Source organism: Leptinotarsa decemlineata, unplaced genomic scaffold (genome assembly GCF_025532065.1).
Source record: "Leptinotarsa decemlineata unplaced genomic scaffold, Ldec_3_MD MMD2_P_RNA_scaffold_4, whole genome shotgun sequence".
NCBI lineage: Eukaryota > Metazoa > Arthropoda > Insecta > Coleoptera > Chrysomelidae > Leptinotarsa > Leptinotarsa decemlineata.
Window position 1 is genome coordinate 4,234,809 of NW_027412531.1, and position 109,048 is coordinate 4,343,856.

At 33.5% G+C, this 109,048-nt stretch overlaps 1 protein-coding gene across 4 annotated transcripts; it reads left to right on the forward strand.

Moving 5' to 3' along the window:
* Positions 1–1,794: 1,794 nt before the first annotated feature.
* LOC141487571 (uncharacterized) lies at positions 1,795–98,078 on the forward strand. Of its 4 annotated transcripts, none has more exons than XM_074186702.1 (10): positions 1,795–2,076; positions 16,313–16,466; positions 16,529–16,715; positions 28,783–29,002; positions 42,461–42,696; positions 53,648–53,938; positions 67,200–67,425; positions 84,375–84,573; positions 93,755–93,916; positions 96,810–98,078. In XM_074186702.1, the coding sequence occupies exons 1-9, from the start codon at positions 2,069–2,071 to the stop codon at positions 93,914–93,916; spliced, it is 1,683 nt and encodes a 560-aa protein (XP_074042803.1). In that variant the 5' UTR covers positions 1,795–2,068; the 3' UTR covers positions 96,810–98,078. The 4 variants fall into 4 exon arrangements, with proteins under 4 accessions (XP_074042803.1, XP_074042804.1, XP_074042801.1 ...); XM_074186703.1 differs by having other exon boundaries at positions 1,796–2,086; XM_074186700.1 differs by lacking the exon at positions 1,795–2,076 and adding an exon at positions 12,013–12,139.
* The last annotated feature ends 10,970 nt before the right edge of the window (positions 98,079–109,048 follow it).

The window sequence follows — 109,048 nt, forward strand, 5'->3', positions numbered from 1 at the left end:
CTAAAATTATCAGAATATTGGTCTGTAAACAATATAATATCAAAACTTAATAAGTACACGGATAATAATAAACAAACAAACTGTAAAAAGGTTGACATTTATTCGGTTGGCGTGGGTTTAAAGCTTAGGGTGGCCACTTTACCCTACCTTCCCCTAATAGAGAACAAATATTGGGAGGTTATAAAATATAATGATTTTTTGCCGAAAAAACATTTTCAGTGGAAATTTCCGTTGGTTAAATTGATTTTTAAACTGAGAGCCCCCTTATTATTCTCTATCTGAAGTATTGGTTCAGGAAAAAAGTGTTTTTGGTATATCTTCCAATTCTGCTAATTCCACAATTCTACGCCAACAATTACTGAAGATACGGCTTCCATGAGAAAAAAGGCAAATTTGGATTTTTCAGGGCTGATGTTTTTTCAGGAAACAGACGTACCTGTAGGAATTTTGATCCAATTTTGTCCCCTAGTATGATTTACCGTAAAAATTGTTTCTTCCTTCGCGAATGGCGGGCAGTGTATATCACTTAGCCCAATCCCATTCATTAGGTGGTAGGTGCATTTCGAGCATTTCCATCAGTCCTGAGAGTTTCATCATTCTACTTTGATAATTACGGAAGTTACGGTGGTGCTTCCATGAAAAGTGAGATGAATTTGAATTTTTCAGGGCTGATATTTTTTCAGGAAAAAAGTGTACCTGTAGTAATTTGGAGGTCCCGATCACGAATCTGAAGGAATCTTCAGCCTATTTTATTATCTAGCAAGATTTATCGTAAAAATAGGTTCTTCCATTGCGAATGGCGTGCAGTATATATCACTTTGGCCAACCCCATTCAGGTAGTATGTGCATTTTGAAAATTTCTATCAGTTCTAAGAGTTTTATCATTCTACCTCAATTATTACGGAAGATACGGGGGTGTTTCCATGAAAAGTGATAGAAATACGGATTTTTCAGTAGTGATTTGGGGATTCTGATCACGAATCTGAAGGAATTTTCAGCCTATTTTGCCCCCCAGTATGATTCACCGTGAAAATGGCTACTTTCATCGCGGACAGTGTATATCACTTAGGCCAACATCATTTGTACAGTAGGTAGATGTATTTTCAACATTATCATCAATCTTGCGAGTTTCATCATTCTACCTTGATAATTACGGAAGTTATGGGGGTGTTTCCATGAAAAGTGAGGCAAATTTGGATTTTTCAGGGCTGATATTTTTTTCAGTGAAAAGGTGTGCATGTAGTAATTTGGGGGGTTCTATCATGAATCTGGGGAAATATTTAGCCTATTTTGACTCCTTATGACTCCTTGATATTCCATTCTTTTGACGTGTGTCACAATAAATATAGCTGTTTGCAATTAAGATGTTTCAGAAAAGGATTATTTTCGGAAACGTTGACCATGTAAAGAAAGCTGACTATGAAAATTTAATTTTCTGCAATTGACTATTCAACTTGTAGGCAAAATTCATCAATACACGACTAATTGTACCCATCAGTGATTTATATTAGGTAGTAACATTAACTTTTCGAGATAAAATTTTCAGTTTGCTTTTTATTATACTTCAATAAATTCTCTATTGACTTAGTATTATTTATTTTCCGAATTGTGGAAGGTTATACACCAAAAAATAGTGAAAAACATTGATGATTCTTCCACAAAAATATCTTTCAAAGAATATGACAGATTGATCTGTAATGTGAGATGTGCAAATGTTCTAATGTGATAATGTTAACACTTGTCATTTACTATGCCATAAATAAGAAGAAGATGAACTATTTTTCTGTGTTTAGGTTACGTTTTCTAACCGATTTATTATGTCAATATTGTTTTTGTGTTTTCAATGTTTTTATTGTTTTAAAATGTTATTCTTTGAGTTTAAAGTGCATGCATTGTAGGTGCAGTTTTAGTTTTTTGTAAAAATCAACAACGATGTACAAACAATCACATTTTACTGCAAATCTCGGGATATGAAACAAACTATTTACATAATATCTAGAAACGGATCCTGAACGAAATTTAGTTTTCTGTATTTTCAAAATATTTTGCAAAAGAATTGAAATTTGACATGGATAGGTGAGTTTTGGTAAATAAATAAATCGCATCCTATGTTCTTATATTTTATGTAACAAGCCCTGAACCATTGAATTATTTAAAGAGGAGAGGAAAGTTTGTCTTATTAGATCTAGAGATTTTCTACCAGGTATAAAGTATTTATATCAAATTTTAACCTAACAATTTTTTTTCATGAGATCATGAAAGAAAAAAATTATTTCGAAACAACTACTTTTATATGAACATTGAATTATACAAAAAAATATTTGTCCTTCTTTGTCTGTTGATTTTACAAAGTTTTTCATTAACCCCAGTTTATTGTGTAATGGATAACAAAACGTTTTTGGGATTAACAAGAGGTATATTCTTCACGTTAGCTTGTCCTGAAATATATTTATCTCTTGGAGGCCATTCTTTTACTTGATAATGGCTCTGTGTTGCCCTACTATTCCAAAGGCAAAGAAAACAGCCAAACTTCGTATATCCGCCTTGAAAACCTAGTAATAATCCTATCACTTTTAGGTCACCACATATTTGCCACTTATATGTATTATAACTTATTGTATTTAGAGTAAGTGACATACTTTCGTGTGTTTCCTTCATGGCAACTGCATCATGGAGCAGAATGGCTATTAAACTTGTTTTAGACGAATCTATAAATAAACGCCATTCGTCAGGTTTATGTGCAAATCCTAATTTTTCCATCACACCATTTGCATTTACATAAACACACATTTTATCTTGCATAGGAAAAAACGAGGATAGCTCATGATTACGGATCCTAAATATTGTAACTTTGGTTTTAGGGGCTAGTAAATTCCATTGTTGTAATCTAGACCCTAATAGTTCAGCATTCTATTTGGACAAGTGGAGGTCCTGAACTAGGTTATTTAATTCAGGTTGTTTGATTGAATGTGGGTGTTCTTCCTTCACTCTCGGGAAAATAAGAATCGTCTTTTTCTGGCACATCATAGGCCTGCCTGGTTATCATACATTTCCAAATCTTCCTCCCAATTTGCTGGGGGTGTTGGAACTGGAAGGAATATCCGGATATACAATTTTGTGTTTGCTCTTTCTTGAAAAACTAGACACGTTTGTCATGCAAAAGTAACAGTTCGTTGTAATGATTTGTTGTTTCTCACCAAATCATTGGAACTGCAAAAGGCATAGAAGAGCGTTTGCCATCTAACCAGTTACTTAGAGTTGCTGCACAGGTTTGGCAACATATGTGAGGAGCCCAATCCCGATCTTGATTACCAACAACACATCCAAAATACTTATGGTAAGCTACTTTGGTCATTTGATTAGTTGGCCGTTTCTACGATTTAGGAGTAAACTGACCACATATATAACAAAAATTATCTGCGAGATTAACGCAGCCACGTTTCTGTACTTTGGACATTTTTGTACTGTTGCGTATGTCGAGTTCAAATATGTGATACTGCGTTTACAGGAGTCAATTTATTCAGGAGGACTTTCTTTCAGTTTGTGTCTGAAAGTTACTTCTTTGCATGATCTACACATCCATGTATAGAGTTACTTATTTTCAAATTGATTACTTTCTTCCTTCCTTTGGAAGTTTCCTCATCCCTTTTTTTGTATCAAGTTGAAGTAGTAGAAAGCCAAAAACTTTCTTTCCCAAAAATCAATTTATTTTATTCACAAAGATAACACTGATATAATACTCTTAATATTCGCGTGTTTGATCACCTCGCTTCTCTAATACTAACTCACCACTACTCGAGTTAAACCAATATTGATGATCCGATTGTCTACCTGTTACTTTATAGTGGTTCCGTATTTCTAGTATTTTCTGAAAACTTCGAGTATCGGAAGTTCGAGAAGCGGCGTTACAAGTCTCATATACAGCGGAAGCAGATTTGAATACTAGGCAGAGCCGCTGTGTTGCCAGATTTTAAACAATTTACTCAATTTAGGGAAAATGCAAATTTGGAATGTCGTGTTCATTAAATTTTTGTGAAAAAAATTCCAACTCAAAAATCTTACGTGTTAAGAAATTTTACTATAATTTCCGCATTTAGGGACCAAAAATTAACAAGGAACTGCCTTTGGCATTAAAGTCGTAAATTGGCTGTAAAACTAGTGTAATTAAAACTGAAATATATTGTTATCGAGACAGTTTAAGATGACCATCAATTTCATCGCAATTTGTTGTCAAAACGTTTTATTCTGTTTTTGAATTCGCCAGAACATTTTATCTTGTGTTTGAATCCGTCTTTCTTTGAATTCATCAACAGCCTATCATTCTTATTTTATTTTAATTTATTCATAATTAAAAGAAATGTTTCATCCAGATAGTGATAGTAATATATCTAATTCATTTTTTTATCTGTCAATGTTTTCATTATTCAAGTATTTTAATTTTTTTGCAGTTCACATTCACATTTTTTCATTTATTTATTTGAAAATAGGAAATCCTAATATAAATACAAGTCCAAAAAGGTAAAAATAGTATATAAAAAATATTAAAATATTATAAAAATTCTTCTAACAATAAAATACATTCAAATAATGAACGAAATATTTAACATATCACAATGTAACACGATGTAACACAATGTATACAGAACACATAAAAGCTCAAACCAATAAAACAATTCGATGATGTGAAACATAAAAATTGAAAAAATTCCGAAAATTCATAGAGTACGTGATGTAATATATATTTTCAACTGAGCCTTGAATGAATACAAAGTAACAGAATCTTTAACGTGGTATGGTAATTGGTTGAAATCATCTAATCCTCTGAAAAAAACGATTTCATAGATTGCTTTGTTCTTGTCCTGGAAATGTGAAATTGATTGGTGGTTCTTGTGTTGTAGTCATGAATTTGATTATTGTACGTAATGAAGGAATCAAAATATTTTGGTAATAAATTTCTGGTTATTTTATAGATAAATATCATACTTGAGTAATACAGTCTATCTGCCACATCATACCACTTGAGGGCACTAAGCATGCATTGAATGGGAGTGTATCTATTACTGTAACTTTTGTATATTGTTTTTATCCAAAAGATAAAGCAGAGTGGAACCATAATCAAAATGGGGCTGTATAATGATTCTGTATATTGTTATTTTTGAAAACATGGAAACTTCCGATGAAATCCTGGAGAAAAAAAATGTTTTTTTGATATCTTTTTACAAATATAGTCACAGTGTACATTGAGTGTTAGTTCGGAAACTATTATGTTAAAAGGTATTTTATTCGCTTGATGAATTTTTTCAGTCTGATTTGGAATTTTAAATTTTTATTTTTGTATCCCTTTTATGGTCTAAATGTTATATAATATGTTATATAATTATGTTGTTTTATGATTGTGACCTCATTGTAATTGTACTGAGTTATGTGACTTTTTCCATGCCTTCCCTAGGTCTATGGAAATAAAGATTTTTTGATTTTTGATTTTGATCCAACACGAAGCCTAAATACTTGAATTCTGACACCCATTCAATTTTGTCTCCCTCCACTTCAAGTTGAAGCTTTTCATAGTCAATTGATTTCAATTATCATTGATTTGGTTTTATTCATATTAATTTTAAGTTTATTTTCGTTTAAATATATTTCAATTTTTTTCAACAATCGATTCATGCGCTCCACTGTTTCTACAGCGTCATGTCCATAGCACGCAAGTAACGTGTCACCTGCAAATGAATTCAAAAAATCATAACCTGTTATATAATTTACATCATTCAGGTAAATTATAAACAGCAGTGGTCCCAGGACACTCACTTGAGGTACGCCTATATTGTTTGAAATTTCATTTGAGAAACATTTCCCCACTCTAGTTATTTCAGTTCAGTTATCTCAGTTTACGAAGTAATATTTGCCTATCGATAGTTTCAAATGCCCTCTTGAAATCAAGGAACTCTGTTACTATAAATTTATCACTATCGATTTCATTCTTCCTTTTTGAAACTGTTAATTGAAGGGCAGTTTCACACGAGTGGTGTTCTCTAAATCCGGATTGATTTCCTATAAACAGGTTATTTTCAGTAAATTACCTAGTGATTTGTTCATGTACAAAAATTTCCAAAACTTTCTCGATAACCGACAAAGTATTTATTGCTCTGAAGTCTGACATTTTAACTGAATTATTTATTTTTGGGATGGGAATAACTGTACTTTTTTTCAACATATTTGGAAAGTTACCGGACGACATTGATGTTTGTATTAAGTTTTGGATATGAAATCCAAGTGTAAAAAATGTTGATTTCAAAAATGTAGCAGACGTTACTTCATCAGCATTGCCTTTATTTTTGAGAGAAAAAATAACTGACTTCAGCTTACTTATATCAATCTTCTCGAATTCAACAAATCTCGTTTCTATATTATTTAGATTTTGAGGAGACCATTGTTTTACATTTACATATTATTATTACACATTCACATATTTTAAAGGAAAACATAATTGAAGGTGATTGAATCTAATTCATAAAGCATTTCCAGTTTCTATCAACTGACTATTATTGTATATTTTCTACCAGTTATGCTCCTTTAAAGGAACACTAAAGTTTTGTTTACTTTCATCATTGAAATGTCTTCTGTATAAATAATTATAGCCTCATTTTGGGTTCCCATTACTCTCTTTCACCGATTTTCCATGTGTTGTTTTCTTTATTGTATATTTCCTTCCAGTTATGCTCCTTTAAAGAAACAATAAAGTGTTTTTTACTTTCATCATGGATGGAATGAATTCTGAAAGAAAATGTATATCAAGAGGGGTACTTCAGGGCTCTGTTTTGGGACCCCTTCTATTTTTGGTTTTTATAAATGATCTTCCGAAATTTTGTTCAGAAGCTTCCATTACTGTTATTTTTGAGGACGACACTAATATCTTGGTATCTGCGGGAATTATGTCCGAAGTAATTTTCAAAGCTAATGAAGTAAATGATCAAATTTCTGAGTGGTGTTCTATAAATGGCCTGCTGGTAAATTCTGCTAAATCTCAAATGCTCAACTTTGTTACTAAAAATACAACAGTCGATGAAAGCTATTTGGTTAGATTTACATCAAGTTAATTGTACTAAATTCTTAGGTGATGATATTGATAATAAACTTACCTGGAAGTTCCATGTTGATAGTGTCATACTGAAGCTCAGTAAACATATATATTTACTTCATCGGTTAAAAGAAACAGTATCTCTTGATGTTCACAAGCTTTTATACCACAGTTTAATTTAGTCAGTAATTTCCTATTGTCTTGAACAGTGGGACTTATCAGCTACAGCTGATGAAGTTTTTGTTGTTCAGAAAAAAGTAATCAGAATTCTGGCTGGTGCATCTTCAAGTGAACACTGTAGGCCATTATTCATTCGTTATAGTTTATTAACAATACCAAACTCTGATATATATAAAAAACAATATTTCAATTATTCCTAGAAATGAGCAAATCCGTGAACGTTTCACCAGAAATAACTCTTAACTACATAAACCTTATAGTAGATTGACAGTATCAAAGAATCATACCATGTGCTTTGGGGTTAAGCTAAATAGTAAGCTTAGTGAGGACATTGAATCCTCAAATATCAATGTCTTCAAAAGGCGACTCAAGATTTTTCTATTGCAAAAAGCATACTACTCTGTAGATGAGTTTCTTCTTGAATCCTAATTTGATTGTAGCTTATCAATGTTCTTTTTAATGTTTTATATTGACTTTTTTATGTTCGACCTGTTGAATCAGCCAGTATTTTATAATGATGTGTTGTTTTTGTTTGTCTAATGTGATTGTGAAGGAAAACTGATTCAATAAATGTTTGATTGATTGATCATTGAAATGTCTTCTGTATAAATAATTAAAAATATTTTTGCGTCTTAGCTTCATTTTGGGTTCCTATTACTCTCTATCACCGATTTTCCATGTGTTTTTTTTTAATCAGTGGGTTCTGCTAACTATACTCGAAGAATCAGACAGAAAGTCTTCAATTTTTGTAAACTTTGAACTTGCCGTTATTTTAGGCTCATTCATTACCTATTCAGAAAATTTTTGATCCTTCTCTGAAATAAATACTTGGTTGATTACCTCAAACGCCGTATTGAATAATATTTTTCTCATTGTTTGATTGGGAAATATTTTTTAAACAGTTTTCCAGTGTGGGGTAGATAAAAATGTGTTGGGAATTTCAGACCCCTATTTCCCTTCATCATCGGTATTTCATATGTTGTTTTCTTTAAATCGGTGGGTTTTGCTAGCTTTACCATTAAGTTTTTTTAGAAATTATGAGCCTGCAATAATTTTAGGCTCGGTTTAGGGTCCTTCATTACTCTATTCAATATTAAATGTTTGGGTGACTATCTCAGGTACTCATGGCCGAAACAGAAATGAATTTTTCAGGCTATATTAGGACATTTGTAATGCACTGTTTGGAACCTTTGGTGTAGTAATGAATATTACTGGAGTTTTTTTCCCAATACCAAACCGTTATTTTAACACCTTGACACGTGTTTCGATCACCAAGTGATTATCTTTAATAGGAAGATCAAACTAAGCCTATTTACAAAGTTTTTTTTATTTATACCATGGGTACCTCTTCTAGGTACCTGCGTCTTCAAGGAACTAGGTATGAAGGTGGTTTTTAAAAGAAGTCATATACTACAGAGCCTTTTAGGAAGTCCAAAAGACAAAGTCGAGAGTTCGGAGAAGTCTGTAATTTACGAAATTAAATGTAAGGACTGCGATGTAAAATATTATGGACAGACAAAAAGGTCTATTAAAATAAGATATAGGAAACACTTACCACACTTAAAATATGGAAGACCTGAAAAATCAGCAGTCGCCCATCATATTTTGCAAAAAAAAAACCATTCCATAGACTTCAGTTCATTAAGATTAGTTAGACAAGTTAACAACAACAAATATCTAGATGCCTATGAGACTGTAGAATATTATGAATAAGGATGGTGGACCAATACCTAATAGCAATACCTATATAGCTTGTTAAACTAATATTTTAATTATTAGATTTACCTGACTATTACATAAGGAGACATTGTAAAATTATTTCAAGGCAATATTGAAGAATGAATTTTATATAGCTTGTTAAAATGATATTTCAATCATTAGATATACCTGACTATTACATAAGGACACATTGTAAAATTAATTTAAGACTAGTAGATAATGCAATATTGTGAAATCAATTTAAGACACTCAAGACGCAGGTACCTAGAAGAGGCATGAAGGGTAGAAAACTGTTGATTTACTTGTGCTGGAATTGTAGAACCAAAGTTTGTTCAAATAGCAAACCTGGCCCAAACGATTCAGAGGATAAAATCAAAAATATTATGAAGGAACTGCTCCCTTCTCTTACAACTGATAAAACTGAAATGTTCAATGAAATGAAAGAAATCAAGAATCAGATAACTATTCTTAAAGAATTCAATATTGAACTAATTCGATTGTTAACCAATAACGCAAATCCTAGTGAAAAACCAGTTTCTAATCTCAGTTACAATACTCCTTTTGTTCCTGTTTCCACGAAGGATCCCATGAATCGAATTAATTTTCCACAAGAGAATAGTACGTTGAAGACATCTTATAGTCAAACGATCGCAAAAAACAACCAAAGACACATGCATCTAGTACATTGTTACAAAGGAAAATGAAATCTCCTATTAACCAAATGGTAAATAACTTCCCACCTCTAAAGTACAGTCAAACTTTTGTGAATTAGCGAAGGTTCAAACTGAGACAGAAAATATACTAGTAAATCAAAATGGGGAAGGAAAAAATCATGAAACTGAAACACGAGATTTTGTAGAGCTAAAAAAAGACAAAGAAAGAAAAGAAAAATTAATTATGGCACAGGCAAAGGAGATAAAATGTTCGTTGAAAGATTTAACTTCAGAAAAGGCAAGAGATTCCTGAGTGATCACACTAATTTAGGAAAAGCTGCTGCATCCCAACCACTAAGTTTTTCAGGATAAACGATTCCACTGAAAATCTTCAGGAAGACTCTTTGAAAGATTTTTCATTTGAACATTCAGTGTCTCACTAATAAAGTTGACCAGTTGCGATTATATCTTGAAGATAAACCTCATGATATTATTTGCTTCACTGAACATTGGTTAAATATAGACTGCTTGAATATTTTAAACATTATATAATAATAATAATATGTTTATTATCGCATACACTGATATACATTACATAGAGTGCTATCGAAAATAAACAAGATAATCACAGAAGCCATAGAAATCTATAGCTTGTTCGTGATAAGGATACATTGTAATTAACTGTATAAATACTTAATCTAACATTGAAAGATAATGAAAGATGAATCAATCAATAACCTTATTAACAGAGACAGTAGTTTTAGACAGAATACATAGTTATTTTCGTCTGCTCAACAAATGCTTAAGTTAAATTGCTGTTTGAAATAGTTTGATTAACAAAATCAGAAAAGAAAGCTCTTTCGGTATTCAGAATGAATTTCTTTACTTCTCTCTTAAACATGTGAGAACTGTTGATATTTTTTCTTGTAATATTTGGTATAAGCGTGGTCCGAGATATGTCGCATTTCTTTGTCCTATGGTTTTGTCACATCGTGGTGCATTCAAAGAGTTTGCCTTTTTCCTAGTATTGTAGGAGTGGATGATTGGTTTTATTTTGATGTTTCCTTTTTTTACATTACTGAGTATGCTCATACAAAAAAGTTGTCGAATATTACATACATTCGCTTCTTTAAATAGGGCAGCAGTTGGATGAGTTTTTTTCCTATTAAATATAATCTTCAGTATCCATTTTTGTATGACATTTAGATTCCTAAGATAACAATCATTCACTCCTCCCTAACCTATTATACCGTAGGATAGTTGGGATTGGACAAGTGCGAAGTACAACGTTTTCAAATGTTGAATGTAAGAAAGTTTTTTAAGTTATTGAATTTAGAAAGTGTACCTCTCAACTTTCTGATTCTTTCTTTCATATGTAGGTGCCATCGAAAATGTCTATCTAAATGGATACCTAGATATTTTATTGACTCACCTTCAGGTATGTGATTATTCTTTCCTATATTTAGGGGTCCCATATCGGGTAATGTAGTGCAGTATGATGTGAAAGGCAAATATTTGGTTTTTTCGAAATTGATCGTAAGTTTATTGTGACAGAACCATTTTTCGATCTCAAAAAAATCTTTTTCTGCAGACATTTTCAATTGGTTCCATGAAGAGTCGGTATACAAGACAGCCGTACCGTCAGCAAAGCTCAAGATTTTACCTTTTGTTAGTATCTGCAAGCTATACAACTTATTAACTGGCATATTTTCCATGATGATGAAAATCCATTGGAAGTATTAGCAGACACCCTCAATAATACTTATAGTAATCTTGTTTCCAAATTTTTCCCTTTGAAGAAATCTAAAAATAAATATGCCAAAAGACCAATAAACTTTTTCAATGATGATTTGCGCCAAATGAGAAATACATTGAATACATTTCAAACAGTCAGCATCTATTCCAAAAATCCTAAAGCTATTTTCCTAGAATACAAACGAAGATACCAAAGTGAAATAAATTTGGCAAAAAGAAACTCCTATGACCATTTTATTCAAATGTCAAATAACAAAGTCAAAGATACATGGAGACTTATCAATTTTGAACGAAACTCTTCAAATATGGCCAATAAAAATTCTACTACTATTAATCCAAATGAATTTAATATAGGTATTTTTTCAAATATAGCCGAAAATATAATTAAATATCTTCCAGTACATTGGACTATTTAAGTAGTTTTTCCAAATTGTTATGACATTTATCATTTGAACAGTCGAATCCTCAAAGAAACTATAAACATTCTTGTAGAACCTCTAACACTTCTCATAAATCGCTGTTTCAGTGAAGGACATTTTCCGGATGTATTTAAAATCATAAAAAATGAGACCCGAATTCCCCTGATAATTACTCACTTATTTCAATTATACCTTTTTTGGGAAAAATCGTTGAAATTATCGTTAAAGAGCGACTAATGCTATATCTGAATAAACACAATATTCTACATGAACATCAATTTGGATTCATCAGAAATAGATCCACCACCGACGCAGTGCTTGAAGTCATCCAACAGGTGATTAGAAACGTATTCTAAAAACACTTTATTGTGTGATTTTTACTAGATAGTTTTACAAAAACGCAACACGTGTTTCGCCATACAAGTGCTTCCTCGGGAGTGTCTTAATAACTAATTCAACACATTAAATGCTATTTATACCTTATTCTACAATTTGAGGTACCTGCATTTCAAGTACCTGTTTTTTTTACCTAAGTTTGTAATGGATTTAATTACCTGAGCTTATGTTCCATTTTCCACATTTGAAAAAATATTCAGTAACGGAGAGTTATTTAATTCTATTTGATCATTCAGTAAATTATCCGAATTCCTGGATCTATTGATTTCTAAACATTCTAGAAGATTGAGTTTCAAACTCTTCTCTTCTAAATGTAACACATCGTATTCCTGATTGAACTCATGTCCTTCTGCTAATAGGTGGTTTGCAAATGTGGAATTGGTCCTTCTATTTATAAAACTGCTTCTATGCTGTTTAATTCTTTGGGAAAATGTCCTTCCAGATTGGCCAATATACAGTTTTGGACAATGTTAGAACCTAACATTGTGGGATCTGAGCAAAGCTTTTGACTGTGTAAACCATCATTAACTAATTGAATTTTTTGGTATCAGAGGATCAGCTTTAAAATTCTTCCAGTCATACCTCTCATCTAGAAAGCAGGCAGTATACATAAATGGTATCTAATCAGACGAAAAGTCTATGAATAATGGAATACCTCAGGGATCCATCTTGGGCCCATCCCTATTTGTAACCTATATATATATATATATATATATATATATATATATATATATATATATATATATATATATATAAATATATATAAAAAATAAATAGATAAGTACTCTTTGATCATTCCCATATTGATTTCAATTTAAGAGCCACCGGTATACAGCTGTTTCAGCCTATTGGGCATCGTCAGTACCGGGTACTGACTATTTATTTTTTGATTTTCATGGAATTATTTTCCAGCAGCTTGACTGCATTAACCTTTCTAGATTTCATATATATATATATATATATATATATATATATGTCGAAAAACAACACATCATATTCTACCATCCGTGAAAACCTACATGGTAATATATATATGAATGATTTATTCTATTACCTTTTACCGAGTACAGTAATCTGCATTGCCGACGACACCACAATGTTACAATAAAATTCTGAAATCTCAAATTTACTTCTAAATGCCAAAGAAACCGAAGACAAAGCAGAATACTGGTTTACATCCAACAAACTGAAACTCAACAGGGAAACACTCAGAAAATAACTATATCTTCTAATACCAGGGTAACAATCAAAGCTCAAGTTAAATTATTAGGTATAATTATGGATGTGTCGCTTCGATGGGAATCACATATTGACCATCTCTGTAAAAAAACTCTCGACACAATTGTTTCTACTTCATCAGTTGAAAAAAGCATTTCGTATCAATCACCTTTCATATGTGATACTCCTTTGGGGTAGATCTGGTTACTCGATCAGAACTTTTCGCATGCAGAAAAAAGCCATGAGAATTATAGCTGGAGCTCCATTCAACGCATACTGCCAACCACCTTTTAGAAAATTGGGAATAATGACTTTCTCCTGTATGTTGATTTTCTACTCAATGTTAGAAATACATTAAAACAAAATACTACTCACCAAACACTCAGAGATCATCATAATTATGAAACTAGAAATGCGGAACAACTCAGACAGCCAAGATTTGTACTTGAAATGTCATTACAAAATTCCCCGAACAGTAAATTATTTAACAAACTTCCATATAATGTGACTGAATTGAATTTTAATTTGTTCAAAAGGAAAATCAAAGAATACCTTATACGAAATTGTTTTTATTCTGTACATGATTTCATGCAAAGTACATATTCAGACTAAATAGCCCTAATTTTTTATATTACTATATTTAAGAATCTCTTTTTTACAATTCGATTCTTTATTTGTTAAATATTTTGTAAATCATTTTCAAAATTTATATTTAATTTATATAGTCTCTCTATTTGCACACTAATTTGTACCAATTGGCTATGACTTGTCACAAATGTATATTCATAATGTGATTGAATAAATAAATCTATCTATGGTATAAATAAGGAAAACTTTGTAAATATGATTAGTTTGATCTTCATCTTGAAGATGATCACTTGGTGATCGAAACACGTGTCGAGGTGTTAAAATAACGGTTTGGTATTGGGAAAAAACTCCAGCAATATCAATTTTAAGAAAGTTTTACCCCACAATTGAATTGAATATTGCACACATGACTAAGACAGAAATATTTTTCTCAAAACATTTTGCAAATACGCAAGAAAAATATGTTGAGAATTTTAGGCTCATACAAGGCTACTTTTTTCCCTATCACCGATTTTAGTTGGGTTGTTGTTTTTTCAAATCGAAATCCTTCCCTTTTCATGAATACTAAATTTGCAATAGTTTTAATCTTAGTTCAAATTCCTTCATTACCCTGTTGAACAACCAAATAACACTAAAATTCTCAATCTCTCCCCCACTTGAGGAATGTTCACACAAAAATTTTCTGGGGTAGACACCCAAATATTCAGTTCTAAAGATGAGCAAAAAAAGAAGCATACAATGACAGTGAAATTAAAGTTGAAAATTTACAAAAAGTGAGAGATTTTGATTTGATTTCTCTAACTTAACGGCAAAACAGTACAGCCTACCTACATTTTTTAAAACAAACGACACATGGAAAATCGACGATAGAGTATTACATGAAAATAATTGTGAAAATCCAAAGAGAGTCAGCTAGCTCAACAGGGGTAATTTATACACCAAAATAGAATAGAATAGAATATTTTATTGGTGTTGAAATAAACATTAAGTTTTTACACAGGCCAATACAGCACAGATACAGAAATATAACTTATAAATTATATAAAATAAGTAGGTATATAGGTTTCACAATATCAACAATTTATGGGAGAAAAGTTTTTGGCATTCTACTACTCCATCTTGATACAAAAAACAAGGATGAGGGGATCTTCCAAGTAAAGGAGGGAAGTAATCAATTTCAAAATAAGTAACTCTATACATGGATGTGTAGATCATGCAAAGAAGTAACTTTCAGACACAAACTGAAAGAAAGTCCTCCTGAAACAGCTACTTTCATATAAACATTGAATTACATGAAAGAAAATAATTCTTTCAAAACAAATACTTCTATATGAACACTGAATTATACAGAAGATACTTTTCTCTACTCAGTTTGTATTTCAAACATTTGTTGTGGAATAAGAATCAGATATCATTCACATGAGTTCTACTTTGAATGAATGGTAATAAATTGTACTCACATGAAACACTGTCACCCTCACTGGTATACACCGATGTTTCGCCTTAAGACACTTGCCCCAAGGCTCGTCAGTACCAAATTGGATAACATTATAGAAAATACACAGTTCATTCATTAATCGTTACAAAAATTTTCTTTTAACAGAGTTGTAAAGGTATTCGAAAGACCTTTAAAACAAGGTGCCACTCGACCTACTTTCCCTATCTAAATAAGGGTCGTCGGACGCACCCCTCCAAGGGGGTGCGTACTACAAAAAATCTGATTAGTCTGAAAGATGTCCCCCTTTAATCAGAAATCGACTTGTCCGAGCTTTTTTAAAAATATTACTTTTTATATTCAAAAACGGCTCTGTTAAGTTTTCGTTGTTACACACTGTATATAGTATACTTCTTTATGTATGAAAAAAGAATCAATGGGATATTATATTTATCACCTTGTAGAATTCAATATAAAATGAGAGAATAGATTTAAATAAGTAATTTGTTATTTCAGAACTTGATTGCTCATAAAACTGTTCTCAACTTCAAGAAGTGTTTTCATTACTGGCATTGAAAGATTCTGTGAGCTTATTGTTTATATGATTTATTGTTCTGTTCATTTGTTCAATATCACTTATAGTTCCAATTGGAAATAATAATGGTGTATTATTATATTTAAGTTGGTTCATAACAGAGTTATAAGAAAAAAATGTTGTTTTGTAAGAATTCCATTTTTTTGAATGTGGACTTGGCTAATCTAGAGGTGACATCTTTGATACATGAATTAAAAAATTAATAAACATTAATAGTGAGTCACATTGAAACGTAAGAAGATACGTTTTCTTGAAAACTATTTTTTTCAATTTCAGGGACACATCACATCCTAGTACTAGCAGTAATTCTGAACAGTGGGACTCTGATAAAGAGAAAAAACCTCCTGAAGAAAGTCAGCAACAACTCAGCCCTAATGCTTTGAAGTTGGCTGCTGCTGATTGTTTAAATAGCTGGATTCACTATTTACAGGCAAGTGGGTGACTGTGATTTTCAAGCAACCTACTAAAAATCTGTTCAATATTATTTTTCAGATGTTGAATACTATGTGTGCAGCTGGTCTGCGCCTTTCTCAATCTTTGTCGAACCTATCCCAGATGCAAAACATTCCGTTAGCTCTTCAGTGTCAAACAAGTTGGGAGGAGTTTACCAAATCAACTGTGATTGCTAGCAATTCAGTGAAAACACATATCGCCAATGCCATGCAGGACATGAGTATTGGTAAGGGACGTATTTTGTTATAAACTTAGTTAAGCTAAGAGTTAATTAACCCTCCATGGAATGACAAGTCATCTTATGAAACATTTAGTAAATAGAGAAATTGCAGATTTTTCGTAAACCTCAACAAGTAGCCATTAAAAATATCAAAATTCAAATCATTCATTTAATTTAATGTTCTATTAATCGATAATTAATTCTAAGAAATCAGTGAATTCAATTAAATTTACTAACTTGAAAATAAAACATAGATTATCCATAGTTGTACAGATGGCACAACTAATATATGGTGGTGCCCTGAACTGGAACACCTCAGGAAGACAGAGAGAACGACCTTTAACAAGGCAAAACGTACAAGACTCGAAGAGGACTGTGGTATATACCAAGCCAACCTCAGAGAGTTCAAAAACGTCTGCAGACAAAAACAAAGAGAAGCCTGGAGAGGAGCCTATTGTGAGGCAGTCGAGGACTGCTCAGGATGGGCTCAAATTAAGGACCACCCAAGAAGATTGAGATGGTCCTTTTCACTGGGAAAATAAGTTTATCGGGCTTAAAACCTCCCAAAAATCAGACTTTTTTGAAAATGGCTGGTTTGGATGCAAGATAATTTACCTTTGCTGATGATACCGCACTAGTATATTCAAATAACTGTCTTGAAACATTAGAACAAACAGTGAATAATGACCTAAACAAAGACTGTCAATGGCTACTGATAAATAAGCTAGTATTAAATGTTGAAAAAACTGTATATATGGTGCTAAAGCACAAAAAAAACCAAATCGTACAATACAATTATATATAAACAATAACTTACTAAAAGAAGTCGAAGTTTACAAATACTTAGGACTGTTGATAGATAATAAACTCCAGTGGACAGAGCATATCAACAAAGTGATAATAAAAATTGTTTCAATGACAGGAGCATTGAAACGCTGTGCAAAATATATAAACTACAATGTCAAAAAAACAATATATTACAGCTATAATGAATCACATATAAGGTATCTCATACCATGTTGGGGCAATGCATTACAACAATTAATTAACAAACTAGGAAGAGCGCAAAACAAATCAATAAAAACTGTATAACTTGTATCGACCAACTTCAACAAACATTGTTTATGAAATAACGGGATTCATGAAAATAAAAAAAATCATTACACTTGAACAAGTTAAACTTATATATGGAATCTTGAATAAATACATCTTATGTAATACCACCTTGGAAACAGTAGGAGATATACATAATCACAATACAAGAAATGCTGTAAGACTGAAACAAATATACATGAGAACAAAGAAAAATCAATCTATAGAGGAATCAAGCAATACAATAAACTTCCTGTAAACTTCACAAACATTGCTTCCAGGACTGAATTCAAAAAAGCTTTGAAAAAATTCTATTTGAACTTGCAGATAACTGTTTAGAAAGTAGACTGATTGAGTATAATTTCACCATGTTGTAGCTTTCAAACAATAGTTACACGAACATGTAGGTGTGGAAATTCACTTTATTTTATTTTATCCTCATTTTGTATTAATATTTTTTTGTATTCAATTTCAAAGTCCATCTTTATATTTTTGAATTATTGTCTTTATATGCATACGTTTTGTTTTTTATTATTTTGGTATTGTTAAAAATAACTACAAGATTATATTAATCAAAGAATACTTTGTAGGCCATAACACTAGATCTATTCTGATTACTGGCCAATTATATGTTTATGAATAAAATGAAAAATAAAATATCAATTACCTAAAAGAAAAAAAAAGTTTCGTGATTCGTGACAAACCATTTTGGACAAATAGTTACAATATTTTTTTATGTAGCCAACTTCAAAACTGACGAAATTCAATACATTCTTTGAACCCTTATTTTTCCCCCTTGGGGGTGGAGATCCCTGATTTCCTTTCTTGGTGCTTATTTACGGTATACAAAGAACCTACCTGCATATTTTATATTTTAAGATTCTAGGTTCAGTAGCTTCAGCTGTACGTTATTATAAGAGCGGGCAACAGCTAGTAATTTAAACTTTCACTTTGAAAATATGGTAGGTAACTAAAAAAATATGCCAACTGCACTAAGTAATGAATAGCTTCGAGAGTCGAAATATGTTACCTATAAAGAAATTCGCAAAACTAACACAGCCGTCAACGACGTTTGCTCTCACAAGTCTGCCCGCGTTCGGATCACGTTCTCGACGATGGCGCTTCATTGCTTAAACAGACTCTTTATCCCCCGCATCGTCCCCTGTCGTCTTACAGTAGATGCGACGCGTAATGGCTAACTGTGTTGCGTCAAGTTAATCTTATCGTGATAACTTTTAAACGATTCATCCAAATTACTTCGTGTGAAAGGTAAAGTTAATCTGTATCAAATATATAAAACGACAATTGTATCAATTTGTATAAGAATTAACAGATATTGTATAATGTGTATTATAAAAAAGTATTCTATTTAATTGTATTTATGGCTCAGTATTTTGCTTATACTAGCTACCACATAAGAGTTAGATACTTATGTGGTAGCTTTTGTTTAGAACTATTTAAGATAAACATTATCTGCATGTATCTCCAACGGTATAGGTAGCTCTCAGGGAGGAAGGATTTTTCCGACTTACTTAATTCTTATCGTTATATTATGACCAAACTTAAACAAAATCTTTGTAAATTGTAGCCTATATGTTATTCTAATATATAAGCTGTATTTATGTAAATTTTCATCTAAATCCTTTCAATCCTTTAGGCGTGAAAGAGCCACAAACATACATACATCCATGCTCACAAACTTTCACATTTATAATATTAGTATAGATTAACAAAAAATTGTTAAAATAAATTGAAGAATGTAGCCGTTACTATGTAGTAGGAAATCATAATGAAGAAAAGAGAAATGAAACTTTCTATGGGCTCACCCTTTAGTCCACTTTTAGCAGACATATTTATGAACAACTTGGAGATCACTATAGTGAATTCCGACCTGGGTAAAAAACTTATTCATTTTTGGCACAGATATGTAGAGGATATTCTTGCCTGTTTCAGAGGTACTACACGACAGCTGAACCAATTTATGACATTCATGAACAATCTCAATAGCAACATTCAGTTCACACTCGAAACAGAGATAGAGAAATAGATAAATTTCTTAGACCTGGCCATTACACACAATCAGAATAAATTTGAGTTCAATGTTTTCAGAAAACCTAGCTTTACAGACATCACCATCCCAAGCGATTCTTTCCATCCAGACAGTCATAAATTAGCAGCCTACAATGAACCTTTTTCCTGAAGTACGAAAAATCACTCACTAGCAGCGCTAGTAGTTCGATAGGGACAAACACAGCCCAATCCTCATATAAACATATGGTAAAGTACAATTAAAAAATAATGTTTTTAACAGAATATGTTCCTGGAGCAAAACTAAAATTTGCAACTGTAAAGGATAACAATGTTGTCACATTAAAACGTTGGCTTGCATGCCGTAATTTAAAAGTAACTGAAAAAAAAAGTGAATTAATAGACAGGTTAGAGTTAAAAGAGTAGCAGTAGATTCAAACTATAATAAAAGAAATTTAAAATAATTATGAATTTCAGATTTATTTCCCAGTGAAATATGAATCGAATATAGATGGTAAAGAAATGAATTCAATTGAATATAATAAATGAATATAATTTAATAAACGATTGAGGTTATATCTCATTCAAATAAATGGTTATTAACTATGAAAAATGTACTATTCATTTCATGTTTAGAGCATACATATAAATATTTATTTGTTGCACTGTTAAATCCACTCTCCTCGAAGCATGTATCCATTTCTTACATCTAACCTCATCAATATGAGGTTTTATATATGGTATAAAAACACGTTTTCTTTCGAATATCGATTATCCGACGTACAATTTGCAAAACAGCAATGCTTTGTTGGCATTATACTAGCACAAAATAGTTTTTTATATTAGATTTATATTTTTAAATAATGAATTAATATTATAATAATAATAATAATAATAATAATAATAATGTTTATTGTGCAAAAACAGGTTTTATACACAAAGGGAAAAGGGTTAGCCGGAGGCTATCTTCCACCCGTAATATAATTAGGAAAAAAAAAATAAGCATACAGTAAGAAAGACTACCTATAACAATAACAATTACAATAGACACAAAAATAATATAAAACAAACTATTATGAGATTATAAAGATAACATAAAAGATTACAATCGTTTTTGAACATCTAAGAAATTAATTTTCAAAGTACTTTTGAATTGATATATAGACAAATGCATATACGGTAATAAATTATTTAGATACTTTGGTGCAAAGTAAGAAAAACATCCCTCAAATTTGGTGGTAACATGATATGGAATGGTAAATGTATCTTTTCTTAAATTGATAGAATGATTATCAGATCGCTTACTAAGTAATCTGAACAAGTAATTAGGAGTTTTGCTTTCCAATAGTTTATATAAGAATATAGATATGACATAACGAATTCTAAACTCAATATTCAGCTGATCTAATTTCAATAAATATGGAGTTACATGATTACGGTAGTTTATGCAGCACACAAATCTCATACAAGCATTTTGTATACGTTGAAGTTTGTGTTTATTATAGTGTGGTAAGAAGTTGTAATACACTGAGCTGCAATATTCAATATGGGGATAAATCAATGATTGAACTAATTTCAGCTTTGTTTCTTGAGAAAGCTGGAACTTAAACTTGTATAAGGATTTCAGTTTAAAAAAACAAGTTTTGTAAATGTGTTTAACGTGCTCGTTGAACGAGAGATTGTTATCAATATATACCCCTAAATTTTTTTTTTGCTGAACTCACCAAGTCAATCGGTTCATTGTCAAGAAAAAGATGAAAATTTGTTTCAACTTCATTTCTTTGTAGATCAGATCCCAAACATAGGGCTACTGTTTTATTTGGATTAATTCGAAGGCCATGATTTTTGGAAAATAGAAATGTATTTTCTAAATCCAAGTTCATCCTGGTGATAGCATGGTAAATATTATTAGATTGACTTGACAGATATAATTGAAAATCATCAGCATATAAATGTACGTCGCACTGGGATAACGTGGCAGGAAAGTCAAAAATGAAAAGAGAGAACAATAATGGACCTAGAATGCTACCTTGTGGTACACCAGAAGAAGTTGTTTCCTGAAGAGATGAGCATAATTGACCATTATCCAGTATAACCCGTTGAGCCCTTCCTGTGAGATAGCTTCTCACCCAATCTAAAGAACTGCATTCAAACCCAATGTATTTTAAGTTTACTCAGCAATAGTTTGAAGTTTACCAGATCGAATGCTTTGCTTTGATCAAGCATAACTAAAAATGAAACCATCGATTTGTCCCGAGAAGTAGTGATATAATTGATAACCTTCAACAGAGCAGTGTTGGTACCGTGTTTCTGTCGGAATCCAGATTGCACTTCTGGAAGTATGTTAGCTGTATCCAAATATACTTTGATTTGTTGTGTTATTATTTTTTCAAAAATTTTTGAGAATGCTGGTAAAATACTTATTGGACGTAACTCGTTGAAACAGGTGGGTGTAGGTATTTTGGAAGTGGGTAAAATATTAGCAATTTTCCAAAGATCAGGAAAAATGCCTTGCCTCAGAGACTCATTAAAAATATGTTTTACTTCATCTATGCAATATGGAATAATGAATGAAATCATTTTAATATTGATATTATCGATACCGAAAGCATTTGATTTTATTTTATTGATAGCTTCAAAGATATCCTTATTGGATATTTCCATAAACGAGAAACTTGCATTGACATTGAATCTGTTATTACTATAGAATAATAAAGTATCACTGTTAATTGTAGAATTTCCAGTGACATTAAGAAAAAAGTTATTGATTTCTTCTGGATTACGCAGTTCTTGCGGTAGTCTGTTGATTTGTGAAGAACTCTTTGTATTCACACCCCAATATGACAAATTTTTCCAAATTGCTTTAGAGTTTTTTTAATTTTTGTTTAAAATATATTGCATATATGCTGTTTTTTCACGTTTCAGAGCGTCATTAACGTAATTCCGTAGGGTTACATAATACTTCCTTGAAGCCGGTGTTCTCAAAGTTAAATATGTTTTATGAGCTTTATCCCTGGTTTGCATCATGAGCTTGAGGTTGTATGTGACGTAAGGCAGAAATTTCTTTTTACAATTCAACCTGCGGATAGGAGCATGTTTATCAAATAAATGTATTATACAATCATTTAAAAAGTTTACTTTAGAGTTCATGTTTTGTAAATCAACAATATTGCCCCATGGCATGTTCGCAGCGTCGTTCTGTATCTGTAGAGTAGGGAGGGTGAGTGTAAGCCCACGCACTTAGGCCACATGTGACCCATTGTACAGCAGCGTCGTTATGAAAATTAGTGAAAACGAAGTTTTTGTAACTTCTGAAGTATATTGAATCAGTAGGTAATTGTTCATGTTGAAAGCTGGTTACACAGCTGACCATTAAGTGGTCTGTAATACCATTCATATCAATAGTATTAAAACTTCTTACCAGTAATTCCTTATTTATACAGATGACATCTATGAGGCTTTCAGATGTATTAGTAATACGAGTGGGATTCTCTACAATTTGACACAAATCAAAAACAGAAAGCAAATTAATGAACGATTGAGTATCGTTAGAATTTGGATTCAGGAGATTAATATTAATATCACCCACTAAAATTATAACTGTCGTTTCTAAGTAGATTTGTTCTAAAATTTCACATAAATCATTGAGACATAAATCAACATTTGTTCCTGGTGGACGATATACAGTTCCGAAAGCAATTTTATATTCATTTAAGTGAACGATGATCCACAACGTAAACAATACTGTTTTAAATGTGAATAGTTTATGTTTGTCCCTACTACTAGACGTGACACGTTCGCTGTACTATTCTCAGGAAAAAGGATCATTCAATGTTGCAACGAAGCATTCTCACTGCCTTTGTCTGCTAACAATCTAGCTAGGGAATTAAAATAATTACACAGATAGGTCATAATAATGGTTTCAACACAGATACTATCCAGAAGTTAGTCAGGAAACAAAGCCGGAAATTCACTTACAGATCAATATATCCTCAGATCAAACAATCAGAAATCAAGAAATGGGTAACTCCAACATATTTTGGAAAAAGAACAGAGATAATTGCGGGTTTCTTCAAAAAAAAAACAATGTGGAAGTGGCATTCAGACCACATGCCAGGTTATCTCATTTCCTTTTCAATGCCAAAGATAAGGTGGACAAGTTGGAGAAATCTGAAGTTCATAAGCTCAAGTGTCCGGAGTGTAATAGTATTTATGTAGGACAATGTGGCCGAAATTTACAAAAACGGTATGCTGAAGACTAGGAAAAAATTATTTGACGTTTTCAAACCATTCCTTGGCATCCAACCACAAGTTTCCAAATCTAAACGGTACGGAAATTTTGCACTATGCAAGGAAGGGTTACAAACTCAATTATTTAGAATCCTTGGAAATTCACAAGCATAAATATTGCGGGTGCAACCTGTTAAATGATCAAATCGATTTAGTTTACTCACCGTTTTTTTTTTAAATTTGCACATACGCATTGTAAACTGTAAATTCAGGTACTCAATCAAGCCAAGTATGTCTATTAGTAGTCTCAGGGGTGGTATATAAGAGCTAATGTAATGAATCATTGTTAGTTTATTGTATAAGTTTGAAAATGTCCGTATAGGACGAAACTGCGGTAACGTTAGTTACAAATAAAAGCGGAAAAAACATAGAAAGTTTTGTTCCTCTTTTCTTCAAAAAATTGTTACCAAATCTAAAAGCTATGTAGACCCTTTAAATGACAACTAGTGAAACATACAAAATATGTGTAAATGTTGAAAGAAATTGTTGTAAATCAGTTCTTTAATCATTGATTTGAAATGGTTTCAATTGAGAGTTTGAGTTCTTGAGGAATTTCAATGTAAAATTTAATCCCATCATGTAGAATTGACTTTTGTCCCATGGAAGTCTTTGTCATTCCTGTTTCATCATTCAAATATTGTCGGCCATAAATGAAAGAATGAACTTACTACCCATAAATAGACTTTACATCCATCAAGTTTCCAGTTCGGAAATAGAGATAATTTGATGAATGAAGGACAAGAAGTTGAAATAACTTTTTGGCGGCTTCATATTTTACAGTACTTTCAATGGTTGCAAAGTTGTAACTTACTGCCCTAGGCATTTCCCCAAATTTTCTTGAGTTTTAGACTGTGATAAACCAGTTGCGGAGTATTAGCTCCTTGTCAGTGCGGGGTAGGTAATTTTAGATGGAGTGAACCTTCTGAAAATCCCATACCAATCAAAAGTGCTTCCATAATCTCTTCCTGTAGATGATTCCGTGGGATGTACAACCGCACCACGTGCAGACTAAGTCCAAAAGCAACTCAATTATTTTGTTGGGATGACCAGCTCCTCGTCAATACAGGGTGGGTTATTTCAGGGAAGTGAAACGTCCAAATACCCTGAAAAACAAAAGTTTTTCAGATGAGGTATGTGCAGAACTCTAGGAACACATACTCTGGACTCCACAGTGAGAGTCTCAAACTCCTGTCTTGGTTATTTGATGTTTTTCAGTCGTAGATACATACCTACCAAGTAGCAGGTCTCAGATGAGAGGTTACCGTGTATCAATCTTTCACTCAATCTGTTTCTGCACTGTATGATTTGTTAGATATCTACCAGAAAACGGTTACTTCTCTGGCTAATATCACGATGAACATTTAATTATATCTGACAAACATTTATGCAATTTACTTCACAGAGATAATTCTTGCAGATTATTCTTGTTTGTAAGATAGATAGATGGATTTATTGGTCATATAGATATGTTAGATTATAAATAAAATAACCTAACTAAAACTGAAATCCAAAATAGAACTTCACAAATGCAACGTTCAATATGATCAATTGAACTATGCCAATAAAATTATAACAAATTATAAGAGTAAAAATATTCTCTTGATAATACATTTTTTAGTTTCAATTTAAATTTATTGAGATCTGATGGAGTGTGGAAATTTATTTTTGTATCATGTAAATTACCATGAATGACGAGGGAAGATTTATATTTATATTTATCGGCCAATATTGGCATTTATAGATGCATAAACTATTCACTTTCATAAAATATACTCTCGTTCAGATTTTTTTCAAACTTTTTGGAAAGTTCAGTCCCTTTCGCTCGTCCAAATTGAAATATTTAATAAACCAAAAACTAAAACAAATTTATATCTGTTAGGTTAGGATATTTATTTTGAACCACATGACGAAATATTTTTCTTAGTAGAAAATAAGAGTAATCATTAGTAAATGAATTGATTACTAACGGCGGTCATTATACCTAGTAATATAAATAATGGACAACTTCCATCAAATTTTTAATTCGTCTTTACTCTCATTGCTCTATTTTGTATTTTGAGAACTTTACCATTGTGTGCAGATCCGCCTCATAAGACAGTTCCATAAAACATGTCACATGTATGTAAAGGAACTTCAAAAAGATTCTAACGAGTCTTGTACTTCTAGAGTAATCTTTCTCAAAGTGGGCGATAACGCCCCCTTGTGGGTGCTGGAGGTCTATAGGGGGGCAGTAAAGGGCACAGAGAAGATTGGGGAGCGTTGAAGCGGTTAAGGGGGGCGATGGCTAATTTTTAAATGCTTTTTTGCTTTAAACACAAACTTTACCGCTCCTTTGCGCTTAACGCGCGTTTCCTCGTGTAACGCCATCTAGGGGACGAGACAGTAACTATTTCCTGTCCGATAGTTGTCAAACTGAACAATAGCTGGCGGTAGGCTTCAATGCGGTGTACGTGCGGTGGTGAATACTGTGAGTGGTGTCAATAGCAAGTTTTTAATACTCGATTCTTTATTTCGGTATTTTTGAAGACAAAATTATGTCGGAAGCAAAAAAGAAGAAACTGCAGTGTAGCGCGAAATATATAAAATATGGATCCATCTTTGCCTATGTGCCTTCTTTGTCAAAAAACATTTTCAAATGAAGCGGTGAAACCCTCACGGCTACAAGATCATTTGAATAAAATGCATTCACATAAAAAAAACAAAATGTGACTCATTTTCAAGAACTGGAGAAGAAACACTCAGCTCAGCCAACTGTGTCAAAACTTTTTTCAGATGCTTCTAAGCAAGACGACGACGGACTCCGTGCTTCCTACAATATCTCCTTGCTAATTGCTAATTGTTCACACTATTGGGAAAGGATTTAATTTAACCTGCAATAAAGGAAGTAATACCTACTGTGCTCCATAAACCAGCGGCAGATATCCGAAAAATTCCTTTGAGCAATAGTTCCCTGCAAAAACGAATTGATGAGATGGCTGAAAACATTGAAGAGTCATTGTGCCATCATCTGAAGACTTCTAAATTCTCAATTCAGTTAGATGAGTACACTTTACCAACCAATGAAGCATTGTTGTTGAAAATGAGAAAATATATCAAGAACTATTTCCCAGAAATTCAGAGACGGATACAAAAGGAGAAACCATATATAATACACTGGGAAAATTTTGTGAAAAGAAAGAAATTCCACTGAAGAATATATCAGCTGCTACGGATGGCGCTCTGGCTATGACAGGACGTCACAAAGGCTTCATAGCGTGCTTAAAAAATTAAATTCCAGATGTGCTCGCTGTACATTGCTTCATTTATAGCCAACATTTGGTTGCGAAAAATTTGAGTGAGCGCCTCTCTCAATCACTGCAATATAAAATCAAAACAGTCAATAAAATCCGAAACAGCTCTTCAAATAACAGATTATTTACTCAGCTTTGTGATGCTAATGAAGATTTTAACCAATTGCTATTTCACACAGAAGTGCGTTGGTTATCAAGAGGTAACTGTCTGACTCGATTTTACAATCTATTTGACTCTGTAATAGAGTTCTTGGAAAACAAAGACAAAGAATTGCACGACAACCTTATCACTTCAAAGAATGATATTGCGTACTTGACAGACCTGTATAAATCATTTAATGATGCTAATCTCCAACTTCAAGATGACGACTTGAATTTGATTAAAACAAAAAATGTCATTGCTGCTTTTGTTGCCAAATTGCTCTTATACAAGAATAATATCGGCAACGTGAGTTTCGCAATTTCCATAATTTTTCAGCAGTATTCTTCAACAACGACGACTTGCTTGTTTACTGCCAACATTTGGAGAACCTCCACAGAGATTTCGCAGAAGGATTCCAGGACATTTTAAAATTGAAAATACCGGACTGAGTGTTGGATCCTTTTTTAAATGTCAACACAGCAGGATCACCCCATCTAGAAGAAGAACTCATAGAACTGATAACGAATGAGGAAATAAAAAATGAAATTCAAAAATGGATACCAAGAATTTTGGCTACAAAAGCCAATCCCGCAATTGTACCCTGGATTGTGGTCCATCGTTAAACGTTTTTTGATAGCATTCTCATCATCGTATTTGTGTGAACGTGGATTTAGTGCTATGGTAACGTTGCTAACTAAAAAGAAAAATCGGTTGCAGTTTACCGAACGCGGTGACTTACGGCTGTTTTTCAGTAAATTCGAGCCTGATATTAACAAACACATTAGATTAGTTATAAAATTCAAATTGAAATGTTTGTTTCAATAAACTAATATCACAAAATGGTGTTTTACATTACCCTCATCAGAAAGTCTTATTTTCACATGACACACATAATTTAATTATTAAAATAATGACTGCGATTGTGATTCTTGAGATGTAGTAAAGTAAAAAAATTTGGGAGGCGCTAGAAAATTAATAATTCTCGAAATGGGCGGTAGACAAAATAAGTTTGAGAACCTCTGTTCTAGAGCTATTCATATATCAACGAACCTCATTAATACATTGGGTGTCATCTCAAATGCAGCTAAAAAAAAATTGTCAACCCTTGAAGGGATAGCGTTTACTTTTGGAAAATTCTGTATATTCACTCTGATGTTTTCGTAAATATTACCTCAAAATCCATTTGTTTTTAGTTGATTAAAGTTGATATATGTTTTTTTTTCTTGTACAGGTGACACTTTCACTGAGAGTGATGCACAAAGGCAACAAGAACATAATCAACAAATAATAACTGAAAATCTTTTGACATTTATCAATCTTCAATATCAGTTTTCAATAGCTGGCTGTGAAAATTTTGGGTCCATGGCAATGTGTCCTTTATGCCAAACAGCTCCTGGTGCTATACATAGTCAAGAATGCAGTCTTGCAGTGTTGCAGCAATGTTTTAGTAGGTTCGTATATCTTTGCTTCTTCACTTATTTGTTTATTGTAAGGGAGAAAATTTAATATACAGGGTGTCCCATATATAAAACTCCGCGGGCAAATATCTGAAAAATGAGAGAGAACATCCATATTTCGTGACGGCAGATGATTTTGATGTCAAAGGGTCCTCTTATTTGCGAAGAGATCCAGCAATAGGCGTCATCCATTAGGGCGTCGCGACACCAATGCCATTTTTTTTAAATGGTAACCTAGATTTTCCAATTCGTTTTTGGTTTCTGCATTAACTTCTGAATTCAGCCATATAGCACACTTGTAGTTTTCCTTGAATACCGATGAAAAAAGGCTTTTTTATTGCATATTATAAAGAGGGCCATGCATAAAACAAAATTAATGCAATAATACGAGTTTAATAAAATGAATACATCAGTTATGATTTCATTGTCTGTTCAATTTTATCTAGTTGCATATTTCTGTACAAATTAAAATAAATGTTTCAAATTACCAAAAAATATGTTACTTTGACCATAACTCGAATAACATGATGATAATGAAATCAATTAGTGATAACAAGAATCATTTTAGTAAGTGTTCGAACTGTCTCCCTTCACATAGAATACACATATTGTATCTTTTTAGTAATTCCCGATTCGTTACAGCTAAAAGCGTCTCTCACGTTATGGAAGCACAAACATTTGTGATACTATTTTTCAAATCCTCTACATTTTGTGGACGTCGCATATAAACTAAGTCTTTGATATATCCCCTCAAAAAGAAATCTAGTGGAGTAATATTTAGACTTCCAGCTGGCTATGGTATTGGACCCTTATTTCCAATCAATTTCTCATTAAAAGTATCATCCAAATATTGGATAACTATTCTATTAAATTAAATGAAATTATTAGCTTAGGACACAGACTGAAAAATAAGCACACTTGTGGTGTTGACGATATTCCAGCAAGTATTGTTAAATACTCTCTGCAAACAGTCACTAAGTATAATATGCTTTTTAATGAACAATTCATTTAAATTTGGGATATTTTCAGAAAAACTGAAAATCGCACTAATTTCTCCTGTACACAAAAAAGGTGATTGTGAGTTGTTAGAAAATTTTAGACCAATTAGTGTATTACCAGCCTTTTCAAAATTGTTTAAAATGGCGATGTGCGACCGATTGATGAACTTCCTAAATAAGTGTAAAATAATTAATAATATTCAGCATGGATACATCAAGGGAAAATCAGTAGAGACAGCCATTATGCAATTTACGGAAAAAATAGTAAAGTCATTTGAAAATAACCATTTATTGTTAGGCATTTTCTTGGATTTATCTAAAGCCTATGATTGTCTCAATCATAAATATCTACTTGAAAAACTCGAAAGGTATGGAATTCGTGGAACTGCATCAGATTGGTTCACATCATACCTAACAAATAGTAAAAATATCAATTGATGGAAAGATAGTTGAATCTAACGTAAAAACAAATAACACTGGGGTTCCTCAAGGCAGTATAACAGGTCCAATATTATTTGTACTCTTTATGAACGACATCTCGAAAATATTGCAGCATCCTGTAAATGTAACTTGCAGCATTACTAAATATGCGGATGAAACAAACTTATTAGTTACTAGTTCTAACTTATTTGATTTAACTCAACAGGCAAATTATTTTTCAAGTGAAGTAAGTAATTGGTTCGCAAAAAATAAACTTATATTGAATGTCCAGAAAACTAACATTATTTTGTTTCGAACTCAACAACAAAAAATTATACCAAGTAGTGTACAATTGTCTGGTAGCGAAATGAAGTTAGAAAAGAATTCAAACTCTTTGGGAGTATTTTTAGATGAGCATTTGCAGTGGAATATCCATATAGAAAACTTAGCAAAAAAAATTAAATAGCTTATCTTACAGTTTAAGAGTAGTAAGTAAATATCTAAATGATTACTCATTAAAAATTATTTATATTGCAAATTTTGAAGCATCACTAAGATTTGGGATTATGTTTTGGGGATCGAACAGTCACATGACTCATTTATTTACCATTCAGAAAATAACAATAAGATGTTTATTTGCTTACTGTGTAAGCAATTTATATATATGAATGTGTACTATATCTGTATAAACATAAAAATAATTTTACAAAGTGTGTGGACCTTCATAATTATCAAACACGTAATTGTAGTAACATATCTTATCCAATATATAGATTAGTAGCAACTGAAAAACATCCCTCTTATGTCTCTAAACGACTTTTTAATAGACTATCAGAGAACATTGAAACCTTGAACAACATCAACAAATTTAAAACAAATGTTACATCCTTCCTCATTGAAGTAGAACCATATCTGTTTAAAATATGTTTTTCCGTTAACCAGCTGTCGCACCCCTACGAACGACAACCCTCAGAAATCGAAACTTGTGCGAGCTAAGGATTAACGAGGTCTTACCTTCTAACGTGTGATTCCTAACACGGGTTGGACGATAGCAAGTGAAGATCGATCGTTCAGACTAGGGCTTGAACCACCGACCAACACGGCAGTCAATTCGAGTGAGTGAATAAAGCACCCACGCCGAACCGCTCGGCTACCGACCGACAATATAATGTAGAAGACTTTCTAAATTATTCTTATTAGATATTAGATTTGAGTATTATGAAAATTGACACTGTTTCATTTTTTTTGTTTTTCGCCGATTTGTGTAAAACACTCTTTGAAATAAAGATTATTATTATTATTATGTGGAGGTGCTCCATCTTGTTGAAACCACATATTCAGTCGAGTTTGTATTAATAAATTCTCTAAGAGATTCGGCAACACATGTTGTAGAAAAACCAAGTACCTCTACCCATCGAGAATTCCTTTGAAAAAATGAGGTCATATCAAATAACCATCATTAGGTTTTTTCTAGCAAGAAATTTCGGATGGTTTGAAGCTGGTGTTATGGACTGGCCAACTGCGCATATATGCCGTGAGACTGGTTGTAAATAGTTTGGGATTCATGTCCTGCTAGAACGCTTATTTGTGTTGATAAATGTCAATTGTCATATTGTCATTTAAAATGACTTATTAGTTGGAAAGTTGAAATTTATTTTTGTGCAGCGAAAAGTGAAGGTGAAAACCGATAAAAATGAACATATTGAATTGGCTTGAATAGTCATCGGCTTGGTCAAAATAGAAGAAATGTTAAAATTGGAAAAAGAAAAGTTATAAATAAGAAAGAAGAGAAATGAACTATTAGAAACAAGAAATAATTTGTTCAGACAAATGAGCAAAAATAAGAATTCAGATGTTGATAAATATTCTGAATTCAATGTTAGTATGAGGGATTTAGTTTGATATCTTATGTCATACATAGGGTTCTTGTTATGTGATATTATATAGAAAGAAGTTATTAGTTTATGTGTTAGGACGAGTACTTCACAACCTGATTAACAGCCCGTTAAAATAATCAGTGCTGGGGCTGTGCTGTCTCTCTAGTAAATGACAGGATGTGGTGTCGTTCTCAGCACCGATTATTTTAATTGACTCTTAATCCGGTCGTAAAGTACCCACCCTTGAGCAAATTATATTTTTATACTGTTTTAAAAATCATTCTTATTTTACCTGAATGGATGTTTATTTAACTTATGCCAAACAATGAAATGAACATCAACAAACAGAAATATTACAATTTTATTGTTATCTTAAAACTTGTCAAGCTACAAAATTTCTGTGGTCTGCAGCATCTCTATTGATGTGATTATCTTCATCCTCTTCCTCATGGTGATGAAACAGCATTTCGACAAGTTCCTCATCATTGGATGATTCAGAATTATTTCCCCAATTTGATTCAGAGCTTGATGACTGATGACATTTCGGCTAATCCTACCTGTAATAATGGAGTTGAATAGTTGATGCTTAGTTGAAAATCACCAAATGCTTGCTTGATTTTCATTCAAAAACATAAAATCATTTTACTCACCTGAATTTCCAAACGCAAATATGAAAAAATGGACAGTTTTGAGGATTGCCCTTCTATAAAAAACAAGATTTTTAAACCAATTATCAGGCCACTAAATATTTCTATTTTGGTTTCTCATTTCTTTAGTACATAACATAACCAACAAATCCATATTCCAAAATCATAACAAACGTGATATCGGATCACTCGATCACTCCGAATATTTGCGCATGTCACAAACTGAAAATCCTTACGAATTCCTCTGGACTACTTCGACAGTTCTCAAACGGTTTGCAAACTGGATTTCGTCTTCGCTAGAACATGCAACTATTAGTTCGAATCCTGGATTTGCTTTGCTAGAACGCTATATTCGTATGCGCATGCTACGTACGATTCCGTATCGTTTGAAATCGCTGCTAGAACAAACCTAATGATTCCGCACCAAACATTAACCCCCCCACGCAGACTGAAATCTCGTTTCTTGCACCCAATGAGGGTTCACGTCAGACCAATAGCGACAATTATAATTGTTTATTATACCGTTGTTATGGAAACAGCTTTCGTCACTCCATAATATTTTTTTCAGAAAAATACGGGTGGACAACCATGCAATGAAGTTCAATCTTCTATCTATATGGGAATATATTTCAGTTATTGAAAATGAAACATGAAGATTATTACCTGGATGTAGTCCTTGGACCAAATGTATTTTGTATGGATGGAATTTGTTTTTTGATAAAATACGTTGTATTGACGATTTCGAAATGTTACAATGCATTGCTACTTGTCTGGTAGAACTATATGGTTCCAACACCATTTGACCTAGCACTGCAACACTGTGATTCTCATCAGTAGCCGTTTTTTGTTTTTTTTCGCTTCCGTTCATTAAAACATCCATTTCGTGCCAAAGATTTGGCTAAGCCAGCGAATGTTTTGTCTGACGGTAATTTTCTGTCAGAATACCGATTAGCGTATATTCTCACTGCTTCAAATAATGATAATAATATAATAATAATATTTATTCATCCTCAAAGACGTTGACAAACGTGTAGCATAGGTCAGTATTAAGCACATAAAAATCACATCAAACGATAAAATTGTAGATCAGTAGATAAAAATAATACAATAAAAATTTATACAACAAAAGTCAGAATTACGAAAATTAAAACAATTGTAGTTATAAAAATTGAATATATCATGAATATATCAGTCGAGATGGTCCGAGAGAAATTTGCCAATATCTATAGTAGGCGGCGTAGGCCTTAGAAAGAAGCAATGTTTCAACTGCTTTTTTAAATGCTACAGTGTTCATCTGTTTGAAATGGTCTGGTAACCGATTGAATAATTTTATTCCCATATATTTGGGAGAATGTTCGAATTTTATAGTTTTATGTATAGGAATGCTCAACTCCTCTGCATATCGAGTTGGGTAGCTATGATAGAATGAGTTCTTAGTACAGTCTGTTATACATTCGCGAACATATAAAAGTATTTTAAAGATATAGATGCAGGGAAAGGTTAAAATTTGATGACTAATGAAAAATGTCTTGCATGATTCCCTCCAAGGGATGCCTAGTAGTTTCCTAACAACTTTTTTTTGAGCAATGAAAACCCTATCTTTGTCAACACTGTTTCCCCATAGGATCACATTATAACTTAGATGGCTATAGACCAGACTGTAATATACATCTAAAATGGTGCGTAAAGGCATACAATTCTTAATTCTTGAGATTGCATAATACCCTTGATTGATTTTTTTACAAACAACTGTGATATGGTCAGACCACTTCAAACAGTTGTCTACATGAATGAACGAATTCTTTCTTGCTTCGCTATAAATACATATCATATTCAACTTTTCTGCATTTGAAAATTGAACCATTTTTCAATTTTACGAAAAACTAACACAAAACTGAAAACACTTTCGTCAAATCTGACAGGTCTTCTGACAGATCGATAAATACATTGCATTTATTTTGACTTATTCATGGCCCTCTTTATAATACACAATAAAATTACCTTTTTTTCATTCAAGAAAAACTACAGAATTCAGAATTTAATGCAGAATTCAAAAACCAATTGAAAATACCAAGTTACCTTTTTAAAAAATTGGCAGCACCTAGTGCTGGATCTCTACGTAAATAAGAGGACCCTTTGACACCAAAATTATCTGCTATCACGAAATGTGGATATTCTTTTTCATTTTTTAGATATTTGCCCGCGGAGTTTTATATGGGTAGGTAGGTAGGTCTAAAGTGAGTGGGTCTATTCGACCCACCATCGCAACCCATAAGGGTTTATTGTGGCCCACACCTATTCACATTTGGCCAAATAAACCCAGCTTCTTAACGAAGCCGATTAGTTTGTATGGTGAGTGGTCTTTCAGGTCAGATGGTGAGAGTACGGATCTGCCGAACTCAAAGAACCTAATTCGATCCCCAGCGGGGCAAGAACAAAGTATATGCTCTGCAGTTTCATCATTTTCCAGACAGAGGCGACACACACTGTCTTCCGACAGTCCAAGTCTCTGCATGTGATGATTCAAATGACAGTGACCTGTAAGAAGGCCTGTTAGACATCGTAGTTCATCCCTACTGTAGTCCAACAACTGTTCGAAATCAAGTTTCTAAGGGTGAATAAACGCCATGGAGTGAGCCAATCCTGGAAGATTCTGCCAGAAGTCCATAACTCTTCTTGCCATCCAGGTGTTCAGTGTTTGTTTGGCAAAGCCCAAAGCGATGCCAGTGACAGGTTCTGGTCCAATGAAGCCGCTTGCAGCACCCTCTTTTGCAAGAGAGCCAGCAGCTTCATTGCCTTCCAGGCCAGTATGGCCAGGAATCCAGACCAGAGACAATATGTTTAGTCTTCCTATCGAGGAGAGTCTTTTTGGGCAGTTTGCTACCAATTTAGACGTTGCTCAGTAGGAGCCAAGAGCTTCCAACGCCGCTTGACTGTCCGAGAATATTTTTATTGACTTCTCAGTGAGGTTGGATTTATCCAATCTCTCCGCACACAATTCAATAGCATAAATTTCCGCTTGAAATACAGTTGCATAAGTTCCTAGGCAGGTAGATAACTCTGTCCTGGGTCTGCGACTGAAAACACCTGCACCAGAACCGGAAGGTGTTTTTGATCCATCTGTGAATGAACAACTATCTACTCTTAATATTTCCTTCTCCCGGAGGACCCAGTCCTCTCTACTCGGGAATAGTACTTTATAAGACAGTTCGTAGTTGACAGTTGGAGGCATAAAGTCAGAGGTCATTTCCAGAATGCTGTGACTTCCAATGTCAACCAACAGTCTGTTGTACTCTGCATTGAATTGATTTGTGCAATTGACAATGTGCACAAGTCTGTATGCAGTCCATGTAGCCTCTCTATCCAGAAAAATGTGGAGAGGAGGTAGATCTAGAAGGATCTCCATGGCCGCTGACGGTGTGGTACTGATGGCACTACTGATAGCCAGACAAGCCTGTCTCTGTAAGCCAAAGAGCTTCACTTGGGTCGTTTTCTGTAAAGCCTTCGGCCACCAGTCAATTGCACCATAAGTGATCATTGGTCTGACAATCATCACATAAATCCAGTGGATTTGTTTGGGACTTGAACCCCAAGTTTTACCACAAATCTTTCGACATGTCCATAGAGACAGTCTGGCTTTGTGTAAAACTTTTTCCAAATGAGCGTTTCAGGTGAGTCTTTTATCAAGGACAATGCCAAGATATTAGTTTTATATGGGACACCCTGCATTATTTCTTTAAAAACTGGTCTAGATAAATTTGAATTGCATTACATTTCGTGAATGGAAACTATTTGTCAGTCATGTACCTAAATATATATTTCAAAGCCTAAAAACCATCCCTGTTAAACAAGCCTGATTTCCTTTGAATAATAAAACACATTTCCATATTTCAATTTTAGTGTAAAGTGGTATCCTAGTATGTCCTAGAAGATAAAGAGTTGCTGGATCGGTTTTGTTGGTCAAAAATTTAAATTTATTTTGCTTATTTGGTCGATTTTTTCGCACGCCTGAATTGAACTTTCAACTGCAAGGATCAGGAAATTTGAAGATGCAAGGTACGAGTAATATATTTGAATATGAGGATGAAATCAATGCGTTTATTGCTAAAAATGGGTCAACAAAGCCGAAAAACAAAACTTTGCGTTCAATACGCTGAATAAAAGTATTGTTGTGAATCATCCGCTTTAAAAAAATAACGCCGGCCGCCGTTGGCCGTCGTAAATCAACTGTGACGTGGCCAAGATCGCGGGCAGCCCAGCCGGAATTTCGCGGTTGTTCAGTGTTCGCGTCGTATCGATGGAATTCCGGCGAATTCTCTACAGCCTTCGAGGCACTTCGATTGCCATATATAAACGCCACAAGAGTGCATATCGAGAAAGTGAAGTCAAGTTTCGCGGACAGTGCGGTACAGAGCGATCTAATAGATAGATAGATAGATAGATAGATACTTTATTGGTGTTAATATACTTACAGTATTCACACAATTCAAACAAAGATACAACATAAAATAAGCTTATTAACATTATATTAAAATTACACACTAAAACAATCTTAAATAATTTCACGAAACTACATTTAAAGGTGAATACAATATAAAAATATTATCATGATTCGTCTTGTGTATTTATATACTAAGGTCATCCTGTAAAAATTCATCTATACTGTAGTAAGCTTTAGATACTAAAAACTCTTTTATTTTACGTTTGAATTCGCTAGTAGTTAATTTTTTTGTTTCCTCGTGAAATTTATTATAAAATTTCACAGCCCAGTACTTCAGTCCATTTTGGCCTTTTTTAAGGCGACATGTATTAAAGATAATATCTTTTTTATTTCTAGTGTCGTATTCGTGTCTATTTTCAAATGATTCATATTGAGGTATATGCGATTTTATATAGAGTAAATTTTCTAATATGTATAATAATGGGAATGTTAAAATACTCAGTGTTATAAAAGATGTTCTACAATCATCTTTATAATAAACTCCATCTATAATTCTAATTGCCTTTCTTTGTAACCTGAAAATTCTATGCCTTTCTGCAGCGTGCCCCCATGCAATAATGGCATAAGTTATGAGTGAATGACATAAAGCAAAATATGCAGCTTGTAGTGTCACATTAGATACACATATTGATAAGTTTCTAAGTACATATAAATTTTTTTGTAATTTCTTTGCTGTATAGTTGATATGTTCATCCCATTTCAATTTTGGATCAAGATACACACCTAGGAATTTCGCACTTTTCAATGAGTTTTCGTAATCATTAGTGTTTTTTAATGTAAAGATCATATTTTGTGTTTTACTTTTGTTAATAAAAAGTTTATTTGCATCGAACCATTTTTCTGTTTTTGTCTGTAATCTATTCACAACATTGGTCATAGTTTTGGAGGTAGATAATAGGGTTGTGTCATCAGCATAGAGGATGAAAGAATTAAATGTTTCTTCATAGGGTAAATCGTTGATAAAGATTAGAAAGAGCAGAGGTCCCAAGATAGAACCTTGTGGAACCCCTGTTGAAATGCATCTACTTGTTGACAACACATTTCCTATTCCTACTGTTTGTTCTCTATTGGACAGATAACTTTTTATTAGTTCAATGCTTTCGTAGCTGAAATTGTACACTATCAGTTTTTCAATAAGTAGACCATGTGAAACACAGTCAAATGCTTTACTCAGATCACAGAATACTGCAGCTATATATTCAGAACTTTCGAAGCTTTCAGTTATTTTCATTGTCAGATCTAGTATTCCTGATACTGTATTTCTATTCTTGCGAAAACCATACTGCGAATTAGTAAAAAGGTTATTTAATTCAAAATGATCTGCTATTTCTGATGCCATGCATTTTTCAATAATTTTTGATATTATAGGCAGCAACGAGATGGGCCGATAGTAAGATGGGTTTATTTTATCCCCTTTTTTGTAGATGGGCACCACTAAAGCTTTTTTCAATACTGAGGGAAATATGCTCTCCTTTATACACAAATTGATAAGTTTGCATATAGGTGTAACAATAAGATCTGTAATACATTTTATTGATTCTACATTAAAACCATAAATGTCCTTGCTAGGTTTGTTTTTTAAAGATTTTATAATATCACGCACTTCATTGTAAGTTATATCTGTGAAAGTGAATTTAGTTTTTATGTTGTTAAGTTTTTTTAGTATCTCCATTGAATCCCTACTTGTATGATCTAATTCCTTGACCAAATATTGTGTAACATTAACAAAATAGTTATTTAAGTCTTCCGGTGAAATCTCAATATTATTATCATTTGGCTGATTTCTTTTATTATTAATAATTTTCCACATACACGAAGCCTTATTTTTTTGAATTATTTATTAGGTTATCATTACTGATTTTTTTTAGCATGCTCAATTTCTTTTTTGTATAAATTCTTTAATTTGTTTCTCTCAATTCGAAGTTCATGTGTTTTAAATTGTTTGTATAGATCATTCATCATATGCAGTTGATCTGTTCTGCACCGAAGTTTGTCGTCGAACCAGGTATTGTTTACTTCACGAGGTTTAACAGTATACTTTTTTTATGGGAAAGCTTGTTGTAGAGCACTGGATAGAATATCAATGAAAATACTGAATTTTTGTTCTATTGTTATATCAATATTATTTATAAAAGACCATGAGTTATTTTCTATGAGTTTGTAGAAGATAAAGTTACCGCGACTAGTTATTGGTCGACACACTTTAAGTATCTGTGATTTCCTTAGAGGTTCCACGGCAATGTGAATAGACTGCCCATAGGCGATAGACATTTAAATAATAGTTGAAGTTTTAGTTAAAGTGTTTTGATGTATTTAAAGTGAAATGAAGTTAAGTTTGATTATTGTTCAGTGTAGTCAATTATTTTTAGAACCCGCTGGGAAAACGTAAAAGAACTTTACTTTTCATTTGGAAAACCTAATAAGTAAATTTTATAGCTATTTTTCTGAACGTGAGGACAAGATATTCAATAAATGATCCGCAATTCTTTCATTGTCAATGTTTCTGAGGTGCCTGAGGATTTCATATCCATGAAGAACTTATTGAAATTCAACGTGATTGTAACTTGAAAGATACTTCGAGGCAGGTATTAATCTATGAGATTTCTGGAGCTAAAAAGCAATGTCTTTCCCAAATATTCGTTACCTAACTTGGTTTTCATCGGCATATTTATGTAAACAGGGGTTCTCAGTTCCGTAATCAGTTTGATGCCAGTGCCGATATGAGTTTGGCTTTGAGTAGCATTGATCCAAGGATTCAGAAGCTAGTAAAGGCTATGCAGTCTCAAAAATCTCATTAAATAGTGCAACTTTTATGACCACATACTCTATAGTAGGGGAGCCCTACTCGAGCGCGACAGATAAACATAGGAGGGGGTGTTTGAAGGTAGTTCCATCCATCTAATATGATTTGAAATACCTGAAAGAATCTGTAAAAAATTAAAAAGATCAGATGAAAAATAACTATATCAACCAAAAAAAAACTGAAATTGCAATGAAATAAATAAGTCACAAGCAACAACCAAAAATAAAAAAAAACTATTAACACGAGATGAAAATTAAAAAAATATTCACAAGAAATGAAAATTTAAAGATTCCAAACGGAGTTACTTCACGATGTTTTGATTGTTAGTATCCACAATCGTCTTCGGGTGATAACTGGACTTATTCCTCCAAGATCTGACTATTTATAGGTCATTCGAGTGCTTTCACCTAACCCCTCTTCCCTCTCTACGCTTCATCGGTTTTAGCGGAAGCTGACCGTGTGGCAGGAGTTGGTCGTGTTCCGCTTGATTAGAGATTTCCATATGTTGCGTATCTCTACGCTAGCTTTGCTAAATGTGTTGTTGGACAACATATATGCGGCTTCTTTGAATTTTCTCCTAAACCAATGTTTTTCCTTATGGATGATTTCAGCTTGTGCCCACTTGATGTTATGTTTCAACGGCCTCTTAGTTTCACCGATGTAGGATTCTTCGCACTCGCAGGGTATCCGAAAATGCAATTCTTGGAATTGCGTTTGGTGGCCTGGTTTTTGTGAGGCTGCTACGGATGGTGTTCCCAGATCTGAAGCAGGTTCTGATGTTATACTTGGACCCAATCCTTCTTATCCTTTCCGATAATCCTCTGATGTAGGGAAGTACAAGTACTGGTTGTGGCGGCTTCTTTTCCTTGTGGAGCTCTTGCTGTCTTTTAGCTGAAGCCTGTTCCACCATCACTTTGGAGTAACCATTTCGTTGAAGGTCATTTTTGATGATGCCTAGTTTGTTTTCGAGACCTTCCTTTGTATCAGAGAGCCCGAAAGCACATAGGAGGGGATAACGTGCATCCTGTGAATATATAATTTTGAAAACAGATATTGAACGAAAATCATTTTTTGTGGAGGAAAATCAGTTTTTTATCGATTTTCTTTGGGTATTTTTACCTTCCACAATCTGAAAAATATGAAACTGGAATGCTCATTGCCAACATCTTATTTCTAAGCTTAACTGAATAAAATTTCTATTTATGAATCTGTGGACAGTTTTAACTACCACTCAACTAATGAGCATTTATTATGCTCAAGTTGATTCAAGACTGAGGCATGGTGTCTGCTTCTGGGGTGGGTCATCCATGACTCATAATGTATTCATTGCTCAAAAACGCATTATACGATGTATTGCAAATGTCTTAAGGAGATAATCTTGCAGACACATTTTCAAAAATTATCACATCTTGACACTCATATCAGTTTATATATTTGAAATTTGAATTTACATATTCAAAAACAAAACACACTTCAAAATGAATAAAAATGTTCATCACCATGACACTAGAACAAAAATAGATTTCATGTGCCATATGCAAGACTAAGAGTGACTTCATTTGCACCAGAATACATTGGAATAAAAATATTCGACAAACTGCCCGATCATTTAAGGGAAGAACATAATTGAGCAATGTTTTTATTCATTGAATGAATTTTTAGATTAGATAGGTGGGGTATTTTAGTTTTAAGGTGATGTTTTCTACTTGTATGTTTCTTATACTCTGTCTTTATTTTCACTTCTTTTATTGACTATTCCTATACAATGTATATTGTCTACATGGAAAATAAAGTATTATTATTATGAAAATTATAATGGATAACTTTAGAAAGTGCAAACTTTTTAGTTTACACTTGTACCCTTGTGTATAAAGTTCTCCATTATAATTTTCATATTTTTCAGATTGTGGAAGGTAAAAATACTCAAAAAAAGGTCGATAAAAAATTTGAATACAGCTTTCAGCAAAATTTTAATGTTATTAGCGTTGATATATTTTTTTTAAGTATTTATGAATTATGACTACAGACGAGACTGGTTGAATTATTTCATGTGTTAACTCCCTTTAGAATGATTTATCGTTGAAGATTGACAATGTTAATGGTAAAAAAGCTTCAGATTTTAAAGAAAATGTCAAGAATTGTATCCGTGAATATTACCTATACATATTGTTTGGGCCGTTAAAAATAATGTTCAAAATGGTTTCAGGTTATATTCTCAGGAACTTTCCTCACAAAGGTCCAGCCCCCATTTACCTACAGATCGTAGTACTGATAGTCCAAAGAGTCAAGATACTCCTAAAAGTGAAGTTCCACGCCAACACAGTCCTCATGGTGAAGGAAGAGGCCATTCACCATATTCGGAGAGTGTAGTCAGAGGGCAGAGTCCAATTCATGGTTTTGGGGAGAGTTCAAGAGCACCTGGTCCTTTAGAGACATTAAGAGGTAAATTTATTTGAAAGTTTTTTTTTCACCTACAAATGGTTTGATAGACAAGCCCTTCATTCGAAGGGCATGCCTGTTGGATATCAGAATCAGCATATGCATTATTACGATTAGATCGTGAAGGAACAGAGTCAAGGCCAGCTAGATCTCCAGACTTGAACAATATCGATTATTTTCTTTGGGGATATCTTGAAACTTGTATAGTCAACCAATTCGAACTGAAAAAGAATTGCAAAACCGCGTAATAGTTTTCTGTGAAGCAGTAAGGAATACTCTAGAAATTTTCCAAAGTGTATGCGAGGAGAGCTAAAGCTTGTATACTTGCAGGACATACACTGTGTCCGTAAAGTATGGAACAAATTCATTTTTAGCTAAACAGGTCATTTTGAGAAATAATCCTGAAACACGTCGATTTTTGATGTTAATTTACCGCATTTTAAAATAATAATGTAATATACAGGGTGAATTACGTTCGAGTAATGACGTCACCGTCATTTTTTTTAAATAGAACACCCCCATTTTGTCTCAATTTTCGGATTACTCTAGCTGAGCTGATTCCAAAAATGTATCACATGTTGATTCCAATTGGTACAGGGTGGACAAAAATACAGTAGTTGTGTGTGTGCTAATAAAGTAACGCGTAACATTCTTTATTAGGTAAATTAACAATATCATCAAAAATACTTATTGTCTAGCGGACAGAATATGCTGGAATACATGACTTTATATTAAATGTTTGAACTGCAGCCCTTGCTGTATTTGACAGTAACCTATATAACACAATAACAATATCCTAATAACAAACCAATCTGGATTTCGAAAGAATTTCTCCTGTGAAACCGCTCTACAACTGACTGTTACCAAGTGGATACAATCAATTGATAAGGGAGAATACGTTGTTGCAGTTTTTCTTGATTTACGAAGAGCATTCGAGACAATTGATAGGAATATCCTTTTAAAAAAATTAGAATTAATTGGGATTAAAGGGGTTGTGCTAAATTGGTTTAAAGATTATTTAAATGATCGACAACAAGTCACAAAGATTGAAAGTGAATTATCCATTCCAGTCACTACAAAGTTCGGAGTGCCCCCCCCACTTCCCCCAGGGAAGTGTACTGGGGCCCTTGTTGTTTTTGATTTACATAAACACATACCACACTAGTGATTTTATCAACTTATTTGCTGACGACACGTTACTATCTATAGCACATAAAGACCTGAAAGTAGCTATAGAAAAGATGAACTCATCTCTAAATCAAATTGAGAATTATTTTTCGGCAAATAAAATGAAATTAAATACTTCAAAAACGAAAGCTATGATTCTAACAACCTCTTACAAATATAAACAAATAAATATAAATACTCTTTCCCTGTATGCTGATGGTCAGAAACTTGAATTTGTGAAAGAATTCAAATATTTAGGTTTTATGTTGGACAACAGTATGTCTTTTGGTGCACACTATAACTATATGACTAAAAAGATTTCAAAAAAACTATATTTCTTCACTTGAATTTCGAAACACCTTTCTACAAATGCGAAAATAACCGTATATAATACAATAATACAGCCCCATTTTGATTACTGCAGTACGCTGTTATACAGTTTTGGCCAAAATAAAATTATGTCTCTGCAAAAGTTACAGAACAGAGGAATGAGGGTGGTTCTTGGATGTAATCGTTATGCAAGTATATGCTTTATGCTCAGTGCATTACAGTGGATGTCTATTCGTGAAAGATATTACAGGTCAGCAATGATATTTATTTTTAAGATAACCAATCATATGCTACCTTCTTATTTCGAAGAATTTATCATTTATAGAAATTCCACTCACAATTACACTACTAGACAAAATGACAATTTTCACCTGCCATGATATAGTTTATCAAACTCCATGAAAATTTTATTATATAAAGGCCTCATTGAATATAACAAACTTCCCCAAAATGTGAAGAATAATAAAAACCTGTTTCAATTCAAAAAAGATTTGACTGATTATATGAAAGGTATCACAATAGAATAGATAGTAAGTGACTCGGTATATATTATGTATTTATGTGTACCTATATGTATATATGTATTATATCCTTACTATGTGTGTCTATATAACATGAAATATTATGTATATTATGTTTGTGTATTAGGATCTTCCTACCAATAAATCATTCATTCATTCATTCATAAATCATTCATTCATTCATTCAGTAACCCAAACAGTGTACAACTTCTTGTTGAACCTTGTGTATGGTTTCTTGCGTAATATTGTTTATTTCTGTTCGAATTTTCACTTGTACATCTTCAATATTTGCTGGTTTCGTTTTATAAATAACATTCTTCAGATGGCCCCACAGAAAATAATCCAAAGGATTTAAATCTGGTGACCTCGCTGGCCATTCAGTGGGTCCACGTCTACCAATCCACCTGTTCAGAAAAATTTCATCTACGTACCTTCTAACATCTACAGCATAATGTGGAGGTGCACCAACCTATTGGAACCATAAACTTTCATCAAAACCTCCAGGATTACGTCTGCTGGAAAATAAATTACGTAAAGTAGGTACGAGATACCCCCTTAAAAACTCAAGGTACTTTGCCCCGTTTAAATTACCTTCGATAAAGTAGGGTCCAATTATTCGATTTCGTATAATTCCAGCCTATACATTTACCTTTTGAGGGTATTGTGTATGATGCTCACGCATTCAGTGGGGGTTTTCTTTTGCCCAGTATCTACAATTCTGACGGTTAACCTCACCATTTAACGTGAAAGTGGACTCATAAGAAAAAATAATGTTTTGTATCAAGAGAAGGTCTCGGTGACATTTATCCATCATTTCTTCGCAAAATTGGAGTCGTCTATCGGGATCATCTTCGTTTAATTCTTGCACAAGTTTGATTTTATAAGGATGCCATTTTTCAAGCTTCAATAGTTTGTGTACCGTTGTTTTGCCAACACCGATTTCGCGACTAACTTTACGAACAGAAGTGTGCGCATCTTCTTCAAAACTCAGTAAAACATCTAATGCTGTATCAGCATTTGCAGGGGACGACCTGATTTGCGTACATTTGCAACCGTACCAGTTTCTCGAAATTTCTTTTCCAGCTAACTGACTGTTGAAAGCGTTATAGGTCTTTCTGGATATTTATCATTAAACAAATTGCACACTTCCATCTGAGTTCGCGATCTGTCTCCATACCAAATCATCATAAGTATTTCAATTCTTTGTTTTACACTTAACTCCATTTCTACTTCCAATTAAATCTAAGCAATCATTCGAATATTCACGAATACCAAAAATATTGTAGTACTAAACTGTCACTGAACATCAATAAATTACTAAACAAATAATGATATTTCACAAAAAACTAGACGACTATGTTTTTTATAAATGTAGATAAGAAATAATTTCTTTCATATTCTGTCTGCTAGACCACAAGTACCAAACATGTTTGGAAACAGCTCATTTTTATTACTCTAAACATGTAGCAAACTACGGGGTGTTACATTTAAACCAATTGCCGCTAGACAATAAGTATTTTTGATAATATTGTTAATTTACCTAATAAAGAATGTTACGCGTTACTTTATTAGCACACACACAACTATTGTATTTTTGTCCACCCTGTACCAATTGAAATCAACATGTGATACATTTTTGGAATCAGCTCAGCTAGAGTAATCCGAAAATTGAGACAAAATGGGGGTGTTCCATTTAAAAAAAAATGACGGTGACGTCATTACTCGAACGTAATTCACCCTGTATATTGGATTATTATTTTAAAATGCGGTAAATTAACATCAAAAATCGACGTGTTTCATTATTATTTCTTAAAATGACCTGTTTAGCTAAAAATTAATTTGTTCCATACTTTACGGACACAGTGTATAGTAAGGGGGCATACAAGAAAAATGGCTGTGAATCAAAATATGTAAAATAACAGTTTGTCCAGGCCATTCTCAATTCACCTACACTGTAGGTTAATGGACTGATACCTATCAGAAAACAACTACTCCCTTGGGTAATACCACAAAGGACGTCGGATTATATCCGACAGGTGTCAGTGCACGACTCTATACAGAAGTAATTCCTGCATATCCTGATTTTTTGTTCCATTCAAAGGTTATCGCTCTTAAGGATCAGAGTTCAATCATGAAACATGCTGAATATAACATGTGGAAAGTTTTAATGGGGTTTGTGAATCATTTGGTCGCCCTTATTAATACCTCATTCAGAACTGGCTCATTTCCTTCTTCCCTGAAGACTTCTGTTGTCATTCCACTACATAAAGGTGGTGATTTAGATAATACCTCCAATCTGCGTCCTATTTCCTTAATAATACCGACTTTACCAAAAATTATTGATAGATTGGTCAAAGTACGTTTAGATGAATTCTTAAAACTGCAGTGTATTATAAGCAAAAACCAGTTTGGGTTTCAAGCGGAAAAAGATACAAATGATGCTATTTTCTCTTTTTTATATGAAATTTACTCTGAATTGAATGCTGGTGAAGTAGCCGCCGGCAATTTTTTGCGATATTTCAAAAGCGTTTGATTGCGTCAATCATAAACTTTTATTAAAAAAACTTCATAAGTATGGATGGAGAGGTGTAACGAACACTTGGTTCGAATCGTACCTTTCAGGTAGGAGTCAAATGGTGAGGACTACGGAACTCTCGGAGAACAGGGCCATTGAATCTGGTATACCACAGGGTTATGTGTTAGGCCCTATTCTGTTTCTGCTATATATGAATGACACATCTGTGATTAACATATCTGGTAGTTTCACTCTATTCGCGGATGATACTATAATATTGTGGAAAGAAGAAAACTCAATGGAGCTACATAAAATAATATCATCCGAGTTGAAGAAGGTGAAGAGCTGGTGCGATGCAAATTTACTCTCGCTCAATGCATCCAAAACGAATGTAAAATCATTCAAATGTTCGCTTGATGAAATTTCAATAGACGCTGCCATATTACAAAATAAATTAAATACAAAATTTCTCGGTGTATTCATTGATAGTAGGCTAAAATTTGATGAACACCTTAAACAACTGTAGAGTAAGATCTCCTCCGGATGTTATGCGGGTTAGAGTGGTTTCAAATAAGTTAGGTTTCCATGTCACAAAGACCGTTTACCATGCACTTATTGAATCTCAACTACGTTATGGAATGCTTTTTTGGGGAACATGCAACTCATCTCTTCTCTCTTCTGTATTGATATTACAGAAGAGGGCACTAAGATGTCTCTGTAAAGTCAACCCCAGAGAATCGTGCAGAAATTTGTTCACTGCCAATAAAATGTTAACAGTCATCGCACTTTTTATCTTAGAGACGGTTTGCCTTATTTATGAACTAAATCGAAGTTCAACTTTGCTTCTACTTCTTATGCTACTAGAAATAGCAATTATACCTTTAGACTTCCCATCGCAACTTCGAATTTAATCAAGGATTCCCTGTACTATAATGGTGGTAAATTGTTCAATCATTTACCATTAGAAATTAAATCTGCAAATTTAAGCAACATTCATTTCAAAAAGGCGGTGAAGAACCTCCTTGTGGATAGACCCTATTATAGTTTGGAAGAGTGTTTTAGCGAATCCTTTTAACAATATATTAGCAATTTATTATTTGTACTATCACTTTATACGTGGTGCTATTTTATCTATACATTTTTAGAACTTTTTTTATATTTACATTCATACATTTTTGGAACTTTTTTATATCTACATTTATACTTTTTTAGTACTTTTTCTATATTAATATTGTATTTCTTGGACTTTGTCAATAAGATGCAAATCTCCGGACAATAAAGTATATTTTGATTTGATTTGATATGTTTTGAGCAGAAGTAGCGAACATGATAGTTGAAACAAGTTGGCGGGTAACGAATACTCTGGTAATAAGCTCTAGTATTATTGTGAGAAAGGGGTTCTAGATGTTTGTCACCAGATATGATGTCAAGTAGAAGACTATTTAATGTGCAAATTCCTCAGACATACGTTTCCAAGTGAGAAAACAGATTATTCAAATGATTAGTGATGAATAGGAATTGATGTGAATATTTATTTGGAATATATTTAATCTCAAGCAAATAAATAACCACTAGATATTGTTAGTCGATTTTTTTAGCGCAAATAAGATTAGTACCTTTGAAATGAATTTAATTTTATTCTCCATACAGACTTAACAGCCTAATTACGTGGAATTCTTATTACAAATTGATTGTGTGAGCTTACTTCTATACATACACATTGATAGATTTATTTTCAAACTTATTCTCTACGATCACAGTTATATTTCTAATAAATAATTAATAACATCATATCTGAAACTTGAGAAGGAATTACTGAAATCTAAATTTTTTAAAACATTAATTTCATTTGCTTTACGAAGCATGGTTGAGAGGGGACTTAGAGCAGTTATTTTTTTACTTGCCTTGGGTAGTTTAAAAAGGATTGGACTTCTTGTAGTATACTGAAGAACATCAAAATCTGAGTTCGAGAATGTTTATAACTGTAATATTGTTATTTATCACCTTATAAAAAAAAACATTATTTGTGTTACAACCCGACTAATATAAAGAGATGATATTTTGAAATGCTGCCTCAAATCCATTGATCTGACTTTTGTGTAATCCGGCCTACAATGTTTTTCTTTATAGTATAGATATCTCAGTAGCCTATTTTGTATTTTTTTTTCGATTCTGTTTAAATACATCTTTGGTTGGGATTTCCAAATGAGCGAACCAAATTCTAATATTGGTCTTACAAGTGTGATATAAAGATATTTTACCGTGGCTACGTTCACAAACGAATAGCTAGATCTTATAATAAATCCCAACATTTTGTTAGCCCTTCTACAAATTTCTTATCAATATTAAAATGTAGTTTATTTTCAATGGTCCAATTATATATTCTATCAACGTCTTTTTGTAGTGCAACACGATCTCTGACAGTTTGAATTTTTTTAAAGCATTTGAAATCATCTGCAAAAAGGAGCCCTTTAGAAAAATTTAAACATAATGTTAGATCATAAATAAATAAAACAAACAGCAAAGGCTTCAAGTTTGATCCCTGTGGAACACCCGAGTTGATTTCATAGGGATCAGAGTAAATACCATTATATATCATTATAAATTTACAATTCTGGAGATAATTATTGATTAAACCGTGGTTGATACCGAATTTGTTGAGTTTTGAAAGCAATATGTCATAACCAACTTTATGGAAAGCTTTGGAGAAATCTGAATAAAATGTATCAAGTTGCTGTTCATTCTCAAACAATTTTGCCAGTGTGCATTTTTGTCCCTGGATTTGTAAATGTGTACACATATGGCTGACTTCCATATCATTGGAAACTCTTCGTTTTTAATCACTAGATTATAAATGAATAGTAGTGGAGATTCCAACCATTCAGAACATGCTTTCAGTACATATGGTGGTATACGGTCAACTCCAGCAGATTTCTTTGGTTTCAATTTTTTCACAGCTATCGTTTGTGATATGACTTTCCTTGAATTTCATATTATAATCTGATTTTTGTACTGAATAGATGGATGAAATTTTTTTTTCAAAAACATGAGCAACTTGACTTGTCTGTATGTGAACACCATTTAAATAAAAGATATATCTTTTTGTACTACTATCAGATCTCTTTTTGTTGACAAATGTCCAAAATCCATTTACATCTGACGTAATATTAATTTCGATTTAAGTTAAATATTTCTTATAACTCTCCCTTATACTAGTTTTAACTTTTTTTTCTTATTTCTATGTACATTTAATTATAATTTTCAGACATTTCTCTTAAACTTTTAATTTTTTTTTTTCTTTCAACATAATTTTTATGTCACTTGTGAACCAGTTTGGATAGTGCTTTTTGTTTGGCCTTTTATTGGACGACTCGGTAGGCATTCATTAAATATTTCATTAATAATATTAAAAAAAACTTTTCAAGCGCTATATTTACGTTTATTTACACCAACTTCCAAAGTATACTTGAATAAAATGATGGAAACTGATGGTCTCATAGCATTTATGTAAAGTTGAATAAGACAGAAAAATGTTTGTCAATATGTTGTATATACATAAAATCTGTATCCAACCCAAGAGTGTACAAGAAATAAGTTAATGGATGTAGCCTTTACTACGTGGTTGAGAAAATTGAGAAATTCTTAAATTTATTAGAACAGTTCGATAACGTACAAGTTTCCTGTGATGTAAATATTCATATAAAACGTGTTCTTGTTTGCATTGCCTTCAGCTAAATCTCTGTTATACAGCCCTATTTTATTCAGGTGGACAACGTTCAGTGAGTACTCCTTTAATTATTCTAAGTAAATAATAACTCAGAAATTATAAAGTTACTGATATGATATTATCACTAATTTAACGTTGAGGCAGAAATACTATAAGTGTTATTTTAAAAAAAATCTTTTCACGTAAATAATAACTATGCAACATGAAATAAACATTTATTAACTATCTCAAAACATAAAACATCGACATTCAAGAAATCATTTGCATATAATGGCATAATATTATTCAATACGTTGCCTTAAGATATTAAAGATTTGCAATATGCAAACCATTTGAAAAACAAATAGAGGAGCTATTAACTAAAAAGGGATATTATAGTGTAGAAGAATTCTTAGAACGGGTTACACTGTTATGATTATTGCTTTCACTGCATTTCTTTCATCCTGGTTAAAAATAAATTTACTTTTATGTATATTTATGTTTGTATATATATATATATATATATATATATATATATATATATATATATATATATATATATATATATATATATATATATATATATATACACATATATATATATATATATATATATATATATATATATATATATACATATACATATATAGAAGGAAAGGTTAGCTCGACTGGCTAAGTTAAGGAATAACGAAGGGAATGAATCGGGTATAGCAGTCAGACTGCTATACCCGATTCATTCCCTTCGTTATACATATATATATATATATATATATATATATATATATATATATATATATATATATATATATATATATATATATATATATATATATATATATATATATATATATATATATATATATATATATATATATATAGTTGTATCTGTATGTGTTTGTTTTATTTTTTATACAGTGTCAGCATTAAAGTGCTCACCATATGGGAAACTTGTTTTTCGAAAAGTTTCAATGAAGTTTAACTTCGGCACTTGTTTGTGCTTTAAATTTAACTTAAAATGATGCGGCCAACTGCGACCCACTGACGTTCAGTGTTTGTCAAATTCAACGACATCCAGGAAAAAATGTTCAACATACTACTGTGTCAAGGATAATGTCGAAATTCAGAGAAACAGGATCCGTAGCAAATCAATTTAAGAAAAAGCACACTCCAAGTAAATATGATGAGGAGGCCCAACTTAACATTTGTTTAAAAGTTATTGACCATGGGCAAACGAGCATAACCGATATTATAGGCAACGTTCTCTTCAAATGGAACGGTAAGTTCTCAAAATTGCCGATGGTGGACCCAAGAAAATCTCAATTTCACAGTTGAATGTGGTGATCAGTGTTCCTTTAAAACTAATGTATGGTGTGGGATACTTAACGACCAAATTATTGGGCCATTTTTCTTTAGGGAAACTTTATCATCCGTCGGTTATCTCAACCTTTTAAATAATGAGGTTAGTGAAGTTTTAGATAATATGCCTTTAAATATTAAATACGATCTATGGTATCAGCTTGATGGCGCACCAATACATCACACGGTTGCTGTAAAACAGTCCCTCCAACAAATGTTCAGAGGCAAAGTTATTGGACGTAACTGGGAACATTATTGGCCACCTAGATCACCCGACTTGACGCCTTTAGACTTTTTCTTGTGGGGTTACCTGAAACAAAAAGTGTACCTACCGAAGTAGACCATTTACTGACATACAACATCTGGAAAATACCATTCGCGAGTGCTGTGCAAATATAAATCCTCGATTTATTAAAAATGCAGTTACAGATGTCAGTAGAAGGACCATAATTTGTATTGAACGTGGAGGACGACATACTGAAATGTAGGCTATAAGTGTTTGACAACCTCATTTAGATCAATAAGTAATTTTTTGTACCTATTTGTATTTTCTATAATATTATTGTTGTTTAAAATTTATAATAATAATAGTTCTATCGAAATTATTTGCATTTTTTAGTAGCCTCTGCTTTTTTGAAATCAAAGGTTTGTTTAAGAAAATAGCCAAGTGATTGAAACTTTGCACCAGTCATGTTAAAATTTTTATAGCAAATTTTTAATTTCTCCCTAAAAATGTCCGTATAAGTAAAAGTGTATCAGAAAAGTTAAACTTCATGATGAGTTTGTTATGTATACATGAATTGATGACAATTAACCAAACTTGTTTTTTAAAATAAAGGGGATATCTGTCAAAAATAAGCAAAACGTTAACTTTATCCTAGTTGCATAAAATTTGGCATATGGATATAAAATTTCCATAAACACAACTTTTTCAAGTAACTTTTTGTTAAATTCGATCTAGAAATGCACTTTTTCAATTTTTTTTTTAAGTTGAATTTGATAAACACTGAACATCAGTGAGTCGCGGTTGGTCGCATCATTCTAAGTTAAATTGAAGCACAAACAAGTGCCGAAGTTAAACTTCATTGAAACTTTTCGAAAAAAAATTCCCATGTGGTGCGCACTTTAATGGTGTCACTGTATATGTATATAGTTAAGTACCTGTCTTGAGTGTCCGATCTATGTTATACTGTGGACCGTTATTATTGCTTTAAATAATGTTCATATTTTTATTTATGACATGTCTTATATCATGTAAATGATCGAAAAGACGAATAAGGTTATTATTATTATTATTATTATTATTATTATTATTATTATCTTCTGCCACCCTGTATAAATATATAAAATTCACTTCAGGTCCTTTTCCGACTCCTGGACAGCTGCATACCATGAAATATCCTTTTCCGGGACGTGGTTCACGGTCACCTCTTCATTTCCCTCTTTTTCCACTGAACTGCCAAAGACGGTGGTCAGAGGCTGGAGCAGTGAATGCAGCAAGTGATAGTGAGGAAGAGCAGGTGCGTAGGTGGTCAATGCCCTGGGATACAGCCTTGGGTGAAGCTGGGCAAAGCCAACAGAGGTTCCTTTCATCGAAGTTAGTTGTACCTTCGAGCAATTCACAGGAGAGAAGCAGGAGTACTACACCAGGTAGGTGGAATGTGTTATGGGTTTTTAGTTATGAGGAAGAGATTAGTGTTAATTTCTTTATACTATTGAACTATTTGTTACAATGAAAAAGTGTGGCTGATGATTATCATTCTTCTTGGAACTGAATTAATGAAATTCTGAAAACTGCTGTGTTTGTTGTGTCATTTCTGAATATTTTTCAATATTTCCACCTTTATCTAATATTCTCTATAGTGAAAAGGAACCATTCTGCATATACAAGGTGGCTGAGAATTGTTGCTGACACACAAATAAATTAAAGCCTGTTTTCAGGTTTAAAAACTATCAAAACAATATACAGCTCGTCAAATCTAGGAATACACTAGAGAATTCCCACAACCTGCGCATTCCCTGACAGAGTACGCATCAGAATAATAGTTTGATGTACCAGCTGATATACTAACTGATGAAGCTACCACGTAGTGAACGCGTCTTGAACGTATTCCAAACGAATCAGATCAAATTCAAATCAAATTTTTATTTGGTTCATAACAAAGCTTTAGAACATGTCACAAAATACGATAAAATTAACATATACTCAAAAGTAACACACTAAGCAAGACACTAATATTTATGAGCTTGCAGAAGTGATCAAAGACATAAAAAATAAAGAAGCAGTAGTCATTCCTCTACACAAAGGTGGCGATCTTGAAGACCCTTCAAACTATCGGCCAATTTCCCTTATACCTACGTTGGCAAAAATTATCAAACAACTCGTCAAAAAAAGGCTCAATGAGTTTCTTGTAACTCACAAAGTAATCAATGAAAATCAATTCGGCTTCCAAATCAATAAAAACACCCATGACGCAATTTTCAGTTTTCTGTATGAGGTATATGCAAATATTAACATTGGAGATGTAGCCGCGGCAGTCTTCTGTGATTTTGCGAAAGCGTTCGACTGTGTTAACCACAATTTACTCCTGCATAAGTTGTATTATTATGGTTGTAGAGCAAAAACGCTCGAGTGGTTTCAGTCATATTCAACGGGACTAAGTCAGATGGTGAGGACAAACGAACTATCAAAAAAACTAGAAATCAATTCGGTTGTACCACAAGGTTCAGTATTAGGCCCGATCCTCTTTCTTGTATATATTAATGACTTATTAACTATAGATGTATCTGGCAAACTAACTCTTTTTGCAGACGATACCACAATTTTGTGGCATAGTGTATCAGTGGATAATCTTCATGAAAACATATCCAGAGACATTTCAATTATAAAGTCTTGGTGTGATTCAAATTTATTATCATTCAACATCAGCAAAACAAATATGATCTCTTTTAAATGTGATCTTGACAATTTACCCTTAGCTAACGGAACTATTGAAAATAAAGATTGCGCTAGGTTTCTAGGACTTCATATAGACAAAGGTCTGAAATTTGAAAACCACATAAAAAAACTGAGGGCTACAGTTACCTCGGGGTGCTATGCACCGAGAGTTATATCTAGAGAACTTGGAAGCTCTACAGCAAGAACTGCATATCATGCTATGATAGAGACGCACCTGAGATATGGTATACCTTTTTGGGGGGTGTGCAGTTCCCACCTTCTTAATTCTATTTTAAAATTACAAAAAAGAGCAATCAGACACATATACAAGATGATTCCACGTGAATCATACAAGCTCATATTTAAAGAAAAACGAATATTAACAGTGGTAGCACTTTTTATTTTGGAAACTGTGTGTCTCGTTAGAAAAAATATATTGCGATAGAACAACAATTATTTCCATTACAACACCCGCATGAGTAACAAAAATAACCTGAAACTGCCTATCCCTTCCTCCGCATTAATCAAGGTTTTTTTTTTTATACCGGTGTTAAAATGTACAATCACCTGCCTGAATGCCTCAAAGAAGCAAATCTGAACATTGAATACTTCCGAAAAGACATCAAAGGAGTTTTAATCAGCAGGCCCTATTATAGTTTGCAGGAATTTTACGATGACCATCTCTAATTGATATTTCTTGTTTATTTTACTTTTAGTATGTATTCGTACATGTGCGAACGTATTTTCACATACATTTATTTATTTATTTTGTACTATATGTTTGTATGTACCTATGACAAAAATCTTATTCAGAAAGATTTGTTAATGTTGTTTTTAGTTTTGATGTTTTTTGTGAGAGTATATTTTTAAATGTATTTTATATCTTAGCTATGTAAACTTTGTCAATAAGAATACCTTCTTGAGACAATAAAGTATATAAAGAAAAATAAAGTAAAATATAAAATCTTCAGAAGATACTGTACAATAAAAATAATAATACAGTACATACATACAATCGTGCAAGGCATCTTTGCTCTATGATCCAGGGAATGAATGGAAAAAGTCATTAATACCATATAGGGGATTTTCCGTAAGTAATGTCTTTAAATGTTTTTTGAATTAAGTAAAGTTCAGAGAACGTACTGTGAGAGGTAGGGCATTCTTTGTAACCAGGTTTGAGGTATAATCAAATTATCTTTATTTCTAGTATTGTGACCGTGTATATCGGACACAATAGAGTAACCATCAATGTTTTGTTTGACATATAGTAACTTTACAAAAATTATTCTCAACGTTTTAAAGATTGGTTTACAGGAGTATTCAAAATTAGCTCCTATAGTAGATCTCACAGCCCTCTTCTGAATGACGAATATAGCATTTAAATGAAACTGAGCAGCCGAGCTCCAGACAGACAGGCCATATCTAATTGTAAAATTAATTTAGGTTGGTATACCTGTATGGGTGGTACACCTGTAGGGTTTACCTGTATAGCATAAATAGCGTTAGCTTCGCGTTAGTTTCTAGTTAAAATCTTCCTCTTTGAAAAGGATCACTTGGTGATTGAAACACGTGTCGAGGTGTTAAAAATAACGATTTGGTGTTGGGAAAAAACTCCAGTAATATTCAGAACTTTTCTTATAGCAAATACTGCACTATTTAGTCTATTGCAAATTGTATATACAGGGCTATTCAAATTCGTTTCTGTGCATGGGGATCTCGTAAACAATAAGAGATGGAGTGTCGGTTAAATTATGGCAAAGTTGCGTATTTTAGAGACCTATTCAATGATGTAAAGAAATCGAATATAGCTCTTTTGGTTCTGAAGATATACAGGAGAAACAAAAAAATCCCAAATTATTTTTTTGCCTATATCTTCTTTATTTACAGACATATTGAAAATCTGTCCACATTTTACTATTGGCATTTGATGTGGGCTCTCAGAATAAATTCATGAATCTTTTATACAGGGTGTCATCTGATTTGGGCCACCCCCATATTAGAATTTTTAAATACGGACCTGTATTTTTTGTTGTATTTTTTGGATCGTAGACGTTCACTTCATATTGATAAATCAAATTAAATTTTATATTTCGGGATTTTTCGGTAATATTCGATTATAATTGTGTGAATTATTCCTTTTTAAATTACGGCCCTGGAAATTGGTTGACAGAGTTGAATAAAAACACAATAACAACTTTCAAGTCTTCCTATATACCGTAGAGTTTTTCGAGAGTTTTTTTTTAATTTTTAGGTACCTATTCATATTTTTTCCATTGCTCTGAGCGTTTTCTACAATGAACTTCGAATAAGAAAACCTTTTATGATTATCTGAAACATATCTACAACAAAAACACCCTGTATAAAAGATTCATGGATATATTCTGAGAGCCCACATCAAGTGCCAATAGCAAAATGTGGACAGATTTTCAATATGTCTGCCAATAAAAAAGATATAAGCAAAAAAATAATTTGGGAATTTTTGTTTTTTCCTGTATATCTCCAGAACCAAAAGATATGTATATCGTAGTGCTCTCATGTAGTGACATGTGCTCTCATAAATAAGCTTATAACAGCCGACATAGTCTGAATAATCCTTTAAATTTTATATGTGAACGCTCATAAAGAAAAGTTCTCTCAAGTGAAATAATTATTAGAAGCATATCACGTAGTTGTGGAGTGTTGCCTGTCGATCAATTATGTATAATATCCAGTTCTATATCTGTGGTCTACAAAAAAAATAATAGCAAAAATATAGATGGCACAAAAACTTTGAATGATAAAAACAGTCCAACAGAAGAAAAAGTCTATCAACATCCAGATAAAGAAGTAATAGTCCAGTGGCGTAGGTAACTCAATTATTAATGTTGCCTTTATTGAATAATGTCGTCTAACTTCAAATGTTGTAAAAATAAGGAACTTTCAGTAGTATGCTGTTTACAATGTTATAACATTTTCCATAGCAGCTGTCTAGATAGGAAAAAAATATGCAACGAATGTGGAAGGTCACAAAATCATATGTTCGAGAGAATGTTCCAACGCAAGAACCAGGGAGGAAGAGAATCGTGCGGCACTTGAATCTCATATGGTAAAACTAAAAGAAGAAATAAAATTGAAAGACTCGGAGGCAGCAACAAATAATTTCAAATACGAAGAAAAACTAGAGCATCTAATCGATACTGTGGATAAATTGAATCAAGAAATCAGAGAAAAGGATATGTTCATACAAAGACTACGAAGATCCTCACTAGATCTACAAGATGTATTGACTGATACGGAACAAGGCTATATCAAGGACATAAACGAATATAAAAGGAATATTGATGAGCTGAAGATAGAAAACGTAGCTATGCTGAAAAGAAATAAAGAGCTTTCAGATAAAAATGAGGAAATATCTAAAGAGCTACAAAGATTAATGAATGAAATTGAAGAATTCAACATCATCAAAAATAATATGCTAACATCAATTGAAACACTCACAATGGACAATATGACATATGTGGAGGAACTGAAGCTACTTAAACTGAAACAGACGACGTACAACAACGAAATAGAAGGTAGGAACATTAATATAACAACACTCACTCACCCTCGTAAGCCTGAAATAACATGTCAACGAACCAATACCTCTTTGAAAACAACCAAAAGAAGAATTTTGATAGTATCGAATGTCCATGGTAAAGACTTAGCTCATTACATGTCTAATAAAACGTTATTTTATTCTGTATCTTCTGTTGTGAAGCAAGGAGCCTGTGATAGAGAGTTAGCTCGAACTGCACTCCAATTATCTAACAATTTCACCCACGACGATATTGTCATTCTGTGGACAAATCAAGTTAACCAGATGATAGCTAAGGAATTCCTTGAACAATCTGCTCACACCCGAAGAATTATTATTTCAGAGCCATTTAGATACGACATTGCACATATAAATCAAGAGATTTATGAAAGCAATTTGAATTTCAAAAAATATCTCTCTAGACTTAGCAGTTGTACAGCACGATTCTTTGAGTGCAATAATGTTATTCGCAAAAAAAACTACAACACTGATGGATTTTCACTAAAAAAAGTTCCAAAAACACATATTGCCAAAGCACTAATGGACCTCATTGATAATTGGGATTTAGAAACAATCAATTTATTACCAAGTAATGATTGCTGGGTGACAGGAATCACTCAGGAACAGTTCAAGAACACTGATACTTATTGTTCATCAAAAACTATACCTTTTTTATAGGTAAAGTCAGGAGTGAACAGTCAATGTCCTTGATGTTACTTAATATTCAATCAGCTAGGAACAAGAGTAATGAACTTTATGCATTTTTGACTAGTATAGGTGAACCTGACATTCTTTTATTAACTGAGCATTGGCTAAAAGCTGACGAACTTTTTTTCTTGGCTGATTATTTAACTTTATCAATTTACTGCAGATCTGAATTTCTTCATGGTGGTACAATGATACTTATTAAAAAATCTCTTTCTGAGAAGCTAAGATTTGAGAACATAAATTTTACAAGTTTAACTATTGAAAAATCATTTGAGATTTCAGTTATTTACTGCAAGCAAATCAATATGTATATTTTATGCATTTACAGGGCTCCATCTTCTGATATAGACCTGTTTTTCAATCATTTGGAACAGGTTCTTGATCAGTTACCAATTTCTTCTACTATGATATTAACTGGTGACTTCAATATTAATTACAGTGAGACTTCCCATCAAACACAATATTTGAATAATCTCCTTGATTCATATAACCTAATGATGCATATTGACTCGCCAACAAGAATCTCACAGTATTCAGAATCAACTATTGATTACATCTGCTCTAATATGAATGATGATTCTATATCATGTAAAGTATTACCTTCAGGCCTTTCTGATCATGAAGCCATAATGTGTACCTTAAATATTAGCTTGGACAAGAATCAAAAGAATCATAGATTAGGAAGAATATTTAGTAAAAGTAATTACAGTAATTTTCATAAAAAATGTTCAAACATCGACTGGGAAAAGATTCTTTCACTACATGAAAATATTCAGTTCTCAGAGTTCCATAACTCCCTTTTATATGTCTTCAACGAATCATTTCCAATTCGAAAAATTAAAACTAAGAAGAAAAAAATTTGGATTACTAAAGGTATTAAAATATCAGAAAAAAATTTGCGTTGCTTGCATTATTTAAGAAAATATACCAAAGATGAAAGTTTTCACAACTATTTCTCCCAGTATCGAAATATTTATAGGAAAATAATTAAACAGGCTAAACAGTGCCATTATAAAAATAAAATAATCGAATCGGATAATAAAACAGTTGAAACTTGGAAAATAATTAACGAACTTAGAGGAAAATCGGCAAGAAATAATAATCTACCTATTTCACCTAATACTTTGAATAATTATTTCTGCTCAGTCGCTGGTAATATAAAAAAAAACATAACATCAAATGATGATCCCCTAGAGAATTTTGAACGATTCAAAGTAGTAGAAACCTTTGTCTTGCATGAAACGGAACTTCAAGAACTAAAACAAGTGGTATCTATAATCAAAAATAAAAAAACAACTGGGATTGATGAAATCTCCATAAGTATTATTGAGAACCTTCCTGATGAAGCACTTGAAACACTCGTTCACCTGATAAACCAATCTTTCAACACTGGAATATTTCCGGAACAATTGAAAACGTCAGTAATAGTACCATTACATAAAGGAGGTGACCCTAATGATCCCTCTAACTATCGTCCAATCGCACTTATTCCTGCTATTGCTATACTCATTGAAAAATTGGTGAAAGTAAGAATCATAAACTTTCTCAACAAACATAATATCATCAGCAATTCACAATTTGGTTTCCAAAATAATAAAAATACAATCGATGCCGTTTTTAACCTACTATATGATATCTATACTGAAATCAATGAGGGTGAGGTAGTTGCGGCAGTGTTCTGTGATTTCTCCAAGGCTTTCGATTGTGTTGATCATAGAATACTGCTGCAGAAGCTGAACTATTATGGTTTTAGGGGACTTTCATACCAGTGGATTGAGTCCTATTTATTAAATAGAAATCAAATTGTCAAGTCTACAGAATCTTCCTCATTAGAAACAATTAGATCTGGCGTTCCACAAGGGTCTGTCCTAGGTCCAGTTCTTTTTCTATTATATATAAATGATTTGACAAGTATACATATATCCGGTAGATTCACTTTATTCGCCGATGATACTACCATCATCTGGCACAGTCCGTCTCTCCAGAATTTAAATAAAATAATCATTGAAGATATATCCAAAATTTCCAAATGGTGTGAGTGTAATATACTTTCTTTTAATATTAAAAAAACAAATCTAATTACTTTCAAATGTACGCTTAATGATATCAATATTGGAGTAAGTAGCATTGAAAGTAAGGGATATACTAAATACTTAGGACTATTTATTGATGGTAAGCTAAAATTTGATGAACATATTTCAGCATTAAGGAAAAACATATCATCTGGGTGTTTTGCTGTTAAATTGGTAGCCAAGGAATTAGACTTGCATTCGGCAAAATTGATTTATTATTCTTTAATCAAATCCCGCTTGCGCTACGGTATTGCATTCTGGGGAAGCTGCAGTAGTTATCTTTTTAATAGTATTCTGGTTTTACAGAAACGTGCTATACGATATATGTCCAAAGCTAATTATCGCGACTCTTGCAAACCTTTATTCAAACAATTCGGAATTCTAACAGTAATGGCTTTATACATTTTTGAAACTGTTACATTAATAAAGAAACATATTGACAGATTTGGGTCACCCCAAGTTCATTACACTACTAGACAAGACAATAATATTAAACTTCCGAGACCGACTTCCACTTTATTTAAAGATTCATTCATTTACAATGGATGCAAAATATTCAATCATTTACCTGATGAAATTAAAGACATTATACCTCTTAAGCAGTTCAGAAAAGCTGTAAAAAATATTTTGGTTGTTAGACCGTATTACCACCTTGAGGAATATTTCAGTGACACGCTATCATAGTTGTATTATTCATACTCCAAAATTCTTAGTAATAATTCATTTTTAAATATTCGTAAAGCGATATTGTGGTTTAAGTATATGATTCATAATTTCACACATTGTTATCCAGATTGATATACATATATATATATATATATATTTTCTCTCTTGTAAAAATTGACTCAGGCTTAGGACTTTATTGTGTTTTTAATGTATGTACTATGCATGTGTGTGTCTGTTGGTGTGTGTGTACACACACCTTGTACTGATTTTAATATTTTATATGTATTATTTTGTACTATTTTTAAGCTTTGTAACCATGATTTATCATGTATACAATAAAGCATATTCTCTCTCTCTCTCTCTCTCTCTATATTCGATTTATTTACATCATTGAATAGGTCTCTAAAATACACAACTTTGCATCAATTTATTCGAACCTCTATCTCTTATCATTTACGAGATCCCCATGTACAGAAACAAATTTGAATAGCCCTGTATATGTATGTTCCATAATAGCCTGACATCTATATCTACACCCAGAAATTCAGTGTGCAGCATGTTTAGGTCGTTTTCTACATTGTAGGATAGTCTGGATTCAAAAATGAGACTTTTGTTTTTTTATTGACTTTGAGCTTGTTTGTCAAGAACCAGGTTTTTGCTTGTTCCATAATTTCCCTAAGGATTGTATCCGGACACTCCCATTTATTGATACTGATACATCAGCATACATAATTGTCTCGATATTTCAGCTGTACATATTTGGCTAATCGTTAATATAAATCATCAAGAGGAGGGGGCCCAATATTGATCCCTGAGGAACTCCTCTACTTATTATCTGAGGAGTGCTTCTCTAATTTTCGATACAAACTACTTGAAATCGATTGGACAAGTAGGATTTGATTAGTTTGAGTGCCACTCCTCTTATTCTGTAGTCTCCATTTTCCTCAGTAGTATGTCATGATCAACACAATCAAAAGCTCCACTTAGGTCTGCGAAGATTCCCAAAAATTGTTCATTTCTTTCAAAACTGGTTTTTATAGCACGAGTCAATGACTTGATAGCATCCATAGTGGACAAATTTTTCCTAAAACCATACTGCTGAGAACTCAGAGTTTTGTTCTCATCGAAGTAATTAACTAGTTGATTATAAAGAATAGTTTCAAATATTTTTGAAAAGCAAGGCAAGATTGATATCTGCCTGAAGTTTTGAGTTAGTTCTGGGAATCCTTTTTTATAGATTGGGGATATTCTTGCCAACTTAAGCATTGAGGGAAAACATCCTTCATTTAGAGAGGTATTAATGATATTTTCAAGAACGTCCAACAATAAATGACCACACTTTTTAACAACATAGACACTTATTCCATATATATCCTCAGTCTTCTTGTTTTTCAACGTCTGTATCACGGCTAGAATATCATATCTATCAATTGCTCTAAAAACATTGAATATCCAGTATTATTCGTTTTGCCTAAATATTCTTCTATATCCTTTGAACTGTTTGGCAAATTGTTTACTAGACTTTCACGTCTTCAAATTATTTAAACTTATGTTTTTTGGATACACCCTTTGTGTACTTTTTTCCCTGTTTCAGTTTTTATGATGTTTGGAATACAAACGGAATAGGCGCATTCTTCGATGTTATAGAGCAGAGGTTCTCAAACTTATTTTATCTACCGCCCACTTCGAGAATTAATTATTTTCTAGGGCACCCCAAATTTTTTTACTTCGCTACATCTTAAGAATCACAATCGCAGTCGTTATTTTAATAATTAAATTATGTGTGTCATGTGAATATAAGACTTTCTGATGAGGGTAATGTAAAACACAATTTTGTAACTTTCATTCACGTTATAAAAAGAAACATTTCAATTTGAATTTTAATATTTATTAGTTACTGTCTAGTCCCCAAGATGTTGTTACACGAGGAAACGCGCGTAAGAGTAAAAGAAGCGATAAAGTTAGTGTTGAAAGCAAAAAAACATTTTTAAATTAGCCATCGCCCCCCTAAATCGCTTCAACGCCCCCCAATCTTCTCTGTGCCCTTTACTGCACCCCTATAGGCCTCCAGCGCCCACTTTGACAAAGACTATTATAGAGAGTAATATTGTTGGCTCGGTTTTGTCTGTTTATCATTTTGTGAATTATATCTTCTTTCTCAAGTCCTGTGGTATCTACCTCCATAGATTTAAGTGTTTCAACTTATTTCAGTTTGGTTATTTCACCTTCAAGCGGGACATTTCAAGGACATTGTACAATCATCACAAAAAAAGATCATAGGTATATCGTTTTTGTAACTCAAGAACTTTCAATTCCAAAAAAGTTATGGTCTCCGGTTCTCCCTGTCTCATAATCCCTCAGATAATGTGAAATGTCTTTGTATAACTATTAATTCAAATTTAACTTGGGAACCCCATATTGACAAACTTGCAAAAAATCTATCATGCAAGGTTTATGCAATCAGGCAGATGAAAAATAATGCACTGTTTGGAACCTTTGGTGTAGTAATGAATATTACTGGAGTTTTTTCCCAACACCAAATGGTTATTTTTAACACCTCGACACGTGTTTCGATCACCAAGTGATCATCTTCAAAGAGGAAGATTAAAACCAGTTTAAATCTTGTGTCGAGGTGTTAAAAATAACGATTTGGTGTTGGGAAAAAACTCTAGTAATATTCATTACTACACCAAAGGTTCCAAACAGTGCATCATAAATATGGAATAGTTCAAATGGAGAGCTGTTAGAATTGGTTCATAAAGTTCAATATGTTAACTCTGCCATCATGTGTAATATACTGCAATTTGATACCCATTCAAGAAAATTCACAAAAGGTCACTACAAATGGAAATAATTATTCGTATAATACTAGGAATAAGAATAATATTAGAATACCAGAACAAATACTAGAAATAACAAGGAGATGTTACTCATACTTATCAATGTACAACTCATGCATCTCTGTTTCTATATATATTTATATATATTTTGTGTTGAAGATAAGAATGAACAGCATGGGGATATCGGAAACGGTAAATGATACGTGGTCGATTTAATGGGCTCATTTAACTTTTTTTTTATTTCATAATTTGAAAGTTTATGTTTCAAATAGTACATATGCAAAAAATCTGAATTTTCACTCATTATCTTCCCCCTCATATTAATTGTTGAATGTGGCGTTCACCGAAACGGGGCGTGGTCAAGCTTGACGTCACATCAGTCGACTCGGCAATAAGGGAGTGCTGGCGGATAAGCAAAATACGTGTGCTAAAGCCGAAGAAAGCAAGTTGTGTGGTGTTTATTGCAGTGTGTCAACTGCGTGAATATGAATAATGATAAAAAATGACGTTACAAGTATTGCATCGTTTCTAAATTCAAGAATTCTTTGGTAACTGCAATAATAATAATAATAATAATCGACTTTATTCAGTATTCAATATTACATAATAGGCGAAGTTTAGCTATTAGCTACTCGTACACTTAACGTACTATACATATTTATGTATATGTTAATGTATATATATATATATATATATATATATATATATATATATATATATATATATATATATATATATAGAATTTTGCACAAGTTGTATTTTGTATTGATTAGCGGAATCCAAGAAGGGGCCTTAGACAGAGTCTCCATGGTTGATTTTCAAAAGGATAAGCGATTGTGAAAGTAGCCTTTTTGTGCTAAAGGACAAGTTCTGTCTATATGATATGTTGTTTGCTCGTTTACTTTATGGTAATTCATGATCACTTAAATGAAATGAATAAAAACACTTTTGTCTAAATACCACTGGAATTTTTTTTTCATTTATACGACCGGTTTCGGGTTTGATCTCATTATCTAATATATAAGAATGGATGTTTGTTGGTTGGTTGGTTGTTTGGTAAGTGATAAACTTCTACATCGCTCTACCGATCGTGATGAAACTTGACATGTATGAGTAATTTTTCATAGAGAAGGTTTTTAGGCTATCAATTTTCTGTAACTCGCCACTAGATGGCGCCGTAGAACAATTTTTTTAAAGCACTGTTCTATAACGCTGCGCACGCCTAAGTTCGTTGATTCTGATTCTGTCAAAACATTGGAACAGCAGTGATACAGCAACATAGTACTAATTAGTACTACAACTACCAAATTCTACGCGGGCGAAGCCGCGGGCAACAACTAGTCAAGTATAAAACTGAAATCTGAATTTTAAAACATCGATTTTATAGAATTTTCAGGTATGCTGCAAGGACAGGTATTTGAGAGACAGGATGCCAACTTAAAATACCATCCTGAAAATTCTAGGGGTTGTTAAACTCATAAACTCAAGAGAGGAGACCTACATAAATCAAGTTGCTCATTTAGGGGTATATGTTTCTGGTTTTTAATTGATTTGTTAATTTTCATGGCCTCCTACATATATGTAATAAAGGGAGACAAATGAATCTGTTGGAGCCCATGGAAATTAACAAATCAATTAAAAACCAGAAACATATTTCCCTAGACGAGCAACTCGATTTATGTAGGTCTCCTCTCTTGAATGTATGAGTTTAACAACCCCTAGAATTTTCAGGATGGTATTTTAAGTTGGCATCCTGTCTCTCAAATATCTGTCCTTGCAGCATACCTGAAAATTCTATAAAATCGATGTTTCAAAATTCAGATTTCAGTTTTATACTTGATAATGGGATCAAACCCGAAACCGGTCGTATAAATGAAAAAAAAATTCCCAGTGCTACTTAGACAAAAGTGTTTTTATTCATTTCATTTAAAATCTGTCTATATGGATAAAGAACTTTAAGAGTGGCATAGGATTTGATCATAAGCTGTTTTACATGTGTGTTGAATATTAAATCTTGATTGAAAGTGATTCCCAAGTTTTCTGCAGAGTCAACCGATTTGAGTATTGAACATTTTTATTTTTATAGTTGATTTTATTTTTGATGATGGTATTGATTGCTGTTCCATACAAGACTTTATTACAGAAGCTCTGCCATCTACTCCCCAGTCCCAGTTATCCGGACCAAGTATTCTACCAGGCACAGAGGGTCTTGCTGAGGCAATCCATTTATTATCTTGTCGACCTTCTCGGTCATCCATTCCTCAAACATCAACGCAGCACTACGTGTCTCATTGGGGTGAAACACATGAAGAAAGGATGCACAGAAGGATGATGTATCCAGGACCTCTATCTCAAAGGTAATAAAGTTTTTTATAATGAATTGATAAGGGAGATATTTTATGGGGAAGAAAGGTTTTGGTTTTCTACTTCTCCATCTTTATTCCTAAAAATTTGGGAAATTTACAAAAAGAAGTAACAGGAAAACTGGAGGAAAAGCCCTCATATAAGAGAGGGAGTACAATTACATAATTACATGAAATATATATATGTATATATATATATATATATATATATATATATATATATATATATATATATATATATATATATATATACAGTGTCACCGATAAAGTCCGCATCAAATGGGAAACTTTTTTATTTATCGAAATTTGATTTTGGCAGTAGATTTTGCTTAAGAAATGATGTCAAATGGCGTCTACAAAATAGGCCACGTGATTTCCTTAACCTGTCAAAATTGACATTTAAAAAAAGAAACATTGAAAAATGACATTATTCATCAAAATATCCAAAAATATCAAAGGATAAAAACATTTTCTTTTGTAATTTTATACCCACACACCAAGTTTCAAACCCATAATAAGTATTTTATATTTTCACTATTTTTCCGCATTCCTGCTTTTTCTACTTATCAAAATTTAAGCACACCTGTACTAAATCATTTATTTTAACTAAACTCGTCACCGAATTTCTTTTTTTGTAATATAATAATATTTTAAGAGCCTCTTTGATGTTAAAAACAAATTTTGAAAAATAAAAGTTGTCAAACTTGATGCAAAGTTCATCTAGTTTCAACGGGGCATTCCAAACTATACAGTACTTGAGTTTTTTAATGAGCAAATGGCCTTATAATATGAATTAGAACAAAACGGAACATTAGGAAACAATATCTTAGAGTGTTTATTGTTTTTTAACAAAAAATACAGTGGAATTTAATCTTAATTAAAAGGAACTGAAAATAAACATGTACCTATACCTAAGAGCAAAAAAACACGAAAAAAAGACTCACGACATTAAATACACTACATTTCTGTATGTCTTCCATCGCGTTCTATGCAGATATTTGTCCTTATTGATACATCTTTTATTGAGTTGCTGATACTCACAGGGTTTATGTTTAAAATAGAGTTTCTAATAACAGTTTCTAGGTGATTCATGTCACGAAAAGGCCTTTGTTTATAAACGATTTGTTTTAAGTAACCCCACAAGAAAAAATCTAGTGGGGTTAAATCTGGCGACCTAGGCGGCCATATTTGATCCATATTTCGCCCAATAACTTTGCCCCTAAACATTTCTAATAGTTTCTCTTTGACTTGTCTTGAACTATGAATAGAAGCCCCGTCACATTGATACCACAGACTGTGTCTTATTTCAACCGGCATATTGTCCACTATATCACTGATCTCAGTATTTAGAAATTGCAAATAATCCTGAGAAGTTAAATTGTGTCTAAAAAAGAATGGTCCCATTACCTGATTATTTAAAACACCGCACCACACATTTGTTTTAAATGAATATTGGTCCCGACATTCTATCACAAAATGAGGATTTTCCTGAGCCCACTACCTACAATTCTGGGAACTGACTACGCCGTTCGATGTGAAGGTAGCTTCGTCGGTCCATAGGATTTTGTAAGGAAATTTTCTGTTTAATTCTACTTCTCCTTGGTACCAGAAAGAGAAATCTAGTCGAACATCGAAATCTCTTTCCTTTAAGGTATTCATAAATTTGGGTTTGTAGGGTTTGAATTTATTTTTATGTAAAATTGCTCTTACGCTTTCTCTTTTAACGCCAGTTCTATCTACAATATTGGTAATACTTGATTTTCCCTGTTCGATAACATCCAGGCAGACAGCCAACTGAACCTCATCATTATTGCGTGATGGATTATGACGTTTTTTAAAAGTATTTTCAACTGAACCAGTCAGTTTAAATTTTTTTAAAATCCTACTTACAGTGGATTGCTGTACATGTCTACCAGGATGTCTTGCGTTAAAAATATCAGCCACTTGTCGATGCAATGTGTTTTCACCATAAATTAGCACAATTTCAATTTTTTCTTGTAAAGATAACATATTATTTTAATTTTCATACATTACATTGAACTAACGGGCATTAATTTATTCAGTGACAGTGACGTTTTCTAAAACACATTATGTAGTTTCATATTTTTTCACAGCCTACCCAGTTTTTTTAAATTAGTGTTGTTAGCGGAGTAGGTAAATGTAAATACTATGAGTTTTTTCTTTTATTGAATGGGCTTCAAGAATCACGAAATGATGTTTCCTAATGTTCCGTTCTGTTCTAATTCATATTGTGAGACCATTTGCTCATTAAAAAACTCAAGTACTGTATAGTTTTGAAAGCTCCGTTGAAACTAGATGAACTTTGCATCAAGTTTGACAACTTTTATTTTTCAAAATTTGTTTTTAACATCAAAGAGGCTCTTAAAATATTATTATATTACAAAAAAAGAAATTCGGTGACGAGTTTAGTTAAAATAAATGATTTAGTACAGGTGTGCTTAAATTTTGATAAGTAGAAAAAGCAGGAATGCGGAAAATAGTGAAAATATAAAATACTTATTATGGGTTTGAAACTTGGTGTGTGGGTATAAAATTACAAAAGAAAATGTTTTTATCCTTTGATATTTTTGGATATTTTGAAGAATAATGTCATTTTTCGATGTTTCTTTTTTTAAATGTCAATTTTGACAGGTTAAGGAAATCACGTGACCTATTTTGTAGACGCCATTTGACATCATTTCTTAAGCAAAATCTACTGCCAAAATCAAATTTCACATAAAACGATAAATAAAAAAGTTTCCCATTTGATGCGGACTTTATCGGTGACACAAGTACACATATATTATTACATATAAGCACCGTTAATTTCATATCGTTTCGTCACTAAAATATTTTGTCAGATTGTAATAGGCTTTAGATGCCAGTCTTTCATGTAACTTTTTCCTAAAAGTTTCAAGAGAATCCATGTTCTTTATATCTTCAGGAAGTTTATTATACATTTTGACACCGACATAAATTATTGAGTCTTTGTTCAGCGTGGATTTAGGGATGATTAGTGATAAATTCATTGCATTCTGTGCAGTGTGATTGTTATTTTCATATAAAGATTTATTCTTGTAAATGAGACATGTAGCTTCTAAAACGTAGATTGTGGTTAGTGTCAGTATTCCGTGTTTTAGGAAAAGAGGTCTGCAGGAACTCAACCTATTTACTTGGCACAAATACCGCACCGCTCGCTTGTACAGCAAAAATACACTCTCAGAGAATTCATTACTATGCTATAACAATTTTCAATTGAAGGTTATTCATTGGCAACGTCGCACTTGAAGTGACCAACGAATAATCCTCTTACCAACTCTGCAGAGGCGTACCAAAATAATATTTTCATTTATTTAAACACATAGGTAATTACATAAAAATTGTTACATTAGGTGGCGCTCCCTGGTGTCGATGGTAAAACTGATTACATTTTCTTATTATACCTAATACAGGACTTCAAAAAAACAAAAATTTACAAAATAATTATTATGTTCCTTTTATATAGAAAGATAACTATAAAGCAAAGAAATAATTACCTATTTTATGCTTATGAAGTTTCAGAATCCATTGACTCGTCCGAAGAGGAATCCCCAGTCACACTTAAATCTATTGTTATTTGGTCGAAAACAGTGTCTACCATCCCGTTCAATCTCCGCATTTTCCCTTCTTCCTTGATCACATGGGCTACAGCATTAGCCCAATCTTCTTTCCGTATCCGTTCCATTGCAAGTTCTAATAAACGTTGGACATCAGAAAATTTAAATGTCACGTTTTCACGAGCTACGTAACCCTTAATTTTAGCCCAGATTTATTCTATCGGGTTTAACTCGCAATAGTAAGGAGGAAGTCTCAAAATGGTGATGCCTTCAGCACGAGCTATTGTATCCACCACATGCTGGCGATATCTGTTACGATGCTGTTTAATGCCACTCATAAGCTCGGCCTTAACCATGTCCTCGGAAAATGGAATTCCTTTTTGTCCTAACCAACTCTGCATGTCTGCTTTTCTGGTGGTCATAGTTGGCAGCTGTTCTACTAATCGGCTGTGATAAGAAGCATTATCCATTACTATTACAGAATTTGGCTCGACTCGTGAAAGAAGGGATTCAAACCATCCTTCAAAGCATTGGGCGTCCATGTCTTCATGATAATCTCCTGTTTTTTTGATAAAAAAATTAGTGCACTATCGTCTAAAAAGCCACTCTCGCTACTTATATGGGCGACAATTAGTCGTTGCCCTTTACCCGTTGGTCCGCGTAACCCTGTTGATAAACCGTCCACAAATGCTTGACGATAACTAGTTACAGTAGTATCTTGCCAGATCTTAGATACTGTGTGACTAGCATTCACCCACGTTTCGTCCAGATAATAAATCTTTTTGTGAGCAGAACGCATTTCTCTAATAGAGTGAAGTCACCTTTTTTTCACGTACAATGCGTTCAATTGTCGACACGGATATTCCCGTTAAAAATGAACACTGGGCTACAGCTTCCACTGTATGGAAAGTATTTTTTAAATTTTCGTACACTCTACACATACAATCTGTTTTTCTTCTGATATAAACTTTCGCTTTCTTTGTACGTTACTTAGACCTGCTAAGGCATCCATCTTAATACTATAAAAATAATAAAATTCAGTTGTTTGTCAGTTGTTTACTTACCTCAAAAACTATTTTAAAGTTGATGATTTTGAAAAACACTTTATTGTGAGATTTTCACTAGAACAGATTAACAAATCCGCAACACGTGTTTCTCTGCACAGTAGCTTTTTCAAGTGTGTTCACTAACAAACTGAATTCTACATACATTGTGATTTATACATACTTTTTGAAATATCACTATCTAGAAACTAATAATATTCTAGGACCTAATTAATGACAGTTATACCTGAGTTTAACGAACATTTATACCTGAGTTTAATGACTATCAACTAATTATCTCACAATAAAGTGTGAATGTGATGAAAATCTATAATAATGTATTTTGAAAAACAAGTATCGGCCAACTCTATCTTATATTTTAAAGTTAATAAATATAACAGTCTATTCAGTAAATATAATAAAATATATTTAATAAATTCAAAACAAAGTCACCTTCACAAGAAACAAAACACACTACGCCTATGCAGATAAGGACGCTTAATAACGAAGAAACTGGATGACTATTTATGGCATTTTAAGGACGCAAATATAATAGACCTGGGAAGTGTTGATCGCTCGTACATCCTATCGATATGCAGAAGCTATCTTGTTACGGGGAGCAAACTTTATGGAATCATCTTACTTTTCAATTATTTACAATGGCGATGCATAGACAATAAAAATGACCCCGGTAAGAATTTAGTTCTAACATTTAAAATTGTTGCCGTTAGCTCTCAGTTCAATTTGTATATGAGTTACCTTTAATTGAAAATTGTTATACTATTCACGAACCCCAGAACTGGATTGAATATCTCAAATTTAACTCAATGAGAGCAAAATAGACATTTTTTTCAGCAGCACAACCTAACTCTTTAGCTGTAGACCTGAGGGCAAAACAGCCGGATGATAATTTTTTGTTTAAATTGTTACATGATTTGTGAATTTCAAATTGGTATCTATGTTAACTCCCAAGAATTTTATATTGCTGTCAGATGATATAGAGTCAGCATCTAATTCTATATCCGGAAGAAAACATTTAAATGTAAGAAATTTTGTTTTATTGAAATTTGTATCGCACCACGACTTGATTTTTTGTAGGTGTTTTGTAACATTTTTTCGAAGCAAATTCACATCTTCAGAGTGCCATAGAATGGTAGTGTCGTCGGCAAATAGAGTGTAGGAACCAGATATATCTAAGAGGGAAAGTTCATGTATATACAGAAGAAATAGATATGGACCTAAAACTGATCCTTGGGGTAACCCCCAATCAACTAGTAATCCGGAGGTATGGTCAGTTTTAACCAGTTGGTTTGGTCCTGTCAAATATGATTCCATCCACTTCAGGGCCATGTGTCTGATACCATAGTGGGAGAGTTCTGTAGTAATAATGTGTGATTGACACAGTTAAAAGCTTTAGTCATATCAGAGAATGCTGCCGCCACGTTTTTGCCTACATTGATGCTGTTGTATGCCATTTCTAGACAATTAAACATGGCATCAGACGTATTCTTATTATTTCTGAATCCAAGTTGTTCGTTGCTGATTAATTTGTTTGCTTCAAGATATTTTATCAGGCGAATTTTTACGAGCTTCTCTATCACTTTTCCTAAAGTCGGAATAAGAGAGATGGGTCTGAAGTTAGATGAATCTTGAGTATCACCTCCTTTGTGAATAGCAATTATCACAATTGTTTTCAAAAACTCAGGAAATGTGCCCTTTTGACATTGAATTACACAAAAGAAGAAATACTTTTGAAGTAAGTAAAAGAAGGTTATTCATGAGGCCTGAAAAGTCGATAATAAAATTTTCAGCCTTCTGTATCATGATATAATACTATGAGGTAGCTATACTTTCATGGGAGAATCGTAAGCATCAGATCATTTTTCAAATTGCTTGAATTTTTTGTTAAGAACATCAACTTGAAGGTACAATTTTTTTGATAGCAAAGAAAACCCTTGTCGGAAAAACTAGTACTGGTCATCATATCAATACTACCATAAACATTCCAACAAGTGGTATAGTATCATATATCTTGTTGCATCTGTATATTTCATTTTGACAATGTCTAGAAACTGAATTTTTCTGTCTACTGAAAACATAACTTCGTATCTCCAGTTTTTGAATCAGGAAAAAAGTCAACTTGGAATACTGCAGAGCTGTTTGCCTCCAATCTGATACTCTGTAATGATTCTCTTTGGATTATTTTGTCACAAAAGATATGCAAGAACATTGTTACTAGTTAATTGTATGGCTAGTGATAAAGAAATGAAATTTATTTTTGTACACATATATTCGGTTAACTCTACCTCCAACTCTAATTTATTTGATAAGACAACTTAGCCAAACGAAAAATCATACACCGAACTTATAGCTACAAGAGTTCTTAGTCCTTATGGAAGAACACGTGCAGGTCCATTCAAGCGATTTTACGACTTCAGGTCCAGTTCACACAGAATGGAGGGGACAAAGGTCCGCGCCTCGTCTCTGCCAGACGTCCATTCTGTGTGGACTGGGCCTTAGACCTTCAAAGTCGACTTCAAACCAACTCCCCTTCATCCACTTTTGCTGTCATCCAGTCGGTCAATCAGAAGCTACCATGCGTACAGTGGTAAATCCAAATCAGTAGATGAACAACACCGATACGAGCCCAAAATCCCATGTATTTTCTTATGGCGCTAAATTTTTTGCAATATTCATGACATCCGATCAGAACCTTGTGGAACACCCTACTCCAGGTGGGTGTGTTTCAGAGTGGGGGTGGGAGATAGAAACGTAATATTACTGCTGTATCTTCCGAAATCTCCTGAATATTGGCGTTAATGAGGCCACTAACCAAGATCTCGTATGGATTTCACCGATTCTAATAGTTTGCCTGCTATAGTATACATATTGTTGTAATGAGTAAGTGATCTAGAAAAAGACATACTTTTGCATTTAGACACATTCACATCCATATCATTGTCTACACACCATTCAGTAAAAGATGTAAAGTCATTCTGAATATGTTCGTAGTCAACTGTGGTTTTGAATATTTTCAAGTCATCAGCAAACATTAATGCTTCAGAATGACTAATTTTGGTTTTGATATCGTTGACAAAGATATTAAATAGGAATGGCCCTAAATGGCTTCCTTGTGGAACTCCTGAGCTAACAGAGATTTGTTGAGATATAAATCCTTTAATTTTTACAACTTGTGTTGAGTGTTGGGTTGTTCTCTCAGATCTTTCAAATAATTGCGCTGACTTATGGTTAAGTCAGAACTAACTTTTATATTATGTTGAATTTTATTTTTGTTTTTCAAGATATTAAGAACATTATCACTATTTTTTAGCAAAACTTTGATTGTTCTAGCAGTGTTACTAGATTTGCCGACCCGAATTACTTTTATGACTTCAATATTGAAGCCCAATTCTTCAATAAATTCTCGAACTTTATTAGTATCGTGAACTATTTTCTCCTTAACAATGGTTGAAGAGGATTCTGGGATATTATACATCATTGAATTGTTAGCCCTTCTGCGACGGTCTTCCAGTTCGAATATCATCTTTCCAAGTTTATAGAAGAGTTTTCAGAGGTTTTATCTATCGGATTAAAATTTATTTTAGTGACTAAGTTAATTATAGCTAAATCACTCAAGATGTTGGGCTTCATCAATAGATCATATAAAGAATTCAGTTTGAACACTCTCAAGTTATTATATTGTTCATTAGTTAGATCATTATTGGAGTACGCCCATATTATAAGATACACATAAACCAAATTGAAGCTGTACAAAACACTTTCCTGAGGATCTGTACATACAAGTTAGGTCTAAGAAGGGGAGAATATGCATACAACAACATTAGAGATCAGATGAATCTATTATTTTTAAAGAATAAAAAAATTATTTTAGATGTATGTTTTTTAAGCAAAATTTTAACTGGCAACATCAACTGTGACGAGATTTGATCTTTAATTAATTTGAATGTCAACAGACAGACCAGAGTCAGTACCGAAACATTTAAAATACCGTTCTACTATACAAATTATGGTTTTTTGTCTCCTGTCACTCGAATGCTCAGAAATGGGAATATGTATCAACAGGTTAATATCTTTAGCAGCTCCACAAATACCATCAAAATTGAACTGACTTGCATTATTTCCTGAAACATTTCCTTTGATTATTCTATACTATTTCATCATTATATTGTTTTCTTTTTATACTATATATCATATTATTATTATTGTGCTATTTGTTTGAAGGTGATTGACAATGTTTCGTGATGAATTTCACTAGTTCGGACTTCCATTGTCTACTATATAAAATGATTTGAAATCCCTGAAACAAGTAAAAAAGAATAATTAAAAAGAATAGCTGAAGATAACAATTATATTAAGCAACAATAAACCTGAAATGAAATGATAGTGAAATAACCTACAAGTAAAAATATAATAATTGAATAAGTAAAAATTAAAGGAATGAAAAAAGAAAATAATAGTTAGTTCACGGCGTTTCGATTGTTGGTATCTACAATCGTCTTCGGGTGATGACTGGACTGATTCCTCCGAGAGATGACTATTTATAGGTCGTTGAAATACTTTCACTTTCTCTGCTTTCCATTTTCCGCTTCACTGATTCCGTGAGAGATGACCGTTTGATGATGGGTTTCCATATGTTTCGTATTTCTACGCTGGCCTGGGTGAATACCTTGTTGGACAACATGTATGCGGCTTCCTTAAATTTTCTCCTAAACCAATGTTCCTCTCTGTGCAAGATCTCAGCTTGGGACCACTCGATGTTGTGTTGATGGGTCCAAACATGGTCTGCTATTCCTGATTTGCTGGTTTCTCCTCGCTGTGTGTGCTTCTTGTGCTCGGCAATGCGAACATTCAATGGCCTCTTAGTTTCACCAATATAGGATTTTCCGCACTCACAGGGTATCCGGTAAATGCAATTCTTGGAATCGCAGTCCGCGTTTGGGGGCCTGGTTTTCGTGAGGCTGTTACGGATAGTGTTACCGGATCTGAAACAGGTTCTGATGTTGTACTTGGAACCAATTCTTCTTATCCTCTCCGATAATCCTCTGATGTAGGGCTTCTCTTCCTTGCGAGGCTCCTGCTGTCTTTTAGCCAAAGTCTTTTCTACCATCGCTTTGGAGTATCCATTCCTGCTAATATGATGTCTAGTTCCTTCTCGAGACCTTCCTTTGTATTACAGAGCCCAAAAGCACGGTCTAATAGAGTCTTGATGATTCCTCTTTTTGTCGATTGATGGTGGTTGGATTCGTGGTTCAGATACTGTCCCGTATGAGTGGGTTTTCGGTATACAGATGTTTCCCACTTAGTGTCGGTCCTCTTCACCAAAACGTCTAAGAATGGCATTTCGTTGTGGATTTCCTTCTCCATTGTGAAAGTGATGGAAGGTCTCACGCTGTTGATGTGTTTCAGGAAGGCGTCTAGGAATACTGAATACTGAACTAGACGCCTTCCTGAAACACATCAAGTAGAACTAGACATCATCAAAAATGATCTTCAGCGGAATGGCTACTCCAAAGCGATGGTAGAAAAGACTTTGTCTAAAAGACAGCAGGAGCCTCGCAAGGAAGAGAAGCCGTCACAACCAGTGCTTGCACTTCCCTACATCAGAGGATTATCGGAGGGGATAAGAAGAATTGGTTCCAAGTACAACATCAGAACCTGTTTCAGATCCGGTAACACTATCCGTAGCAGCCTCACGAAAACCAGGCCCCCAAACGCGGACTGCGATTCCAAGAATTGCATTTACCGGATACCCTGTGAGTGCAGAAAATCCTATATTGGTGAAACTAAGAGGCCATTGAATGTTCGCATTGCCGAGCACAAGAAGCACACACAGCGAGGAGAAACCAGCAAATCAGGAATAGCAGACCATGTTTGGACCCATCAACACAACATCGAGTGGTCCCAAGCTGAGATCTTGCACAGAGAGGAACATTGGTTTAGGAGAAAATTTAAGGAAGCCGCATACATGTTGTCCAACAACGTATTCAGTCAGGCCAGCGTAGAAATACGAAACATATGGAAACCCATCATCAAACGAAAAATGGCCAACTCCCACCAAAACGGTCATCTCTCACGGAATCAGTGAAGCGGAAAATGGAAAGCAGAGAAAGTGAAAGTATTTCAACGACCTATAAATAGTCATCTCTCGGAGGAATCAGTCCAGTCATCACCCGAAGACGATTGTAGATACCAACAATCGAAACGTCGTGAACTAACGTGACTTGGAATCTCTACACTTTTTTTTATTATTTTCTTTTTTCATTCCTTTAATTTTTACTTATTCAATTATTATATTTTTACTTGTAGGTTATTTCACTATCATTTCATTTCAGGTTTATTGTTGCTTAATATAATTGTTATCTTCAGCTATTCTTTTTAATTATTCTTTTTTACTTGTTTCAGGGATTTCAAATCATTTTATATAGTAGACAATGGAAGTCCGAACTAGTGAAATTCATTATTGTGCTATGTATTTATTATCTTTAGTTCAGTTTAAGATTTTACAAACTTTTATTGCGTTTTATATTGTATTATGTATTTATGGTATTTATTATCTTTCATTCAGTTAAGATTTTACAAATTCATTTTTTTATAACAAATTGTAATTGGGACTACCCGTTGAATAAATAAATATTTGAACTCCCTAAAAATAGTTAGTTCCGCCAATATTTCTATTTTCAAAACTCTCTTGAGAACATACTTCCTCGACGATACTTTTTATACATTGGATACATTTTTCATTCTTTAGATCAGGGGTCGGCAAGTAGTTCTAGGTGGGGTCCAGAAAAAAAAAGAAATATTAATAATAAAGCGCTACATATTATTTTGGTTTCAAATCACATTCTGAATTATAAAAGACATACAAGACCTCTTATTAATGTGAGAAACTACACCGACGGTCTCGAACCAGTTTTTTATAGTTTGGTTCTCGAGAGGAACAGTAAATTCAAAGTGTGTCTTGTAGGTGAGCGTCTGTTAATCTTGAACGATAATTGTTTTTCAAAAAATTCAGCTTTGAGAAAGATGTTTCACATATGTATGTCGAGCAAAACATAGAGGCCAAATTGATAGCTGGTCTTTTACAATTTTCATATTTTTCTAGGACATGTTTGGCCCAAACTTCAGTAGATACCGTTCTATACATTTGCAAAGACACATCTTCTTGCGAATCAATTATCTCCATTTGAAGTGACGGCTTTGACAGATTAAACAACTTGGCAACCACATCTGTTCATTTTGCCGCTGCATCAATATCAATTTCAAATATATCCGTTAAGAAACGGAGATAGCTTGCCTATCTCTGTAATGTCTTGGAATCTTGTAGCAAATTTTTTATCAAAATCGGCCAGAAATTTTACAAACTCTGCAATGTCTTCTTCAGAGGTCCCCTTTTTAAATTAAAGAATTGTCGGAAAATGAATAAATTCTTATTTGAATTGAAGGGGTTATATTTTTAGGAGTGATTCAATTCAAATAAGATTCCTCTTGGCTGGGATTAAATCAAATAGGTGCATGAATGTCATTACGATGTCATCGATGACATAAGTAGATCAAGCTTATTCCGTGACAATAAAAAATCATAATTCATGAATGAATTGTGTGTATTTTCTATAATGTTATCCAATTTGGTACTGAAGAGCCTTGGAGCAAGTGTCTCAAGGCGAAACATCGGTGTATACCAGTGAGGGTGACAGTGTTCCATGTAAGTGCAATTTATTACCATTCATTCAAAGTAGAACTCATGTGAATGATATCTGATTCTTACTCCACAACAAATGTTTGAAATACAAACTGAGTAGAGAAAAGTATCTTCTGTATAATTCAGTGTTCATATAGAAGTATTTGTTTCGAAAGAATTTTTTTCTTTCGTGTAATTCAATGTTTATATGAAAGTAGCTGTTTCAGGAGGACTTTCTTTCAGTTTGTGTATGAAAGTTACTTCTTTGCATGATCTACACATCCATGTATAGAGTTACTTATTTTCAAATTGATTACTTCCTTCCTTTCTTTGGAAGATTCCCTCTTCCCTTTTTTTTGTATCAAGATGGAGTAGTAGAAAGCCAAAAACTTTCCCAAGAATAAATTCTTGTTTACCAATATCTTTTTCAAAGATATCCAGCTTACGACTAAAAGCAGACATGCTTTATATGAGATCACAAATTAATTTTCCATTTCCTTGTAACTCTGTATTGAGCGCATTCAAATATTTTAAAATATCTTTCAGGAAAGCCACAACCAGCATATTGCGCTCGTTTTTTATAAACTCAAAAGTGCTTTCTGGCTTCCTGCGTATCCAAGTTTTGCAAAAAGTAGATGTATTTTTATTAGTCAGAAACGTTCAATAACTTGACCTTTACTTAGCCAACGAACATTGTTGTGTTGTAGTAAGTCACAAAACGTAGAATCACATTCAGAAAAGAACTCTTTGAAAAGTCGGTGCTGAAGAGCAGAATGGGATCTCATAAAATCAATCAACTTGACCAAGTTGTCCATCAATTATTTGAGTGTAGCACTAAGTTTTCCACAAAGGGCTGCCTGGTGAATTATGCACTGATACGATATTAGACCTGAATTTTTATCTCTGATTCTCTTTAGTACACCTTTTTTTTGCCAATCATTGCTGGGGACCCGTCAGTTGAAAGCTAAACCATCATAACTGATGTTATATTTCGTAATAAAATCATCAATGGCCTCGAGTGTTACCTTTCAACGGCAATATTGCTAGCAAATCTTCCCTAAAAATCTGACACTCAATGTCAAAAAATCTTACAAAAATTGACATTTGTTCATCATCAACAATGATTCATCAAGTGCTATGGCGTAGCAAGGTGCCTTTTGCAGAAGTTCAAGAAGAGTGTTTTTAATGTCCGCAGCTAAAATTTCAGTTCTTGGTGTATTACTTCTCGCTGACAATGGAATACTTTGAATTGCAGAGACATGATTTTTTCTTCAAAAACTGACGTAACTACTGTCAACATACATTCCTTTACTATCTCAGAATCTGAAAATGGTTTCTGGTGTTTATTAAGCGTCCAGCACACACATAATGCTGCTTCTGTGGATTTTTCCTGGTCGCTCATGTAACCAACTAGCAATTTTGTACTTTTTTCGTAAGAACTGAGATATGTCTGATTTTTTTCTTTACGAGCCTGAGTGCCAAGAGAAAAGTTTTTGTGGAACAATTCAACAATTTTAACAATAGCGACAGTTTTATTGCATATAAGGCACACTGGATCCACTTGAAGCCTGTCAGGCAGCGTAAAAAAATATTGTTGAATCCATTCTGCCAAAAACCCTGTATTTTCACTGTCGACTTTTCGTTTTTCAGGATCCATATCAACATAGGTACAGAAAGATTTTTTATCAAACCAACGAATACGACAGAAATCATAAAACAAATGTTCGGTTACTCCGTTGTTTGTGCTGCGACTGATGAATGACAGTCTGCTTTCAATGCTTTTCCACTCCCCCACTATCGATTTCGATACGCGGTCGTGCTTGTTTCAACAAAACAAAGCAGGAACAAGCACGCTAAAGTAAGGTAAGTACGCGGTGCGCTGTGGAATGCTCCTGAATGCATGGTTCGAAGTTCAATCTATCGATGTTTCGTGTGCATAACAGAGATTTGAAAATATTTAAATCTCATCAGTCTGATTCGCACACACACACGCACACACACACAGGCTAGATAGGAAACTTATCAGTAGTAGGCAAAACAGGTTAACTAGGCAACTTGAAATAGAATACGTACTAATGAAGAAAAGAAAATTGAAACTTTCTACGTTTTTCACCACTTTTATTTGTAACTAACGTTACTGCAGTTTCGTCCTATACGGACATTTTCAAACTTATACAATAAACTTTTTCATTTTAGGACGAAACTGCAGTAACATTAGTTACAAATAAAAGTGGTGAAAAACATAGAGAGTTCCATTATACAGGACGAAACTGCAGTAACGTTAGTTACAAATAAAAGTGGTGAAAAACATAGAAAGTTCGATTATACAGGACGAAACTGCAGTAACGTTAGTTACAAATGAAAGTGGTGAAAAACATAGAAAGTTCGATTATACAGGACGAAACTGCAGTAACGTTAGTTACAAATAAAAGTGGTGAAAAACATAGAAAGTTCCATTATACAGGACGAAACTGCGGTAACGTTAGTTACAAATAAAAGTGGTGAAAAACATAGAAAGTTCCATTACACAGGACGAAACTGCAGTAACGTTAGTTACAAATAAAAGTGGTGAAAAACATAGAGTTCCATTATACAGGACGAAACTGCAGTAACGTTAGTTACAAATAAAAGTGGTAAAAAACATAGAAAGTTTCATTTCTTTTTTTCAGTATGGTTTCCTACCATGTTGTAACGGCTACATCCATCAATTTAATACGTACTAAGTTAGATTTTATTTGTGTTATTTTAATTGATAAAGGTATCTCATACCTTATCTACGAATTTTTATATGTACTTGGTATATAATACAATATTTGGGGCGGTCCGCGGGTCAACCTTTCGCGGTCCGTAAACGGACCGCGCTCCGCCTGTTGCCGACCGCGGCTTTAGATCATAAGTGACTATTCCTATATGTTTAATCAGTTAGCTTCATTTCAGCTCGACCACTTTTCTATATATTTAATAATTCCCCATCATCTGGCAAATTGCCGGACTATTGGAAAACTTCATGTCACCCCAATATATAAGTCAGGTCGAAAATCCGACGTGTGTAATTATCGTCCAATTTCTATTTTTAGCGCAATTCCTAAAGTTTTTGAGAGCATCATTTTTTATCTCCTTACTTATGATTCGGATTTACATCCAAAAAGTCATCTGAACTGGGTCTGATCACCTACGTTGATTTTCTGTCTGACGCTCTGTCTAAGGGTTTGCAGGTTGACTCTGTGTACACTGATTTCTCCAAAGCTTTTGAAAAAGTTGATCATGAGTTATTGATCCATAAACTTTGTTTATATAGTTTTGATGGGCAAATATTGCAGTGGCTCTAGAGCTATCTTACGGAAAGAACACATTGTTAGAGTTAATCATTACTATTCTCATACCATCGCAGTTACATCGGGTGTTCCACAAGGTTCATATTTGGGACCACTGTTGTTTAACCTTTTTATCAACGATCTAATCAACGACGATTTAAAATGATTCAAAATAATTAAAAGTGAAGCTGATACATTTTGTCTACAAAACGATATAGATTGCCTATCTAACTGGTGTTCGCAAAATGGAATGTGTTTGAATGCATTCAAATGCCAAATTCTTCGCTTTCATCGAACACATCACCCAATCATTTTCGAATATAGTATAAATAATCGGACTTTACACTCTGCTATTGAAACCAAAGATCTAGGTGTGATCCTAGACTCCACACGTAGCTATAAATCACACATTTCCGCTGTAATTCAAAAATCTATGAAGATGCTTGGCTTTATAAAGAGAACCACTCGTGATTTCACTGCTATTAAATCTCTTTATTTTTCCCTGGTTAGATCTCATCTCGATTATTGTTCCACAGTTTGGTCCCCTCATTACGTTACACAAAAAGTTAAACTGGAGGCCGTACAGCACAATTTCCTGCGATATATTGGCTTCAAGATGCGTGTATATGCATTGACTATACTGCATTGGAATGCATTTTGAACATACCTTCTCTTGAGGCTCGCAAAAAACATAGACATTTAATACTTCTATTCAAAATTATCAACGGACTGAGTATCAGTCCCGAGCTTCTCTCCAAAATGTCTTTACATGTCCCCAGTCGTTCAACTAGACAGGTGCAAACGTTTTACGTTTCTTTTTCACAGATTTAATTATTCATATAACAGCTTTATCCCCAGAACTCTTCGATTGGCCAACTCTTTAAATAACCTTCAAATCTTTAATATATCAGTATCCCGCTTTGAAAACCATATTCTTCACTTAGCCATCTAATACTCTCTGCTTGTGTTGTTGTATTGTGTTTAGTGTTACTTGCCTATAAGAATTATATTAGTTCATATTGTTATACATTTCAATTTTTTCTTAAATAATCTATTTGTTATCTTACTTCAGAATTGTATTATTGTTATAACTTACTTTTAACCCACTGTATTGCATCAAGTACTACATAGCAGTGTACTACTTATATCTGAATTGGACTTGCCCGTGTATATACAGAAATAAATAATTGAATAAATAAATCTTTGGGAAAATAAATGTATCATTTTTATTATTATTGATATAATACCAACGAATTTTCTATAAACTATCTAGTATGTTTGTAAATTTCAGAGGAAATTGGCAGTCCGTTGATGTACCTCATTCAAGTGATATGTCTGTAACAGAAACCTACGATATGTTTCCTCCAGTACTTCCTTTTACATCAAGGAAAAGCAGCTCTTCTACAGACTCCTCTTCTTGTTTGTCTATCCATAGTCGATCAAATACTAGTTCCTCTGAAAAGGGATCAGCTGGTGAAGTTAGTGGACCGGTAAGTTTATTAACCCGATCTGACAGTAGTACACGGATAGTAATAGTAGTATAAGTATCGCTTTGTGACAAATTAATGTCTCAAACAAATTTATTTCCAACAATATTTCACTAATCACAAACTAATTTATGTATTACAACACTTAGCAACTAACGCTTAATTTATTTGCACTATTTGAATTTCTTGTTTAGCCGCTCGATTCACTTTCTTTACTGCCCTCTTGGGTCGGGAAGAAGTACTTATATCGGTAACAGTCCTTTCTAGACATCTGTAGTCGATTCGGTTCTAGAGTTTTACCGGCGATTCCCGACTGCATTCTTTTGCAGTGATATCATGTGTTTGTTCGATGGCATATCGGTCCGGGGCGACTTCAGGTTCGTTACAGTTTTATCTATTTAGGCTGCATTTACAAATGTCTATTGAAATTGCATATCGCATGTGTAAATCGTAAATCCAAATAACAAATGTAATGAACAATATTGAAACTTATTTTGAAAAATGTCGATATAAAGAGGTCAACATAAAAATTCAGTGTTTATTCAGTAAATGTAAATCTCAGATAATGAAAAATCATTTTATTATAAAATAAATGAAAAAATATATATACAGGGCGTCCCAACGAGAACTTAACCCCCCCTATAAGTCAAAAACGAATATACAGGGCTATTCAAATTCGTTTCTGTACATTGGGTTAAATTGTGGCGGTTAAATTGTGGCAAAGTTGTGTATTTCAGAGACCTATTCAATTATGTGAAGAAATCGAATATAGCTCTTTTGGTTCTGGAGATATACAGGAAAAACCAAAAAATCCCAAATTATATTTTTGCCTATATCCTCTTTATTCGCAGTCATATTGAAAATATGTCCACATTTTGCTATTGGCACTTGATGTGGACTATTAGAATATATCAATGAATCTTTTATACAGGGTGTCATCTGACTTGGGCCACCCCCATCTTTTAATTTTTGAATACGGACCTGTATTTTTTGGATCGTAGACGTTCACTTCATACTGAGAAATTAAATTCATTTTTATATTTCGGGATGTTTCGGTAAAGTTCGATTATAATTGTGTGAATTATTCCCTTTTAAATTACGGCCCTGGAAATTGGTTGACTGAGTTGAATAAAAACATAATAGCAACTTTCACGTCTCCCTATGTATCGTAGAGTTTTTCGAGAGTTTTTTTTTTCATTTTTAGGTACTTATTCATATTTTTTCCATTGCTCTGAGCGTTTTCTACAATGAACTTTTAATAAGAAAACCTTTTATGATTATTTGAAATATATATACATCAAAAATATATTATATGTGTTTTAATAAGCAGAAAAAGAAATGATAGCAATAATAACATCCGAAACGAACACTATAATTGTAATGAAAATTGAAATGAAGTAATTTATATAGGTACCCAAAAAAAATATTGCCGCAATAAATGTTCAAAGTGGAGTCCTTCCATTTCGAAACATTTTAAAACTCTGTTTTTCATAGGAGATGGACGTCGAGCTTGAGACTCCAACTAACCTCCCTGTAAATTTAGCTTCTCAATCTTCAACCCCTGATCCAATAACTGAACCAAAAAAAAGGTTTGGTGGTGCAGCCAGGAAACGACTGAGTCCTCTCCTCAGATCGGGGTACTTTATAATAATAATAATAATATACTTTATTGTCATTAAGAATAAATCTTGTGGACAAAGCTTGTGAAAAATAAATATAAATGAAAAAATAGAAATATAAAATGTGAATATAAAAACACCTACAAAAAAGTAATGTTAGAACATACACTATAGTTCAATGCCGAAATTTTGTATCAACATGGTTGTGTACAGACTTGTTTAAAAATATTATCAACACTTATAATAGACATAAACATATATACATGTATAATATTACATGAATAAACACACCCATTGCACCAGACAATCAAACATTTATATCCAAACAAGAATATAAACAAAAATCTTATATAACCTAAATTCAAATATGCACATTTTGTCATTTCAGAACTCTTGCAAATCATAATAGGGTCTATTAGCTAAAAATTATTTTACTCTTATTCTAAATGTTTTGTTGGTCAAATTTGTCTGTCTTATATCTGAGGGCAAGTGATTAAACAACTTGACCCCATTGTAATAAATAGAATTCTTAACCAAATTTGTTAAAGGAATTGGCAATTTCAACGCGGTGGAACGAGTGCTATAAGAATGGCATGAAGCCTCAAATAGGGAGATATTTTTGTAAATGAGGCAAACTGATTCCAAAGTGAACGAAGCAATCACTGTTAAAATCTTTTGCTTAACGAATTTGTGTCTGCACGAATCACGAGGTTTGATCTTACACATATACCTGATAGCCCGTTTCTGCAGTAATAATACAGACAGAAGTGCTGATGAATTGCATACTCCCCAAAACGGTATTCCATAACGTAGGTGGGATTCAACAAGGGCATAATACACCATTCTGGCAGTTTTGATTCCCAAATTTATTGAAGTTACTCTCACTGCATAACATCCAGAACAAATTTTACTTTTGAGTTGTTCGATATGTTCAATAAATTTGAGCTTATTGTCAATGTGAATACCTAGAAATTTAGATTGGTTCTCGTTCTTGATCACTAAGTTATCACCAAATCAAGATCATCAAGAGCACATCTGAATGATAAAATGTTTGTTTTAGTGATATCGAAGCATAGCAAATTAGCATCACACCACTCCTTGATTTTTTTTCATATCAGTAGATATTGCATTGTGTAAATCATTTGAGTTCTTGTTGTTCCACAATATCGTCGTGTCATCAGCGAAAAGAGTGAAATTTCCAGAAATGCTCTTATTTACAGTATCATTGACATATAATAAGAATAAGATGGGTCCCAAAAACTGATCCTTGTGAAACACCACACAAAATATCAAAAGTCCTGTTGTTCTTACCATTTGATTTCTTCCTGAAAGGAAGCACCTCCAAGATCTTATGACCAACGCAATCAAACGACTTAGAAAGATCACAAAAGACCGCAGCTGCTACATTACCAGAATTGAACTTTGAATAAATATCATAAAGAAGTGAAAAGATGGCATCGTGCGTATTTTTATTGCCTTGAAAACCATACTAGCTTTCACTTAAGATATTGTGGTGTTGTAGGAAAACCGTCAGACGTATTTATGAAACTGTCCTGCACCAAATTGTTGAGCGGCGTACGCAGAATCTGTCTCAGGTGGAGGAACAAACCCCCCATGAGCAGGTTAGCAAACGTTTGCGATCAAGTGATGATTCACCAAAACCAGAGGCGAAAAAGCCCTGCACGGTTGAATCTAAGGCATCGTCAGGTGTAGCTGGCGTGCAAAAACCCTCATATGGGAAGGTTGTTGAGGGTATCAAGGTGGGAATCTTGCACCTTGACTATCCGACTACTTCATTAACGAAGAAACAGCATAGCATATACTTTGTGCCTAATCAGGTTTTTAGAGTTCGCCAGAGCCGTTTTCTTACCATCTGACCTGAAAGACCACCCACCATACAAACTAACCAGCTTCGTTAAGAAGCTGGGTTTATTTGGTCGAGTGTGATTAGGTGTGAGCCACAATAAACCCTTGCGGGTTGCGGTGGAGGGTCGAATAGACCGACTCACTTCGGACCTAACCTAAACTAACCCAAAAATAAATACTATATCTTAGTCGAAATTCAAATTCGGAATGATGGTACATGATAAGTTGTCCTTTATTTAAAATCTTCTCAATATTATAGATCAAGTAAGCGATTGATGATAATTTTGATATTTGTCCAATCGAAATTGGTTTATATGAACGCTGAATTAAACGATAATTCATATTTTTTTGCTATTCCGATTGTATTCCAAAAATTCGTAATGCAATCGAATCAGATGTCATTCACAGGATTCCTACACAATATAATTAATGAAAGAAGTAAAATTTCACATACATGGGACACTGTCACTTCTTTCATTAATTATATTGTGCAAATGATGTTTGGAATACAATCGGAATGAACAAAATATGTTTTTTTGTTCAATTCAGCGTTCATATTAAAGTATTTGTTTCGAAAGTATTTTTCTTTCGTGTAATTCATAATTTATATGAAAATAGCTGTTTCAGGAGGGCTTTCTTATAGTTTGTGTCTGAAAGTTCTGTCCAATGAGGATGGTTCAAACAGATGGCACAACCAACACATGGGGGTGCCCTGAATTGGAACACCTCAGGAAGACGGCGAGAACGACAAGGCAAAACGTACAAGAAGGATTGGGGTATATATCAAGCCAACCTCAGAGAGTTCAAAAAAGTCTGCAGACGAAAGCAAAGAGAAGCCTGGAGAGCCTATTGTGAGGCAGCTTCTAGGCACTCTCAAATGACCACCATAAGAGTATCGGAATCCTGACGAGGGAAAATGGCGACAAAGCCGCTAACCTCCAGGAGAGTGCTTGAGATTCTTATGGAAACTCACTTCCCAGGTTCTGTCTTTCCTGGAACGACGAACTGGACGGATGTACCAACAACACCCTCACAATACGACAGGCAATCTGCTAGTGCAGTAATTGATGAGGACAAAATAAGATGGGCTATATCGGGCTTTTCCCCCTTCAAGTCACCAGGATCCGACGGTATAAGACCAGCCCTACTTCAGTGGGGACTGGACACTCTTATGCCGCACCTGGTTGGAATATTCAGAGCCTCTCTGGCTCTGAGGTATATTCCCAGTAAGTGGAGAGAAGTAAGAGTAGTATTTATAACCAAACCAGGTAGGATGGACTGCACCCTACCAAAAGCATTCCGATCAATTAGTCTCACATCGTTTTTCTTAAAAACCAAGGAGAGGCTATGTGAGCGATACATAAGAGATGAAGTACTAGTTCACAACCCACTTCATCCAAATCAGCATGCATATACTCCGGGAAGGTCTACTGATTTGGCCCTTCACCATATGGTTGGCAGAATAGTGATATCATTGGACATCAAAGAATCCACCCTAGGTATATTCATAGATATGGAGGGAGCGTTTGATAAAACAACCTTTCCAACAGTTACCCAGCAACTACACTCCAGGAATGTACCCCTGGTAGTAGGAGAATGGATACTAAAGATGCTCTCTAGTAAAGCAATAAGTATTAATGTAGAAGACATCACAGTGAAAGGACTGGTCATGAGGGAATGTCCACAGGGAGGGGTCTTATCACCCCTTCTCTGGAACACAGTTCTGGATACCCTGATTAATCACTTTAACAAAAATGGATTCTACACAATTGCATACGCAGATGACATAGTTATCTTGCAGACTGGCAAATTTGTAAACACACTGTGCGATAGAGCGCAGGATGGACTCAAATTAATAGAAACATGGTGTAAGGAACACTCACTGTCGATCAATCCCAAGAAGACTGAGATGGTCCGTTTCACCAGAAAAAGAAGTTTAACGGGCTTAAAACCTCCCGAAATCTTCAAAAGCAAACTAAACTTCTCTGAAGAGGTAAAATACCTTGGTATTATCCTCGACAGGAAGCTAACATGGAACTCTCATCTACATAGTAGTGCAAAAAGAGCATACGTGGCTTATGAGCAATGTCGGAGGACAGTGGGACGCGCATGGGGTCTTTCACCCCGTGTGGTCACCTGGATCTACACTGCAATAATAAGACCTATGTTAACGTATGGAGCCATTGCATGTGGACCGAAAGTTCTACAAGCAACGGCCATCCAAAAATTATATCAAATACAGTAACTGGCTTGTTTAAACATCACAGGAGCCATGAGAACAACACCAACCGCGGCAATGGAATTAATCACGGGTCTGACCCCTCTGGATTTGTACGTTAAGGAGGTTGCGTTAATGGCCATGGTACGATTGCGCACGGCTGGTGTAAACCTCGAAGTAGGAATGGGTCAATTGAGGCTGGGCCTATGGCGGAAAGCACTTACTGCGCAACCTCTGCTGCAACCCAGGTTTGTGTTTAATAAACCCTACAAAATACAAATTAAGCAGAACATAGATTCAGATGATACAAATGCAATACGGATTCATACAGACGGCTCAAAAACCGTGTGGAGTGTACTCCAGATCACTAAGCCTAAGAATTAAGTGGGGAATGGGAAGAAATACCAGCGTGGTCCAAACAGAACTGGCTGGTATCTCAATCGCCACAAAAGAAATAACCAGGAAAGGAATTTTTGACAAAAACATCAACAATCTGCACTGATAGCAGACAAGCCGTATTAGCCTTGAACAGACAACGTATAACTTCAGGGCTGGTACTAGAGTGTCACCAAGATTTAGCCAAAGCCTCGGTAGATAATAACATTATTCTGAGGTGGGTTAAAGGGCACGACAGGAGTAAAGGTAATCGCATTGCCGACTCTTTAGCCAAGGAAGCGGCTGGACTAAGAATTTTAGGACCCAGTGGCACCTACGGCCTGATGACTTCGACAATTGCGGAACAAGTCAAATGTTACACTCATGCTCAATCTTTAACGAGATGGAATGGAATCAAAGGATGTAATCTTGCCAGGATCACCTTGAGCGACCCTGGGAAGCTGGCGCCGAAGAAATATCTGGCAATGACCAGGAAAAATCTACGCCTAACAGTAGGATTTCTAACTGGCCACTGTCAACTAAGGAAACAACTCCATAATATGGGGCTAGTGAACACACCTCTATGCAGAATGTGTGAACAGGAAGATGAGACTGTCAGGCATGTCCTGTGCGAGTGCCCGGAGTTATCGTCAATAAGAGAGTGTGTGTTCGGCGAGTCTTGGCCTACACCTGCCGATATAAAGGAGATGTCTCCCAGTGACCTGTCCACCTTCCTGGAAAGGACAGGATGGACGATGACCTAGGAGGACAACTCCTTGGGAGGATGTACAATGGGTCACATGTGGCCTGAGTGCTGTGAGTCTACACTCACCCTCCCTGCTCTACAGATACAGATGTGTCTGAAAGTTATTTCTTTGCATGATCTACACATCTTCCTTCCTTTCTTTGAAAGAGTCCCACATTTTTTATATCAAGATGAAGAAGTAGAAAGCCAAAACCATTCTTTCCCAAAATATATACTAGTATTATACATATGAGTGTGCTCATTCCTCATTATTTCATTTTAGTCTTTTTTAATGTACATAATCAGCTCAAAAATATACAAGGGAAGGGTTAGTATTTGAAGTTTACATGTTTTGGTTAAATGAGCATGGCACATTGTTCGTATTATCCTTCTTTGAGATACAAATGCCCATTCAAAGTGACAAGAGGTCCCCCAATAGATCAAGCCATACTGCAGGGTGAACTGAACCATCCCAAAACATAATAATTTCAGAATGTCTGATGATAAAGTATCTCGCAGATTTTTTATTATACAGGGTGTTACATGAGTACGTTAAAATATTCAAGTGACGTATTCCTGAGACAGTTTTAAGAAAAAAAGTTTATATGAACTTTATCCGAAAAAGCTTCGAGATACGTGGTGTTGAAATTTAATTTTTTTGTTCGCTTTTTGAAAAAAACTTTTGCAAAAAGTTATTTGCCGAAATTTGGTACCCGGGGTTTTTTTGGCGTGGGAAATTATAATTTCGTATTCATTTTCATGTAACATCTAGAGGGCGCTGCGTACGCTGTCATTATTCATTTCAAATTGCCCTAACTTTTTTGACAGTAAACTTTTGGTACTTTTCATGAAAAAAACTAATTCCCACACCTTTTCCAAGTAAAAAAGGAACACCTCCTCAACAACGCTGGAGGTGATCGTTTTCGAGATATTTACAATATTCTATATCGATGCATATTACTTAGCTCCTAGGGCGCTAAGTGAAGTTGCTGAGACATTACAAAAACTAAGTATGAGGTGGATCTCGTCAAAATAAACAACTTTTTCCCATAATATGAGGTAATAAGCTTGAGGTCGGGTCAGAAGATACTCGAAATGGTTGCCTTGAACTTCTTGACATATGAACAGCCTGTCCGATATTTCACGCCGAACATTTTCAAATAGCTCCATTAAAAAGTCCAAAGGTGTCAAGTCTGATGAGCGGCTGGCCATTCTGTAGTACCTCGACGGCCAATCCAACGACCGAGAAAAGTATGCCAATAAAAAAATCTAAAGCAAATGGAACTTCAATACCACGAAGGGCGTTGGATTATATCAGACAGGCGCCCTTCGTGGTATTAGCCAGGGGAGTAGTTGTTTTCTGATAGGCGTCAGTCCATTAAACCTACTGTGTAGGTATATAGAGACTGGCTTGAACGTTTGAAGTTCCATTTGCTTTAGATTTGTTTACTGCCAGTCTTCAAGCATAGCCCATTGACTAATAAGATAGTATGCCAATAGTTTCTTACTTTTCTGGAGTAGTGTGGTGGTGCACCATCTTGTTAGAATACAAAATCCTTATCGAATTCATTAGGATTCCCTAACAGTTCCCCTGTTGATATTTTAGATATTGTTGACGTGGTACCTTTCTACTAGTAAAACCGAAAACTAAATGAGAATATTTTAACTGACCAATGAAGTTCATTGTCTTACTGACATTTTTTGTCGTTTTTATTAACAAAAAATAACTTAACAAACCTTAAGGGGTTGTTGGAATTGGCATATGACAGATAAAAAGGAATATTTCTAGAAATATCAATATTAATGGGTTTGTCTTCAGGCAATTATTAAAAGTTCCGTCATTTTGTAGTAGTTGAAGATATTGTCATTATATTCTAGGGTTCAAAGCATTTGTCAGGAGCTTCAAAAAGATGTTTCACAAGACCTCCCTTTCCATTTAATTTTTTTCCCAGATGGCGCCCAGTCGCCATCTTGAAAGTTTAATCTGTCAATTTCACTTCAAAATAAAGTATTCATGCATTAATTTTATAATCCCAAATTTGAATTTTTTGAGTTGACCCGTTCAAAAAATGAAAGGGAGGGGACATTAAAAAAATGCACTGTATACACCACTTCAACTGTCATGTCTCAACTAAATCTGATTTCCAGTCCGGGAATTCTCTACGTGCTGGACATCATCTCCGAAATGGTTCATTGTAACTTTCAGCACATTCTTGAACCCCGGTAGACAGCTAATCTTTTCTTTAAAATATTGAATTGTCTTCTTTATAAAGTTTTGTATTGCATATTACCCCATTCAAAAATTGCAGAATAAAGAATTGTGCACATTATTCACTACTTTGTTTTCATTTTGTTTCAAAGGAAGGCATAAGACTCCATACGAACTTATATTCCATGTGGAGTGGAAGTGAACACCTGCCATTTATTCGACTGCCTGAATCAAATGAACTTCTAGATGATAGTGATAATGATGATCCGCAAACAGAAAAAAGTAGTGGCAATTACTATCCCAAACCAACATAGGTAAGTTTTCTTCATATCTTTTCAATTTTACAATCCTCGTCATTGATACTAATTATTTTTAAACTAGCTACAAGTTATCTCAATTTATTTTTAAAATTATATATACAATTTCTCAAAATATAAAAATTTGAGTTTGTTAGTCATAAAGAATTTGACCGGGGTTCAAAAAGATGACACTGGTGAAAATTCAATAAAATCAAATCAGTTGAACAGTCTTTGGTCTTATAGTATTTCCAATACCAATTGGAACAGTACAGAGAAGGAATTCTCGCCTCGACATAGGCGTCAGCATATTATTTTTCAGTGGTAGTTTTTCAGTTACTTATTCTTACAATCATAGCAATTGATCACCCCATGAAAAAGTTATCTCAACTGAATTTTTCTACCATGGGTAATTATGAAAAACTTCAAAATTTAAGGTAGTTGATTTCCGAGTCGAAAACTCTAAAATACAATAAAAACACAAATAATCACACCGAATTCTTTTCAAACATATATTTACAAAATAATAGAGGCCAACAAAATTGCTAGAAAAATCAAAATTATTCTTCGCTATATTCGGATGAGGTGGAATCATCATCAGGTTGAATAACGATCGGATTTATGGAACTTTGAACATATTATTTGTTCTTTTCTATTATAACGTGGACCACAACGTTCTTCCACACATCACTATTACCTACTTCATTCACCACTCGCCTTATATTGTCAAGCACTACAGCATTCAAAGTCGGTGACTGATTACATTTCCGCAAGCTTTCTTTCATTGTGGCCCAAAGCATTTCAATTGGATTGAACACACAATAGTATGGAGGCAAACGTAAGAGAATATGACTACGTAGTTCACACATTGAATCAATAATATACTCTTTTTTGAAATTACCTTGTTTTATGGTCGCCAGTAATACCTTTTTCCTTGGAATCTTTTCGGGTATTTCCATGTCATGATTTGGCATGAAATCAACAATATCTGCTATTTTGTGTTATTGTTTGGTATTGTAGTCAATAACCGAGAATGATATGATGCGTTATCCACAAGAATAACCAAGTTTGGAGGAATATTTGGGAGAAGCTGCTCACTGAACCAGGTTTCGAATAAAGCCACAGTCATATCTTCGTGGTAATCAGCAGACGAATCTTTTATATTTTTGGTCGACAGAAGCAAAGCGTTAGGTACGAAACCATTTTCATTCCCGGCATGCAAAATTATAACACGTTTCCCCTTGAAGAAGGTGTGTTCAAAGCACAATACTTGGTTTCGCCTACCCAGCCATATTTGATAACATCATGGGTGTCAAACCAAGTTTCGTCGAGGTAGATTATATGTCTGCTGGATTCTCGGTAGCTTTTCATTCGCCTTAACTATTCTTGTCGGAGTTGAACAATGCGTGTCGATTCCATTATGACCATCCGATTGTTCAATTTTTTATATTTGAAACTACAAGACAATAAGACACCTCGTAGAGTTTCTAAAGATTTGTAATTGTAATCGGGATAGTCGAGTAATTTATACCAAATCATTTCCAAGGTTGGTACTTCATTTTTTTGTATACGCCATAAATTGTTCGCCGAATCACATCTTTTGTATCACCGTCAACGTTTGCGATTTTTTTATTCCTTTGTTTTCGTTTCATTGCATGGTCAATGACATCCCCCATTTTAATGACTCAAAGAACTGTTGAACGAGATAGTTTCGTTAACTCGCTTATTCTATTCTGTGAAGTGTGACAGTTTTCATTCTTCAAGCATTCATGAGAATTCAAAATTACTCGCTGAACTTGAATATGTAAATTCCTATTTTCAAATTCCGGATCCCTGTCGATTGACACAGATTCGTCACACGTAATATTATCATTTGTTTCAAAAGGTCTCCAGAAAGCCATATTGATGAAAGTACCCAAAACACTAAGATTTTCACAAAAATCGGTTTAAACGATGAGATTGAAACCTTTGGTGTAAAAGTTGTAAACTTTTTCTAGAGATCAATTACCCCAACACCAATCTGATACTTTTGCACTCGACGCGCGTTTCGCTAACAAGGTTAGCATCTTCAGGAGAAGCAAATTGATACTGAATCTGAAGACAAGGGTTAGCTGTTTATATACCTGAAGTTTTTTGGTCCGATGTGGACTTTGTTTGTTAAATGATGATTATCCTAATTGATTTTTCGGTAATTAACTAGTGGAACCACTACCTGCAAATTAATTTGTAAGCTTTTTAATCTATTGTTGACAAATTAATATGCAGATAGTGGTTCCACTAGTTAATTACCGAAAAATCAATTGGGATAATCATCATTTAACAAACAAAGTCCACATCGGACCAAAAAACTTTAGGTATATAAACAGCTCACCCTTGTCCTTAGATTCAGTATCAGTTTGCTTCTTCTGAAGATGCTAACCCTGTTAGCGAAACGCGCGTCGAGTGAAAAAATATCACTCACTACCTCACCTAACCCCACGAACACATGGAACTGATAAAGAAATATTGTGAAACGGACAAAAAATTAGTATTCAGCCAGTCCAGCTAGCCGAGCCTTTATTCCTCAACTACATTTGATAGCACGTTTACTAACTATCTGGGCGACTAGGGGCCACAGGCAAGAAATGTTTATGACTGTACTCTTATTTTTATTGCTGTTCCAATTGGGAATGGATAGACTATACCATAATGGTTCTCGTGTATTATGGACCCATTATACAAAATTTTGGTTTCATCAAGGTATATGAAAAGTATTTTTGATTTTTATAAATAATGTTCTATTTCTTATGATATTAATACATATACATTCGAAAATCGATCAGAGTTAAAGTTATTTTTATTGTGCATTTGAACAAACAATACCTTTTTTTGGATAAATTAGACGGGAACTTCATTTTAATTTTTGTTTTAGGAAAAGCACACACTTGGTTGATGGAAAGCGTGTTCTTTAAATATTCTAACTGAGAGCGGTCAACTTTATTCTGCCATTGCGATTATCATTAACTTCAACCCTTCAATGTTCACTGCCACAACTAAAAACTGTATGTATTTTTAGATATTTTTAAAAACAAGGAATAACATTTGTCTTAAAGTAACTATCAATGTTTTCAAGTGGTGGTTCGGCCTTTTTTATTCAACATTTCTTCACTTCATTCTTATGTACCTATTTAGTTGCTATTTTTCAACCCTGTTCTTGAATTCTTGTAAACATTAGTTCAAGAACAATTAATGGAAACTAATCATTTCCATGAATTAAATTTGAAAATATTCAGAAATTCATACTCTAGTCACATAATGCCTGTTTTATGCATTTTTTTTATTTGGACTGTTTTGTGCATTTGTCTACTCAAGAGAATTTTTTAATTAATGAATTTCTTTACCCTGCTGGAAGAAGATATTTTCCTCATATGAATGGTATCTAGAAATAACCGATTTACTTTCACCTGGGGGTACTTGATAACCCTAATATACTTTTCATAATGTCTAGGTGGTTAGAGCAATCGTAGAAAGTATCAAAGTCTCATTTTTTCTTTCCGTTTTGTTTTGTTTGTTATTGTTTTTCACATTATTTATTTTACCGATTTTATCTAGACCTTTTTTTAGATTCGAACAAGTTTTTATCTTTTCTAACTGTAAATTCATTTAAATTTACACATGATAAGAAGAATTTGGTTCTGTCAAGCTGTAATCTTTTTATTTCTTTCAACATAACCTACACCTGTTACCTGTTGACTATTTTTAGTTTTAGCTACCCTCCAGAAAATGCACTTTTGAAATAAACCTTGTGTTGAAAACTTTCTTCTCAAACTGGTGGCATACAAACCATTGATATAAAATGAAGGTAAATTATCTATTTTATTTCATTTTAAAACCTTTTTTTTCAATCATAGAGCTTCTGAACACTATTGGAGTATATTGACTGTTTAGAACACAACTGTAACTTCTATATACTTAGTATATATTATTTTCCTTTTTTATTCCAAAAATGAATAATTTTTCATTTCTTTATATATATTTCTAGTCCTACTTATCATTTAATTGTGAAAAAATGACCAAAAATATTTGTAAGCAAATAAATACTCTTTTATACCTTATTTATTAGATTTCAACTGCCTGATGATACTATCATCAAAATGTACTCTGAATATGTGTATTCGAAATAAACTTTAAACATTCAGAAGTATATTTGTTTTTCTTCAATTTTCAAGATGAAAATAATAATTTTTTTTTACTCGACTGCTGAATTTCACTAGAAAATATGAACTGCTTTGCTCACTCCAAAAAGGAAAATCCGAGAGAAAGTGACCTTGATCGATGCCTTCTGTGACAACTAGAACAAATTTTCAATCAACCAATAAATGCTTTATTGTAGAAGAATATAAAACTCTGTTGACAAAACTGGTCTAAAACTAGGATTCTAAAATTTAGCATAAGTTAGTAAAAAGTTTACATATAATAGAACTAGATCGGGCTCATTGTCAAGCAAATGGAAATACACTCGAGGTATAGTCGAAGTAACCTGTATTGTTAATAGTTGAAGTTATCGGCATCTCAAAAGCAAAAAAAACAATACAGAGAAATAATGCCTCTGCCAACTAGTCCAGGTTTACTGAAGAATTGACGGTTCGTATTGGATAATTTTTACTGAGTTTTATGATTGGCTGAAGAGTCATAAAATTAAATTTGAAGTCATGTTACGGTGACGAATAGAATGTGGAGATGAGTATCGCCGTTGTGTCGTCAATGTTCAGTTCAGGAACTGATCGCGATTTGAGTGTTGAAATTTTATATTGGTGCAGTTATAATTACTTAAAATTTTTGTTATGTTATCTGTTTAAAATGTGGCGTCCTTGGACATGTACTAATAGTAATAACGAGCGTGATAACAACGCAGACTTTTTCCTGTGTACTGAATCCAAAAGCGATGGTGAACAATGTGAGAAATAGATACCAGTGAATAAGATTCGGATGCATTTGAATATTGAAACACAGAGACTATGTTTCAATGTATGTACAGTGTCACCATTAAAGTGCGCACCATATCAGAAACTTTTTTATCGAAAAGTTTCAATGCACTTGTTTGTGCTTCAAATTTAACTTAAAATGATGCGGCCAACTGCAACCTATTGACGTTCAGTGTTTGTCAAATTCAACTTTTTTTTTTGAAAAAAATTGAAAAAGTGCATTTCTAGATCGAATTTAACAAAAAGTTACTTGAAAAAGTTGTGTCTACGGCAATTTTATATCCATATGCCAAATTTTATGCAACTAGGATAAAGTTATCGTTTTGCTTATTTTTGACAGATATCCCCTTCATTTTAAAAAACAAGTTCGGTTAATTGTCATCAATTCATGTATACATAACAAACGCATCGTGGAATTTAACTTTTCTGATACATTTTTACTCATACGGACATTTTTAGAGAGAAATTAAAAATTTGCTATAAAAATTTTAACATGACTGGTGCAAAGTTTCAATAACTTGGCTATTTTCTTAAACAAACCTTTGATTTCGAAAAAGCAGAGGCAACTAAAAAAAAATGCAAATAATTTCGATAGAACTATTATTATTATTATAAATTTTAAACAAAAATAATGTTATAAAAAATACAAAGGGGTACAAAAAATTACTCATTGATCTAAATGAGGTTGTCAAACACTTATAGCCTACATTTCAGTATGTCCTCCTCCACGTTCAATACAAATTATGGTCCTTGTACTGACATCTGTAACTGCATTTTTAATAAATCGAGGATTTATATTTGCACAGCACTCGCGAATGGCATTTTTCAGATGTTGTATGTCAGTAAATGGTCTACTTCGGTACACTTTTTGTTTCAGGTAACCCCACAAGAAAAAGTCTAAAGGCGTCAAGTCGGGTGATCTAGGTGGCCAATAATGTTGCCTCTGAACATTTGTTGGAGGGACTGTTTTACAGCAACCGTGTGATGTATTGGTGCGTCATCAAGCTGATATCATAGGTCGTATTTAATATTTAAAGGCATATTATCTAAAACTTCACTAACCTTATTATTTAAAAGGTTGAGATAACCGACGGATGATAAATTTTCCCTAAAGAAAAATGGCCCAATTATTTGCTCGTTAAGTATCCCACACCATGCATTAGTTTTAAAGGAATACTGATCACCACATTCAACTGTAAAATTGGAATTTTCTTGGGCACACCATCGGCAATTTTGAGAACTTACCGTTTTCCATTTGAAGAGTACGTTGCCTCATCTGTCCATAAAATGTTACATGGAAACTTTACATTTTCTTCTATCTCTCCTTGAAACCAGAATGAAAACCCCAAAAGGACATCAAAATCTCGTTCTTTTAATGTGTTGATAAATTTTGGCTTGTAAGGCCAAAATTTATTCTTAAATAAATTTTTTCCAACACTTTCTCTCTTGTAATCGGTATTTTTTATATTGGTTATGCTCGTTTGCCCGTGTTCAATTACTTTTAAACAAATGTTATGTTGGGCCTCCTCATCATATTTACTTGGAGTGTGCTTTTTCTTAAATTGATTTGCTACGGATCCTGTTTCTCTGAATTTCGACATTATCCTTGACACAGTAGTATGTTGAACATTTTTTCCTGGATGCCGTTCATTAAAAATGTTAGCTACTTGCCGGTATGATGTATTCTCACCACATATTAAAACTATTTCTATTCTTTCCTGAAGAGACAACATTATTGCAACAATAACTGTTAAAAATTTGACAAGTAAATCAACAACTTAATACTACCATAGCATGCATTTTGTTTGTCAAGACCTACTTAAAAATTTTATTCAATGTGATTAAGCATCCTTACCGCCCTGGTTAGTGTTTATAAATAATCTGTAAATACTGAATATTGAAATTTTAATGTAATTTCAACTCTAGTAATTTTATTAATACTTATTGCTGTTTTTGAGTTGTGCCTGCTTTTTCAAAATTGAAGGTACTGACGTTTGTTTGAGAAAATAGCCAAGTGATTGAAACTTTGAACCAGTCATGTTAAAATTTTTATAGCACTCTAAAAATGTCCGTATGAGTAAAAATTTATCAGAAAAGTTAAACTCCATGATGAGTTTGTTATGTATACATGAATTGATGACAATTAACCGAACTTGTTTTTTAAAATAAAGGGGATATCTGTCAAAAATAAGCAAAACGTTAACTTTATCCTAGTTGCATAAAATTTGGCATATGGATATAAAACTGCCGTAGACACAACTTTTTCAAGTAACTTTTTGTTAAATTCGATCTAGAAATGTACTTGTGGGTCGCAGTTGGCCGCATCATTTTAAGTTAAATTCAAAGCACAAACAAGTGAAGTTAAACTTCATTGAACTTTTCGAAAAAAAAGTTTCCCATATGGTGTGCACTTTAATGGTGACACTGTATAAGAATCTACATCTCAAGTTTGGTTTCGAGGGAAACAAACTATTACAAGCAACATCAGATTTGACCAAAATTCTTTTCTCAACTGTACATAAAATAGTCAAAAACAAACCTTATGAACGCAAGATGCGATGTGATACAGGATTACCAAAACCTTTAGATGTTCATCTAATAAAATCATTGAAAAAACAATATACGACTGTTAAAAAGCAATGAGATACCTACAACTGAAACCATTAGGAAGAAATCGAATACTTCCGGCTATAACGTGAGCTGCTGTGAAAAAATTCTTCAGAATTGGATAAAGAAACTAGGATTTAGATTTAAAATAATAAACAAACGTCAAGCAGTTACGGAAAGTAGAAGAATAGTGGAATTGCGTAACAAATACTTGGAACAAATAACTAAATATAGACAAGAACAATGGCAAATTTTCTATTTGGACGAAATTTGATACGACACTCACGAAACAGTTACGAAAGAGTGGACTGATGGTTCGAGAATGTATACGCTTAACATGCCTGCAAACAAAGGATCACAACTAATCATTGTGCACTGCGGAAGAAGTAAAGGATGGGTTTCGAATTCTTTGATATTATGTGGAGAAATACTTGAGGACTGCAATGTTGACTATCATAAGAACATGGAAATAAATATTTTTGAGGAATGGTTTGAAAACACATTGATCCCAAATTCGGATGTGAATAGTGTAATACTTCTTGACAATGCTTCCTATCATTCGCGACAGCTCATCAAAGTACCGAATAAAAATTCGAGGAAAGATGAAATACAAAGTTTTTCAATAGATAAAAATTTGGTATAACTATACCAAAAACCAAATACTTGAAGTTTTACAAAAACATTTGAAAAAGTGTATGCCCTTGAGAGTATTGCTGAAAAGTATGAACACACCATACTGATAATTCCCCCCTATTTTTGAGTTTTCAATCCCATCGAGTTGATTTGGGGAAATTCGAAACAAAGCATCAGGCGTGAAAATAATTTTCCAAAATTTGATAAGGAGGTGATAGAGCTAGATGAAGAAGAAGTATCTAATATTACCGAAGAAGGCTGGCAAAATTGGATTAAAAAAGTAATTTCAGTTGAAAAAGACTATATTATGGAGATTGGCCACTTCCATAATAATGATGGAAATAAATTCATTATTGATTTAAATGACGACAGTGATAGTGAAACAGACAATATAGAAGGGGAATTATCAGAAGCTTTCGAAGGAAGTTTGTGACGTGTTTTTGAAGCGATTAATTATTTATATATGTGAGTAAGTAGTATTCAGAAGTATTTTCAAATATCACTCTGTTATTTGAATAGTTATCAATTATTGTGATTCTTATATAATAAGAAATGATTATTGAATAACAAAATTAGTTAGCTCCCTAACTATATTATTAAAGGGGCACTGTTGGAAGATAGGTTGCACAATATTGTTTACTTGAACTATACCTATTTGACGGGAATACTTTGAGCAGTGACGTGTACAATGAAAAAGAAAAAAAAATCAATTTTGATATAGAATTAAAATTTTATTTAAATTTAGATTTAGAATTTAAAAATTAAATATATTCAGGGTACAGCGCAATGACCGTTAGTTTGGGAAATAATAGAGTGCATATCCTGAAAATTGGCAAATAGGTATAGGTTTTCTTAATCAAATGAAAATAATGGCGTTTTTTCAACACTTCTGGTTATACCAGAAATTGGTACCAACTTCCTCAATTCAAATGTAACACCCTGTGAAGAAAGGTTTAGGCTTTCTACTTTTCCAGCTTATTTTTTTTTGAAACATGGTAAAGTAAAGAGCCGAAACCTTTCTTTCACAAAAATTATTCTCTCTAAAAATGTACCTTAACACCATGACTATTTTCACATTTTTGAAAAACTGACTTAATTCTAATTTGAGTTTACGTGATACACTCTATCCCAAAATGAACCCTTCTTGAAACATTCATTTGATTACTCAAAAAACTAGGTATTCGGCGCTCAAGTAATTCCCTCATGAAATCCAAAAGTTCGATAGACTACACCAGGGGTCTCCAAATTTTGAAGCCTTCGGGCCATAATGATTTTTTCAGTTCGTTCCAAAGGCCAATTTCTGCCCTCAACTATATTTCTAGACTAGGATAGTCGCAAAGTGCGTGACCTAAGCAAACACGCTTTTTTTGCATTTCAATTATTATTGTGTATTGTGACACTTAACGATATCTAGTGGCGAGTAGTGGTACTATGTACTATCTTTTTCAGCTACCCGCTAGGTGGCATTAAACGTAATTAAATATTTGGAACTACCGCGTTGGTTCGAGAAAGTTCTGGTTCTAGCTAGTGTATTCCGATCACCTGGAGATGGCAGTAATAATTGCATATGAAAAGGCTAGCGGCGCAACTGCGAGTTAGTCTGCGTAGGAAAGGCGAAGGAAGCGAAACTGTCTATTGTGAAATAAAGTAACACCTGTCAATAAAAGTATTTTGATTTGACTTATTGTTTTTATGTGTGATTTGTTAGTATGGAAAAGAAGCGAAAAATCGACAGTGAATGCAGAACGTTCCAAGAAAAATGTAACTTTCAGTATTTTGTGATTGAGTCCAGTAATAAGGCGCTATGTTTAATTTGTAATGAAACCATAGCTATTCTCAAAGAATATAACATTAAACAACACTATGAATCGAAACATCTTCAAAGTTACTCCAAGTATACAGGAAGTTTGCGGAAGGAAAAATTTGAAGCTTTGAAACGCGGACTCAAATCGCAGCAATCTTTGTTTACCAAAGCGAATACTGAACAAGAGTCTGCAACTCGCGCCAGCTTTCGTGTGGCTCTTGAAATCGGAAAACGTGGCAAACCATTCACCGATGGAGAAGTAATAAAAGAATGCTTGATTGCAGTAGCCGAAGAAATATGCCCCGAAAAGGTAAATTTATTTAAAAGTGTTCGTTTTGTCAGCAAACACCGTGGCTCGGAGGGTGCAAGACATCGCAGAAAATATATCATCTTAACTGTCTGACAAAAATGGACATCATGAGTGGTTTTCTCTAGCATTGGATGAGTCAACGGATGTGTCAGATACTGCTCAGGTGTTGATTTTTATTCGCGGAGTAGATAAAAGCTATGAAGTGTATGAAGAACTTCTTGATTTTGATAGTATTCACGGCACGACAACTGGGGCAGATATTTTTAAGGGAGTTGAAAATGCCATTAATAAAAAGAACCTTCAATGGAGAAATTTGAAATCTATAACAACTGATGGAGGCAAAAATATGTATGGTAAAAATAGAGGAGTGGTTGCAATTGTGTCAAAGGCTGTAGAAAATGATGGTGGTTCAAAACCATTAGTCTTACATTGTATCAACAGTCCTTGTGCGAAAAATGTTTGGATATGTCTGAAGTTCTAAAACCAGTCATATCAGTTGTTAACTTCATCAGATCCACTGGGCTGAATCACCGACAATTCCGCGAGTTTATTCAACAGATTGGAGAAAATGATTTACCATATCATTCTGCCGTACGCTGGCTTAGTTGCGGAAAAGTCCTTAAGCGCTTTTTTGAACTTCAAGCAGAGATCGAAATTTTTTTAAATGAGAAGCAGCGATCTTTTGCCGATTTAGAAAATAGTAAATGGATGTGGAAGTTAGCCTTCTATGTCGATTTGACAAATCATATGAACAAACTGAATTTAAGATTGCAAGGAGAAAATCAGCTTCTCCCTGATTTATACACCATTATCAAATCCTTCAGGCAGAAAATAATACTATTTCAATCGCAATTACGTAAAAAATATTTCACACATTTTGAAACATGTGAAATATTCAGCCACACTACAGAGACTGAATTTCCTGTCAATTTTGCAATCGAAACTTTGAGTGCTTTGAAGATAAATTTTGATACTCGTTTTTCAGATTTTGATGTCATTGCGAATGAAATTAAGCTTTTTCAAAATCCTTTTGAATCTGACATTGAAACCCTGGCTCCGGAAGTCCAAATGGAAATTATTGATTTACGGTGCAGTGATATGCTTAAGAACAAATACCAAAATTCATCTTTGTTGTAATTCTATAAGAGTCTTCCACTGGAACAATTTGATAATTTGCATACATTTGCTCGTGGGTTGTTTTCTGTTTTTGGTACTACTTACTTGTGTGAAAAAACGTTTTCCAAGATGAAGTACACAAAGAATGTTTACAGATCTCAATTAACCGATGAGCATCTTAAATCTCTTTTGATAATTGGTACAAGTAAAATTGATCCACAACTACAAAGTATTGTCGGTGGAAAATCACAATTACATAAATCTCATTAGTGTTTTTGTTTTACTCTGATTCATTTCAATTATTTGTTAGTTATTAATATGCTTAAACTTAGATACTTAAGTTTTCTTCGTCATCATTTCTGTCGTTAAGTTTTACCTTGCAAGTAAATAAAACCGAGTAATTATCATTCTGTGTTTTCTTCTTCAACTTATCACAGCAATACTAACAACAATTAGGTAATCATTGGCTGTCGCGGGCCAGATTGATGACAGTAAATCATTGGCTGTCGCGGGCCGGATTGATGACACTGGCGGGCCGGATTTGGCCCGCGGGCCGTATTTTGGAGACCCCTGGACTACACAATAAGCTATCATTGATTGTTCAAAATACTTCATTCCATCGTCTTGTAAGAGTAACATTTCCAAAATGTTAGGTATACAAAGTGTTCTGTAGGTATGAAAATCGGCCAAAACTCAGTTTTATCAAATGGAACACCTTGTATTTTAGGATAGTTTTGAAATTTTGAGATGATTTCTACTTATTTTTATGAAAAATTTCCTATATCAAAAATCAACCATTTCTCATTTTTTTCTCGAAAAAATAAAACGTGTATATGTCCACCATCTACAAGCTACGAAAAATTAATAATAAATGTTTCATTTCATTAGCTCGGATTTCCATTGTCTAATACGATATAAATTGATTTGAAATCCCTGAAAGAATCTATAAAAAATTAAAAAGAATAAATGAAAAATAACAATTGTATTAAACAAAACACTTAAATCACAATGAAATAACATACAAGTAACAACCAAAAAAAAAAAAAACAAAGAAAATATTAACACGTCTTCGGGTGATAATTGGACGATTGTGGATACTGCCAATCGAAACATCATGAACTAACTTGGTTGAGATCGTTCAATTTTCATTTCTTGTTAATAATTTTTAATTTTCAGCTCGTGTTAATAGTTCAATTTTTTTTGTTACTTGTATGTTATTTCATTGTAATTTCGGTTTTTTCCTTAATAAAATTGTTTAATAATGATAATAAATATGCTTTATTGTCTTAAGGGCAACTTGTTGACAAAGCTTGAGCAATAGGACAATTCATATAACTTATTAATTTAAGTAAAATTCATAGTCATAGTAGATAATAAAGAAATTTCGTTTAACTAGTAAAATACGAACATAAGCTCAAGCAATAAGGACAATTAAATATAACTAATCAATATAAATAAAAATCAAGTTAAAAAGATAATAAAAAAAATTTGCAAATAAACTTAAACAAATAATCAAGTTATAATATAACTTTTCGTCTGAAATCCACACATGATACATGATCATACAATAACATATACAATAAACATGCTAAAAGGTGTCTACAAAGTATTCTTGTAGACTGTAATAGGGCTTATCTACTAAAAATTTCTTTACAGACTTTCTAAAACGCTTGCCTGTCAAATTAGAGGACCTTACATCGACTGGCAGATGATTGTAAATTTTAGCACCATTGTAAAATATTGAATCCTTGACTGAGTTAGAGGTGGGAATTGGGAGCCTGAGGCTAAACTCCATATTTCGAATTGAATAGGGTAAGGTCGCTATATTATATCTTGATTTGTGTTTATTCACTAAGCATACTGTCTCCAAGATGAGAAGTGCAATGACAGTTAATATTTGATTATTAATAAAGAGTTCTCTGCAAGAATTTCTTGGTTTTACCTCACAGAGGTATCTTACAGCTCTTTTCTGAATAATCAGTATAGAAGACAAGAGGGTTGGACAACATGCTCCCCAAAAAGGTATCCCATATCGAATTTGGGAGTCAATTAATACATAGTAGGCCGTTTTTGCAGTACTGAAATTCAACTCCTTAGAAACTACCCTCACTGCATAACACCCAGAGGAAATTTTACTTCTGAGCTGTCGGACGTGTTCATCAAACTTAAGCCTATGATCAATCAAGACACCCAAAAATTTTGTGTTAGATTTATTTTGCAGGACACCACCGTTCACAGGAAGTTCGTCAAGCACGCATTTGAATGACATTATATTTGTTTTAGTAACATTTAGAGAAAGCAAATTAGCGTCACACCACATTTTAATTTTTTCCGAGTCAAAAGTTATTATTTTATGTAGTTCGATTTCATTTTTCTCTTTCCACAAGATGGTGGTGTCATCCGCGAAAAGTGTAAAGCTGCCCGATATGTTGATCTTCGTCCAATCATTTACATATAATAGAAAGAGAACAGGTCCCAGCACGGATCCCTGTGGTACACCACTATCGATTGCCCTTCTTTCTGAGATTTCTGTTGTTAGGACCATTTGATCTCGTCCTGTGAGATATGATTCAAACCACTGATAAGTTGTGCCCTTGAACCCATAACGATTGAGTTTTCTAAGCAGTATATTGTGATTAACGCAATCGAATGCTTTAGAGAGATCGAAGAAAACTGCTGCGGCTGCATCACCAGCATTTATTTCTGAATAAAGATCGTACAAAAAAGAAAAAATTGCATCATGAGTGCTTTTTCCGGCCTGGAACCCAAATTGATCTTTACTTTAATATGATGTAAAAACAAGAAATCATTCATTCGAATCTTGACTAGTTTTTCGATGGCTTTCGATATAGTTGGTATTAGAGAAATAGGGCGAAGATTAGAGGGATTATCTAAATCTCCTCCTTTATGAAGAGGGATAACTACCGAAGTTTTCAAACAAGAGGGAAAGAGACCAGTTCTAAATGAAGAATTGATAAGAGACACCAACGTCTCTAAGGCTTCGATAGGTAAATTCAAGATAATTTTTGCCGAAATTTCATCATATCCAGCAGCACTTTTGTTTCTAATATCCTTCAGAGTTTCAATTAGTTCACAAAGACTGGTGTCATATAATATGAGCATATCATTAATTACAATACTATCTAGATTGACCAGAGGATCATAAGAGGTGTTAATTGACTCACTCAGTTGATGAGCAATCGTGCAGTAAACTTCATTAATTGAGTTAGGATTAATTGGAATGTCAACTTTTGTTTTCCTTGATTTCCCTATCAGGTCATTTATAATTGACCAAGTTTCTTGGATTTTGTTATTCGACTCTCCAATCCTGTTGTTTATAGTACTTATGTTTAGCTACTTGGAGAGTGGATCTATAGATTTTTCTATAAACGTTGAAATAGGAAGAAAAGAAATGGCTATTAAGAATTTTTTTGAGATAATGCAGTGAGCGCAAATTACCAGAAGAGATCTTCAATCCTTTTGTCAACCAGGGTTTCTTAGTTTTCATTTTAATTTTTTGATTAGGAAAAGACTTGTTAAACACATAAGTTAATTTATTATGGAAAGAAGAGAATGGATCAGTTTCAGTCAAGGTACTCTGCCAGTCGATCACGAGACAATTCATATAAAACCTATTTTTCAACTAATCTTTTTAATTTTTTACAGTTTCTTTTAGGGATTTCAAATCAATTTATATCATATCAGACAATGGAACT

Bases quoted from the DNA above. Each gene is read 5' to 3' on its own strand.
- LOC141487571 (XM_074186700.1), top strand. From the start codon at position 12,072: ATGAACATCAATTTGGATTCATCAGAAATAGATCCACCACCGACGCAG. The intron at 16,716-28,782 runs GTAAGGGACGTA...TTTCTTGTACAG, and splicing joins CATGCAGGACATGAGTATTG to GTGACACTTTCACTGAGAGT. The intron at 67,426-84,374 runs GTAATAAAGTTT...TGTAAATTTCAG, and splicing joins CCAGGACCTCTATCTCAAAG to AGGAAATTGGCAGTCCGTTG.